This window comes from Hyperolius riggenbachi, chromosome 8 (assembly GCF_040937935.1).
Source record: "Hyperolius riggenbachi isolate aHypRig1 chromosome 8, aHypRig1.pri, whole genome shotgun sequence".
NCBI lineage: Eukaryota > Metazoa > Chordata > Amphibia > Anura > Hyperoliidae > Hyperolius > Hyperolius riggenbachi.
In genome coordinates this window covers 106,690,042-106,834,220 of record NC_090653.1, presented here as the reverse complement: position 1 = coordinate 106,834,220, position 144,179 = coordinate 106,690,042, and the positions used below count along the sequence as shown (strand labels likewise).

Below are 144,179 nucleotides of genomic sequence, written 5' to 3'. Positions count from 1 at the left end.
GAGTCCAGCCTTTCACACTATGGAGGGGTTCCCGGCAGAGGGGGACATTGTCTGGAGAGCAAAGATCCCTAATGGTTAGGAATGAACTAGATGATCCACATGGAGAAAAGATTGAATATATGACCTGCAAAGCGCAGGGACCTAAAAGTTGTATATAAGGAGTCTTTATAGAAAGGGTTGTGTCAAGCTTGAAGCCAGTATTATTTTCTTTAAATTCTATATTGCAGTTACAGTATTATATTCAGTAATAAAATGATTATTTTTAGTTTAATCTGAAGTATTTCATAAGAGCATTTCACATTCTTCATTCATAGCCCTAAATTTGTGTGTTGTAAACAAATTGTATGGCACAATAGACTTTACAGCTTGCTACTGTACAAATTCTGTATAGGAATATGTTTGATGTGCCCTAACTGTTGGCCACCAGTGCTGCTCATCAGGATTCCGGATTTCTGGGTAACCTGGATATCCAACCATTTTTCAGCTATCTGATCCGGATTTCTGTAGAAATCCGGATAGCTGTCTGCGGATATTTGGGCGCATAACGCGGATATCCGTAGATATCCAGATCCAAAATACTGTAACTAAGGAGATGACGTCCTGGAGCCAATCAGAGGACTCCCAGCAAAAGCCCTAGCAACCAATCACAGAGGGGACCCCTGGCCAGCCCCACCTGACCTCATTGAGCCAATCAGAGGGCTCCCAGCCTAAGCCCTGGCACCCAATCACAGAAAGGAACACTGGCCAGCCCCCCTGTATAATAAGTGGGCTGCCATGATGAGACATATCGTCCCTTGCTTGAGAATGCTCACTGAGAGACATGCTCCAGTGCTGCTGGCCTAGCAAGGGCTGTACACAGTTATAATCCTAAAGCTGTTCAGTGATTAACCCCTTCACTATCACTACACTATTGTTAAATCGTTAATTAGCTTGATTGACGTCATTGTGTGACAGAGTGTGTGCTCCAGTGCTGCTGACCTAGGGCTGTACACACAGTGATAAGCTGTTCAGTGATTAACCCCTTCACTATCACTACACTATTGTTATATTGTTCATTAGCTTGATTTCATAGTGTGACAGTCAGTGTGTGCTCCAGTGCTGCTGCAGCTGCTATGTGTCTGTGTGTGTGCTGTGCACAGACCAGGCCAGCTGCTGCCTGCTGGCCAGCTATTAGCCTTAGCTAGCTACAGCAAGGTTAGGTTAGGGATTAGGGGATAGGATTACTGTGTTATTGTGTAGTTAGTACTTTAGTACTGCAGTCAGTGCTAGTAGTTATTAGAGTAGTAGTTCTACTGTGTTAGCTTTCTACAGAACTGCTGTGCTGTGAGCAGTGCCAGTGTGACAGTTAGTGTGCACTAATGTCTTCTCCTCTGCTGTCTGTCACTCGGCACTTGGCGCGTGTCACTTGGCGCGTGACACGTGCCCATTGTCACGTGCCCATGTCCGGCATGCTCCTGGCACACGTTACACCTGCTGCATTGCCCTGCTACTGCTGCTTGTGCAGCTCCCACCGCCAGCGTGCCACAGGCCACTGATACCGCCTATATTTAACGCAAAACACAATTGCTGCGTAATTTTTTGTAGGTGTCTTGGCTGAAAGTTGTGCGGTTGGACTTTGGACACAATACGGGCTGCACGACCGCTGTCTGGAACTTAGGCCTGATGTTAATTGACAGCCATTTTTTTTTGGGGGGGGGGTGTATAAGTCCCCACATCATCAATTAGTGTCCCCCTTTAAAAATAATGATGCTACATGCCTCATATACCCTAAAGACGTTTTTAAAGCAATTTAAAGGCCACTTCCGGTTTTTCTATCTGGATATCCGAATTTGCCCGGATATCCCGGATACTAGGGTCGGATATCCGATTCGGATTGGAAATTTTTTTAATCGGATATCCGACCCGGAGCGGATATCCAGATCCTGGTCAATCCGGATTTTGAAAAGGGGTATCCGAGCAGCACTATTGGCCACTACTGAGAACAGCAGCAGTATCTGCTTAGAGAGAAGTCTTTTGTTGCTGCTATGTCTTATCCACTGAGCTACATAGTCAGAGGGTTCTCGAGATCTTTTTTCATCCTGCTGGTTTGTAAAGTGGACTGACAAGCAGGAAGGGCACACCCTTTCTCTCCAGTTTGTATTAATGTAAACACTACCTTTATTTCACTATTACAGAGGGTCTCCCCAGTCAGAACAGGAAAAAAAGGACCCAGGAGCCTTAACAGAAAAGATGGGACCGACATAGGCACTCATAAAAAGGCACAATTTTTGGCAGGGGGGGTTAGGGTGGGGGGGGGGGGGTTGGTGATGGTTAAGTGTTAGGCACCACCTGGGGGAGGGAGTTATGGGTTAGGCATTGGTAGAGGGAGGTCTTAGAGACCTAGGGGGTTAAGGGCCCTTTCACACTGAGGCGGTGCACTATGTCAAATCAATGCACTGCTACCGCACTCCAATGAAAACTTATGGGGGAAATCACACTACCTGTGTCGCGGTGCGCCGGAAGTCTTCAATCTGACGTGCTTCCAAAACTACGTTACCGCGTGTACTTGTGTCGTTCTGCATTGGACCAGAAGTCATTGAAGTCTATGGTGACGCATTGTTTCTAAAACAAGCTGGCACCGGGGTGCGGCACGCATGTGCAGAAGCATATTTTTACAATGCACTTCCGTGTTCCAAAAACGGGAAGAGAATGCAAGCGCATGTCACTTCCTTTTTGGCCAGATGGGAATTCCCCATGTAGTAAGGTGGTATACCCTAAAGGCCTGATTCTGGCGGTGTGGCGGGCCTGCAGCAGCGCACCGCTGATGCCAGTTTACAGTGTGAAACCGGCCTTAGGGTTAGTCATGGGCATAGGGAGGGTTAAGTGTTAGGCATCAGTAGAGGAAGGTCTTAGGGTTAGTCATTGGTAGAGGGGGGTCTTGGGGTCAGGCATCGGTATAGAGGGAGGTCTTGGGGTTAGGCATCGGTAGATGGAGGTTTTGGGGTTAGGTGCATCGGTAGATGGAGGTTTTGGGGTTAGGTGCATCGGTAGATGGAGGTTTTTGGTGTTAGGCATCGGTATAGAGGGAGGTCTTGGGGTTAGGCATCGGTATAGAGGGAGGTCTTGGGGTTAGGCATCAGTAGAGGAGGTCTTGGGGTTAGGCATCAGTAGAGGAGGTCTTGGGGTTAGGCATCAATAGAGGGAGGTCTTGGGGTTAGGCATCGGTATAGAGGGAGGTCTTGGGGTTAGGCATCGGTAGAGGAGGTCTTGGGATTAGGCATCGGTAGAGGGAGGTCTTGGGGTTAGGCATCGGTAGAGGTCGTCTTGGGGTTAGGCATCGGTAGAGGAGGTCTTGGGGTTAGGCATCGGTAGAGGAGGTCTTGGGGTTAGGCATTGGTAGAGGGAGGTCTTGGGGTTAGGCATTGGTAGAGGGAGGTCTTGGGGTTAGGCATTGGTAGAGGGAGGTTTTGGGGTTAGGCATTGGTAGAGGGAGGTTTTGGGAGGTAAGGCATTGGTAGAGGGAGGTTTTGGGGTTAGGCATTGGTAGAGGGAGGTTTTGGGGTTAGGCATCGGTAGAGGAGGTCTTGGGGTTAGGCATCGGTAGAGGAGGTCTTGGGGTTAGGCATTGGTAGAGGGAGGTCTTGGGGTTAGGCATTGGTAGAGGGAGGTCTTGGGGTTAGGCATTGGTAGAGGGAGGTCTTGGGGTTAGGCATTGGTAGAGGGAGGTTTTGGGGTTAGGCATTGGTAGAGGGAGGTTTTGGGGTAAGGCATTGGTAGAGGGAGGTTTTGGGGTTAGGCATTGGTAGAGGGAGGTTTTGGGGTTAGGCATCGGTAGAGGAGGTCTTGGGGTTAGGCATCGGTAGAAGGAGGTCTTGGGGTTAGGCATCGGTAGAGAAGGTCTTGGGGTTAGGCATCAGTAGAGGGATGTCTTAGGGTTAAGCACATCGGTGGGGGGGGAGGGGGGTCTGTGTGAGAGTAGGGTTAGGCTAAGAGTAAGACCTAGTAAAATATGGGTAAAGATTACCAATCTTTTACAATTGGTATTAAGTAGTAGAATATCAGTCATTTTACTGATATTGTACTAGCAGCAATCACCTGTGCATTTTTTTCCAGGTGCTTTTTTTTACATAAATGCCTCCAAGCATGATTTGTCTTTCATAATACACAACCCAAAACACAGCATCATGGCTGTGCTTTGTATTTTATGCACATACGATTTTAAAGGATAAATAAGCTTACAAATATGCATTCATCTGTCCATTTGCTTCTCGCAGGTTCACCAAAAAGGTCAGTCTTTGTCTGCAAACTGCCATTTTCATATGGAAGGGCCATTAATGTACCAAAATCTACCCTTCTCCCCCTGCAGACTAAGGGCTTGATTCACAAAAGGGTGGCAACTGTTAGCACGGCCGTTTTCCGCTGCGAATTTTCGCATTGCGCGCGATCGCGAATTTTCGCGCGCGAAACTATAACGTTTTCGCGCGCAAACGCGAATTTTACCCGCAAAATCGATATAGTTTTCGTGCGAAAATTCGCGTTTGCGCGCGAAAACGTTATCATTTAGCGCGAAAATTCGCGCGCGAAAACGGCCGTGCTAACAGTTAGCACTCTTTTGTGAATCAAGCCCTAAGTATTAAAAGTAGTTTTCTTCCCACTACTAGCGCAGTAGTAGTTATCAGGAAGCTGGAACTGTGTTTATCCCACAAATGTGTCTGGTATGCAAATCCCAATGCAACAGGAACCAGAGATTTGCATTGACTACTCCGATTTGAGTAGTATTGATGTGTTAAAGGAACGCTTTGATGACACATAACAGTAAATTATTCAGAATACCCATCTGCACCTTGGTTATCCTGGTCTCAAGAGCAGAAATGCTGCTTACATTTATATCTAGCAGGATATTAGTAGGTAACCCGATGGCTAAAAAGTGAGGCATGTTGCCAGGAGTAAACATGCTGCAACAGTAATGAATTTAGGAATGTAGATCAGGGGTAAGGTAAGATTTTACAATGGGAAATACACTGGCTACATATTCTAAAATGTACTGTATATTGTAAAATGTAAGCTAATATTTTAATAGTTTTTTTTGGGGGGGGGGGGGGGGGGGGGGGTTCAGCAAAGTGTCTTTTAAATCAGCAGCAGATTAATTAATCAGTTGCAGGTTAATGACTCAGCATTTGATTAATTATTTGCTGGTTAAATGATCAGCAGTACTTAAATTTGATATTGCGCTGTGCAAATCTTCTGTTCCATCTCTGCAAATGAATGGCTTCTGTTAAACTGGAATTTGTATATTTGTTTTTTTGTTGTTTTTTTTTTTTTTTTTTTTTTTTTAATCGTCTTTGGTAATTGACTTTACACACTCCTGCATATCCGGTACAGCACTAGTACTCGATACAGGAGTCTGATAGCCGTGCAGCTGTAGCGTTCAGGTTGAGGTTGGGGGGATTGGGGATGACAATGGTGTTTCCATTGTGACACTAGAGTTTTAAAGCAGGGTTTGCCATTCCGTTTTATAAGCAACTGTTTAGAAATCAAAGAAGCAAGGGGTGTTGAACTCCAGTCCTTGAGGGCCGAGGTCCTCACACATTTTTGGCACAGCTCAAATTAATTGATATGACTGAACCAGGAAAGGTGCATTTCATCAAGTAGGCCTAGTGCACACCGGAGCGTTTCCGCTACTGTTTGCGATCTGCTTGCGGGTGCGGATCCGCTAGGGTAATGTAGCTAGGGTAATGTATTTCAATAGGGTGGTGCACACCAGAGCGGGAGGCGTTTTGCAGAAACGCATACTCCCGGGCTGCTGCAGATTTTGGATTGCGGATGCGTTTCTGCCTCAATGTTAAGTATAGGAAAACCGCAAACCGCTCTGAAAAACGGCACTTCAGAGCGGTTTGCCAGGCGTTTTTTGTTACAGTAGCTGTTCAGTAACAGCTTTACTGTAACAATACATGAAATCTACTATACCAAAACTGCTACACAAAACCGCAAAACGCTAGCTGAAACGCTGCAGAAAAATAAGAAAAAGCGTTTCAAAATCTGCTAGCATTTTGCGGATCTGCTAGCGGTTTTTGGTGTGCACTAGGCCGTAGAACACATTTCTCAGTCTATCCTAAACACTGGCGTGGATATGGCCCTCCAGGACTGGAGTTTGACACCTGTGTATTAAAATGATGTAAGACATGCTTTATAAACTGAAAATAAAATGTAGCTCCTTACCTGTGTCTTCATTTTGCTTATGGATATGATATTACCCATCAAATTTGGGTGTCATGTCAGTTGAGGAGGAGTAGATGTGGCGTATAGCAGCCGGTCAGATATTACTGTCCAGATGCGAAAATAGTTGCATAGTTATTTGGGTTGAAAATAGACATACGTCCATCGAGTTCAACCAGAGGACAAAGTACAACACAAGCCTGCTCTCTCACATATCCCTGTTGATCCAAATGAAATATTTTTTGTAAAAATGGACATATCATATTACCGTACTCATCCTTTGCTCCTCTGGTTACCGTGCGAATTCAAGCAATATTCAGATAGGTGATATCTGTGATACCATATAAGTTATCTTCTGTGTTTGGAGAGACAAACGTATGCGCTTTGGGTCCTATGAGAGAAAAGCGCTTCACAAATGTTGTTGTGTTGATTATCTGATCTTTTAAATAGCTAGTAAATAGTAGTACAAGACTGATAAAGTCTTGTAAAACTTACATCTTTTGTAGCTATTTGGTATTTTTTTATAAGGTTCAGTTTGCAAGTTGGAGCTTATCCTTTATTATAAGTGAATAGTTTTTACAGTTACAATCTCTTTATTGTTTTGTTTTATTTGGTTTTAGGGGCTCGTAAGGATTCAATTCCACAAGTCTTGCTTCTTGAGGAAGAAAATCTCATCATTGATGACATGAGGAGCAATGGCCAGACCGCACCAGAAGAAAAGTATAGTATTTCTCACCGTACTAGCTAGAGTTTAGCCAATTAACATATGTGTTGCACTAACACACTTAAAGAGAAACTCCAACCTAGAATTGAACTTTATCCCAATCAGTAGCTGATACCCCCTTTTACATGAGAAATATAATGCTTTTCACAAACAGACCATCAGGGGGCACTGTATGACTGATTTTGTGCTGAAACCCCTCCCACAAGAAGCTCTGGGACCGCGGTACTCTGGGCAAACTGCCACAATGTAACAATGTTCACAGACAGGAAATGGCTGTTTACAGCTGTCTCTAACAGCCAAAACAGCTAGAAGCAGCTACATAACCTGCCCACAGTGAAAATGTCACCATGTAATAAATGTCAGAATGTAAATCGGGGAGAGGAAAGATTTTACAATGAGCAAACACTGACTAAATCATTTATACATAATTATGGTAAAAAACGAAGCACTTTTTTTACTACATTATTTTCACTGGAGTTCCTCTTTAAAGCAATGTATATATGTTTCTGTTGTGGATCCTTTCCAGGTCCGATGCAGAGTCGTACCATTTGTTTGATGAATGGCAATGCATTCTGCTATCTGGAAAAATGTGCATACTCCAGTGTTTCTTAAACCTGTCCTTGTGACTCCCGAGCGGTGCATGTTTTGCAGACAACCTCACCTATGCACAGGTGGGGTAAATAGTGTCTCAGCAACATGGAATCCACCTATCTAAGACACTAATTACCCCCCACCTGTGCATAGGTGAGGGTGCCTGCAAAACATGCACCATTGGGAAGTCACAAGGACAGGTTTGAGAAACACTGGCATACACCATACTGCAATGGATGTGTGTGAATGTACATGTAGGAAATGTACATGTAGGACCCATTCTTTATGTTCACTGCAGAATAGTTATCTGGTGCATTACAACAAAGTAGACTGGACACAGTGTGAAAGAGGCCTCAGGCCAGATGCTCTCCTTCAGAAGTAACATTCCTTCAGAAGTAACAGCCAACACTAAACATTTTTAGAGATGCCAACTATAGGGAGTCATTTGCAATGTCCCAGCTTGTTTTTCCTTTGAGGTTTGGAGACAATTTTTCTTCAAGTGGTGAGTTCAGTGGGAGCATGGCATGCTTTTCCATAAGGCTTTTCAACAGTCTCATGCTCCTGTTCACACTGTTGAAAAGTGTGGTACTGTACAATCGCTTTAACTTTCCCCATTTAAATCAGTATATACTACACTATATTTGTCTCTCTGTGTCTTTTTTTTTTGATTGTATGTTTTTAATGATGGCATTGTGGACACAGAGGTCCACATGTTTGTCCACACTTTTTCTCCTAGGTTGTATTTTCATGCCTGGTCATAAAATGCCTTGTAAACCACCAGCAAGCAAGAAAATACTCAAAATAATTTTGATAGTACTTTTTCAATTACCGTATTTTTCGGCATATAAGAGGCACTTTTTCTTCCCCAAAACAGGGGGGGAAAATTGGGTGCGTCTTATATGCCAAATGCACCCAAAAAAATGTTGCAGAGTTACCCATCTACCCATCAAATGTTGCAGCGCTTACCCATCTTACCACCTTGCTCCTCTTCCCCTCGCTTCAGCCGCGATCCTCTTCACCTCCTCAGGCGCAGTTCTCGGATGCCACCTCCGCCGCCAGGTCCTCCGCTCCTGTGAAGGGGAAAAGAAAACATTAGTGGCATTGTCCCCCTCTCCTGCCGCGATCCGCTCGGCGCTGCCACTCACGGAAAGCCGCCGCCGCCCCCCTCCGCCGCTACACGCCGAGCGTCCATCCTCTTGCCCTCCTACTTCCTGTTTACATCACGTGCAGCCGCGTCATGCGTAGCCCGAGCGCAACGCGGCTGGGGCTACGCATGACGCAGCTGCACGTGATGTAAACAGGAAGTAGGAGGGCAAGAGGATGGACGCTCGGCGTGTAGCAGCGGAGGGGGGCGGCGGCGGCTTTCCGTGAGTGGCAGCGCCGAGCGAATCGCGGCAGGAGAGGGGGACAATGCCACTAATGTTTTCTTTTCCCCTTCACAGGAGCGGATGACCTGGCGGCGGAGGTGGCATCCGAGAACTGCTCCTGAGGAGGTGAAGAGGATCGCGGCTGAAGCAAGGGGAAGAGGAGCATGGCGGCAGGAACAGGTGTAGTATTCATGTCATTGTAGTGCAGCTTAGTGTTTGTATAGTACAGTGTAGTGTAGTGAAGCTGTGTGTTGTGTCAGTGCATTGTAGTGTAGTGTAGTATAGTGTAGTGAAGGGTATTGCAGTGGTGTGTTGTGTTAGTGTTGTGGTAGTGTAGTGTAGCATAGTGTAGTGAAGTGTATTAATGTGTTGTAGTAGTGTAGTGTATTGTATTGCTGTGTAGTTTAGTTGTTAGGGCAGCAGGGATTAGTGTAGTGTAGATAGAGTAGCTTAGAGGCAGTTTTAGGGGGTAAAAGGTCCATAAGACGCCCCAGCAGTGTAGACGCACCTAGGTTTAGTTTATTTTTTTTTCCCTTATTTTTGCCCTCTAAACCAAGGTGCGTCTTATATGCCAGAGCGTCTTATATGCCGAAAAATACGGTAATACTACTACCTCAATTTTTAAGCGTTTTTCATTTGTTCTATAGTGTTGGTGTGCCTCCCCGCCTTCCCAAAGGAAATAAAGGGGCAACAAGGGGCGACCCTGTCAGGTTGAATCTAGGTAGATAAAATCCCAATAGGATTTGAGGTTTACCATAAACAGAACGGATTCCCAACAGGAACTCACCAGATATTTTTATTCTTGAAACATCCATACATACATACATACATAGGGCCAAGTGACATCAAATGCTTGTTGTAGATATAAGCTTAATAGTAAATGTATTTTATTGTTTAACATCTTGTAAAATATTATAAGCTAGAAATATACTGACTACCGTTTGCCTCAGACTGTTATGTCAAAATTACGGTAAGTAAAATATAACATTCTCAGTATACTAGATGCCCTCTTGCAAATTAGAAAAATGTGATGGCTTTAGTTTTAGCTAGTGTGAAGAAGGAACAGAAGTCACTTTCTCTCTAGGCTCATAGGATTATCTCAGCAGGAAAAGCAGAGAACTGTGTGGACATGAGCAGCAATAAAATTAGGTCTTCGAATCGGATGGAGGATTACAATTTGTTTATTTCTGTACCCTGATGAAAATATTTCCTCTCTTATTGTTCTTGTGGTTCGGGCTTTCGTGACGGGAAGGATAAATATCTCTAGTGAGGACCAAGAAAGCAATAAAAAAAAAACCTCAAAGCTATAACCATTCATAAAGAGGCATAATTTGGTAGACTTGTAGGAAACCCTTAATATTTTGAGAAAATGTTCAAAGTTTGATCATTGTTGGTTAATACTGAGCAAGACCGTCTAGATGCATTTTACATTATGAATCCTTGCTTATTAACAATTCCAGAACACCAATTACACACATTACTGCATCAGCTCAGTGAACTTTAACTTCCCCTAATTGAACATATTCCTATGATATTATTAAGGGAGAATATTTTTTTGATGTCAGATAAAATAATTGCACTCATAAATAAAAGGGGAAATTGAAGTTTGCTTAAAACTATGACTCTCAGTTTGATTTGTGAGCGAATTCAGCTGACAGAAAACACGCAGTAGCATTACAGCTAAAGTTCACCAGATGCCACCGGTCTGTTTTTGTGGCTGCAAATAAAGAGGAAATCACTTTTACACTTAAACAATTGATAGGATACTTTGTACAGTTGATGACCACAGGTTAATATTATTATTGTTGTTTTACTTAAACTAAGATACTCTGGGCCCATATGCAATTCACTTTTTTTTTCGAGAGTTAACACCTGAGAGATCATTTTCATATCCTTTTTAAAACAACATCTAAACATTTGATTACCGGTACTTGCCCCTCCTATAGAAAAATAAACCAATGAGCAACTTATAAAAAAAACACCACAAAGGGTATGACATATTTTGTGGGTTGTACCTGCTTCCTCACGTCAATAATACCTAAAAGCAAGAACCTAATTGTAAACAGTACACATTTGTAAATAGATCACTGCTATATGCATACTTTTTACTATTAGGTTCTTGCTTTTGGGTATCTTTGACCCGAGGAAGCAAGTAAAATCCACAAAATTAATTGTCCTACCCTTGTAGGTGTTTTGGGGGGATAAATAAATTGTCTTATCTCAATCAGGTTGCTCCTTGGCTTATTTCTTCAGGATAGGTGAGTCATACCCCTGCCTCTCTATTTTTAAGCTGTTTTTATTTGTTCTAGATTGTTGGGCGCCTCCAGCAGAGGCAGAGGATCAGCAGAATAGCCAGTCAATTTGCATGGTTTAAAAGGAAATAACTATGTCAGCCCCAATATCCTTTTCAGTTTAGGTGTCCTTTTAAACTGCACCTTTCGTGAGACTATGAGGTAGATTCACCAAGCTGTGCGGACAGGAGTGCGAGCTTAGCGCACACTATTCTGTGGAAGTGCAGGTAGATGGTTGCTGGGACTCCAAACTTTCCTTGCATGTTTGGACCCCCCCCCCCCCCCCCTCCATTTTCCTGTTCCCCTGAAGCTGAAGCCGCTGCTTCAGTGAAGATGCACCCTTCATTCCTGAGGTTTTGAGTGGAATAGCCCCTGTGTATCTTTCATGTCAAATAGCAGACCAGCAACCCAGGTTCCCGAGATATTGAGAACCAGTGGGGCTAGGAATCTGTAATCTGTAAATGGCACAGGGGTCCCCCCGTTACAAACCAAATCTGGGATCTGCAGGAGGCTTAGTTGCAGAGATGTTTCACTTCAATTGTAAGGAAATAGGGGTGCATCTTTACTAGGGCAACAACTTCCACCCCCCCCCCCCACACACACACACACACACACACACACACACGCACAAGTAGCTTCAGGGCACCAGGAACATAGTTACCACCATACAGGTACTTACAGCTGTACATGGAAAAGACTGCAACTCCAAAAACAAAACTTCACTTAGCCTACTGCCCCTGATTCAGGTACCACTAGCAGCACCAGCATTGGCTAAGGGTGCTGCTGGATCCCAGGACATTAATTATATACATGGATTAATAAGATTATCCCAGTCTTTTGACAATATTTGGAATAGTGGAAGGGCTCCAAGTGACATCAACTTTTAAAGTTCATTTCTAAGGAAATTGTGAAAATGTGAAAAGAAAAACCACGTGCGCTAAAGAAAATGTGAATGGAAAGAACTTGCAAATAAAAGAAATCAGAAATGTAGGCATATACTGCGAAACAGAAAAGGTTGTGGAAGGACATTGCGCTTTGCATCATACACAGGAAACACTTCACTAAGTGCCAGAAAACCTTTTGGGCCTTTGTGCACAGAAATACTTTTTAAGGCTATAGCCATTGTTACATGATTGTTGTAGCTAAACTGTGTCGTGTTTTTTTTTATAACCTTGTATATGGTAATTTGCTGTTTTCGCCTTTGTTACAGAAGCTTAGTAGACACGGTCTATGCTTTGCGAGATGAAGTTAAAGAATTAAAGCAGGTGAGAATATAATGTATTGATTCAGCTCTTAATATGACCTGACAATGGCTGCCTTTATGTTGCGATTTACATCTGTGGCCTTGAGTAGCGGCAATCTAGGACAACAACTTCACTTCTTTTATATTTTCCTTCAGAGATGTTTTTAAGACGATCTGAAATGTTTAACTATTTAAACACCTGGAAATCGGAAGCTGTTTTGTAGTTTCCTGATTCGCAAAGGCCCTTTTACAGTGGCACTGAGCGAAATATGGATCCATAAAAAGGGATCCATTTTCCGTTTTAACAGTTTTTCATCCATTTCCATTCTGTGTTGCATTTGTTTCTGTTCCGTTAAAGCAGAAGGTGCTAAATATAGCCTTTTAAGAAACCAATATGTATATCTGCTCTGCAAAGTGGGCAAAACAGATTCAAAGTGCATTTGATTGGCACAATCCCAAGCCTTGGTCAACTTACACTAAAATGTTCATACAAGATAAAGTCCTATCTCATGACTAACTAGTTTTCTTTCCAAAATAAACAGTTTGTTAGTTTAATCCAATTGGCAAGCATTAAAAACGGTTTGACCAATAGGATTATAAGCCTGCCTACCTGCGGCAAGGTTCTACTCTTTTTGGGGTAAGACCCACACTACGCTGACCTACTCTAACTGGTGCTAGCCTCTCTAGTTTAGTGTTTAAGTGCATGCGTGTTGTAACTGTGCCCTACTCTAATCTTACATCCCGTAGACTGATTGGTTGCGGTCACCAATGTACCCTGTTCCAATGTTGAATATCCAAGTTTAAACACATTCTAGTGTTTCTTCCATTCTCCAGGATACAAAATACATGGGTGTTCTGCATATTATGAGTTCATTACATGGACATGAAATAAGCAAGAGTATACCTGTTTCCGTGGATAAATGCATTTTGGTGGCTACTATTTAGAAAAACATTTTTTAATGTACTCTTTATTTTTTCAAATAACTGTATTTTTATTTATTTTAAAAAAACTTTCATTTATTTGTCTATTATTAAAAATAAATGTTTTTACACAAGAGTATCCCTATCTGCTAACAAAGCCAGAAGTAAGGGATGAATACAATGTGATGAGGCTACCTCACCAAATCTTCTCACATGCTCAGCTGGCCACGTTTCTGGCAGCCATTCAGTGAGCTTCATTCACTGAGCTGCTCTGATTGGCTATCACAGGTGCTTGGGGACTTGGGCTGCCAAGCCACCTGCTTCCAAAGCGCAGATAACAGTGGAGGCAGTACAGATAGAGGAACCATGCACACAGCTATCAAGATTACAAGCTTTATCTGGAACTCTGATGAGTTAAAAGCACAACATAGACACAAATGGCACAGCAGTGAGGTGAGTTACAGACAGTGGCCTGGCAGCCATTCTGTGGTGTTACCGCTTCCCCAGAGCCACACTGTAAAGGCCTCTAAAGAAGCGGTAAACCTGCGAGATGGCTGGCAGGCTGCTGTTTGTGCCTCACCCTACTGCTGTCTATTGTATGTTTTTAAAATAAAGCTTGGAATCTTGGTTTCTACGTGCCGGTTCCTCTATCTGCAGCACTAGAACTACTCTCCACTGTGAGCATAGGTATCCACCATGATTTGCTGTCCCCAAGGTGAAAGTTTCTAATGTTTGCCACAATTTTTAAAGAATTCCTCACAATAAAATGTCTTTTTGTTTGTTTGTTTGTTTGTCCTTCAAAAGATCTAAGCAGCAAAACCTCTGGGTAGTGTGCAGAAATCAGGCCAAAAGTCTACACCTTTACTGAAATTAAAATTTCCCGTGTGTCACTAATCCGTGGCTGGGAAGTGGGAGTAACCCTGATGAATTGACTTGTTCCTCCAGTTCAGCAATAACTGCTGTTTGTATTACCGCTTCTCATGGCAGCCTGGTCATTTTTTTCCCCAATTTCTGCAACAGTTAGAGATTCTGTGTTCTATGTTTTTATTTGTAGGAGAATAAAAGGATGAAGCAGAGTTTGGATGAAGAGCAGAAGTCTAGAAGGGAATTGGAAAAGATAGTTCGGAAGATTTTAAAGCAAACCAGCGATACTGCACGAGACGATCCATCTCATTAGACTTCTTAGTCTTCACATAATCCTACCATGTCAAGAAAGGTATAACAGACTCTTTCTCCAAGGACTACATTTTCAGGACTTTGCAGAAACCTTGGATGTACCATGCAGCTATATCAAACCATTTTAGCACTCGAGGGATAGAATGAGTCCTCAGTATTTTATGAAAATATATCTAGATCTGATCAGAAGCCCTATAGCACATACCGTATGTCATTCCTTAATAGCAACAAGCAAGTCAACCCACATGGGTTATTTTGGCAACTTCATCAGAGTACCAAGTACGTTTAGGGAGACGCTATGCAGTGCTTCCTTGGAAATACTTCTATCGAAAAAGAGACTTGGCTTTAGATAAACTCTGAACCAGAACTGTCCACAGGTGGGTGTTGTGAGTGAGTAAAGACAACATTAATTTTACCTAACCAATACACAAGACTTTCACTTGTAACCCTGCCTTGGAAAGAGGCAATTTTCAATCAAGTTTTTTCTGTTTTTGAAGAAATGTCCATTGCATCTCTAGATCCTTTGGAAATTCATAAAGCTGTAAACCTTATCCTTCTTCTGTTGGGTCACACAGAGCAAGGGCCAAAAGGTTGTGCTTCTGTAATCAAAATAATAACCAACTTCTTTTAATATTACCTTTTTTTTTTTTTTTTGACTGAGTCTTTAGAGAAAGCCCACCACAAGTGGCATGAACTTTGTTAGTAGGCTCTTGGTGTCTTAGTGGTCTCTTGGTGACTGCAAGCACCTTTTCAAAACTAACACAGTGTCCTGTCAACCTGTAAATCTCAGCTAAGCAATCACTGCTCATGATTTCTGGTTACAATCTGCTATTTTCCTTCCCTGGTTAGTCCGAAGGCTGTAATTGCTTAGCAAAGTTGCCTGCTACACAGATGAATCAGTGGCAAGGCACAAGTATAGGTAGGGACAAGGTTATACTTTGAATGCTGGGCTAATCACAAATCTTCGAGGAGCTTTGTATTGGAATCCTGGTGACTTGGGGCTGGCCAGACAATCTACAAGGTACATAGAGATCCAGAAAAAACATCTGCAGGAGTTTATATGCCATGTGGATACATTTTTAATGTTAAAATGAATGTAAGTTCAATCTAAAGTGATTTTATCTAAATGAGTTGCATATATTTTGCTATTTAAATGCGTTGATGTTAGAAATCCCACCCATACATCCAGGATCTGGCTTCTTACACTTCATGGTGACCATCTCTTGTCTCTAGGCAGCTACAGACATTCATGGCCTACAAATCTTGAGGATAAGTAATGGTTGGACATAAAAGCCTGTTTGATTGTAGTTTTTCTTTAAGAGAAGACTTCATAGTATACATCTTGTGCATTTTAATTTTGGCCCTTTTGTTATTCACACATCTAAACCAGTGACTATGTGTTAGTTCTTTGAATGTGTTCAAAGCTTTTCTTTTCACCTTTTCTCAATGGGAGACACTGCAAATGTGCATATGTGCATATTAAGGTGAAAAGCTGTTTTATCATCATTGCCTAGACATTTTGGAAACACACCTTCAGCCAGATACTCAACATCTGCATAACAGGTAGAAGTAGGGGCGGTTACTGTGGGGGAAACACGGTAGCCTGTGTGACAAAGACGAGACCAGAAGCCAAATATTGCCGTATCGTAGGATAAAATTAGCTCAATATACAGGAGTTATACTCACAATGGTGGGTTGCAGAACCTGCAACCACCGTATATCGCCTACGGGGAAAACACCATCCCCACTCGGTACTACAGGTCCTGCAGGAACCAGCTGGTCGCTCTTCTGGGGTCCTTACTAGCTGTGGATGGCACCACAATAGTGGGAAGGACACCTCCAAAGGAGGTGGAGTGGGCAATGAAGAAGGATGGAGGCACCCAAAAATTAATATCTCTAAGAATATACATTATAAAGACATATATAAATATATGAAGTATCTTACCTCAGATGAAGCAACCCAGATAAAGAAGGGTTTAGACCAGTTAAGGTTTATTCAAACCAAAATTTTGGCACCCAGGCTGAAAACTGAATCCCTTAAGGCACTTTATTGACCTAAGGAAGTGGACAGAGGCTCGAGAAACTTGTCTTTTTTAAATTGTGATTGAATAAACCTTACCTGATTTAAAGCCTTGTTTTTCTAGGTTGGTTGAGGTAAGATGCCTTCTATACTTTATGTCTTTATAATGTATACTCTGAGAGATATTTATTGTGCATCCTTCTCCATCTGCATAACAGTGTCACTTAGACGGTTGGCTTAAGTAAGTAGACTACATGTGTATTAAATGTCTATCAATAGGTAACAAATCAAACCCACTTGGACAGCAACCATTCCTGCCTTTTATGAAAACTCAGCAGAAAGCTTACAACATCCTTTCTGAGTAAGTGATTGATCCAGATAGGGTTGTTTCTTGTTTTCTTCTCGCCAAACTGGAATTTCATTTTCATGCTAAGGTTAGATATAGAATGTGACCTATTTCTGAATGTACTGTGTGTTTTGTAAAGGTACGAAAATTTCTGCATATTTTTATATGTCTTCTTTGTAAGAGGCAGCAGCTTTGTTAGGTTTATTTGTCTATAAGCTGTTGGCTATGGATTCCTGCAGTGTTTTTTTATCAGTCCAGAAATGAAAAATACTGGCCAGGTGGGGCATATTAATGTACAGATTATTTCGCACCATGTTTCCCCCTGTTATGAAATAACCCATCTGCATTGCAAAAATTTGACATTTCCTCACTCGTCAAAAATGAGCACAATATATTGTGATTTTTTTTATGAATGGCACATTTACAAGGATAACCCTGTGGCAGAACATATAGTCAGGGACTGCACTACCGTAGAGGCAAAGGGCGCAATTGCCCCAGAGCCTGTAGGGGCCCCCCGAGGTGTCTCCGCCCCAACTTAACTGTTGCTCCCTGGGGCCCCTGCAGAGTTTTCAGAAGCATAGAGTCTACCTGTCCCAGCAGATGCACACCTGTCAGTCTGTTTCTCCGTGCACTTCCATCTTCATCCACCATGTAATGACATGCGTCAGGCCACAGAGGAGACACACCCCTATAAGGATGAAATGCAAGGAGTCATGGACGGATAGAGGAGATCGCCCACTAGAACAGGTGAGACACTGCTCTGCCAAAGTCTCTGCAGGGGCCCCAGGGAACACCGTTAAGTTGGTTGATAGAGGCGGCTGCAGGGGGAGCTGGCTCAGGGGTCCTGGGGGAAGTTCAGCTACATATATGGGCTCCTCATGATGCTTTCTGGTTTGGAAGTGTCAGTCAGGGGGCCTCCAGATTTATTTTGCCTGGGGCCCCATTGTTACTAGGACCGGCCCTGCATATAGTTCTCACCCCATATTTCAACCAATCGTTTGCAGTATTTTGGTGCTTCAGATTCAGAGCCTTTGACCAATAAGCCAGACCCTACAACAGATATTTCTAACTTAAAATGAACTTTTTACCTATTACAGTTCAATTCCAGCAAACGTGAGATTCAAGTACATTTTCTTGTAAAGGTTATTATTGTCTTGTGGAGCCCTGAGGGAAATCTAGTTTCTGGTCTTTTGTCTTTTTATATGGTTGTTACAGAAATTGCCCTAGTGCAGAAATTAGATAGCAATGGACTTATAAGAAGTGCTTTGCAGCAGTGACCCTTCCCAGTGAGTTCAGTAGTTAGCAATAAGCATGTGTAGCTTCTGCCTACCCTACAGAATGTCCCAGTAATTACTTCAGGCACAACTTGCATCTACATTGTTGGACATTGTAATAAAAATTGTTCACCCAATCAACCATTCTAATGAAAAGATCCTTTGCATTTTGTGTACTCCTGAACTAAATGTACAGGCATTTCCTGACAAGGTGGAACTACAGCTTCCAGCATGTCATATGGTCAACCACAGAAGGGCAGTTTTCCTGAGACTTTGCAGAGGTTAGTGGGATGGGTAGCGATATGAGGACAGACACAGCAGGTCACCCAGGTGGAAAGAGAGCTGCTGGGAATGATAGACAGGTGGCTCTGCAATACAAAAAAAATATTACTAGACAGCTTCTACAGTTCCTGCTTGGCAAATACTTGTCTGAGATTGCCAGTATTTGGCTCTTATTAAAGTGGTATGAAACTCAACATTTCCTCTTTGCTCTAAAGGATTATTTACAGCATAAAATCTACTAAAACAAAAAAAAATGTAGCAGAGAAGCATTTAAACAGTTGAACACTGAAAAGCTCCTTTCTTCAGTGGGTAGCTTCTGTCTGCATCCAGAGAGGTGATGACATTATCTTTTGTTTACATACCCCAGATACATTTAGTAAACTTTAGCAAACTGCTGAAACTGTGCCGTACTTAACTGAGAAGCAGAAAGTGCATTGATCACTAGATAGATTTTAATATATAAACACAGCAGCTATGCAATAAAATGCAATCGCAGCTTTTAGAGCAGATAAACAGTTCTTTGGGAATGTGTTATTTGTAGACAGACAATATTACTTGTGCACAAAAGCAAATAAGATAACTGTATGGGTAATAAAAAGTAGGAAAACATGTTTATTGAATGTTATGTCAGAGTTTTATCCTGCTTTAAGTGCTGTGATAATGATTTGTGGGAAATCTATCTATTAGTTAGGACAAATGAAGTTATGATGAGAAAGTGATGTCACTCACACAATTTTTGAAAAAGCATACGAGTTTGGGCACAATATTCAAACTCAAAAAAGTGGAGGCTGTTTGCTGTATTCCTACAGTTGTCAGCCTTTGAGTTTTTTTGCCATCACATTCTGCTTGGTGGGTTCCCACAGGTGCGTTTAGTTACAAAGGTAGAATTCCATATTAGAACTTTTTAAGTAGAACTATAATCAAAGTTTCCTCCTCTCTGCTCCAACAAATTAGCTACACTGTAAGAATGTCTAGGAACAAACTTCTCTAAAAAGGGCCCGTTTCCACTAGAGCGAATCTGCATGCGTTTCCTGCATGCAGATTCGCATAGGCAATACAAGTGGATGGGACTGTTTCCACTTGTGTGGGATTCTGTGCACACCCGCACGCGATTCGTCGGTAATGTAACTAGATGTAAAAACCGCAAGCATTTTAGTCTTGCGATTTCCCTGGCGTTTCCGCGTGCGTTTTCACTTAATAACCCATGTCAATGCATGCCGGCATTGACATGGTTAAAATCGCGTTGTGCAAACCGCGAACGATTCCTCGTGAAAATCCGCATAGAAACGCCAACGAAACCACAACCGCATGCGGTTGCCGCGATTTTCCCGTCGAAATCGTGCCACAGTAGTGGTATTGGGCCCTTAAAAGAAAGTGCCTGAAAGAGTTAAGACTTATTTTCTCTTTGCTCTGCAGCCTTATCAGTCACTGTGCTGACATAAGTTCTTGTGAAAAGCTTCTGTGTGAAATCTTCACTGATTGTATGCAGAAATGTGCTAATTTTCATCACTGAATAGCTATTTGAATGACCTGGGCATAACAAACCCATGCAATGGCCGCTCCCAGCACTTTAATCTGTGGGGAAATGTGTTAAAGTGTACCCAATGTGTTGGGACATGATTAAGATAGATATTTGTATGTATAGTGCCAAGCATACAAATAACTAGGCTGTTTTTTTTTCCTTATTTTTTTCTGCCTGAAAAAGTTAACCATTTAGGTATGCAAGTGACAGTTTCTCTCCAGTCGGGACCTAGTGAGACTAAAGCGTAATCCTCACTGATAAGGAGTTACTGCCATAATCTCTTGTCTGGCAGAGAACAGCTTGAGATAGATGGATTAAAAAAGGATCAATAGTTTTTTTGTGTTTTTGCTTTGGGACCCTGATACTGTATGAAAGACTGTATCATTAATATGAGACAATACAATATTACATCTAATGTTTTAGCTTTTAAAAAGAAAATTAAACTGTAGCATTCTAAACATTCTGAAATTCTAATTTCAGGAGTAGAAGGATAGATACAATTGTTTATCTTATCGGTTTATTTTCACCAAGTTTCATGTAGGATTTAGCCATATACCTGTAGCCACTCTTCTAAGAAGGACCTTATTCAAAAAAGTAGCATAATTAATTATTCTGCATGTTTGGGTAGCAGTATTTATGCTCAGAGTTCATGTAAGATGGAGTAGATGGTCACTGGTAGGTGCTCATGAAATTAAGGCACCGGGAAATTTGGGCGCAGGTTAAAGATGAAAAAACTGCTCTCCCGGCTCCTGCAAAAGTCTTGGCAGCGTTAATTACTATTCTCCCTCCAGGCTGCCATTGAAACGGGCAGCCGAATTACGCTGGGTTTTTTTTGTCATAATTTGGTCTCCATCTTTTGATTGTGCCCAAATTACTGACAGAGAGCCACTATAGCCGTAATTCACTCACACTGATAGTGCCTACAGAACGATGTTTATAAGGTCAGCTAAGTTGGTAGTGTCAGCTTTGCCCTCACATCAAAGTTGCATTACTTTTATTGTTCTTATATGAATTATGCCTGTTTGGACACAAGTGGAATATGAAAATGAGAAGTGGATTTTAGAGGTATAGTAAGGGAAGGGACAGAACGAAACAGAGAGTGATGCTGGGTACACACTATGAGATTTTCTGGTTGATTTACTGTCAGATCGATTATTACCAACATCTTCGATTTGCTTTCCGATCGTTTTCCGAGCATTTTCCGATTGATTTCCTATTAAAGTGCACGGAAATCAATTGGAAAATGCTCGGAAATCGATCGAAAAGCAAATTGAACATGTTGGAAATAATCGATCTGACAGTAAATCGACCAGAAAATCTCATAGTGTGTACCCAGCATTAGGTTGCCAGTTTTATGAGGAAGTAAGGTAAAATCAAGTTTATTAGCTACATGGTGCATCTGGCTTTTTACATCAAATTCTCTTTTGGTGGAATGTATCTTTTTTTCATACATCTGAGAGATCAAGTGGGCGTAGGTTGGTCAAAATAGAGGGCAATAATAAATGGGTTATAAATTATGGCCCACTTGCAATTACCTGAGTTTTCTCCTAGGTGATATTTTCACAACTGATCAATAAAATGCCCTTTGACCCACCAGCAAACAAGAAAATGCTCAAAATATTTTTGGTAGTGCTTTTTCACCTGTTTTTTTTTTTTACCAGTTTTTTTAGCACTTTATCAATTGCAAAGTGCTGAAAAGTTATTTCAATGGTTACCAGTCTGGAGATGTATTGATAGAAAATTTAAGCTTTGTATAAAGTTTTTCATTCTTGATGATGTTGATTAAAAAAATTGGACAAACTGCTTTATAGATTACATTAACACACATTGAAAAGCATTAGAAAGATAATGTAAATTAGGGTCGATGTTGAGATGATTTGTGTGGCCATCAGAAAACAATTCTCCCTTCAAGGTATCTTTCAGAGGTCCCTGGAGGACATAACCGGTATATTGGTGCTAAGTGAGTGTAAGTTGGATACTTAGGCTCAACACACACCATACAATCTTGATTGTTCAATCTTACCACTTTCATGTAGTATAAGAGCTTATCCAATCAATCATTCCAGGTATTTTCAATCTGTTGGCCCTTATACTACATAGATTTGGTAATTCTGTACAACCAAGATTGTATGGTGTGTGTGTGTTGAGCTATAGTGTGATTTTTTTTTTTTTTTTTTTGTGTGTTAAAAATGATATAAGATGTATTTTTGTGCAACTGCATAAAGCCTATCAGTTGGATCATTGAGGAAACGACTAGCAGGCAGAAGTGATGAAATATTTCCCTATGCAATAGACAGCCTTGTCTGGCCAAACTAGTAGCCTAAAGACATGAACAGGAACTTACTGATGGCACTAATGTCTACCTACTGGTCACAGAGCATCGCGATATGGCAGAAACCCACTTATTTATGTGCCACAAAGAGGACACCATTTGGGAAGTTGCACCTTTAGTACCTGAGAAAAGGCAGAATTTACAATGTGTGCTTTTTTAAAGCTTTGTAGAAGTAACTAAAAACCTGTTAATAGTTTATAGCGTGAAACGCCTATTTTATAGCTTTCCTGTGAGAAAATGTTGGCAGGTAGAGGCTTCACAGACCACTCTCCATAATTTCACCAATGGTAATTATTTTATCAAACCCGTTGCTAATAGAAAAGCACAAGAATTTGGCAGACTCCAACTTTTTCTAACGCAAAAAAAAAATAGTGGTTGTGGAAACTCAGAATAGTTTTGTTATCTTTTTACTATATATGCCTGCTCATGAATTTACTCTGTACTCAGAAGCCACTTTAAACACTGACACTTCCCTGTAGCTGTTGGTTGGGCTGCTTCAGAGCCATGTAATATGAGAGCACTTCCTCCCAGGGCATTTTATTAAAACCATGGCCACCCATATAGCATTGTTTGTCTGGAAATTTTCTTCCCTTAAACGTTTTTTGATATCTTAGTTTTGCATTGTTCCTGGTGCCTGGGCCCATGTGGTGTTTGGTAGCTAGAAGTAAAAATCTGCTACTAGGCCTTGTATTTCAGCCCTGACTGGAGAGGCACATACTGCCTAATATTTACTTGTACTTTACAAAGAAATAGCAAACTTATTACAGCTCAACAAGCCATTATCAGGGTATTCCTACTTTAACAATGTGGGCACAGGAAAATCGTACAATGTACACCTGTACCTGCATTATGCATGTGAGAACCCTGACGTCCAAAATATCATCCCACCCAAAACAAATATTTCAGTAGTGTGGACAATCATGGACCGAATCATGCCAATAACGTCCTATACATTTTGGAAACTCCCCTGATAAGCAAATCGCTGGAAGATCTGAGAACTCGAATCTATTAATCTCACTCATATTGGCGTCCTGCAGAAAAATAACTAGCAGCTTGGTTTCTGAAACTAACCGGATACTCCCAACTCTAAAATATTTGTTTTAGGTGGACTGACTTGTTGTTTTTCAGGTTTATTTGCCTGTGTGAACATCATATGGTTGCACGTTACCATATGCAATAATAATTAAAGTGCAATCAAACTGTGATGCAGTTGTTTTTATTGTTTTATTCATGAAGTGTAAGTATAATCACAAACTATATATTATGTAACTAAACTTGGTACTCCTGATTTGTTTTTTGTGTAATCTATTATCAGAATGCTTACATTTCTTTTATGGAAATTACCAATTTCCTGTTGATAAAAAAAGTATTGTTCATTGATTGTATTTTTTAAAATGATTTGTGTTTTATTTAATTGGAACTGACTTTCTTAAGTAACTTAGGCTTAAATATATGAAGCGATCTTATGAAGGTGAGGAACACATTTTTCTGATATAGAAACCAAGAATTGTGTTACACAGAATGCCTTCAGACGAATGAGCCCAGATAGAATCGCCCTCACACACCTACAGAAGTGCAAAGGGAGCATGGGCCCCCAAGGTGACCTTTTTAGACTCATTGACTTCTTATTGGATGGCTTCCAAGTGACATAATTGGCTATGCGTGTTTAAAAGACCACTATCATGAAAAAATTATAAAAATAAATATAACATAAAATATAACATTTATATTTTTCCCAAAGTACCAAAGTAAAGTGCTATGACTTTTTTTTCCCCAGGATGCTCACACAGTACGTAGAAAAAAAATTGACAGATTTGGACCAGTCCATTTCCTCATGGGGGATTCTTAGTATCTCCTTTATTCTTTACTAAAGCACTCCCTATAACAGAACTATACAAAGATAATGGTCAGCTTTATTTACACACTATTTTGGCAGTAAGACTGAGCAACTACTGTTTAGTAAGCAAGTTTGTAAATGAATAAATACCTGAGAATCCTCCATGAGAAGGTGGACTAGCCCTAAACCTGTCAGATTTTTTTCTATCTAGTACAAGTGAAAAAAGTAATGTATAGTGCATTTTATGCTAGGGTAAATCTACATTTTTTATGTACAGTATGTATTTTAAATTGTACCATTTTTCACAATAGCTTGTCCTTTAGTTATACCAGAAAGAGCACTGTGACAGGAGATTACAACAACAACAAAATATAACATTTGTAAAGCGCTTTTCTCCCGTAGGACTCAAAGTGCAGATTATGACTACTAAGCTTTCAGCAGTGCAGGCACTTCATAGTAATGAGAAAATAGAGTTGTCATGCTGTGTCTTTTCAACAAATAGTTCAAAATGTCTTCCTATTCTAAATTTCCTCCAAAATTATGCAGTCTTTCAAACCTTCATGGACTTTTGGGTTACGGAATCCCTGCCTTCAACTTGAGTCTTGTCCCTACCCCATGCTCAATGAAGTGGGCTTTAGGAATTAGAATCTTCTAACAAATTATGTTTTTTTGCGTTAATGGACTGTCCATGACAGTCTTCCAGCAAGTTGCCTTATGTGTACATTTATTTGTAAATGCAGTGTGCTCCTGTAGGTTTGCCAGCTCTTAGAAAATAACTAAACAGTAATTGTACTGTACAGTGCAAGCCATCAGTTAAAGAGACTCTGACGTCTCATTAAATTGACCTTTTTATTTTAAAAAGCTCTTTTACATTATGCCCTAACTAAAACACAGAATCCCCGTGGCTGAAATCTAACGAAATTCCCCCAAATTCCCTGGGGCACACTGCGGGGAGCGCTTCCGTGAGAGGCAGAGCTTTCAGCTACAGCTCTGCCTCTCCACGTGTCTATAAGCGCGTATCTCTGCCTCCGTCCACTCCTCTGTCTTCCTTCACTGAGAGGGACGGGGGAGAGGAGGAGATCCGCGGCTGATAGACACACATGGAGGCAGAGCTGTGGCTGAAAGCTCTGTCTCCTCCAGCAGCAAAATGCACGACCAAGAAAGTCGTGGTTTTTCGCGGGAGGGAGTTTGGGGGATTTACTTAGTGTTCAGCCACGGGGATGCTGCGATTTACTTAGAATGATGTAAAAGAGATTTTTTAAAATAAAAAGGTGAATTTTATGAGACTTCAGAGTCTCTTTAAAGCAGAAAGGCCTTAATTTTTTTATATTTGATTTAGCCAGTAATTTGTATTATCCATAATCACAACTTTCCTACTTAGTAAAGTAACTTGTGGCAGTTTTATACAGGGATCCTGTTTCTCATAAGCATCTAGCTCCTTTTGTCTATATAGTCAAAAGTTAGTAATGCCCCCTTAGGACAGGTCTCACTTGGATAAGAAGCTGATGTGCTTCAGCAGTATGAGTTTTGGATATCTGCTGAGAGTTGGGTGGAAGCTCAGGAAGCTAGGGTTGTCTTCACTTCCTTGACCTGCGATCTCGTTCTCCTGTCAGTTGGCGTGGCATGCCTTGTCTGCGCACCTTCATTGCCTGTTTGTCAGTGGTGGACGTCAGGATGGCAGGTGCCTTTGTAGCTGTGTATTATCGGCCACTGTGAGGAGGGGTGGTGGGGTCAAGGATTAGAAAAATAACTAGCTGTTTTGGCAAGTGGATTTATTATCCTCCTTGGCAATATGATTCTTTCTGGATTTTAGGGTCTAAAAGCTGAACAAGTTTTTTCATGCACTTTTAGATCCTAAAAGCAGGAAAAATCATACCCCCAGAGAGATCTGCATCAGCCCTGCACATTACTCACCTAACCGGGATCCAGTGCTGTAATTCCCCCTCCTGTCCTCGGGGTGGCGCTCTACCCCTATGTTGAGATTGCCATCTGTAGTCATGTGACGAACTGTAATATTACCTGAGGGATCGAGAGCCTCCAATGACTGGAAGAAGACTGGCTAAGAATGTCCAGGTCCCGGGGAGGTGAGTTATAACCGCTGCTGCTGCATTGCGTCCATTGGCAGTTAACCCAAGCCAGGCTCGGGATTACAACTTCTAGCATTCCCAAAGCCCCCCAGCCTGGCTCAAGGTTACTGCAAAGGAGGTTAAGAAACCAGCAGCTCCCTTTATTTGTCAAGAAATACAGCAACTTTGCAATTGCTCTCTTAAAATTGTGTAGCTTTCTGCTGTAATACTTCACTCCTTTTTCTGGAAGGGAGGGATCTGGTGACACCAATATCTTCTGATGTTAATAACACACAGTGGTGTTAGCCTCGTCCTTGTTCAAATACCCCATGTAGCGCCTTTACCTGTAAGATCACCTGAGCAGTTTTACTCATTAAGCCACACCAACTAACCTATGCACAGTTTACTTTGGATGTACAGCCTCAGAGTTAATTTATGGTTTTCAAAAATGATCAGCCGAGTAGTATATATTTGAAATGCAGTTGAAGTGTTAGTAATATACTACTTAGGGTTGATGATGATAAAACAATACATTAACACTGAGGCTGTGCACAGGTCAGTTGGCATGGCTTAGTGACTAAACCTGCTCATGTGATTTTATAGATAACAGTGCTGCATGGGCACTTTAACAAGGAGAGAGGATGACACCACTGTCTATGTTTTGTAACATCACAAGATATTGGTGTCACCCGCCTCAAATATCCCTTCCTTTCCAAAAAAAAAAAAAGCAGTTTGAGATCGTTTTTTAGATGCAGGATACAGATGCTAGAAGGGCGCAGGTACATCTGTTACATCAACTGTTGCTGCCTGTGATTTCAGAATGGGCATAACGTAATAAGATAGGACACAGAATTTTTGCCTCAAACAACTCCCTACATAGTTAGTATAATTTAAGCCTGAGTTATTTTTGAGCATATCTGGTCTTTAGATCTAAGACTACAGTTGGACTGTGGTCATTCAGGATTGTGATAGAAAGTCACAAAGTGGCTTTCCTAAACAGAAAATTATGCAAGCAATTGGAACCCAAAGATAATGTTACAAGTGGAAAATAAGCCATGGGATCATTAAGAGCATGTTTTGAATTTTTGCTGTTTACGTTATGTATATATTATGTGTGTTTGTTGTGCTAAAAAAAACTGCAAAACGGCAATTTTATCTTTTATTGTGTTGCTGTTTCTGTTTGGTTTTCTATTACTTTTTTATTGCTACTTGACATTTTCAATAAACCATTTTTTAAATAACAGATTGTGTGACTTCTTTTCCCTCTGTAGGGAATGTTTTTAGATCATCATTTCTTTGGAAATAGTAGCAGAACTAGCTCCAAACACTTACTTTACTGTGGAATAAAAATAAGACTTAAAGGATACCCGAACTGACATGTGACATAATGAGATAGACATGTGCATGTACAGTGCTTAGCACACAAATAACTAGGCAGTGTTCCTTTTTTTTCTTTCTCTGTCAGAAAGAGTTTAATATCAGATATGTAAGTGGCTGACTCAGTCCTTACTCAGACAGGAAGTGACTACAGTGTGACCCTCACTGATATGAAATTCCGCTTTTTATCTCTTTCTTGCTGTCAGAAGCAATTTTCTGCTAGGAAAGTGTTTTATAGTTGGAATTTCATATCAGTGAGGGTCACACTGTAGTCACTTCCTGTCTGAGTCAGCCACTTACATACCTGGGGCTTGATTCACAAAGCGGTGCTAACCTACTTAGCACGTCTAAAGTCTTTAGGCGTGCTAACCAGGGTGCTAAGTAGGTTAGCACCGGTTTTCTCAATTGAGAAATCCGGTGCTAACCTACTTAGCACCCTGGTTAGCACGTCTAAAGACTTTAGACGTGCTAAGTAGGTTAGCACCGCTTTGTGAATCAAGCCCCTGGTATTTAACTCTTCCTGACAGAGAAAGAAAAAAAGGAACACAGCATAGTTATTTGTGTGCTAGGCACTATACATACCCATGTCTATCTCATCATGTCACTTCTTTAAATTTAGCCATCAGGCTCACCAGTCCTTCCAGTAAATGCAGCGGTTTCTATATTGCCAGTATATCTTTTATATATTGCCAGTATGTCTTTTGTGTCAACTTGTGTACTTAGCTAGTTGGTATTATTATTGTAGATTAGTTATTGCAGTTGTAAAGTGCATATTCTGTGGCACTTTAAAACTGAAATACAAAAAAACGCTATGCTGCCGCTCAGGGTATACAATTTTAAATAACCTTTATTCCTGTCGATTAACAGTATCAAAACGTACAATTAAACGTACTTTAAAACTGAAAAACAGACAAACTATACATACTATTACAGTTAGTCCCTGGTTAATGAACAAGACTGTAGGTTTGTTCTTAACCTGAATCTGTTTATAAGTTGAAACACTGTGCCATCTCTGTCCCCTGTACCTCCTCTATGCCCCCCCCCCCATGTCACCTCTGTTCCATTGTGCCTTTATTGTCCCCCTCTGTGCCATCTCTGCCTCCACTGTTGTCCCTCTCTACCAAATCTGCTTTCCTGTCCACCTTTGTGCCTTCTTCCATCCTAGTGATGATTGTAATGTGCTCATTTCAGTTTCTTAAAACTTCGCAATTATGATTATTTGTAATAACGAATTTGAAATTGATTTCATGTAATACATTCCTAAGTTTCACTTTTTTTTTTTTGTGGACGTTATTAAACATTTTTTGCAGGAATTGCAAAAGCACATTTGCGCAAACCAGAAACAAATGAGAACAAGACTGAACAAATTTCAAAAAGACCTTGTAGTTTTTGAGAAAATAGATTTAAAAAATTCTAAGAAAAAAATGTTTTTGAACAGGTAAAAGTTTGGCACCATACTTGCTTTGCGCTTCAGATAAGCTGTTTTACTCACTGCCTGATGAAACGCATTGCATAGTGGCAGAACAGAGAGGACGGTGAGGGAGCCCCTGCACCTCATGGGGCAGGAGGAAGGCCCAGGTAAGTATAAATAAACACATTTATAAGATCTCAGGTTTCCTTTAATATTTGTTTTGCAGAACTATTCATAAAAGAACAAAAATTGCATAGTGGCAGAACAGAGAGGACGGTGAGGGAGCCCCTGCACCTCATGGGGCAGGAGGAAGGCCCAGGTAAGTATAAATAAACACATTTACAAGATCTCAGGTTTCCTTTAATATTTGTTTTGCAGAACTATTCATAAAAGAACAAAAAAATGACAAAGTATTTACACAAATTTTAATAATTTAAAAGCTGTACAAATTGTTTTCCATCTATAAAAAATACAGATTTTTCCATTTATAAATATATATACAGTAAGACAAATGGTATAAAATATTTTATTTACAGTTATCCATTTAATTTATGTTCACAGAGAATAATGTGCTTCTTTATACCTATAAAGATTCCACTGAGACATCCTAAACCAGGCATGGGCAAACTCGGCCCTCCAGCTGTTGAGGAACTACAAGTCCCACAATGCATTGCAGGAGTCTGACAGCCACATTCATGATTCATAAAGGCAAATGCATTGTAGGATTTGTAGTTCCTTAACAGCTGGAGGGCCAAGTTTGCCCATGCCTGTCCTAAACTATTTAAGTGTAACTCTACCTCTATATCACATTAACTGCCTCTACTAACGTCTTCAAAAAGTCTAATGCTACAATTCTAACTGCCTCCCTACTGCTGGTTTCCACAAGTTTTGGTTTTTGCAGTCTTCTCACCTTACCAGGCAGCCACCCTCTCATATGACCATGATTAAAGCTTGATTAAACATTAATGTAGTATGAGGGCCGATAGATTTTGAATATAATGAACAGATTATGCAGATAAGCTCTCATACTAGATTGAAGTGGTAAAACTGGCCAATGATTGGCCAGGCAAAGTTGGATGCATGTACCAGGCTTAAGGGTGCATACACACATTTAGTTTTGATTGTCCAATCTTACAACTTCCATGTAGTATGATAGGTTACCTATACAATCTATTTGTAGCATTTAAAATCTATCGGCCCTCATACTACATGAAGTGGTAAAATTGGTCAGTAATTGGCCAATCTAAATTGGATGTGTGGCTTTTGCAATTAACACAGGCTTGGAGTTGGTTTGGATTGTCTGTCCAGCCAGATGGTGGGGTCTAGGACGTTGAAGATCCTAAGAGATGAGTATAGTAGGAAGGGTTTGCGAGGTTGAGGGGTCCACAGCCTGTTACGTTTGGGGGGCGGGGGAGTTAGTATAAAATAAATGTAATATTACTTCTATTACAAACAATGATACATATAAATAAAACAAGTATGGAGACACAAGCGACTTTTTGTCATTTAAAGCATGCATTAACCTAACATGACCATTTTATTCCCATTTCTGCCATGTTCTTATGCTTGAGGGCAAAGCAGGGGCCAAACCTCCTGGCAGTGTTGTTATTATAGAGATTCAATGGTGAGAGGTGCACATTTCTAATAGAAGATAGTGCAGTTGTGCAAGCACCTGACACATTTTCAATTCACAAACTTACTGGTTATCTGGAGGTACAAGCAATTTACCACTTCCTGTCAGGTGCTCACTCAGATGCACAACGGTTGTTCCACTGGTCTATCTTTACAGCAGTGAGAGCAAACATTTTCCTAAGATAATTGTAATGTATAAAGTTATCCTGAAGGGAACTGTTTTTATTTTCTCCATGAAAGTTGAGATAACGTTTACGTTTTGATGGCTTTTACATATGAGTGCTAAATGCTACTGGCACCTCATATACTTGACAACTTGCGTTTTAGGCTTAGTGTTCCTTTAATTAAAATGGCTAGTCAATGGAGTTCTAAGAAATAAAATGTGGTAAGGGAAATGCACTGAGACTACTCATGTCAGAAACTAGGTGTCTTGTTGGGAGGTCTAGGTGAAATGTAAGTGATGATGCATATTAAGAGAGATTAAAGATACTGACATGTTTCATCAAAGTAGTAGCAGTAAAGTATTGTACCTTGTTAGCCATCAGTAAAAACAAGAAGTTCTGAGTCAGGATGATACATTCTCTTATTCTAAGTTGGCCAATAAATGGTATCATCCTGACTCAAATCTTCTTGATGTTTTATCAAAGTGAGAGGAGTTTGTCTGACTAAGTGAAATGTACGTTTTATAGAGCGTAAAATGGGAAAAGCAATCTCTATCAGAGAAATGAAAATTTGCAACAGTAAAAAAAAAAATAATAAAGGGCAAGAGATGAAGTCTAGCATGTGTAAATTCTGATTGGTTGGACAACATACCCACAAACCTTGTGTCCCCATCTTATGATTGCCTTATAACCCTTTAACCGTGGAATGAAACTTTATTTTTTATTTTTTTCAAATTTTCACATGGCAACATATATTTTCGAGAGCGTTCATACTTGGTACATTGGCCTGTTACCACCCTAATGGGTAGAAATCGAAACAGGAAATTTGGGCACGAGCAGTGCTGTGAAGGTTTGGGTGCCCATAGGAATTTTTTTTCTATAAAAAAATGTGGACGCCTGCTGGAGAACAGTAGCGATGCTAATATTAGCCTGTTAAATAAAAGCCTCTAAAAATAAAGAACTAAGGGGTTGATTTGCAAGGCACTCTTAAAGCGGATCTGAGATGAAAAACTAACTATAACAAGTAACTTGTCTATATATCTTATGTACAGTTTAGATGGTCTAAACAGCAAATCTGTCTGCATACTGTTTTAATAGAATATGATTATTTCTTCCTGTGATACAATGACAGCAGCCATGTTGTTTGTAAACATTACACAGAGGCAGGCTTATCTGCACATTCAGCACTCAGACTGAAAAAAACAAATCCCCCTCCTCCTCTCTGCCTCTGAAATCTCTGGCTAGTAATACATCCCCTCCTCCTGCCCAGACTGAGCTCCCATGAGCCCTTGCTACTGCCAAGGCTCTCTGAAAACTGTGGGTGGGGCTTCTTTAGTTTATTGGGAATTCGAGTATTAAAACAAAAACAAAAAAGTATTTGGCTTGAGGAATGCCCTATAAACTATAGGAAAGGAACACAATTATGCAATAAATAAAAGTTCATCTCGGATCCACTTTAATTATTATCTTAACCCGAAACTCTGTTTATATTATCTCAGTAGAGTTCAGGGTCTGGAAATGGCTTATATGACATACTTTTGTGCTGCTATGTGGCTGCCTTGGTGAGCGATAATAGGCTGCATATTATAAAGGCCGCATTATGTCACAGGACTGATTGAAGCACCTTTGCTGGGTACACACGACAGGTCATGTGCTTTTTTGATCTTGCCGGGCAGAATCTGATGGAGGAGTGGCTGAAAACAGAGGATGCCATTAAAGGGGAGGAATAGTGAGAGGAAGTGGACTTATTAAACAATGAGAACTTTCATTTCTATAAGCACATTAATCTCTGGTAACATTTAAAGATGAACTTAAAGCACACCTGAGGTGAGAGGAATATGCTGGTTGCCAGATTAATTTCCTTTTAAACTATGCACATTGCCTGGTTGTTGTGTTGATCCTCTGCCTCTAATACTTTTAGCCATAAACCCATTAGACCCTGAACAAGCATTTACTACAACAACAACAACAAATAACATTTGTAAAGCGCTTAACTTTTTACTTTCTATGTAGCGGTCACTTACAGCAAGCCCTATGATCCACCAATTCTGACCCTCTTACCTACAGGTTTTGGGCTAGTCCATCTCCTCATGGGGGGATTCATAGGATTTATTTTATTTTCAAAAACACTTCTTGAATGGCAGGGGTGTGTAGTTCAACTTCCAGAATAGTGTGCACATGAGTAGGCAGCCTGCCTGGCATATTTGTATAGATCCTTTCCAGGGAGTGCTTTTGGAACAATCACAAGAAACTTTAGAATCCCTCATGAGGAGATGGACTAATCCAAAGGCTGATGGTAAGAGATTAAGAGCTTCCAGATTGTAATAAGTATTGTAAGTGATGGCTATACAAGAAGTAAAAAAAAGGACAGTGCATTTACTCTGGAACAAGTGTATGTATGAGCACATATGGTTTTTACATTTTTTAAACTTTTTTCACCATCGTGCCCCTTTAATGGATTAGTTGAAAATGGCTGTTACTTAACTTTTCGGACGACCCTTGTGTGTGTGTGTGTGTGTGTGTGTGTATGTATGTATGTATGTATGTATGTATGTATGTATACACACACACACACACACACTTTGTATATATTCTCTGCTATTGTTCTGTAGATCAGGATGTATCTCCCACCTTAAACATACCAAAGTACGTGTACTCTGGGCTGTAGGTGACGCAGGCTGGATCTGTCACCCTGACATATACAAGATCGTTTTTTCTGAGGGTAAATATAGCTCCGGGTTGAGACGAATGAAGTGCGCAGTTTGCTGTTTGTGAGATAAATGTGTTTGCTCCTTTCAATAGAATCCTGTCTGCTTCATTCTCTCTCTTCAGATAGACGTATTGTACAAAGGGTGCTTTCAGAAACTGAGTTGAATTTGCACAAAAAGTAACTTGGGAATAAACATAATACGCTCCAGGCACTTCAACTCTCACTCTGCCATTTGTATAGCCTATTTGATTGTGCAGGGTTAAATAACCTTTCTCTTGCCATTGGAGACCTGTAGGGAAAAAGAGCAATGTGTTAGCAGTAATCCTTTACCATTAATCACAATAAAAAGGTAATCACCAATGATTAAAAGTAATCACAGATTTGAATGAAAACACCTCGAGGTGTCGCTTGATCACACATTGAAAGCGAAATATATTCGTAATTTACTGTAAAACTTTTCAGAAAGTCCTTCAAAAGTTAAAGGGAACCAACAGTAAAAGACCTGAGGGCTGACATTTTATTTGTTTCCTTTTAAACACAATGCACGTTGCCTGGCTATCCTGCTGATCCTTTGCTGCCATAGATCCGGAACAAGCATGCAGATTAGACACAAATCTGATTAGATTAGGTGTATGCTAATTTCAGGTGTGTTATTCAGACACTACTGATGCATAGCAGATCAGCAGGACAGCCAGGCAACTGGTATTGTTTAACCTATTTTGGTTCCTGGACGTAGAAACTACGTCCAGGAACCATGCGTGCGCTCCCGCGGCCGATCGCGCATTCCCGGCCGCGGATTCGGTAGCCAAGTAATCAATGTATCGGGCTATGGTGCCCGATCACTGATTCTTCTCCCCTGCTGAAAAAGCGACAGCTTCTCTCGGAAGCTGTGCTTTTTCTGGCCGTTCCCTCCCCGATGCGTCACTCTAAGCGTGTGTTACGCTTAGAGTGACGTCATGTAAACAAACTCATGGCCGCCATCTTGTGGCCAAAAAGTAAAACTACAACTAAAATTAAAAAAAAAATTAAAAACACACAATTACATTATAAAACTATACTTTACATCCCACCCTCCCAAAAATACCCAAATAAAATGTTTAATATAAAAAAAAAAAAAAATTACAATAAAAAAAAACATGTAAATATTTACCTAAGGGTCTAAACTTTTTAAATATCAATGTAAAGATGAAATATTTCTATATTTTTTTTATTTTAAACTTGTAAATAGTGATAGATGCAAAACGGAAAAAATGCACCTTTATTTCCAAATAAAATATTGTCGCCATACATTGTGATAGGGACATAATTTTAACGGTGTAATAACCAGGACATATGGGCAAATACAATACGTGAGTTTTAATTATGGAGGCATGTATTATTTTAAAACTATAATGGCTGAAATCTGAGAAATAATGATTTTTTCCGTTTTTTTCTTATTCTTCCTGTTAAAATGCATTTACAGTAAAGTGGCTCTTAGCAAAATGTACCCCCCAAAGAAAGCCTAATTGGTAGCCGAAAAAACAAGATATAGATCAGTTCATTGTGATAAGTAGTGATAAAGTTATAGGCTAATGAATGGCAGCCTCCATATGCTTTTTACCTTATCCAATTAATTTTTCTCCAAGGGGGGTTATTTTAATCTTATCTAAAAAAAAAATTATATACTTTTCAGCACTTAGCACTAAAAAAAAAAAAAAAACTAAAAATGAGTATAACAGTAATATAAAACTTATTTTTAGTGATGTCTTGCTTGGTGGGAGTTTTAAGGGTATTTTATTTGTAAGGTTTGAAAATTCTGCATTGAAAAAAAAAAAAAAACTCAACAAACTGCTTAAAGGGAACCCGAGGTGAGAGGGATATGGAGGCTGACATGTTTGTTTACTTTTAAACAATGCACATTGCCTGGCTGTCCTGCTGCTCCTCTGCCTTTAATACGTTAAACCCTAGACCCTGAACAAGCATTCAGATGAGATATCTGACAAATCTGAAAAGATTATCTGCATGCTTGTTTCAGGTGTGTTAATTGGACCCTACTGACCAGAAAGATCAGCAGGACTGCCAGGCAACTGGTATTGTTTAAAATGAAATAAATATGGCAGCTTCCATAGGTCTGACACCCAGAGTTCCTTTTAATACAATATATTCCATGGAGTATTGATGGATTATTTTTAATTGTTAACAATGGCAATGGCCAGTTGTACTTTAACCACTTCAGGACTCAGCCTTTACCCCCCCCCCCCCCCCCTTAAGGACCAGCGCTGAATTCTAAGATCTGTGCTGGGTGGGCTCTACAGCCCCCAGCACAGATCAAATAACAGGCAGAGCGACCAGATCGCCCCCCTTATTTCCCCACTAGGGGGATGATGTGCGGGGGGGGTCTGATCGCTCCTGCATGTGTGTGAGTGGCGGGGGGGGGGACCTCAAAGCCCCCTCCACCGCAGGATTTCCCCTCTCCCTCTTCTCCCTCCCTGCCCCGGAGATCGGAGGCTGCACAGGAACGGATCTGTCCTGTGCAGCCTCTAACAGACTCCTGCCTGTCATGTGACAGCGATCCCCGGCCGCTGATTGGCCGGGGATCGCTGATCTAGTACAACGCTGCTACTGTTAGCAGCGTTGTAAAATGTAAACAAAGCGGATAATTTCCGCTTGTGTTTACATTTAGCCTGTGAGCCGCGATCGGCGGCCCGCAGGCTATTCACGGAGCACCCTGCCGTGAATTGACAGGAAGCAGCCGCTCGCGCGAGTGGCTGTTTCCTGATTAATTAGCCTGCAGCCGGCGACGCAGATGTGCGTCGCTGGTCCTGCAGCTACCACTTTGCCGACGCGCGTTATGAGTGCGCGGTCGGCAAGTGGTTAAAATACAACGTAAGCTTTTTGTTCAAGTTATTTAGTCTACAGACTTTCTATTTGTAATTTTACTCCTCTCTGCAATTTTCAAACAGTCACTTTTAACTATGCAGTAAAGTATGTCTCAGCTATAAAATAAATCTAGTCCGTTACATGTGTGGCTCATAAAGTGGTTCATTACCGTCAAAATTTCCCTTTTTGTCATATAGATTAGTGACATCATTTAAGTTTTAAGAACAAACTTCTGTTTTAAAAAGTAACAGAATTGATTAATAGTTGTACTTTCATTTTCTGCCGAGAGCCATATTAGTTACTGAGCTGTGCAGTTCTACATTGCAGCACCGGTCTTTCCAGGCTGCCAAGATTCTTTTATCTCTGAGTGTAGGCGGTAAGGCTTAAAGGATACTCGAGGTGACATGTATGTACAGTGCCTAGCACACAAATAACTATGCTGTGGTCCTTTTTTCTTTCTCTGTCTGAAAGAGTTAAACATCAGTTATGTAAGTGGCAGTTCCTGTCTGGGTCAGGACTGAGTCAGACTACAGTGTGACCCTCACTGATAAAAAAAATTACAACTATAAAACACTTTCCTGGCAGAAAATGGCTTCTGATAGCATGAAAGATAAAAAGGGTCAATAGTTTTGAGCTCTGGCATATTTTAATGAGCAAAAACAATAAAACAGTAAAAACTTAAAAAGTAGATTTAAATATAAAATAAAATTGTGAAATATCTTAAAAGTCATTTTTAGGAGAAAGAGGATAGATGCACTTGTTTTTCATTTGTTTATTTTCACCTCAGGTGTCCTTTAAGAGAGCTGTTGTGTGCAAGCTGCAAACACAGATCTGTGCAATCTGAAATTAGTGTTAAGTGTTGCTTACAGATTGAACTGGATATTACATTATTGTGCAAGATGGCAGCTTCCAGTACTTCCTGAGCAGGACTATAAAAAGTGTTTTTTACAAAGATGACATTAATTTGCACTAACTATACAGTAGGAATTTTGGACACAAGTTTTTAACTGCATAATTATACAGTAGTTCCAATTTAAAGTTCATTGGCAAGTAATATATATTGGGTAAACAAATTATTATTATTTATTTATAAAGCGCCAACATATTCCGTGTCGCTGTACAAAATAGGAAAATTTTATATATATATATATATACATATATATATATATATATATATATATATATAGTATAGCCTGTATTTCTTATTCTATCACCCTTTTGTGACAAACCACCGACCGCTACTCAAACCAAGATGTGCATACACATGGGCGTCCACAACCGGCTCAGGCACTCCCCAGCCACCCCCCCCCCCCCCCCCCCCTCCTGTCCCTGCTCACCAGAACACTACTTTTTATCAACAGCCGACATCTGCCAACAAGGTTTCAATCACATGGATGTTTCTGCAAGCAACTCAGGATGAATTAATACTTCGCATGTACAGCCAGTCTTGCCACCAGGGCTATATCCACATAAGTGTTTCTGCAAGTGACTCAAAAAACCCATATATGTGTCAAACCCTTATTTTATACTTAGATTAAAAACAGGACAGAGGCGCTACACCAGTATATCCAACTGATCTGTTGCTCCTATCTGTGTATGCTTTGTTGCCTGAGGAAGCTGGCTTGGGAACTGTGAAACGCGTTGCAAACTGTGGTTTTTTTTTTCTTTTTTGGAATATATATTAAATTTAATACCTATCGTACAAATTGGTTGTGATGATTGTTGGGTGGGTTAGCCCACCATTACCACCGACATTTTATTTGGTTTTTAATTGATGCTACTTTTATTCTGTTGGCGCCTCTGTACTCTTTACTACAAAAATATTCACCTGGTGGATGGATGTGGACACCCTTTTCTTCTACGGAGAGCGACTTTTTAGCCTGAGCGGGGACAGGTTTTATCTTCCTGCTTGCGATATTAGTGGTTGCCTACTCTCGGCAACCCAGACTTGTGAGTATAACTTATCTTCATCATTTGTGCCCATTGTTACCAGTAATACACTATCGGGGGCTCTCGATTATTTCTTCTCCTCTCTAGTCTCTACCTATAGGCACAGATGTCCTGGCACCCTAAACTTCGCCCTCCAGGAGCCCACATACCCCCGCCACACTGCACCGCAAGTGTGCTGTCTGGCCCAGCTGTCACTTCTCTCTTAGTTCCATTCCCTGCCATAGGTAACTACAGGTGTCCCTTAGGATTAGGTAGCCAGAGGTACCCCCAGTATTAAGTAGCTAGAGGTGCCCCTGACTGAAGGGAGATCTTGTCAGTGGAATGCCAAGAGCCAGGACACTAAACTCTCAGTTACACTCTTATCAGGACTCAGCATAAGGAAGTAGGGAGGCACTACGGTAGGGGAGCGAGCCGCCCCTCCATCATCAGGCGCCTGTAGGCACGTGCCTACAGTGCCTTAAGGTTAAATCCGTATGTGTATATATATATATATATATATATATATATATATATATATATATATTTGAGTTAATTCTGAGGAAAGGGTAAGCACAGCACTAACAACTGACGATTTTGCTGTACAATATAGGAAAACAAACAAGGGGTACATAATCATACTGTGATATACATCAAATATGGACGTTGGTACAAAATATAGAACTGATGATTACAATGATAGATGTAACATGATGAATAAAATGTATAACCGAGAGCAAGCTATTAAATACATAAAATTCCAAGACACAAAAGGGTGAGAGAGCCCTGCCCTTGCGAGCTTACAATCGAAAGGAATGGGTGAAGATACATTTTTTTTTTAAAGTAGATAAACGCACACTTTCCACATTAATTAACTTTTGTAAAGAATAATTTATCCATAAATATTGGACCTTTGAGGTGGTTAGGAGGAGACATAATAATCCAAATAAAATAAAATAAACACGTTTCTTCACTTAAACTTGAAGAACAGAACATGATTGTAACATTCGCTGAAGCGGCGGCTGCGGGCACGCAGGGTGTCTCCGCAGCCGCCTTGCTTTCCTGCTCGGGGAGTTTTCCTGTTTCTCTGGCGTCTAGTACGCCGAGAACGGGATTGTCATTTGCCCAGAGGGTTGCTGCATTGCGCGGGCGCGCGCGTAGACAGGACCTTTATGCTGGGAGGAGGCGCGTCAGCTGACCAGCCAGTCGGCTGACGTCAGAGGTGACTCACGGCGCTCCGGATTGACTGATTAGAGTGGGCGCGGCCGTGGGGTCTCCTCTGCTTCAAAAGCCTTTGGTATTCACTCGCAACCTGTCTGCTGTTGCGAATGCTTATGTGTTAGCGCTCAGACCTTAAGCTGGCCACTAACGGTCCAATTTCTAGTGAAAAATCGTTCGAGCGATCAGAAATTCTGATCGGACGAAAAATCGTTCACTACACCATCAACTAACCAATCATTGCTTCCTATCTATCACGACCACCAAGAAAATCCAAATTTTCCTTCGACGAAAATTCATTCGGGCTATATTTTTTTCACTCGTTCATAATCGATTGTGTCCACCAATGGAGATTATTTACAACCAATCCGATCAGAATTTCTGATCGCTCGAACGATTTTTCGCTAGAAATTGGACTGTTAGTGGCCAGTATCCGGTGTGCTTTGATCTGGGAGGAAACCAGGGATTTCACACAAGACTAGGATTATTGTATTATTGTTATAATTGATATTCTGTGTATGACTCTGGCTTATCTCTGACCTTGCTCTTGCTATTCGATTCTGTACCTCTGCCCATCTGACTCTGTTGCTGAACTCTGCCTGAATTATCACTACTCTCTTGACTGCCGATTCTGTACTGTTCCTGCCTATCTGTTACCGATCCTAGCCTGTCTGACCACTTTACTCACCAGTGAGCCCTTGTCACTGGTAAGGTGCTCACTGATAGTACCCACCAGCCCCTCTGGTGAGGTCTAGTCAAACTATTCAGTTACTGGGGTACCAATAGTTCCCACCAGCTCCTCTGGTGAGATCTAGTCAAACTATTCAGTTACTGTTGTACCAATAGTACCCACCAGCTCCTCTGGTGAGGTTTAGTCAAACTATTCAGTTACTGTTGCACCAAGTACTATACACCTTGTTATTCTGCTAGCTATACTTGCATTATTGGTGATTCTGCAGATCACCACATAATCAGGTATAGCGTCTGTATTATCGGTGATACTGCAGATCACACATAATCAGACGTCTGTGTTGTTACACCAATCGTTACAATGAAGTTTTGTACCAAAAGTTAAAATAATTATACTATGAATTTTTATACAATCAGATTCAGTGCAGGAAAAGTATGGGTATTAAATTTCGTGTTACCACCGTGGTGCAACGTAATGCGTTGGAATAATGTGTAGCATGCTGTGCTTTACTGGATAACATGCACATTTACAGTTGCTGTGAAGCTTACTTTTTATGTACTGTATGACTTATTGTATGCTTTGCATCGCACTCATTCTCAATGCCACTTTTCACCCTCCGGAGCTCTCCTGTTTTTACAGTATTTGCAACGCAACACCACAGTGTTTCCAGATGGAAAAAGCGCAGAGGTTCACATGACGTGGAAATACAGCCTAAGACACTAGTGTAATGGCATACTGGAGTGTATGCAATAAACTGCATTGAGCAAAATTATGTGCGTAAAGTCTTACCACGTGTTGAGTAGAGCAAAATACCAATACATGCAATGCATTGCCCTCTACTCCTCATGCAGTAAGAATTTACGCAGGTTATTCTGCAGTTTATATTGCATACTCCAATTGTACCTATTTCATGCTTCACCACTATCCCACATGGCTTAATTTTAGAATTGCTTACCCATCACAAATATAAATGTAACGCCCCCGCACCAGCGCTGCTGAACTTAAGTGTCAATATGAAACTGACAAATTAATATTTGCATTCGAGCAATGAAGACGGGTGTTGACCTAGATGAAAATCTTTCCATTCGTCATTGTGATTTGTTTTTCACTTTTATTTGCCGGTTTGTTTTGTGGCGCAGTAATTGCCCACTGATGTTGCCAGTAATTCTGGTCATCCTGAGAACATACGCATGAGCAGATCAAGTGTTGATCTGTGGATGTTTATCTTTGAAGAACGTTTCTGTTAATAGACACTCTGTACTCTAGTCGATGGAAGTATGGGCTGCTGACCCTAGCAAGTGTATACAAAGAGAAGAGCAGCAATCATTGATGCTCCTAGTGGTTCTTGGTCACAGGAACTATCTGGGTATTCTGATGTCGTTTCGTAATTGTGAGAACTTGACATCTGTTCAGCAGTTCACTAGGTCAAACTCCAGATATAGAATACTTGAATCATCAGCCAATATTAATGCAAATCCGATTTACTTACTTGGAGCTTTCTCCAGCCTCTAGCAGCTGTCTGTCCCACGCTAACAGCTTCGTTCGCAGCCGCCGGCCCGGAGTCCACGCACGGTGCAGAGAGCAACCTCGAGGTCGTCCTTACCGCGCCTACGTGAAGCGCCGCTGTCAATCAAGTCCAAGTTGTCCGCAGCGTACTGTGCAGGCACAGTAGTTCTGCACCTACGCAGTATGCCGCGGACAATGTGGGCTTGATTGACAACGGCGATTTACGCAGGCGCAGTAAGAACGACCTCGAGCTCGTCCTCTGCACCGTGCGGGGACCCTGGGCCGGCGGCTGCGAATGGAGCTGTCAGCATGGGACAGACAGCTGCTAAGGCTGGAGAAAGCCTCAGGTAAGTAAATCGGATTTGCATTAATATTGGCTGATGATTCCTTTAAGTTTATTTAGTATTTATATAGCACAGTAATCTTCTGCAGTGCTTTGCAGATGATAAAGTTTTGTTATTAGCTGTTGCTCAGAGAGGCTTATAATCTAATCCTTACCATAGTCATATGTCCATCAAAATCTAACTATAATCGACATGTTGGTATGCTTTGGAATGTAGTGCCTAGAGGAAAGCCACACAAGCATGGGGAGAACATACATCCTCCATGCAAATAGTAACCTGGCTTAAATTTTCACCAGGGTCCCAGCACTGCAAGGTGTAAGTTTTATCCACTGCACAATATGCCGGCTGTGGCTCTCATATGAATCTTGGTGGACCTTGAGACAGATGTCCTGTTAGAACAGGATGTTTTGGAATGTTCTCAGATGGGGTACAGACTAAAAGAAAACAACAAAAAAAACAGTTCTTTTTCACAACTTTTATAATATAATACTAAAAAAGTCATACTATATGCTATTACGATTTCCATTATGCTCTGACTCTTCAACTCTAAAGAACCCCTGAGGAAAACCTATTAAGTGAAGCCCATGGTGGTCTAGATTACCTTCTCAGACGTGTCCTAGCACTGCCCCTTGTCCATTGAGGTGCCTCCCCTCCACCCGGTCCTTCTAACTGCTGTGCCTTCTGGAAGTTCCTCCAGGTAGAGCACAGCTATTCTGAGTTGCACAGTTGCAAGTTTCGAGCTGCGCTTGCTTTCACTGTACTCATGTGGTTTGGATCTTGCGCCTGCACAGTTCTGAGTTATGTGCCATTGCTGCTGTGTTTCCCCCAAAATAAGACACTGTCTTATACCCCCAGACAATGTGCTAGGCCTTTTTTTGGGGGAGGGCCTATAATTCTGAGGGGGGACACTATGTGCTCCCCTGTAGTTAGATATGCCCCCAGGTAACCCGGTCCCCAGTGGAAGCCCCCAGATCGTTCTATCCCTCCCTGCATTTCCCTGAAGTCAGATGTCCCAGTCCGAAATGGCACCCCAGCCCAGTATAGCCATTCCCATTACAGCAGCTTGTAAAGTGGATGCAGCCTGGAGTGAATCACCACAAGCAGGCAGCCAGGCAACCAGTCTGAGTGTAAACACAGACTAGTGTTATAGCTAGTTATATTCCAGCAATATTACAGCTCATTTAGTTACCTGTTACCACCTTAGATCAGCCTATTTCTCCTCATGTCTCCTGCATGCTGTGAGTGACACAGTGAAATATATTTGTGAGCTGTGTGACAGAGTAACCAAGCAGCTCAGGGTGACCCAAACTACTATGAGCTGTGTGAGAAATGAATTTTTAAGCAGGGATAGCGAGAGAGAGACTTGGGTGAATAAATAAAGTGCCCCTAGCACTAGTGGTAATGTGTACACTAATATAGAGTATTTAAAAAAAAAGTCGTTTCAATCGATAGTATTCCTTTAACCATTTCATGCTATAGGCTGAAGGTTTAAAGTGCACATGCATACATGCTCCCGTGGTATGCGTTACGTGCATTTGGTAGAATGGAAATTTATATAAATGTCTTATTTGCACTAATGGTGCACAAATAGGACGTTTATAAATGTCAATTTTTTGAAGTCTGTATTTTTTGACTATAAGACTCACTTTTTTTCCTCCAAAAGTGAGGAAAAGGTCACTTTGTTTTATAGTCCAAATGCAGGGAGTTCCTGACTTAACGCCTGCCAATATGAACCTACAAACCGTCAGGGATTCCCTGTACTGTGCCCATGCAGAGGAGGACATGGGGACAAATGGAGGACACAGGGGGACACAAAGGGGCATAGAAGAGGACAGAGGTGGACACAAGAGGGACACAGGATGACACATGGTGGACAGAGGAGGACACAGGGAGACACAAGAGGTACAAGGGGGCATGAGGTACAAAGGGGGCGTAATCCACAAGATGCTCCTTCACCATGGATGCACCAGGTTTAGTATATATTTTTCCCCCTGGTTTTTGTCCTCTAAACCTAGGTGCGTCTTACAGTCTAAAAAATACAGTAATTAAACATTTTTTGGCTACTTAAGTTTTACTTCATACTGCTGCAGCTACTCTTTGCTTACTATTGTCAGCCCCTTTATAAAAATACCTGGTGGATTGTTAATCTTGATCTTCACCACACAGTCACTACAGTAGAGTCTTGGTTATCCAGAACTCAAATGACCAACACTCTCAACCAACCAGCAAAATCACTGGCAGTACTCGCAATGGTGATTGAACGCCAACTTCTTAGGCTGTTTGTGGGCTCTGCTTTAAGAGTGGGTTCCACGTCTCCCCAAGGTTAATATACTTCCAAGTACTACATTTTAACATTTAATAGAGAGTTCTTGGTATGATACCATATTTTGCAGCATACCTGTACAAGATGCTCGAGACTATAAGATGCACCAAGGAGGGCAAAACCCAGGGGGGAAAAAAAATATAATAAACCTGCTGTGTCCATGGTCCAGGAGCATATTTTAGATGATCTCTGCCAATTATCATGTGCCCCTTGTACCTCATGTTTCCACTTGTGTGCTTCATGTGTCCTCCTGTCCCCCATGTGTCCTCTTCTGTCCTACCTGTCTATTCATGTTCTCTCCCACTCCCCCTGAATAAATGAGAGCAGCGGCAGTACGTCTCACCTAATCCATTATAGCCAGAAGCGATGAGAGACCTCTCCTTCCCTCACTGTTCCCTTTGTGTCGGCTTCTGTGGATGACGCGATCAGCAGAAGAATAGGGGGGGGGGGGACGGGGGACGGAGGAGACATAGGGACAATACAGGTAGTCCCAACATCAAGGCAAGTCGGCGGTTCATATTGGTGGGCATTTGCAAGTTGGGGACTGTATCTGGCTTATAGGACGCAGTGACTTGTTCTCCCCATTTTGGAGGAGAAAAATGTGTCTTATATGCCAAAAATACGGTAGTGGGGTATAGTACTGTATTAGCTATACCTATTTTAACATTGAGTCTCAAGCAACCAAAAAGCACATTTATTCAGCATCAGCCGATCCCCATCAGTGCCGTATATCCAAGACTCTACTGTAAGAACAATCCATGAATGTTTTAACCAGGGTCCACTTCTCAAGACTAGAGATGGTCATTGCAAATAATACTTTCTACTGAGCCAATCAAGTGTACTTCCTGCCAATTATAATTGGTCGAATTCCAAGCTGCCTACAATTTGTATTAAACTTGCAGCCAAGTTGGAATCATTGGCATCTGATTGACCCATCTCTGCTGGGCAAGTAATCATATTCTCATAGGTGTCTCCAGCCATCGGGCTTGGTCAAGTTGAGAAGCCCTGAGATCACACCTCAGGATCCTGGAACTGAATAACATGAGGTAATAACATTGATATCTAATTTCCGGGCTGCTGCATTAATGCCCTAATAGGGGAATAAATGCAGATTATGTACAGCGCTGTTTGATTAGCACATTGCACATGCCACAATTACAAGGCTGCTGGTGCAGGCAGGGTGCTGTTGTTGTTTTTTATGCCACTATATTTACTATGCTTCCAATCGGTACAGGTTTTTAAGATCATGGGTTCTTGCCTGTATCAGACAGGAACATCTGAGCTATACACCACATACCAAACCTACTTCCTGTTCTAAGTACTTCATGATGTGGCTGAGACGAAAGTGGCTATAAATATATTTCTGAATGCTTTTCTTTTGAAGTAACAAAATCACGAGAGTTGAAGTTTTAGAATTTAGTTGCCGAAATTGCTTTTGTCAGGAAACTTTTCTCAGAACGTTTCCACTGAACAGATTCCTGGTACAGGTTTAGCTTTACAAGACATTTCACAGTGGTGCATTGTGGTGTAACGGCTGCATTCTAATGCGGCTTTCGGCACTGCAATGCACAGCGTTCACATGTATTGAGATTTACTGTGTGGAGAACATGTCCATCAACAGTGGCAGTGAAGCATACTTTTCATTGACTGTATGTTTTACTGCATGGGATATCGAGCAGTGCTGCTTTCCCATTACGTTGTGTTCCTGCTCTTACAGGGAATGCAAGGCAAAACCCACTGTGAACGCGTACATGGATTATCGCCACCCAGTCATTTTGGCGCAGAGTGGGCCAAATAACGGTGGCATTAATTACTATTCCTCCTCTGTATCAACTTGGAGGGGAAGTAATTCAGGGGCGGGCAATTGCCGGCACCTGCATTACAATGCTACGCAGCTATAGACATATTAACATTATGTCTATGGCGTCGCCCAGATCAGGCGCAGTGCGTGGAAGAGCGCACCAAAATGACCTGCTTCGACTGTGAACAGACTCTTAACTGTCTAGCAGGAAAAGACTGGCTATTAACTGACAGTGGCCTCCTTTGTAAAAAAAAAAAAAAAAAAATGATGAGCACAAATCTAATACCATCATCTAATCTATTAAAAGAAGATTGCTATGACTTGTATTAGGGGTACTGAAGTCATTTTGCAATTTAATGCTGTAAACATATTTTTCCATTTCAGCTTGTATCCTACTCTGTATGTCTCTTAAATAGCCTTCATGCTCAAATAGCATAGAGCTCTCTGTAAAATAAAGACTGCCCAGTAATGACCTATCAACTCCCCTTTTCCTGCCCGTATAAGCAACTGCACAAAGTAAATCATTTTGCAATTATGGAGGAGCTTCAGCTGCACTAATCAACATAATGATAGATCTGATACTCACCTTGCTGGCAGGAAGGCTGAGCTATGCACCTGCCTGTCTCTGAAGATATCATTAAGGTAGAGTGGTGCTCACAAGTTTCAGAACACTTTAAAATGTTCTATATCCTTTTATGAATGTACCCAAAAACATCATCTGATTTTCATAGAAAGACATCCTAGTTAAAGAAATTAAATTAAATTTGATCCTGTATTTACTGAAAAAAAAAAAGATTAAATATATATCGGCATATGACAAAAGTAAGTGAGTCGTACGCTCAGCATTTTTAGTCACCCTCTTGTGCATAAAACCAAAAAGTGCAAATAAATGTTTACAGTAACTGGTGATCTGTCCTGCACTTTGATTCGGAGGAATTTTAGTCCATCCATCTATACAGAATAGCTTCAGCTCTTGGATATTACTAAGTTTCCTCATATTATCATGTGTGTTAGGATTTTCCACAACATTTCAATAGGATTAAGGTCAGGACTCTGACTTATCGCAATCATTCCAGAGCGTTCACTTTATTCTTCTTTAACAATTATTTAGTGATTGGTGGAGTCAAATCTCTTTACAAGTGGTCTAGTAAACTTTTCTAGCTTTAAAGGCAGCGACAACTTTTTCTGAGGTCCTCAGACACCTCCTATGTTTGTTTGAGCCATAATTCACATGCACAAATGTGTGATCAGGCTCTGGATCCCCATTGTTTGAAGAAAATAGGGTCTCTCTAACACACTTCATTGTCATTCCAATCATTGAAAACACTAAACTCTGATTTCACTTTTAAATTGTACGGCAATCCTAAGGATTCAGTTAGTTTTGCCACGTGCATATATGTTGGATCCTATTTTTTCAATAAATACACGGCCATGTTTTCTACTTGAGTTTTTAAGGATTGTTTTAAGATCAGATAATATTTTAGTTGATAATACAAAGATCTGGAAAATTTTTAAAAATTCACAAACTTTCAAAGGACCACTACAACAAATTTGAAGTTTGGAAACTTGCTTGTGATGTGTAGATCTCAAATTAAATAACTGTTTTTTTTTGTAATAAAAATAGAATATTATTTTAAAGCAGACCTCAGCACTACATGGACATTTCCCTTAGGAACTATTTCCCATTAGTACTACTAAGATTATGTCTGCCTCTTGTCCTCTCCTCTGCGGCCATAGGCCCCTCTTCACATACATTTTCTTTTTTATTAATGTGGACGTTCCAAACTGAACACAGCACAAATTCAATAAACTTTTCTCCTGAGTTTACCCCCAGGAGATAATTTTTCATCTTATCTACAAAATACCTTTTGAGCACCTAATGATTGAAAAAGTACTAAAACGTTGGGGGGAAAAGGGATCTCAAACTCATTTAAAGTATTTTCTTGCTTGTTGAGGGCTTAAAATTTATTTTATTCATAAGGTGTGAGAATATCTTCTGTAAGAAAAAAAAAAGAAAAAAACTTAATTGATAAAGGTGCGTAAGCCCTTGTAATAGATGTCGCCAAGTGGGAATCAGTACCCAATCCCCTTGGGCGACATCGATGGGCGGGGCTGTACAGACGCAAAGTCAGCTGTGTATCTGGCAACGCATTGTGTTGCTATGTGGGGGAAGGGCAGCGAGGCAATGGAGCAGCACATGACATCACATGGTGAACGGCGGAGCAGTGCGATCAAAGTAATCGCCATTGTTCAGGTAAGTTGATCTGCTGGTTGGATCACTTGCGGGTCGGGGGGCTGCTGTGCACAAACTTGATTATTAGCTGGAGGGTCGTTTTCAGCTGCCTCAGCCGACTTTAGTCACGTGTGTGTACAAGACTTTAGGGCTACAGTCTCAGGAGGACACTGCAGGTGTGTAATGTCCAGGAAGAGTGAATCAGTTATCTTGTTGATTAGTTTGTTATCTTGTTTGCTTAACAAGGGCGAAAAGGGATAATTTGCATATTTAGTAGTAGTGCATTGTGGGTAACCACAAATGTTCACTTATAACTGAATCATTGCAAATTTCCTTCTGTTTTAAGAAGGCAATTACATCAAGCTTTGCTTTTTTAGTAGGAGGGCTTTTTGGTTCCTTTTATCCCCCTATACATTCCTAATAGTTTGGGTCACCCTGAGCGGCCTGGTTAGTCTCTTGTTGATTAGGTTACATAGTATTAGGAAATCCTTTGGCTTTACATTCATCTTTTCCTAGCATAATCTCTATACACACATGAAACTGAATCCAGAAGACTCATCATAAGATAACTATTGTGTCTTCATTGTTGTACAACTATATGAAACTCAAGAAAGTTTCTTTCAGTTTCTTGATGACTGTATGAAACATAGGGGGGTGGGGGTACTCTTTGTTAACATGGAGTACAGAGACACCTGATCCTGACTAACTAAATCTGCAAGGCTATGGCAATCATAATTGCACATTTACTAAGAAAAAAGGAAGTCCCTGGGCATGTGCCCTTTATGGATGGTCAATAAAATGCAAATTATTCAGAGTTGTTTCAGGATTATGCGCATTTTGTATGACAATTAATGCAGCTTGAAAGTGGATCAACCGATATCCACCTTGGCAGGATCTGATCGGTCCATTTTCAAACTGTATAAATATGCATACATAATTTGCATAATCCTGCATCAACTCTGAATAATTTGCATCTCACTGACCATTCCTAGTGTTCTCATGCTTGTGGTGCAATTGCGCACCGCAAATTCAAAATTAAATTACCTATGCAAGGTAACGATAACATGAGAATCACTGGGCTGAGGAAAATGTGCTGGAACAAAATCTCCTAAACTAAGTATGCAACCCCAGATATTCTGACGGAGAAATTGGAAGGAGGAAAATCACATATTACAGAATATTTCCTGTGCATTCTGGACACAGATAGGAATCAGGAACCGATAAGCAGCAAGCTATGAATAGACCTGAACCACAGATCACAAATGTGTGGCGAAAACTGTTACTCAGTGATGGAAAGGACAAGGATGCTGGCAGGGAAAGGCATGCTGAAGCTGTTGTGTCCTCAAAGTTTCAGGACAGTAATGCACACGGTGCACAGGCTGCTGTAAGGCTTGGTTTACAATACAGGCCAAAATGGTCCGTGTCATGGAACAGACCACACAGGACATGTCGACAGATCTTATGTTAAACATAGGATCCATTCAGACGTGCCAATAAGTTCAATTTTGTATGGTGTCTGTTCTGTTCTTTGCAGTGATGGAACGCAAAGTCCTGACCTGCATGATTTTTGTGGACACTGTACAGAAACCAGACATGTCATAATAATAGTGCAATGGACATGCCTGAACAGGTGTTCCCTTCTGTGGCCAGTGGGGAAGGCCTAGATGCCTCACCAGCACCAGGACTTGCCCTACATTACACAACAGTGAAGTTCCTACTGTATGAAGATGATGTGATGGTTTAGTGCCACAACTCAGATGTCTGATTATTGGTGATCTGCGGAATCACCAACAATGCAGACGCTATACCTGATTATGTGTGATCCGCAGAATCACCAATAATACCAGTAAAGCAAGACCAAGAGCAGAGTGTGTAGTGTTTGGTGCAACCGTAACTTTAATGGTTTTACAGGACCTTACCAGAGGAGCTGGTAAGGAACAATCTGGATACTAACAAGACAGATTAGACAAAAGGCTCCCCAGTGGGGCTGGGAAGGATACAGACAGAGAATACGGAGGTAGTATAGCTGGTCTCTGCCAGGGATGCCGGCGAGAGACAAGAACCAATCAGACAGATACTAACAGACATTCACCAGATAGCAGACTAGTCCTATCAGAGGAGCTGGCCAGGAGCTAGCTTAACTGGCAGCCAGAAGCTACCCCAGGCCTTTCCAGTGGAACTGGAAAGGTGACACAAGTGACTTAGACCGCTTTGGTTAAACCTTCCTGAGGAGCTGAGAAGGTACCATCAATCACTAAGCTCTACCTCACCAGTGGAGCAGGTGAGGATAGTAAATACATAACAGGTGCTCATCAGTGGAGCTGATGAGCCTCAGACACCATGCAGACTAGGTCCCTACAGAGAAGCAGGCTGGCACTAGCTGAAACTAATAAAGGCTAGACCTCTACAGAGGTGCTGGCTGGCACCAGCTACACGGCCCTGCTAAATATGGCCAGACCTCCGGGGCCCTCAGAAAACATACTAACAGATATGCTAACAGTATAGTTTGGCAAGACCTCGCCAGAGATGCTGGTGAGGTACTAAAGATACACAGGCCGTCCGTATAATAAAATACAAACCCCAGCAAGCTGGGGAAACTGAAACTGAGATTGAATCTCCCGAGGAGCGGGTGATTCAGACTGCACTGCAGCCTAGGAACAGCAGATACAAACAGTACTGCACTAGCAGGTGATTCAGACTGTACTGCAGCCTAGGAGCAGGAGATGCAAATAGTACTGCATTAATGAATAACTTCACCAGAGGAGCTGGTGAAGTTATCGCCTCACCAGTGGCAAGGGCCCACTGGTGAGTAGGGTGGTCTGACAGGCAAGGTTCGGCAACAGGGAGGCAAGTATCGGTACAGAATCGTGAGACAAGAGAGTAATCGGTAATCAAGCAGAGGTTCAGCAACTAGAAGACAGAGAGGCGGAAGCACAGGACCAGAAAGCAGGATCAGAGTCAGAGTAGTTAGCTAAGAGTCATACACAGAAATCCATACAATACAATATCCTAGTCTAGGTGTGAAGTCCTTGGCATCAACACCCGGGGACTAGTCTAACAGATAACAGAAACAATATAGCAATATCCTAGTCTAGGTGTAAAATCCTTAGCATCACACCTGGGATCTAGTCCAACAGATAACAGAAGCAATATAGCAATATCCTAGTCTAGGTGTGAAATCCTTAGCATCACAGCTGGGATCTAGTCTAAGGTCTGAACGCTGACACACAAGCATTCACGACAACAGACAAGGACAGAGTAACATCTCCAGGTTTAAATACTGAAGACAGATTCAAGCAGCCCCGCCCGAGGGGCTGAACCAACCTGCAAGGTAGATTGACAGGTAGAAGTCAGCTGACCACAATGTCAGCTGATCTGTCTCCGACGCCCATAAAGGTCCTTTTGCTCCATGCACAGGCGTGTGGACTTAAGCTGCTGTACAACAGAGACCCCTGTCCCACCTGAGTCGGGAAGCGACACCCGGGATGGCATGGCCGCAGAGGTGACATCAGGTGTGAAAGCAGCTGCGCTGCTTTCCACCACAGAGGTAACATCTTTGATCGTTACAGATGACCTCTTATTGCTATCGCTAACAGAGAGCGGTCTACAAGATAGCCTGAAAATCCTGGAGAAATTTAGCACAACATGGGCACTCCCCATTGATCTAAAGAAAACCAAAACCACGGTGTTCCAGAGTAAAAACACAAGGTCAGCCCAGAGCCCATCCTTTACACTCAATGACTGTGAAATCATCAGAACTGATAAATATACCTACCTTGGTCTGGAAATCCACCAATCTGGAAGCCTTAAGTCAACCACAGAGGCCCTAAAAGCCAAAGCATGCCGAACGTTCTATGCCATCAGGAAAGAACTGTACCACCTCAAACCACCAGTAAAGGTCTGCTTAAAAGTATTTGAAAGTATCATCACCACAATCCTACTGCATGGAAGTGAAGTATGGGGCCCCACCACTTGAGCAGACTAATCAAAATCGGAATCCAGCCAAACAGAAATATTCCACCTGGAATTCTGCAAACACCTTCTCCATGTCCATCAAAGTACCTCAAACAATGCCTGCCGAGGTGAGCTGGGTAGATTCCCATTTCTGCTTTAGATACAGAAGAGAGTGTTGTCCTTTTGGGCCCACCTACAGAGCAGCAGCCCTGACTCACCCCACTACAAAGCCATGCTGCACAATGAAGACCAAGAAAAGCCATGTGCACTGAAAGTAGTGGTCAGCTCTACACTCCCTCCAACCCCAGGTCCACAGGTCATAACAAGAGTCCAGATAAAACACACCACAGCCAAGAGCAAAGAGGACTATGAGGAACAATGTAGGTGTGAAATAAAACAGTCAAAAAAGCTAACCATATACCAGTCTCTGCAGAGAGAATTTAAAATGGTCCCATACCTGGAAAAGCTCCAAAACTCTAAAGAGAGGAAAATCCTGAGTGTCTACAGACTGAGTGCTCACAACCTCGAAATCAAGTCTGGGAGACACAGACAGACGTCCAAACCCAGTGAGGTGAGACTATGCCAACACTGTGAGCCTCGAGGATAAAAACCACTTCCTGCTGCACTTCCCAAATATACTGCAACCAGGGCACTTACTTTAAGAAATTGATGGAACTATTCTCAGACTTTCTCACATTAAAAGATGAGAGAAAAACATAAATCTTACTGGGAAAAAAAGGAATCCACAGTGACAAATGCTGCACGCTATGTCACAGCATGCAACAGACTGAGAGGAGCATAACGGAACTGTAAACCTAAAAATGTCCACAGACTGCTTAGCCATTGTCCCCCTACCATGGTCCCCTTTTCACCTTGCTTTGGCAATCTAGGTCATGCCAATAAAGCTATCTTTGATTTGATGTGACAGCATATGCACTGTCACCATCTATAGTACTGAACGTGTAGTGTGAACGCAGCCTAAGGAAGTTGGAAATAATAGACAGGCAGGAGGTTTTAAAAGCTAATCAAAGGTGCAAAATCAGCTCTATTTCTGTCAAGGTACCTTTTTTTGTCTTCCCACCAACCTCCAGTCTTGTGAATATTAAGATTGTAGCCTGCTTAGTTTTGAAGACACTGACACACAATAACAACTACGTAAATAGATAGTATGCAGATAGATTGTATCTCAAAGTAAGTCTTTAACCTCTTTAAGACCGCGTCACGCCGATGGGCGTGAACGCGGTGGCTCCCCCAGGACCGCCTAACGCCCATCGGCGTAAAGTCCTGGGAGCGTGTTTTAATGAGATCACGCGCGTCAATGGGCAAGCACCTCCGCTTGGATGACGGGATTGCCGATCGCCACTAGGAGACTGTTAGACGTCTAGCCGTCTATTTACATAGTACAGCGCTGCGATCTAAGGCAGCGCTGTACTGAGGACAGCCGTGTGACACGGCTGTCCCCCTGAGTGGCAAGGCAGCGATCCGCTGTCTAAAGGTCCGTACACACGCCGGACTGGAGGCAACGACAGGTCCGTCGTCACCTCCCACTGGGTGGGCGTTCCAGCGACAGTCCGGCGTGTGTACATACAGTCTGTCGGCGGACTGATACGGCTGTTTCTGAGCGATCCGCCAGGCGGATCGCTCAGAAACAGCCGTATCAGTCTGCAGACAGACTGTACACACGCCGGACTGTCGCTGGAACGCCCACCCAGCGGGAGGTGACGACGGACCCGTCGTTGCCTCCAGTCCGGCGTGTGTACGGACCTATGGGCTGAAGCCAATGACTGCTGATCACACTGATTGGCTGGCGGGAGGAGGGACGGAGAGTAAAAAAAATAATAATTTGGAAATGTATTGATAAAGACAAAAATATTTACAAAAAACAAATAAACACACCAGAGAGCTCTGTTGGTGGACAGAAAAGGGAGGGGGGATCGCTTGTGTGCTGACTCTGAGTTCTATGGCCCTGCGGGAAGGCTTAGAAGCTGCAGTGGCCTACTTAGCAAAAAATGGCCTGGTCTTTAGGGGGGTTTAAGCCTGTGGTCCTTAAGTAGTTAAAGATACACACATTATTACCAGACCACATACACCGCACTAGCCCAAACTCAGTCTGGATCTTTATAGATTGGAATATTGCCATGAAAGAAGAAGAAAAGCATATTTTTCTAAGGGTTTTGCTATAATTTGTTTTGCAAACCAATGTTTCATTATTTCTGATGTTGAGTTGTGGACAATGAGCTATTAACCTCCCTGGCGTTCTGATTAATTGCGGCGCACGGCCGCGGGAGGGTTTTTTATAGGTCTTTTTTTTTTTACATGTAGCTAGCCTAGCGCTAGCTACATGCTTCCCCCCTCCCTTCACTTTCCCACCCACCCCTCCGATCACCGCCGGTGCAAATACCCAACAGGAAATCTCGTTCTGAACGGGATTTCCTGTATGGGCTTCCCCCATCACCATGGCGACCATCGGAATGACGTCATGACGTCAGTGGGAGTCCCGATCCACCCCATAGCGCAGCCTGGCAGTGATTGGCCAGGCTGCGCAAGAGGTCTGCGGGGAGGGGCCTCTTTCGCGGCAGGTAGCGGAACAAACACGCAGCTAGCAAAGTGCTAGCTGCGTGTTTGAAAAAAAAATTATGCAAATCGCCCCACCAGGGCCTGAGCAATACACCGCTGCGTTACTGGACGACCTGAGCTCGTCCGTAACGCCCAGGAGGTTAAAGAGCTAGCAGGGAAAAAAGAAAAACTTTCTGTGAGGAAATTGCATCAAGGTAAGTGCATATTTTTTTCTAAACTTACATTAACCACTTGAGGACCTAGGGCTTTACCCCCCTTAAGGACCTGCCACTTTTTTTCCATTCAGACCACTGCAGCTTTCACGGTTTATTGCTCGCTCATACAACCTACCACCTAAATGAATTTTGGCTCCTTTTCTTGTCACTAATAAAGCTTTCTTTTGGTGCTATTTGATTGCTCCTGCGATTTTTACTTTTTATTATATTCATCAAAAAAGACATGAATTTTGGCAAAAAAATGATTTTTTTAACTTTCTGTGCTGACATCTTTCAAATAAAGTAAAATTTCTGTATACATGCAGCGCGAAAAATGTGGACAAACATGTTTTTGATTAAAAAAAAACCCATTCAGTGTATATTTATTGGTTTGGGTAAAAGTTATAGCGTTTACAAACTATGGTGCAAAAAGTGAATTTTCCCATTTTCAAGCATCTATGACTTTTCTGACCACCTGACATGTTTCATGAGGGGCTAGAATTCCAGGATAGCATAAATACCCCCCAAATGACCCCATTTTGGAAAGAAGACATCCCAAAGTATTCACTGAGAGGCATAGTGAGTTCATAGAAGCTATTAATTTTTGTCACAATTAAGCGGAAAATGACACTTTGTTACAAAAAAAAAAAAAGTTTCCATTTCTTCTAACTTGCGACAAAAAAAAATGAAATCTGCCACGGACTCACCATGCCCCTCTCTGAATACCTTGAAGTGTCTACTTTCCAAAATGGGGTCATTTGTGGGGTGTGTTTACTGTCCTCGCATTTTGGGGGGTGCTAATTTGTAAGCACCCCTGTAAAGCCTAAAGGTGCTCATTGTACATTGGGCCCCTTAGCGCAGTTAGGCTGCAAAATAGTGCCACACATGTGGTATTGCCGTACTCAGGAGAAGTAGTATGTTGTGTTTTCGGGTGTATTTTTACACATACCCATGCTGGGTGGGAGAAATACCTCTGTAAATGACAATCTTTTGATTTTTTTTTACACACAATTGTCCATTTACAAAGTTATTTCTCCCACCCAGCATGGGTATGTGTAAAAATACACCCCAAAACACATTGTACTACTTCTCCCGAGTACGGCGATACCACGTGTGGCACTTTTTTGCACCCTAACTGCGCTAAGGGGCCCAAAGTCCAATGAGTACCTTTAGGATTTCACAGGTCATTTTGAGAAATTTCGTTTCAAGACTACTCCTCACGGTTTAGGGCCCCTAAAATGCCAGGACAGTATAGGAACCCCACAAATGACCCCATTTTAGAAAGAAGACACCCCAAGGTATTCCGTTAGTAGTACGGTGAGTTCATAGAAGATTTTGAGAAAACTTATTGTTATTATTGGAGTACTAAATTGATTAAATTTATATTGCTAACCATCATAGTGGTCCTTTTTGTTGGAGGTAGGCATGTCCACCACTGCCACTCACAATTTTAATTGGTTTTAATTGGTACATTTTTATTCTATTGGCGCCTCTGTTTTTTCTCATTACGCGATATCCACTCGGTGGATGGGTGTGGACACCCCCCTCTTTTTTCCTTCTACGCAGAGAGCGACTTTTTAACCTGAGCGGGGACAGGTTTATCTCCCCGTCTGTGATACTAGTGGTTGCCTGGTCCGGCAACCCACACTTGTGAGTATAACTTACTATTATTAATCATACGATTTTAAACCTACAATAATACACTATTGGGGGCTCTCGGTTTTCCTCTTTTCCCTTTTTTTCTTCTACTCATAGAAGATTTTATTTTTTGTCACAAAGTAGGGGAAACTCTGTAAATGGACAATTGTGTGTAAAAAAATCAAAAGATTGTCATTTACAGAGGTATTTCTCCCACCCAGCATGGGTATGTGTAAAAATACACCCCAAAACACATTATACTACTTCTCCCGAGTACGGCGATACCACATGTGTGGCACTTTTTTGCACCCTAACTGCGCTAAGGGGCCCAAAGTCCAATGAGTACCTTTAGGATTTCACAGGTCATTTTTGTTTCAAGACTACTCCTCACGGTTTAGGGCCCCTAAAATGCCAGGGCAGTATAGGAACCCCACTAATGACCCCATTTTAGAAAGAAGACACCCCAAGGTATTCCGTTAGGAGTATGGTGAGTTCATAGAAGTTTTTATTTTTTTGTCACAAGTTAGCGGAAATTGATTTTAATTGTTTTTTTTCACAAAGTGTCATTTTCCGCTAACTTGTGACAAAAAATAAAATCTTCTATGAACTCACCATACTCCTAACGGAATACCTTTGGGTGTCTTCTTTCTAGAATGGGGTCATTTGTGGGGTTCCTATACTGCCCTGGCATTTTAGGGGTCTTGAAACCAACAATGTCGCAAAATGACCTGTGAAATCCTAAAGGTACTCATTGGACTTTGGGCCCCTTAGCGTACTTCGGGTGCAAAAAAGTTCCACATATGTGGTACTGCCGTACTCAGGAGAAGTAGTATAATGTGTTTTGGGGTGTATTTTTACACATACCCATGCTGGGTGGGAGAAATATCTCTGTAAATGACAATTGTTTGATTTTTTTACACACAATTGTCCATTTACAGAGAGATTTCTCCCACCCAGCATGGGTATGTGTAAAAATACACCCCAAAACACATTATACTACTTCTCCTGAGTACGGCGATAACACATGTGTGACACTTTTTTGCAGCCTAGGTGCGCTAAGGGGCCCAACGTCCTAATCACAGGTCATTTTGAGGCATTTGTTTTCTAGACTACTCCTCACGGTTTAGGGCCCCTAAAATGCCAGGGCAGTATAGGAACCCCACAAGTGACCCCATTTTAGAAAGAAGACACCCTAAGGTATTCCGTTAGGTGTATGGCCAGTTCATAGAAGATTTTATTTTTTGTCACAAGTTAGTGAAAAATGACACTTTGTGAAAAGAAACCAAAAATCAATTTCCGCTAACTTTTGACAAAAAATAAAATCTTCTATGAACTCGTCATACACCTAACAGAATACATTGGGGTGTCTTTTTTTCTAAAATGGGGTCAGTTTGTGGGGTTCCTATACCGCCCTGGCATTTTACGGGCCCAAAACCCTGAGTAGTCTGGAAACCAAATGTCTCAAAATGACTGTTCAGGGGTATAAGCATCTGAAAATTTTGATGACAGGTTGTCTATGAGGGGGCGAATTTTGTGGAACCGGACATAAGCAGGGTGGCCTTTTAGATGACAGGTTGTATAGGGCCTGATCTGATGGATAGGAGTGCTAGGGGGTGACAGGAGGTGATTGATGGGTGTCTCAGGGGGTGGTTAGAGGGGAAAATAGATGCAATCAATGCACTGGGGAGGTGATCGGAAGGGGGTCTGAGGGGGATCTGAGGGTTTGGCCAAGTGATCAGGAGCCCACACGGGGCAAATTAGGGCCTGGCACTGGCGAGGTGATCAGGGCTGAGGCATGAGGGCATTCTGAGGGTGTGGGCGGGTGATTGAGTGCCCTAGGGGCAGATAGGGGTCTAATCTGATAGGTAGCAGTGACAGGGGGTGATTGATGGGTAATTAGTGGGTGTTTAGGGTAGAGAACAGATATAAACACTGCACTTGGGAGGTGATCTGACGTCGGATCTGCGGGCGAACTATTGGTGTGGGTGGGTGATCAGATTGCCCACAAGGGACAGGTTAGGGGCTGATTGATGAGTGGCAGTGACAGGGGGTGATTGATGGGTGGCAGTGACAGGGGGTGATTGATGGGTGATCAGTGGTTTATTACAGGGAAGGACAGATGTAAATAATGCCCTGGCGAATTGATAAGGGGGGGTCTGAGGGCAATCTGAGCGTGTAGGCGGGTGATTGGGTGCCGGCAAGGGGCAGATTAGGGTCTGATCTGATGGGTAACAGTGACAGGTGGTGATAGGGGGTGATTGATGGGTAATTAGTGGGTGTTTAGAGGAGACAATAGATGTAAACGCTGCGCTTGGGTGGTGATCTGATGTCGGATCTGCGGGCGATCTATTGGTGTGGGTGGGTGATCAGATTGCCCCGCAAGGGGCAGGTTAGCGGCTGATTGATGGGTGGCAGTAACAGGGGGTGATTGATGGGTGGCAGTGACAGGGGGTGATTGATGGGTGATTGACAGGTGATTGACAGGTGATCAGTGGGTTATTACAGGGAAGCACAGATGTAAATAATGCCCTGGCGAATTGATAAGGGGGGGTCTGAGGGCAATCTGAGCGTGTAGGCGGGTGATTGGGTGCCCGCAAGGGGCAGATTAGGGTCTGATCTGATGGGTAACAGTGACAGGTGGTGATAGGGGGTGATTGATGGGTGATTGATGGGTAATTAGTGAGTGTTTAGAGAAGAGAATAGATGTAAACACTGCGCTTGGGTGGTGATCTGATGTCGGATCTGCGGGCGATCTATCGGTGTGGGTGGGTGATCAGATTGCCCGCAAGGGGCAGGTTAGAGGCTGATTGATGGGTGGCAGTGACAGGGGGTGATTGATGGGTGATTGACAGGTGATTGACAGGTGATTGACAGGTGATTGACAGGTGATCAGGGGGGATAGATGCATACAGTACACAGGGGGTGGGGGGCCTGGGGGGGGGGGGGGTCTGGGGAGAATCTGAGGGGTGGGGGGTGATCAGGAGGGGGCAGTGGGCAGGGGGGGAGATAAAAAAAAAATAGCGTTGACAGATAGTGACAGGGAGTGATTGATGGGTGATTAGGGGGGTGATTGGGTGCAAACAGGGGTCTGGGGGGTGGGCAGGGGGGGTCTGAGGGGTGCTGTGGGCGATCTGGGGCAGGGGGGGGAGAAATCAGTGTGCTTGGGTGCAGACTAGGGTGGCTGCAGCCTGCCCTGGTGGTCCCTCGGACACCGGGACCACCAGGGCAGGAGGCAGCCTGTATAATACACTTTGTAAACATTACAAAGTGTATTATACACTTTGTATGCGGCGATAGCGGGGGTAACATCCCGCCGGCGCTTCCGTATGGCCGGTGGGTGAGCGGTGACAGGCGCCGGCGGAGGATCGCGTCACGGATGACGCGATCGCTCCGCCCATGCCCCTACAAGGACCGCCGCCTTTGGGCATGAGCTGGTCCTTGCGGGGTCCACTTCCCGGCCGCCTCTGTGCGTTAGGCGGTCGGGAAGTGGTTAAGTGCAATTTTTGTTATGTACAGGACATCCCGATTCCCAACCTTCTCATCATCCTGACTATGTAATGGGCTTACTTTATCTAAAGTCTTGTACACACATACTAGAACCGTCACCAAAGAGGGATCGGGAATCGATCCCATGGATGACATTGTGGAGTTGAAGCTGTACAGATGTATCGCTAGCCTCCTGGATGGCAACACATTCTTTTACTATGCTGGGGGGAGGAAGGCCAACGGGCAGGTGCACGGCGGAATGCACAGAGCGAATGGGGTGAGTGAGAGAACAATGCACTCAACCAGTGCATGGCCAAGTCAATCCACCAGGCTGATTGATGGCCATGGCACCAAGGGAGGATTTGGACCACTGTACACATGCTAGATTCTCAGACGAGGTGATGCTGAACAAGTATGTGTTGCGGCGTTGCCGCATGAACTGGGCAGCGGCTGGTACCGCTAGTAAAAAATATTGGTAATTTACATTATTGTTATTTTACTGCACACTTACCAGCCACCCATTATAGCTTACACCCTCCCCACCTAATGCCCCCTTCAAGTGCCTAAAACTAATCTCCCCCTCCTAATTCCAAACATTAACCTCAGTGCCCGAGTTGGGCTCCCAACTCAATACTTGGGCACCGATTACCGATAATTTACACAGGTGTTGATCCCCGCACCCAAATTACCTGATCCAAGCTCGACTGACCGCATCTGGCGAGAGCTGTCTAGCGTGTGTACAAGACTTCAGAGCCTGCAGGAATCAATGAGCAAAAGTTCTAGCATTGTTTTACTCTTGACTGCAGCTTACCTTTCATCTCTGGTGCTATGCTGGCCATGTGTATTACAAAATCTACTAGAAGAATGCAAGTTCTCCTCCTGCCTATCAGCCATCTCCTCCTGGATGTCCGCTAGGTTCCTGAAACTAAATCTAGACAAAACTGAATTTATGATCTTCCTACCCTGGCCATCCCTGAACCTTCCAGATGTGCATGTCACTGTTAACCACACTACCATTTGCCCTACCTCTCAAGCCCGCTGTCTGGGTGCCACCCTAGACTCCGCACTCTCCTTCACGCCCCACATCCAAAATCTCACAAAGTCCTGCAACTTCCACCTCCGTAACATCTGCAAGATCCGCCCTTTCCTGACCTCTGCCACCACCAAACTCTTCATCCATGCCCTCAAAATCTCCCGCCTTGACTACTGCAATGCCCTTCTGTCTGGTCTCCCTATGACCCGAATAGCCCTGCTGCAGTCCATCATGAATGCGGCAGCCAGAATTATCCACTCCTCCCATCGCTCCACCATGGTGGCTCCCCTCTGTGAATTCCTCCACTGGCTTCCTATCCAGTCCAGAATCAGATTCAAGATACTGTGTTTGACTTTTCACTTTGGCCTACCACCCCTCACTAGTGCTCTAAACCCGCAGCTGAACTCTGGTCCCCTACCTTTCATGTTCCTACCTCTCCCTTTAGATTGTAAGCCTTTGGGGAGGGTCCTCCTCCTTTTGTGTGCTACCTGATCATGCACCTCCATTACTGTGCACCCATGCTATGCATTTTAGTGAACTTAACTTGCCTAATCTCCATGCTCCCATCCAGTGACTGACTAAGCATTACCTTGTGCTCATACTGTGCTGCGTGATCTGGTTTGCATGTATTCCTGTATTGTCTTATTGCTGTATATCACCCCTAAATTTGTCTGTAACCTAAACTAATGTCCAGCGCTGCGTAATATGTTGGCGCTTTATAAATACAATAAATAATTAAATAAGTATAAAGAACCAATGCCAAATTTCCCCTGAATCCAAATCCATAAAGATTCTCAATTTTCTCAGATTTTTAGACTCTGAAATCTAACAAATTCTGTACAAAAGAAATGTGTATAATAGTTAGACTTAGACATTTGAGGAATTTTCATCCTATTTCTAAAAGAGTGGCATTTCCCAATCAAGGAAATCAAACATTAAGTGAAAAGACATTGTTGACAAAGAACTGTATCTTTATCAGAATAAAGAATGGTTGATATTGAATATACTGTATACTTTAATGCAGTGTTCCCCAACCCTGTCCTCAAGGCACACCAACAGTGCATGTTTTGTAGAAATCCACAGAGGTGGATAATCAGCTCTGCTGAGACACTAATTACCTCCCCTGTGCATGTTTGTGGTTTTCAGCAAAACATGTACTGTTGGTGGGCCTTGAGGACAGGGTTGGAGAACTCTGCTTTAAAGGGTTTCTGGGAAGTCCTTTTCATGAATAGGAGTATAGATTCATTAAGGGCCCTTTTCCACTTGCAATCACTAGCGTTCGCGCTGAACGCTAGTGATTGCGATTTAGCAAATGCCCAAATTTTCGCGGCGATTTTCCGACGTTTGCGATAGCGATTTTGCTATGCTATGCACTGCATAGCAAAATCGCGGCAATAATCGCTCCGCCTCGCGATCGGGTAAAAAACGAATCGCGGTAGTGGAAATGACCTACCGCGATTCCTATGTTAAAAGCAAACTGTAGCGATTTGAAAAATCACTAGCGGTTTGCGGTTTTGCGATTCAGCCATCGCAAACGCCGTAGTGGAAAAGGGCCCTTAGTCTTATTTTCCTTTTGAAGGTTAAAATCCTATCTTTAAAGTCTTGACTGCCTCAAGTTAATTGTAATGTAAATTCAACTCTCATACAAATCTTGAACTACTGAAATACATTACATATACATTTTCTGTTTTTATGAAATCCACCATCTATTAAAACATGTAATAGTGTAGCGTAATCTTGTGCCTTTCTGTGAGTAACGGAGACAGACTTCTCATAAATAATGTGCAGTTTCACTTTTAAGCTGACAGCACAAAAGTTGCTTTCAGTCCACCTCTTGCATTCATGTTACATTTCCTTTATTTCACAATTCCACCTGCAAAACGACAGACAAACCAACAAAACCACAATACCACCTCTCAGTAAGCACTATGTAGAGATGTGAAGCCCACCCCCAGATGTGTCATGATATAGTGGTATAGTGATATAGAAGTATGGAGCTTAAAATAAAATGATAACATTTGATTCCGAGGTGTGGGTTGAACAATGTGTGGTATTTAAGTTCACCATCGGAAACTATATTCTATTGCACATGTGTTTGTGTGAGCGTGCGTCTTTATGTAGGCACATGATGTGTCCCACCTACTAAGCAATAGGTAAACAAAGGGCATCAAACTGACAGTGTGTCTTACTAAGGCATTTGAAAGAAAACACAAAGTGAGGAATATGGAGGATGCTGCCATCTTCATTCTCTAATAACTAATTCCAGTTTCCTGACTTCTTTGCTGATGCTCTGCCTATAATACTTAAAGAGGAACTTCAGCATAAACAAACATACTGTCATTAACTACTTACTGCACCGGGTGCAGTCACGGCCGTCCGCAGAAAGTTTTCCAAGGGGGGGGCAAAAACGAGTGTGTGTGTGTGGGGGGGGGGGGGGGGGAATGGTGCGCTGCGGCAAAAATTGGGGGTATGAACAATGGGTGTGGTCAAGGACCACAATGTGGGTGTGGTCTTGGGTGGAGACAAATTTACATGAACTTAGCAATGGTGGGACATTAGATTAGGACAGTGGTGGCAAACCTTTTGGAGGCCGAGTGCCCAAACTGCAACCCAAAAGTCACTTATCGATCACAAAGTGCCAACACGGCAATTTAAACTAAATACAAATGTTTTAACTTATACATGAGCAACATTATGGAAAATCCAAGTTGAAAATAAACTGTGAAGATAAACAATTTCATCCATCCTACTCCTGAAAAATGTATTCATCTTTTTAGAACCTCCCAGTTTTAATTTTCTGTTTTAAAAAGCTAAAAAAGTAGGTTTAATGCTATTGACTCATATGATGATGATTCAGCTTTTCCCATAGTCTCGCAGTTAGCAATCATGTGACCCCCAACAAGACAAATTCAGCAATCATGAGGCCCCCAACAAATCATGAGGCCCCCAACAAGACAAATTCAGCAATCATGAGGCACATAAATAGACAGCATTTCACATGAATAGGCAGAATGCCCCCTTAATATGGTAGACACCTCTCACCTGGCTTCTGAATTCTCCTCTACTGGCTGCTGTGCTTGGCTGGCCTGGCAATACTGTTTTTGGCTGACTTGGGGATGATGTGTGGGCCGAAAGGCCTGGCAGTGATGCTGTGGCCTTGCTGGTGGTGATGCTGGGCTGGCCTGGCTGGCGGTGATGCTGGAGAACAGCATCAAAAATGCCATCATGCTTTGCACAGCATCAGGGGAAAAATGCCTGGGTTTCTTTGATGGGGCGGAGCTTCTGTGTAGCTAAAAATGAGGCTTAGGTAAGAAAAACAAAGTTCTGATGCTGTGAAACTGTTAAAGAAACACCAAGCCCTTTCAGTGCTGCTGAGTAGATTTTTAGTCTGGAGGTTCATTTTAAAGTCACTGGCCCAGAATGAGCATGCAGAATGTTGGTTTACTGAGAATTCCGAAGCCAGTGAAAGTAATACCTGGTCTTCCAGAATGCACTGGGTGGGAGAATTCTGCATATCTTAACAGCCTAGGCTAAGCATCGCTGGGAGGGCGTGGTTACACAGCAATATACAGCAATCTATAGACATAAGAAGTGTTTCTGATGCTGAAACCAGGAAAATTACTGTAAAAGTGGGTATTTTGAATATTTTACTGCATTCTGCTATTTGTCACTGCAGTGCCTCTTTAATGCAAATTTACTATCATATGCGTTAATAAAATGAGAGGCTGAACAATGGCTTTATTTTAAATGGATGTTACACGTATCTTCTTACCTTCTTTGTTGCTGTTGGCTTTGTCTCCCACGAGATGTATAGCAACGGCTGGCACTGTAGTGGATAAAGGTCAGGATATTAATATTACATTATGTAAGCATGCGCCTTCTACAAAATGTCAGGTATAGTGTATACAACATTAAAAATAACATAAACAAATTAGGCCAGGCTTTCACTCTGAATCCAGCACCATTCCCTCATGCTAGGCAAAATTCCCAGGCAAGATATGCCATGCCAAAGAGCCACAGTAGGTCAGACGCTCTTTTCTGCAGACGATCAAGCCGAGCAGTCACAAATCAGAGGAGAGAAACAAAATCTGATACACTTGTTTAATGTAGCACTATAGCCGCAATTCTAGTAGGGTTTTCAAGCAAATTACGCATGTACGGGGGCGGAGCTTGCCATGGCAGCGTAAAGACGTGTTCTCACAGAGCTCCCCACTCCTAGCACTAAAAGACCAGGCTAAACCTGTCTACAGCCGGACTTTCGCCTCTAAACTATGTCCAGAGACACCAGGAAGAGGACCAATAATACCAAATCGCAGAAAAAAGAGGATCAGGCGCAATCTTCGCTCACAAAATATCTGAACCCACGCTCTTCTCCCACTCAACCTAAGATGGCCGACGACAGCTCCGCAAAAGGCTCTAAAGGAAAGGATGATGCCACTACCCGCTCTCTAAACGAGATAAGAGATTATCTGCACAGTCTTCCGACAAAGAGCGACCTCACAGAGCTTGCGGACAAGATCACAGCTGTAACCAGAGTGGATATCCAGGAGCTCCATGCAGTCGTTCTAGAAAATGGCGAACGTGTCACAACGCTAGAAGCAGATATGGCCGCGGTAAAGGCTGACCTAGTTAAGCTGAAAGCAGACCATACCCAACAAGCAAAGGTGAATACTGCTCTTCGTTCAGGCCTGGAAGATCTCCAAAACCGGAGCAGAAGAAACAACATTAGGCTACGTGGCCTACCTGAATCGATCAGCGCGGGCCAGCTTACCGCCACAGTGACGGCCATCTTTAACGGCCTACTAGGAAACGCGGATGACGACCCTATTAAATTGGACAGAATACACCGGGCTCTGCGAGCTAAACCATCGGACGACGAACCTCCACGAGACGTCATTTGCAGGGTACATTACTTTGCTCTGAAAGAAAACATAATGCAAGCGGCTAGACGTAGAGTGGAAGTCCAATATGAAGGCAAGCAGATCAGCTTTTTCCAGGATCTGGCCCCAAGCACCCTCGCACAGCGCAGGGCGCTGCAGCCACTTATAAAAGCACTACAAGAGATAGGAGCAAGCTACAAATGGGGCTTTCCGTTCCAAATGATAATAACCCACAACGGCAAGTCCTTCACTCTCCGCACGCCTACTGACCTCCCGGAGCTGTTCAAAAGCCTAGACATCCATGAAGTAGAAGTGCCGGAGTGGAAACCGGAGCAGATTATGATAGGCCTACCGCAAAGGCTGAAACGTCCGCGCCTATCCAAAAATCAACACCAAGCAGAAAACGAAGATTGAACACCATCCTCTTTCACAGCTAAGTGGGGCAATTAGATAGCTAGGTACTTGGGTGGATGTCTAGTTGAGGTGGGGTGGTATGGGGCCTTATGGCAAAAGGGGACTATAATGGGCAAAGATATGCGGGACAGGCCATGGGAAGAAAAGTTTAACTTGTCATACGACACTAGCACAACAGGTCGGGACTGACGGAACTGATATCGTTACACACTCCCCGGATGATATCAACTGAGTTCGTGGTAGTTTAGCTAGTGGGGGACACGGCGAGGGCACTTAGATCAGGTGGGGTGGCCGGAGGAGTGTGTGCCGAGGGGAACGAAGTCATGTGCTGATGAATTGGTCATACTATGCTATAACTCCGTGATCCTGTCTCTTGGGCTACTAATGGCTACTCAGGGATACTACAATGGCACCTACGCACTTCTAAAAGATTGTGCTTATCTATATACCGAGCACATTATAGTATGTTGATCCCACGAATCTCAGCTACTATGGGCTTAATGAGGTCTAAAGTATATATCCGTCGCATCCAATATGTTTATTATGTACTTAGGTTTTACTAATCCCAAACTCCTTTCTATGAAAGTTTTACTGATACGTCATATTGATGAGTGCTAAACTGTATTTTGCCTGTATTCAGGGGCGTAGCAATAGGGGGTGCAGCGGTAGCGACCGCATCGGGGCCCTTGGGTCAGAGGGGCCCCGAAGGGCCCTCCCTCAACTACAGTATTAGTTCTCTATTGGTCCTGTACTCATAATAATCACTTCTATATATACATTGAGTAGTGGTAAACATTAACAAGCTCTTCCCCATCCCCTTCTTGCACCTCTGACACTGTAGTTGCCATTGGCAGGTTTTGGTGCGCCGTATCAATTGTTATGTATAGAGTGCCTGGGGGGCCCCATTGTAAAACTCGCATCGGGGCCCACAGCTCCTTAGCTACGCCACTGCCTGTATTCTTGAAATAAGTGGAGAATCTGTACGCCACGGTCACGTGGCAGGCTCTTACAGAAATAGGGAGACATAATGCGCGGACTGCATTGCAGCGCGCTAAATACATCAACACCATACTACACACGTACGGCGCCGACTGTCCCCCTGCTTTGACCGAATAAATGTGCCCAATAATCAGCTGGCTTAGAGGGATGTAACCATAGCAACCAATACAACACTGGTTATTTAGCCATTTGTGGACCAGTGACATGGAAAAGGGATGGTTTACGACCCCCAACGGAACAAAAACGAATAGACCTCCAGTGCAATACTATTAAAAGACCCAGACTTGGAGCCACACAGACGTCCACTATCATAGCTAACTTAGCTCCATAATCATAACCGGTGCTATCACTTCGCTCGTTACCCAATGCAACCCCCATATGCTGCGGGGCATGCTTTCCCCGGACAGACGGCCTGACTTACCCCCGGACAATACTAGCCTTACCCCTCAAAAGCGGTTCTCTAAGACCTGACCCGACAACACATCAAACTGTCCATCAGGACCCTTATAATATTACGAAATGCCTATTCTGCCTTCCCCTCCAGGGATGTCACATATCACATCTCTGAATGCTACGCTATCAAACCAGTATGCGTAGTGTACCCGCCCGTGGACATCCACCTAGTATACCAACATAAGCCAGCTAATATAAGCCCCCACTAGACTCATGATGTCCTGGCAGACAGACGTTAGCTTGGGTTATCTTTTTACTTTATCTTCCTCTGTAGCTCCTTGGAGTGGGGAGCCGGGGAGCTTTGGACAGCTGTCCTGACTTCTTCACTCCCACATAGGAAGGCCTATATGGCCTGTGTCCACATAAGGTTGGAAAAATTAAGCATTCACAATGCTATACATGTGTTTAAATGTTTTAGTTTGGTTAAAGTTGTTGGATCCATGAAGGTGCAGTCCATATATCTTGCTCTACTCCTACCTAATGGCTGATATAAAAATTATATCGATCAATGCGAAGGGGCTGAATGTTCCTGAAAAGCGTACAGCTCTTTTACATGATATGTGGAAACAAAGGGCTGACTTGGTTTTAATTCAGGAAACTCATTTTAAAGGAGTATCCTCCCCTAAACTTACTAACAAGCACTTTCAGGCGGTGTTCCTTAGTAACTCTCAAGACACTAAAACAAAAGGAGTTGCAATCCTAATAGGCAAACATTTACAGATCTCTGACATAGAGACTCTAATAGATGACCAGGGCAGGTACATACTTCTTAAGGGCTCTATTAGAGATCAGAAATATACCTTTTGTTCAGTATATGCCCCAAACATAGAGCAAGTTCCCTTTATGATGAAATTCATTAGAAAATTGGAGGACTTTAGAGAGGGAAATGTGGTGGTGGGAGGGGACCTCAATATTGCCTTGAATCCGAATATAGACACATCCCATGGCAGATCTTCCATCTCCTTCCAAAAGCTAAATAGATTAAGAAAAACACTACAGGAACAACAACTGGTCGACGCCTGGAGAGCCTTAAACCCAAATGTGAAAGATTACACCTTTTATTCTCACACACACGAAATATACACACGGATAGATTATATACTGGTCTCACATGGTCTACTCTCTGATATCAGCAAGGCAGAAATAGGTGTGATTTCATACTCAGATCATGCCCCTGTCACTATCCACCTCTGCTGTAAATCAAAGAAAGACAAACCATTCAACTGGAAATTAAACATCTCTATGCTATCAGATGAGGAGACTGTGCAGAAAATTAGGACTGAACTGGAGGCATACTTCCACACAAATGTAAATGGAGAGACCCCACTCACGGCAATATGGGAAGCCCATAAATGTGTCATTAGGGGGTTTCTAATTCAATTAGGCTCAAGGCAAAAGAGACAACGGGAACAAAACCTTAAAAATCTGCTCGACACTATATATACTCTAGAACAAAGACACAAGAAATATATGACTAAGCAGGACCTGGAACAATTGACACAGGCTAGAGACTCAGTTAAGAAAATGATGAGGGACAAAATGCTCCAAGCAGCTTTTAGATGCCAAACGGCCTTTTACATGGGGGGTAATAAATCAGGTAAACTACTAGCCAGAGCACTCCGTGCCCAACAACAAAGAAATTACATTCCACAGATTATTGATAACAAAGCACAAAAACACATTCGCAATGAGTCCATAGCTCGTACGTTCAGGGACTTTTACTCAAAACTATATGACATACTGGAAGAGTCTGGAACAGTACGCTCTGACCAATTCAAATCTAAGATGAGGCAATATATTACTGAGGCAGGTATGCCAACCTTAACCCAGGAAATGATAGACGCATTAGAAGCAGACATCTCGGAAGATGAGATCCTTCAAACTATAGCTCAGATCAAACCAGGTAAAGCCCCAGGACCCGATGGTCTACCTATAGAATATTATAAAAAATTTAGACATACGCTGACCCCACACCTCTGTAGCACTTTCAATAGGTTGGCTGACCCTGTCTACTCCGAAAAATTTCCGACACAAACCCTGGAATCACATATCTCAGTTATACATAAATCAAGTAAGGACCCTACAGCCTGTGCCAGCTACAGACCAATCTCACTCTTGAACCTGGATCTCAAAATCTTCTCAAAAATATTAGCTAATAGACTAGCCGAGTGGATGGGCCACCTCATACACTGGGACCAGGTGGGATTCATCCCAGGGAGAGAGGGGAGAGACAATACCATAAAAACGCTAAACGTAATACAGTCTGCTCGGTCAAAGAAGACCCCTTTAATGTTACTTTCAACTGACGCAGAAAAGGCCTTTGACCGAGTAGACTGGACATGGATGATGGAGGTTATGCATCACATAGGATTAGGCAACAGAATGTTGCACAGTATTGAGGCCCTGTACTCAAAACCAACAGCACGCATCAGAGTAAATGGCTACCTCTCGACTTCCCTTCACATAAAAAACGGGACACGACAGGGTTGCCCGTTCTCACCACTAGTTTTTGCCCTGGCGTTGGAACCCTTTCTATGCCATGTGCGCAAAAACACCAACATCTCTGGGCCGACGCTAACAGAGCATACTGTAAAGATAGCCGCATATGCGGATGATTTACTATTCTATATTACCAATCCTGTGGTGTCCCTCCCGAACCTACTCATTGAATTTCAAAAATTTGGAACATATTCCCTTTTCAAAGTAAATCTGGACAAATGTGAAGCGCTCAATGTCACACTTTCACAAGACACACAACAAGCCCTTATGGCCAAACTCCCATTTAGATGGAACAAGGACCACATAACCTATTTAGGCACTAAAATTACAGCCAACCCCTCCAACCTATTTAAAACCAATTTCCCCCCTCTGGTCGATACCCTATCAGCTGACCTTAAAAAATGGGATAAGCCACACTTCTCCTGGCTAGGGCGCATTGCCATCATAAAAATGAATATTATGCCCCGCCTCTTATACCTGTTCCAGACTCTTCCAGTCCACATCCCCACTGCCTTTTTTAGACGCACCCAAACGCTGTTCAACAGATACATCTGGCGCAGCCGCCCACCCAGAATAAACAGGCGACTCCTCTACAAACCCAAACATGCTGGAGGACTTGCTATACCAGAAATCCAAAACTACTATTATGCTGCGGTCCTCACCAGACTAATCGACTGGCATAGGCATTCTTTAACCAAACAATGGGTCAATATCGAGCAATCGCTCACCTGTCATCCCCTTGTCAACCTGCCTTGGTCATCTATCCACCCTAAACAGGAATGGTCAGAATCACATTTAGTATTTAACACACTGAGAGTGCTTGCAAAGGTCCGCCAGGCCCCAGACATTTCACCATGGCCCACTCCATTGGTCCCGGCATTGGAGAATCCGGTGTTTGAACAAGGTTGCTCACGCAACTACCTCCGCTCCTGGCGATCCACTGGCATATATAGAGCTAAAGATATTTGCCAGCAAACAGGGTGGCTGACGCTATCAGATCTCAGGGCTAGATTCCCTGATGCTCGACTGGAGTGGTGGGGATACATGCAAATCAGACACTTCCTACAACGCATGGGTATAAACCCCAGCACAGTCAGAGAGTCCACAGAATTCGAAGATTTATGTCTTACCACTGGTATAATGCAAAAAACCCTCTCTGCTATATATACCCTGTTACAAGACCAGTCAATGGACAACATCTCCTTTCTGTCTGCATGGGAAAGGGAGCTTGGGGTAACTTTTACCAAAGCACAAAAATCCAAAATTTGCATATACGCACATAAAACCTCACATACCTCCCGCATACAAGAAATCAATTACAAAGTGATTTCAAGATGGTATTTAACTCCATTAAAACTGGCCAGAATATACCCGGGCAGAGACCCCAAATGCTGGAGGTGCAACTCAGCTCCAGGCTCCCTCTTACATGTTCTGTGGGAATGTCCGATCTTAGCTCCATTCTGGCAGACAATTGAACAGCTAATTAAAGAAATGACCAATAGAGAAACACCCTTCACCCCTCAATTTTACCTTCTCAATCTAAACGAATGGAGAATGAAGTCGTACAAAAACTCAGTGGTCAGACATATCCTGAATGCTGCTAAAACCCTGACTGTGAGGAAATGGAGAACTACTAAAATACCTACCCTAATTGAACTAGTCCGAGAGCTGGATCTGATATATGACCTAGAAAACACAGTTTATGCTGTCCAAGGGAGGTCTGAGAAATTTAATAAAATCTGGAGAATCTGGCAAATATACCGGCTCTCGGAGGAGTTTAAACAAAGGCTTATTCAGGAAATCTAAATGCATTAAAGACCTGACCCCCCCTCGCATTGATCGATCATCACTACTGCCATTAAACAGACATGCTACTTTCTTAGACTGAACCTCTGGATCCCTAGTTCAAGTTTCTGATTAAGGATAATACTTAATCTTGTTAATAGGAAATATACTTTCATTTCAGCTGATCGTTGGCACTTTATTGCAGATACTTATATCCTGACAATATAAGCTCCTAGTATCTCTAGCTAGATTCACTCTGAGATATTTGAGGCCCGATTTCATCTTCATAGGCTTGTATGTTATTTACCGCTGGCCTGTTGACATCTGTTATATGAATGACTATTTGCATCTGGAAATTTATACCTGCATTGTAAAATGTGCTACTTCTATTGTATACTTCTGCTGGCTAAAATAAAGTATTTGAAAAAAAAATTACGCATGTACAGTAATTTACCGCATGTGGTAATGACATTTATCAATTCTGGTAGATTTTAGTCAAGTTTTACCACACGCCGTAAATTTTAGTCATGAATTACCACATGCAGTTAGTTATGCGGTAATTTTCTTTCATTTTATCGAAAATCGCTATCCTCATGGAAATTAGGGGGCATGTTAGCACATAATTTACCGATCAGTTTAAGGTCTGCCTGTACCTGGCAGTAAAGTCAATTTCTATGCATTTTGCAGTTTTTAGTGGAGTTCCTATTAAGGCTGTGTAATAGAAAAGAATAGTATAAATAAAACTCCAAATACAGAATTTCCAAGATTTTATTTTTTTATATGGGATGCCTATAAATATACTTTTCATAGCTTGCTACATAATCAAATAAAGCTTCCCCCACTCACCCCAAAAAAATCTTCCAAAGACTATCCTAAATTATGGAAGAGACTACTATTATTTATTTGCTTACAGCTGAAATACCATGCTTTTTACCGCACTTTATGCATTTACCGCACATTTTACGGCATGTTCTACCGCATGTTCGGAAATGCAGAAGAATCTTTAATTATTGCAAAAAAAAAAGAGGAAAATACTGCATGAGGTATTTTACTGACTAAAAATGTTTTACCGCACATAGCTGCAAGAATAGAGGCCAATGTGTAATCACAATATAAAAAAGAAGAAGAAGACTATATACAGTATAAAACAGGAGATTTATGCTATTCAGTTCTGTTGCCCTATATCCCCCACCATTGTCCCGTCAGTCATATGATTCAGCTTTGTGCAGAGTTGCCAATGACTGAGGTCCAGTTGTGCTAAGTTTTTGTTACACCAGACTTTCTTCATTGCATTAAAGGACAACTGAAGTTAGAGGGGTACGGAGGATGCCATGTTTATTTCCTCTTAAACAATACCAGTTACCTGGCAGTCCAGCTAATCTTTTGGCTGCAGTAGTGTCTAAATCACACACCTGTAACAAGCATGCATATAATCTTGTCAGAAATAGCTGATCTGCATGCTAGTTCAGGGTCTATGGCTAAAAGTATTAGAAGCAAATGAGCAGCAGGACAGCCAGGCAATGTGCATTGTTTAAAAGGAAATAAATATGGCAGCCTCCATATCCCTCTCAAATCAGTTGTCCTTTAAAGGGATACTGTAGGGGGGTCGGGGGAAAATGAGCTGAACTTACCCGGGGCTTCTAATGGTCCCTCGCAGACATCTTGTGTTGGCGCAGCCGCTCACCGATGTTTGGGCCCCGCCTCCGGTTCACTTCTGGAATTTCTGACTTTAAAGTCAGAAAACCACTGTGCCTGCGTTGCCGTGTCCTTGATCCCGCTGATGTCATCAAGAGCGCACAGCGCAGGCCCAGTATGGTCTGTGTCTGCGCAGTACACTCCTGGTGACATCAGCGGGAGCGAGGACACGGCAACGCAGGCGCAGTGGTTTTCTGACTTTAAAGTCAGAAATTCCAGAAGTGAACCAGAGGCGGGGCCGGAGCATTGGGGAGTGGCTGCGCCAACACAGGATGTCTGCGGGGGACCATTAGAAGCCCCGGGTAAGTTCAGCTCAATTTTCCCCGACCCCCCTACAGTATCCCTTTAAAGCAAACATACAGTACCGTTTTTTTTGAACTTATAGTCAGAAGATATGGCAATAGGCAAAATAGGTGTAGAGTGCGCAGGGAAGCATTTACCCATCCTGCCACTGGGCTCCTCTCCCCCTCGCTGCTGTAAATGCGATCCTCTTCTCCTGTAGCTGCTGTTTACTACAGCTGCCTGCTGCTATACACCTCCAGGTTCTCCATTCCTCATGGCCTGCTCTGTACTTCCCGCTCAGTGCCCTGGCACGTGTGCAGCACGTCATACGGGATCTCAGCACCACAGTGTGGCGCAGGTGTCAAGGCACTGAGCAGGAAGTACGGAAGAAGCCAAGAGGAATGGAGGACCCGGAGGTGTATAACGGCACTGGCAGGTGGCAGTGATTGGCAGCTACAGGATAAGAAGGTTGTGTTTACAGCGGCTGGAGCAAGGGGGAGAAAATCATGGTGGCAGGATTAGGTGTAGTATTGATGTGTTAGTGTAGTGCAGTGTTGTTGCAGTGTTAGTGTAGTGTAATGTTAGTGCATTAAAGTGTAGTGTAGTGTTAGTGTAATGTAGTGCAGTTGGTAGGCAGCAAGAATTGGTGTAGCGTAGCTGGTCAGTGTAGTGTAGATAGAGTAGCTTAGAGACAGTTTGAAGGTGTAGAAAGGTCCATAAGATGCACTATTGATGCACCAGGTTTAGTAGTTATCTTTCCTGATTTTTCCCTAATAACCTGGGTGTGTCTTATATTCCAGAGCGTCTTATAGTATAAAACTTACGGTAATTGCATCCCAAAGTAATGAAGTCTATGGCACATTCACAGTGAAGCAACAGGTTTCATCAGGATGACATACAGCATGCAATGCGACTCCAAAGCAATGTGCACGTTTACAGTGGCAGTTTTAGCATTCTTTCAATGGTACTGTATGTTTCACTGTATGCATCGCACTTCTAATGTGCAGCCACAGGTGGATACACACATCTACACACATCTGTTCCAATAGAACGCAATGGATGCAGTGTGAAAAAAGCCTCAGGTCTCTTTTCCACTAAGAAACACACTGCGATGCAATTGCACTCATTTCTATATCCACTACTGCGATTCTGGCGAGATGTGATGGGTGTACAGGCACAATTGCACTGCATTAATGATTTGCATCTGACAAAAAAAACTATTTTCCTGCAGTTGTATACTTTGTGGAGGGGTGAATAACATGAAAAATGCAGTAGGCATGATGATTGTGATCAGGGAAAATCGCGTTGCAAACACAGCGTACTAATGGGAGCATCCCCACACGTTTTCCATTCAGTGTTTAGAGTGACTAAAGTCCATTCAGATATGCCATTCAGTGTTTCTGAACACTGGATGACATGCAGTACAAAGTCCTCCAGTCCGCAGAACACTTCTGCATCCGCTCCGCTGGGTTTCGGAATAAACTGTATCGCTACAAATCATTGACTTTTATTTTCACAGAGGAAGAGGTTTCTGTCTGTAAAAGATCCCCATACATTTACATAAATGCAGTTTAGCACTTTCAGTGCATCTATTACTGACTGAATGCAAATTAACAGAAATCAATGAATGTGTCAGTGACACAAGCTAACTGTGCTACTTTGCGAGGTAACAATTGTTTTGAATTTTCCATCAACCCGTTTGCTTGCGATTAGCTGCAAACAGGATGTTTAGTTATGATACCGATATTTTTCAGTATAGAGATGAGTCAGTAAAGCAAAATATTTGCTATGCTCTTATCTATAAAGATATTTACTTTTGTACATACAAAACAGAGATCTGTGTTAAAAGGTCAGGTAGATAAGACGCATGATTCTGTATTTAATACACAAGTATTATTGTATTCATCTAATAAATAAATGTTTTTAATAATTCCCTGTATCTCATTTGCATGCCTATGGCAAAATCTCTGCTTTTCTGTAGGGATGGCCAATGAGATGCAAATAGTTTCAAGTTAATGCAGAATTACGCAAATTCTGAATGCAAATTTATGTATCTTGAAAACGGACCAATCACATTCCACCTAGTACCTTAGCAGAATTTGTCCATTTTCAAGCGGTATAAATTTGCATGCAAAATTTGCACAATTCTGCATCAACTTGGAACTATTGGCATTAGTGATGGGCATGTCTGGGAGAACTCATGGAAAAGAATGCGATTTGTTTGATCAGCTGATAGATTTGCAAAGCTCTGATTTGCTGTGATCACATCCCGTTTTAGCACATGATCATTATTAGCAAATCAGAGACCTACATACCTATCACCTGACCAAATTGATCACATGTTTCTATATGAGTTCTTCTAGATTTGACCATCACTAATTGGCATTTCATTGACCATCCCTACGCTTTAGCTCCCAGCACAAAATACCTGCCATGACCATTAGGGGGTCCCCACTCCCTCGGCTTCTACTTTTGCATAATGGAGAATAGCACAGGAGTAGTGGTATTATCCTAAAGTGGATGGAAATACCCAAAACACTGATTTTGTTGGAAAGGTGTCCATAACATAAGTTGAGGAGTGGACTAATCAAGGTGCAGCTGGAGTTATTGGTTACAGTTCAGTAAAAAAACTAATTGAACTAGTTAGATGGACATTTAATAGTATGTTTTAGCATCTTTCAAACTACATGGGCTTGATTCACAAATAGCACGCCTTATCAAAGTTAACATGCCTTATCAGAGTAGCATACGAACCCGCAGGAGCTCAGGGTAGGACGAGTGGAGCTCTCGTCATTGCCAATTAGCAGGCATAAGTTTGTAGCGCTCACTATGCTACTCTGATAAGGCGTGTCAACTTTGATAAGGTGTGTTAACTTTGATAAGGCATGCTATTTGTCTTAGTAAATCAAGCCCCCTGTGTTGCTAGTTATCCAAGGGTGCATGCACTCCTTTGCTGGTTGACAACATGCTCTGTTACTATGCGAGGGGGAGGGGGGTGGATGGAGCAGTGCATGCGTATTTTCATGTGGAAGGTGGGGAGAAGGCTTGCAAGTGAAAAACTTGCTTGCAAGCATCCACAGATGTACAAGAACAGTTGATAGGCAGTGATTTCATGCCCATCAACTACCAGTGTAGATGGAGAGCAGTCTTGCCTTGCAAAACTAGGGTTCCTGGTCCAAATCTAGACTAGGACACTATCTGCATGGTGTTTGTATGTTCCACTTGTGGTTGCAGGGGTTTCCTTCAGCCATGCCACCACAGGTAAGGATAAAGGTAAGTTAACCCCTCCCCCATTATAGTAACAGTAGACTATGAATATGGTAGGAATTCGATTGGGATATCTTCTGAGGGACAGTTAGTGACATGACTATGGATTAGCTTAGGCTAGTTCACAGCGGGTGTTGTGTTCCCTGTAGCAGCAGAAATGAAATTGAACAGGTATGCGGCACCACACGTTATCTGCATGTTGTGTCCCATACAGTGATGCATACAGTCAATGAAAGAAAATATCCTATTTTGGAATATGATTGTAATGTTAACTGAAACTCTGTCAATAAAATTTATTGAAACAGGAAAAAATGCTTCCCTGTCACTGTTAACTTGCACATTTTGCAATAACACACTGCATGCAGTGTGTTATGATGGTGCACACCATTATACCACATTGTACCACCCGCACTGTGAATAGCTGCATTGCAATGCTGTAAGCTTTGTTACAAAGTGGTCATTATGCTGCACCTCTGTGTAAAGAGTAACTGTCGGGCATAAAATAAAAAAATCTATTTTTTTTTTATCTGGTAAACAAGTAGTAAGGGTACTAACCAGGCAATCCAAAAGTTAATCACTTATTTTTCATCTCCATAAAACATCATTATCCAGTTTTCCTGGTTCTTATTTGGTACATCTGCCGCACAAAGGAAGTTGCAAGGCATGCTGGGTTTTCTTTTTTTTTCTTCAAACTTAACTAATGCAGCCTCATTGGCTGAAGCCTCTTTCCCCCGGTTTCCCCTCCCACACCTCTGTTCCTCTTTGATTTGCCAATATTTCTCAGTGCACTTTCTACTGGAGACCTGGGTGAGAGTGTGTGAGTGTGAGAGTGTGTGAAGACTGTAAATCAATGTAGTCAATGATACACAGATGGAGTAAGGGAGGAAATGATGTCAGGATTGGCTTCAAGATAGACACAGACAAAATGGAAAATCCTAAGAAGGGTTCTCTCTTTTTTACTATAGAAAATCACAAAAATCTAAATGTGGACAGTGTAATACCTGTTATGTAAGTACAGCAAGTATTTGTCTATTTTTATGTGTGTTTTTTTTCTGAGATAGTATAGCTGACAGCTCCACTTCAAGCTTTACATAAGACTTCAGCACTATAGAAGTACCACATAACTATATTAACAATTATCCCTAATTATGCACACTCTCTGAGCTATATGCCATTGCCAGGTATTAGGTAAGTAGATAACATAGGTAGATGAGGAGAGCGGGGACTTTTAGGAAGAATTCAGCAGGAAGATCCTTTAGATCCTTCCACTTGGCATTCTGCTGGCAGCCCTGTGAAAAGTCATGCCGTCTTGGCATGAGTGGGACTTTGGAGAAGAAAGAAATAGAAGAAGCAGGAGGCTCCCCACAGCACATGGGACAACACAGCTGGCCTTTAGGAGTCCATCTATTAGACCAGGAATATTGTTAGCACTCCCTCACAGTCATCTCAGCTGTATGTCATTGTAAACAAAGCACCTGGGACAAGGTGTCTATAGAGGACAAAGGGAGCAGAACTGCTAATAACATCATACTGAAAACTGAAACATCTAAGGTTGCATACACACATGCAATTTTGATTGGTCAATCCCTGACCCATTGTACCACCTCCATGCAGTATGAGGGCCAACAGATTTTAAATTCTATTAACAGATTGTGTAGGTAAGCTCTCAGACTACTTGGAAGTGATTAAACTAGCCAATTGTTAGCCAATCAAAACTGGAAGTGCGCACCAAGACTAGTCTTTGAATCACCCAGTCAGCACCAGAGACTATCCAAACTTCCTAAGAGAGCTTCATATGACACCCTCAATAATACTGCTTCTGTCATTTCACAATGAAGATCTGCAACTTATTGGCAACTTGGGGAAGGTAAGACAGATCTCCATGGCATATAACCTAGACAGACAGACAGACAGACAGACAGACAGACAGACAGACAGACAGACAGACAGACAGACAGACAGATAGATAGATAGATAGATAGATACACACACACACTCACACATATTGAAAATGCACTTTACTACCTCTTTGTTGGTATATTTATTTAGTACCGTTTATGTTTTTGATCAAATTTTTTTTTTCAGAAAGAAGTACAAACAGAGCTTCCTGTTAGAATTTAAGTATTATATGCTTGAATTCGTAGGCCTCAGTTACTTTAACTGAGTTAGTTAAAGGACTTGATGTGCAGAATCGCCCTTTAAGGAGAATTTCTCTTAGAGATAAATAAAGACAGTTCTGATTTTCAGTAGAACATTGTACTGGAACTCCCAAAGCTGTATCAGAGATATCCAATGCAGAGGCCAGACCAGCTGGCGACGAACAACATAAACATGAGCCATTGTTATGAAAATATTCTCACAAGTACATTAAAACAATGGCCTCCTCAGAACAAGGTGACAGTTTCTTGGAAAATGGAATTTTCCAAGGCATGCGCAGTAAAGACGGTGCTTGTCATGATATCACAGGGTCTTATTAGCCAATAGCAGGCGATGAGGTATTGATCCGGCCCTGCTCAGATGAAGTCACGTTTAACTCTTTAGAGTTAGTGTAAGAAGAGCTAACGAGCTCTTTCTACTCTTTTCGTAATGTCTTGTCATCTTATCTAACTGTATGCTGTATACAGGCCTAAGTGCAACGCAGTATAGATGTAACATAAGAGAAAGCCTGGCCATTCCTTAAAAAGGAATGGACCAAGAGCCTGTAACGCAAAGAGGATTTACTTCAGACCAATTGCTTCGCTGAGGTGTTACGAACATGTAACAACAACAACAATAACAATAACAATAACAATAACAACAATAACAATAACAATAATATTTATATAGTGCTTTTCTCCCTGGGGACTCAAAGCGCTGTGACCCTGCATTATGCAGTCTCAAAGGCTCGGGAAAAGAGGTGAGTTTTTAGCCTTTTTTTAAAGCTGTCCAGAGAAGGAGCCTCTCGTACTGATTGTGGAAGTGAGTTCCATAGAGTAGGGGCTGCGTAGGAAAAGGCCCGAGCACCAAATGTTAAGTGTATCCTGGGAATAACCAGCTTCATCTTGTTGGCAGAGCGGAGGGTGCGTGGAGGGGCATAAAGTTCCAATAGATCCGCTATGTATTTGGGTCCCATGTGGTGTAGAGCCTTGAATGTCAGCAGGCAGATCTTAAAATTGATTCTCCATTTTACTGGCAACCAGTGAAGAGTTTGCAGTACTGGGGTGATGTGTGAGCTGCGGGGGGCATTGGCTAGGAGTCTGGCTGCAGCATTCTGTACTAGCTGTAAGGGGCGCAGAACCTTATCTGTAGATCCGATTAACAGGGCGTTGCAGTAGTCTAGGCGGGAGGATACAAATGCGTGAACCAGGGCAGGTAGGTCTTCAGCTGGGATTAGGTGTTTTATTTTCGCTATATTTCTTAGATGGAAGAAGGAAGACTTGACGACAGCTGATACCTGCTGTCTGAGTTTTAGATTTCCATCCAGGATCACCCAAAGGTTTCGCACAGAGTCTTTATACTGTACAGTATCTCCCCCAATTGCTAGTTTGAGGTGGTGAGCGTTTTGAACTTTATCCATCATGTGTGGACCACCTACCACCAACACCTCTGTTTTGTCAGAGTTCAGCCTCAGCCAGCTGGTGTTCATCCAATTTTGTAAATCCACTAGACACGCATTTATGGATGCTGATGGGTCTTGGGTGCCAGGCTTGAAGGACAGATACAGTTGTGTGTCATCTGCATAACAATGGTATCCTAAACCATAGTTCTGGATTATTTTGCCCAGTGGGAGCATGTAGACTGCAAAGAGTAATGGTGATAGTACAGAACCCTGTGGAACTCCATAGGCAAGTGGCACTGGATTAGAGTAGTGTGTGCCCAGACATACTTGCTGTGTCCTGCCAGATAGGAAGGTCTGAAACCAGCTAAGAACAGTACCCCTTAGGCCACAGTAATTCTTCAGTCGCTGGATTAGTATTTCATGGTCCACAGTATCAAATGCTGCTGACAAGTCAAGAAGAATCAGAATTGAGCAATCACCCTTGTCCCTTGCAGTAAGTAGATCATTCATTACTCGGACTAATGCTGTTTCAGTGCTGTGCCTTTTCCTGAATCCTGACTGAAAAGTATCAAAGATGTTGTTATCTGTAAGCCTGGCTTCTAGCTGGTTGGCGACTGCTTTCTCGATAACTTTTGATAGGAATGGTAAGTTCGCCACAGGTCTGTAGTTGGTTACAGAATCAGGATCTAGTGATGGTTTCTTCAGGAGGGGTTTTATGATTGCTTTCTTTAGTTCTTCTGGGAAAAGTCCACTTTGCAAGGAGCACTGAGTGATTTTGTAAAGTGCTGGCCTGAACAGCGCTGGGCACTGCATTAAGGATCCAGTTGGGCCAGGATCCAGGTCGCAGGTAGTGGGGCGGAGACTTTGAATGAGAATTCCAAAATCTTCTACACTCAGAGTGTCAAAGACTTGCCATGGTGGTACGGTAGTAGGCATATGCAACGTCCAGTGGTCAATTGATGTTGTTGGTGTAATGCTGGCACGGATGGTAGACACCTTGTTTGTGAAGAAGGCAGATAATTCTTCACACCTTTCCCTGGAGTATGTGGTTGGGGCTTTTAGGCAGGAAGGATTGCAGAGTGATTCCACTGTGTGCAGGGCCGGATTTGTGGGAAGTCAGAAGAGGCACGTGCCTAGGGCGGAGCCAAGGAAGGGGCGGGTTGACAAACGAGCAGTCAACTTGCCTCCCAGACTCCCCACAGCCGCTGACACTATTCCTCACAAAAATGTAGTGAGAGTGCCATGTTTGTCAGCAGCCGCCCCCTGCTTTGCTCTGCACACAGTAAGATGTCTCTGTGTGCAGCAGCAGCGGCTACTGACAGGGACAGAGCGGGCAGCTTTACTAATCTGAGTGTGACAGCCAGGAGCAGCGGCTGTATCGCTGCAGCCCTGCTCGCTGTCATTCTCCTAGACGTCAGATGGTAAGGCTGCACCGCCCCCGCTTCCTCCCCCTTGCTTGTGTGCATGCAAGAGGAGTTCTGCTCTGTGTTTTCAGAATCAGTAAACAGGAAGTGAAAGGAGGCTCATCTCCTCCCCCTGTTTTCCACATGGCTGCACTACTGTGTATAGGAATTGTACAGCTGCTGATCTGACCTGGTGTGACTGACATCCTGTGAGGGAATGAGAGCACATCGTGATCGAGTGGAGGAGGGGACTCAGGACGCTGTAAGTTAGAAGTACTGTGTGTGTTTTAAAGGAGAACTAAAGCTAAAAAAAAAAACATCAGCTTAAACAGGATGTACACATTTCTGGGGTTTCTTCCAGCCCCCCAGAGTGTTCTTGCCCCTCAGTTCCTTAGGAGTCCTCTTTGTTATATAGCTGTCACTCTTAAAATGCTACAACTGGGCACAGTTACAGCTATGGCACATGCAAAGTCCTGCGTGCACAGCGCCTCCTCGATTATGCACCCCAGTAGCTGTGCACAGCAGCGATGGCCAGTAAGGTTCTGTGCATGTGCGATCTGGAGTATTTTCAAACTACGCATGTGCAGATTGCTCTGGGCCACGGCCGCCTTGCTGCTTGGAAGCATAATGCACCATAGCTGCGACTGAGGTCAGTCGCAGCTTTTTAAGTGTGGCTATTGCAGATGGAGAGGAGTCTAAAGTAACTGAGGGGCCAGGAGCAGTATCCCACCCCTGCCGCCGGAAGAAGCCCAAGTATGTGTAAATCCTGTTTTGTTTTTGCTAAGTTCACATTTTCTGGAGTTGTGTGGTGGTGTTTTTTTATTCTTTAAAGTACACCTGAGCTTTGTTTAAAACTATGCATTTTTACTTACCTGGGGCTTCTTCCAGCTCCCCGTAGTCCGTGAGGCCCCATAGCATTCCTTAAGCCCCCTCCATTCTTCACTGGCGGCTTTGTAAGTTTGGCACAAGCACAGTCCCATTCACACACCTTTCTCAAGTATGCCCCCTTCGTTCCACCCTGGTCCTTTAACTCACACTGTGGCCCACAGTTCTGGTCCTCACGTCTCCCTAATGCATGGGTGGGAGGTCATCTGATTATCTATATTGAGAGTGTACGAGCACAACCGTACTGTGTATGTGCAAGTATATGCCCAGTACTGGGCATGTACTGACCATACTCAAGTATGACCAGTATAATTGGGCTTGTACACAGAGGGAAGCACAGCCTTGAGGAAGAAGAGGGCCCCAAGCAGCAGTGGTGGGGTCTGAATATCATCAGAGGGTCCCAGCACTGGAACAGTGGACCCCAGGAGGATCTACTATGGTAAGTTTCTATATTTTATTTTGCCTTAGGTTCACTTTAAGACTATATCCTTGAGGGAAAAGTGTGTGTAAGTTCGGGGGTGGGGTTGGTTGAGATGCTGTTGGTCAGGGGGCGGCTGGTGAAAGTGGGCCTTGGGCGGTAAAAAGTAGAAATCCGGCCCTGACTGTGTGGAAGAGTTGAGCAGCTCTGTTGTTGGCTGTAGATATTTTGTGCGAGATAAAGTCTGATTTTTTCTTGGTTATTGCTTGTTGGTATTGTCTGAGGTGTTGAACTAGGCTAGATTTGTGCTCCCCAGTCCCTGATTTACGCCACTGTCTTTCTAGTCTGCGCCCTTTCTTTTTTAGATCCATGATGGTTTTGTCAAACCAATTAGCTTTCTGCTTTTTGGTTGCTGATTTGGTGCGCCATGGGGCAATACTGTCAAGTGTTTCATATATCGTGTTGTTGTACTGGGTTACTAGAGAGTTTGGGTCCATTTGACTGTGGAGCAGATTTGTAAAATCCAGGTTGGCAGTTATCCTCTCCGGTGTTAATTTACTCAGGGGACGGGTTTTGATTGTTTCTTTAGGGAGCTGCTTGATAGGGTGATGTTCAATAGTAAACTGTATTATGTGATGGTCTGACCATACCACTGGGGTTACTGTTATGTTACTAATGTCCATTCCAAGGTGGAACAGTAAGTCTAGCGTATGCCCTCCTCTGTGGGTAGCTGATTTTACAACTTGTGTGAAGCCTAGTCCACCCATGAGATTTATTAGTTCATTTGCATCTTGTGATTGAGTGTTATCAGCCCGGATGTTGAAGTCACCAAGGATGATCCATCTCGGATAAGACAGAGCCAGCATGGCCAGAAGTTCTGGGAATTCCTGTAGGAAAGGGTCAGCATCTCCGGGGGGACGATAAACCACTAAAATTTTGAAGCCTTTACCAGCTGAGATCTGGGCACCTATACATTCAAAGGACTTTGTTGAGCCAACATTCAGGGCCCTGAGCTGCAGAGTTGTTTTGCCACAAATTGCTACACCCCCTCCTCTGCGGTCTCGTCTTCCCTCACTTAGGACTGAGTAATTGTATGGGATGGTTGCTTCCAATGTGGGGCCCGCATTGGCATCAATCCAGGTTTCAGTGATGCATGAAAAATCGCATGTCTGAATAAGGTCCGCAATAATGGCTGTCTTATTGTTATGTAGAGATAAGCATTTGTATATCTGTTTACTGAATAAACTCATGAAACTATGAAGACGTCTAAGAAGTTCTATCTCCTATGCTGCTGCTGTGATGAGAGTCAAGTTATCACACTTCCTGTGATATGGTGCCAAACGAAAAGTGTAGTGTTGTTGCCAATAGCAACCAACAAAGATTTTTTTTACACTTCTTACATGTAGGTTAGTCATACCTGTCTTAGGTGTGATGGGTTCTGCGATTACTTGAGGTGTAGTAAATGAATCCCTTTTGTCTGAAAGAAAAAATGCATACACTTATTGAGTTAATTTATTTATCATTATTTATTAAGTAATGAGTTGTTTTCAACCTTAACCTTGCTAGGACAGTACAGAGATATTTATAACATTTTACAAAGTATTCTTATCATCTGTGAAGGTTCAGTTAATACTTAGTGACTTTTCCTACCAGACTATCTCAGTTCTCTATGGAGTATTGACTAAATTGCTTAGAACAAGACTAGCCATACATCTATCAACTTCTCTAGCCATTTTTTTTCTCTTTGGTCAAAACTGTAGGTGATTTATTGACCCCAATGTGCCCAACCGAATAGCTTTTGATTAATTTCAGACAGTGTATTAACTGAATCGGTGATAAAGCCCGCTGGGAAATCTCAACACTGCGGGCAATCTATTGACTCCAATGTGCCCAACTGAATAACTTTGGAATGATTTCAGACAGTTTATTGATTGAAAGGGTGATCAAGAACACTGGAAAGTCTTCCATCTAGTACCCAGGGGGAGGAGTGGTTTCATCAACTCACGCTTAATCTTCTGATGAAATTTTATCAAGATGTAATGGACAAGGTAGTAGAATCAAACACTATTACCTTGTTGGTTGCCTGCCATATCAGACCATTATCAACCCATGTATGGTTAGTATAGCAGACCTATACACGTTTGTAGCACTATTCTCATGAACAGTATTTGAGTTACTATAGGTTGGTTTGCATTAGTGTCAAAAGCCTGCTTTAGTAACCTGACATTGATCATAACTGATTAAAAAATTAAGCTAGTAATATTAGATATAAATAATGAACATACCTGTTAACTTCTCATGTTCACCAGGTTGGTCAAACTTGGTCACCTAAACAACAAACATTGATTATTTATGTAATGTCCTTATGACTTGTTAACAGAACTACATTAATTGCATTGTTGCGTCTAAAATAAAATATATGGTATTGAGAAATGAATCTTTGTTTTGAAGTTAAAAAGTCTTATGTCCATTTGCCAAAGCTGTAGTCACATGGTTGTGCCTACAGGAAGTTACCTTCACCATTGTTAATTCTCTATCAGAATGTATCTAGGTTGCCTTAAACGGTGTATAGCAAGCACCGATGGAAGGAAAGTTTGATGTATCTTGGTTGCCAGCTTTTTTTTCAAGCATAGTCATTTGACTATAGTCCAGGGTAAATGAAAGTAAGGCTTTTTTAGCTTCAGAACAAAATTACCTTGGAAAGTGATACACTTAACTGCTACAGGGAGTGCAAGGCATTCATTATTTTGCAAATATTGTCTAAAAGTCAAACAAAAGCTGCATGCTAGCATTTAGATACAAAACACTTGCAAAAGAAATTACTGAAAAAAGTAAGATCAGATTGCATTCTGTGTGATCGACATATAAGGCTAACTTGGTGGACACAAAGGAAACACTGCCATTTTTAAAGTGAGCCTAAATAATCATAAAAAAGCATGATGCCTAGTCAACCACCAAATGTGAGTTTGGTCCAGTGAAGAAATGCATGCATATATGAAGTGTTTTGGAAATCACATATGATAGGTGGAACCTGCAGAGACTATTACCAAAACATAATTGCCATTTTGAAAGAGGGGTTCTGAGCTGAAGTCAAGCGAATCTGGCCACCATGCAATGAAAATGATATAATGCTTTGAGACTTGGCATGGGAAGTACTGAATAGCACCATCCCCAGTTTTCCAGGAACTAAGAAAGTTGTGCTTACAGGAACTCAGTGGAATATTATAGAGGATGAGCATGCAACCGGTCCCTTAAAAAAGGTGGAACCATCCTCCATGCTACCACATGGAGCACAGAAGCTTCTACTGCCACAATGACCTATTCTGGAAGGCATTAGTCTTATGCTGGCCACTAACGGTCCAATTTCTAGCGAAAAATTGTTCGAGCGATCAGAAATTCTGATCGGATTGGTTGTAAATAATCTCAGTTGATGGGCACAATCGATAATGAACGATTATAAAAACAATCGTCCGATTGAATTTTCGTTGAACCAAAATTTGGATTTTCTTGTTGGTCGTGATAGATAGGAAGCAATGATTGGTTAGTTGATGGTGCAGTGAACGATTTTTTGTCCGATCAGAATTTCTGATCGCTCGAACGATTTTTCGCTAGAAATTGGACAGTTAGTGGCCACCTTAAGTGTTAGGAGGAAGTGTTAGGATTACAGGAAGAATCTGAAGATAGGGAGAAGGTGATTCTTGTGGTTGCTAAAATCCAAGTTCCCCTAAAACAAAAGGGAGAGACCAATGGTTCGCTATTCTCTGGTAAGTGGAGATTAAAGAGACGTGGTAATGATATACTCAAAGATGGGTTGCAACAACTTGCAACCACCGTTTAGGCCTGCAGGAAAATGATGTCCCCGCTCGGTTTTCCAGGTCACAGTACAGGAGCAGGACCTGGTTGGTCGCACTACTGGGTTTCTTAAAGTTTATAGAAATGTAAATGTAAGGATCTACACCTCCTATGGAGGGAAGAACTGAGACAAAACTTGGGGTGGAGGTGCCCGGTATGCATAAAATAATAAACTATAACTGAGAAAAAAGGAGAGGTAATTCTTACCTCTCCAGATGACAAAGGAGACCAGTGTAACTGGAAACAACATTTCTCCAGCATAAATATAAGACAATGCATTTCACAGGCCCTTGCCTGCTTCCTCAGGTCAGTTCAAGTTCAACAGAAAAAGTGCCTTAGTTGAAACTGTAGTGAGTGCCTCTATGAATGCAATAACATAGAGGTGCTAACATTCTCTACAGTTTTAACTAACGCACTATTTGTGCAGAATATTTTTTTACTCCAATGTCATCTGGAGCGGTACGAATTATAGTTTAATATTTTATGCATATACCGGGCACCTCTAACCCAAGTTTTGTTACAGGAATAAACTAGCATTGTTCTAAAAGAGGTCAGCAAGGTGTTTTCTTTTTTTATCAGGATAGTAACAAAAATAAATGCCACTTTTATCATGACAAATTAATCAACGGGTGATCAGATTTTGTTCCCTGGTGGTCAGTGCTATGTTTGCCACACCATAGTTATTTTAAAGTGTCAAACAAAAGCTCCATCTAATTGAGTAGCTGAATGCCAACCGTGACCATTACTTCTTGGCAGGAAAAGTGTTAATGCCCTTCAATACATTTTGGAAAGGAATGTCTTCAAGGCTGGTTCTAGACTTTTTGCTGCCTGAGGCAAACTTGTGAGGATGCGCCTCCCGATTTGGAATGATCGCACAGCACCCGACAATTTACTCTGCTTAATTTAATGTTCTCACATGATATGCTGCAGCTCAACACAACAGCACACTGGCTGGCTGTGAGTCTCTGACAAACAAAACTGATCACCCTCAGCCACTCATTTCTACTAAGTCAGGACAGCAGTGCCACCTCCCCCCTTCTGCTGTTCAAGTCAAATGAAACACTGCTGCTCTCCTGCCTCCCTCCTCCCACTCAGTGTCAGACTCCTCACACAGCACAACAAGCTGGTTTTCCCAATGATGACCTCTTCACCTCACTCTCTTCTCGCTTCTCCTCCTACTCTGACTGCATGTTGTTAGTGTAAACACACAGTACAAACAAGCTGCCCGTGTAATCGCTGCGCCTGATGCAAATGTTTCACCTTGCTTCATGAGAGAACCGGCCCTGAATGTCAATAAAAAGATCTTTTCATGGCAATTTGCAGTCAACTTTGAGGTGAAGTGAGAAAAATGTCTGCATACCTGCATAACGTCGGATACATAGTGTGCCTGGCCTACCCTCCGTAGTGTCTCTGTAGGCCTCATTCACAGCTTGGAGTGGGGTGCATGCGCTGTCCACTCTGAGTGCCCTTGTGGATCATGCTTGGCAATGACTGTGCAGAGTAGACACAACGGAGGGTGTCCTGAGCATGTGTGGATCCTAAACATTTCAAGGTGCATACCCAGGACTCTCTTGGCGATGGTTGCTACACACAACAGTATAGGAGCATGCACAAAGAGGATGCGTGGAGTGGACCAACCATGCACCTTTGAGCACCCACTGGAGATAAGAATGGGTTCCATAGCAGAGGCATGGAGGGGAGGCCAGGCACAAAAAAGGTGCCACACAGTGTCTGGGGACTTCACAGATTGTGCAAGTAACCACAACTTTTAAAAATGTTCTATGCAGTTTTACTTTAAATGGCTAGGAAGATAACATTTCACCTTTTACAACCATGGCAACATTACACTTTGTAGTGTGCATTACCCTCTTAAAGTGACACTTATAATGACTTGGTTGTGTAGTACGGGTAATTCATAGAACGTTAGTAGCAAAGAAAAGTGTCTCATATTTTTATTTTTAGTTATATATCTTTTTTTATAACATTGCATCATCCTCTAAGATTTGCAGTTTACAAACTATACTCCGTATATTAAACTATGAAACAGTGCAGGAAAGTTCAAAGGGTCATAAGCTCTGCATTAAAACCTTAAAGTAAACCAGAGACCTCGTTAAGTAAAGATTTGATACTTACCCGGGGCTTCCTCCAGCCTCATAAACAGACTTGTTTATGGGGCGAGAGGAAGCCTGGGTAAGTATCAAAGCTTTGCTTTATGAGGTCTCCGGTACACATAAAGCAGACAAGAAACAGCGAGAGACTGGTTGAGATAAGTGCATCAGAAAAGGGCACTGCTAAATTAGTCAGAGAGCTCAGATTACCTCTTTTGCATAGTTAACAACCTGAAGTATCTTAACTCTTCCTGTACTGAAACAATATGAGACTCATATCTTTGATACTGATGTTCTATTTCTTAGCTGTACTACACACACAAATCATTATCTCATAAGTTTATTTTCATTTCAGATTCCCTTTAAATGTCTTATTTTGTATTACGTATCAAGCTGCATTGCGCAAGATGTAGAATACTAGTATCTTTAACCATTGTCGTTAGATGACAGAGGCACTTGGCCCAGCCTACCCTCACTGTACCTACTCCTACCTATTGCCTGACGAAGCGGGCTGGGGTCATACCTGCGAAACGCATTGCATTTTCCTCTGGAGTATGTAAATAAATTTGTTCTGCTAAACTATGTTGCCATATCTTGCGTCTGTTTGGAGGAGGTAAGTCCACCACTCCCTCCACAATTGTTAAACTTTTTCAACATTTTTATTCTTCTAGCGCCTCTGTATCCCTCTTACATTGTTGTTGGATGTACAGATGTACATCTATGCAAAAAAGATGTGTGGAAATTTGGGCGCAATATTACCACTACTAGAATACTGGTAAATTTCACTGATATTCTATCCCCCTTTGTACCCTAACTTTCACATGGACCCTCCTCTATCTATGCCTAACACTAACCACTTGCCATTCACTGTTATTTTATACCAAAGTTCATTTACTACTCCGATACATGCTAGGAGAATATTCTTCAAGGTTGCCACCAGCACCCATTTATATTATCGCAAGCCCCTGCAACCAAATTTCCAGCTATACCTGGTATTTCCTTACTTTAATAAGAGTGCCTATGGTGGCACCCACATTTCCTAGGTGTTCATGCCCAAATTTCCGGCTTTGTACAGAGAGCCTGCCTGAATTCATTATGTGCACTAGTGTATACAGTATATGTCCAGAGGCCTTTTTTTGTCTTTTTACAAACCTGGAACTGATCCATTGCTTATAGCGGCCTCTCTCATTTTGCATTTATTTTACCAGCTTACCGCAGCAACGTGTGCCATTATGTACATAACAGAGAGAAGTAATGCTTTAGAAATATTATAAATCATAGCCTGCTATTATCTGTTGTGTTCAGAATGGACACAACTTGTCCATCTTCATAGATTACCTTGTAATGTGTAGAGCTGACCTGAAGAACTCAACTATTTTACCTTATAGGGAACCTGAGATGAGAAGCGTCTCAGGTTCCATACTCATCTGGGGCTTCCTTAAGCCCCCTTAAGGCCGCTCGTCCCTCGCCGTCTCCCCAGGTGGCTCCGTTCCCCTGCAATTCAGCCCAAAACCCTGGCCATACTACTGCGCAGGTGCAGAACGCTCCCAGGGATGGGAGCGTGACAGGGGAGCGCCCCTGGCCAGGCCACGCATGTGCAAAGAAGCCTTTCATCTGATGTAACCATTTGGTAGCTTTTTAGTAACACTAGACAATGTGTGCAGGAGCCGTTTCTTGCACGTGTTGAATAGGCTGCGGCGTGTCATCGGGAAGTTGCGGTGCGACGCTGAGTAGCGATGGTAGTAAATAATTAACCCAACGGAAAAACGCCGATAACTGAGGATAAAATGATTCCGGGTGTGTCGTACCGCAACGCATCGAAACGCAGCATCGGGTGTGAAAGGTAAAATGAAAGTCTATGGACTTTCATTTTACCTTGGTTAAAGCAAAGTTTCGACTTTGCGTTTAAACGCCGAAAAAGGGCTCTACATCAGTTGCCTTGCAGAAGAATTCTGCATGTCAGTTCACTGCCCATACAATTCTATGGGCCCGGTCACGTCTCTGCATTGTAACAGATCGTGTTATTCTAACTCGCTGCATGCAGGCTCTGATTTAACGTCTACTGTGTGTCCAGTCTCCATTGCAATTCCCTCACATAAAGCTAGTCCTATGAAACCCACCACTGTGAATCCAGCCTAAGGGCTCGTTTCCACTATTGCGGTGCGGAATCAACCGCTGACGAAATCGCATGCAGATGCGATTCCGCATGCGTTTTTTGCCGCGAATTCGCATAGGTGAGTGTATATGCGATTTTAACCATGTCACTGCCTGTGTGAATTTACATTGGTACCTATGCGAATTCGCATGCGAATTCGCTGCAAAAAACGCATGGGAAAAACGCATGCGATTTCCCTATTAAATACATTGTGTGCGATTCGCCTGCATTCCACACGCAGGCGAATTCTGAGGGCTCTGCCGTGCAGAAAAATCCTGCACAGAAAAACGCACAGCAAAACTGACAAGTGGAAACAGGCCCATCCACTTGTATTGGCTGTGCGAATCTGCATGCAGGAAACGCATGCAGATTCGCGATAGTGGAAACGGGCCCTAAAACTACAACCCTAGCTTGATCTTTAGACCACACGTCGTGACAAAAGCTCTGGAAATTTCTGTACTTTGCTAGCCCACTACAGACCATTATCTACTCTCACCATGTGTAACACAGGTTAGGAGCTCTGAGTGAGAAAGAACAGTGTCAGATTTATTTTCACATACAATAACCTTTCATGTGAGCGCTTAAAACATATATTCCATTTTTCAAATGGAAGGATAACAAAGACGATAAACCGCACAAAGCCGCACCCCGCTAGCAGCAACCGAAGTTTACACACAAACACAGAAAGTACCTCAGAGATCAGGCTGCGGAATTTGGCTACAACCTCCTGGCAGTTCAGCAGCGTCGGATCCACGTCTTTGCCTTTCAAACATTTCTGGATCCTTCTTAGAAACAAGTAATCCTCATTGAATTCCATTTGTTCTTCAATCTGGGATTTAAAATAAAGGATTATATTTTTTATTGTTCGCTATTATTTACACTGTCTATACAGGGAGGGCAATTCTATAGAATGCTGAAACTGGTTATTTTCTTAGTAACTATAGCAATAGAGACATCCTCCTATCCAGTTTTTATAATCCGAGGAGCACTTGGCTTGCAGCATTTATTACAATGTCTGAGGGAAATATGTGTCTCCTAAAGCAGCCAATCAGATCCTTCCTGACATATTACATTCCTGCTTTTTACAATTGGAATATGATAATTTATACATAACATCAGGATATTTTTTCTATGTATGGCTGTATCAATCTGCTGCTGGTTGATACGTTATAGAGTTGAAAAATATTCATTGAAATGACACAGGGTGAATTCCAGGTAATCTCTTTCATTAGTAAATAAAGGTAGCGTTTCCATGGAAGACTGTAAGCCATGAAACTGAGAATTATAGAATAGATTTTCTCATTCAGGGATATCCTCAGTCGCCAACAATGCGAGAGCTTACAGATTAATACTCCTAGCACAGCTATACAATTATACAATTGATGTGTTAAATCATCACTCTGTTTTGAAGGTGCTGCAAATCAGAGATGCAAGAAGAACAAATGGGGCCCTGGGCAAGGTAGTAGCTTTGATGCCCCTAATGGTCCTAATGGTAAGCTGAGGTGGAGAGAGGTCAGAGAAGGTGGCTGTTGCCTAAGTTGCCATGCGGATGGTCCTGCTCTTCTGCAAATGTGAACAATAAGTCCATGAATACAGATATAGATTTTTTTTCCAGAACAAATGGGAACTTTGATGGCCAGTTTGTGGATCCAGGACAGTAGGAGCTTGGGTTCCTAAATTTTTTCAGACAAACATTCCAAGGCTCCTGAACTGAGCTATAGGAAAGAATGACAATCATCCTAATTTCAATGCATTTTGGGAGGTTCCTGGTTAGAGAACATTTTCAACATTGTTATACTTTTTAAATATCTGTTTGATACCGTCATCTATCCTCGTACAGAGCCAGAGTTATACCCAGTCAAAAGGATGAAGGGGGAAGGGGAATCACTTGAGCTCTTCTTTAGGCAATACATGCCTCCATTTATTTGGTTCTTTAGAGGCTGGAACCAGGTAGTCCCCCAACATTATGGTTGGGCCATTTGTCATATTGAGTGTAAAGAGGATCCAGCTAAAGGTTGAAAGTTTCCACCAAAAGATATAGTGAAAAGTTATTCATGAAATAAAACGTAAATACTTGAAGAGCGTGATTTAACCTTACTTTTTAGATCAATACCATTTTTTGTTAGTTTGTTTTTAATGTTATCATGTTTACAGCAGCTAGGGCTAGGTTCACAGTGCTCAGTTGCATTGCAGATTAATTCTGCATGTCAGCTCACTGCCCATACAGTTCTATGGGGCTGTTCACAGTAAAGCATTGTAACAGATTGTGTTATTCTTGCTGAATGCAGGCTTTGCATTAAAGTCTATGGCCAGTCTCCATTGCAGTTCACACTCATAATAACGTGTATTCTGCAACGGGCCACTGTGAATTCATCTTAAAGGAAACTTTTAAAAACACATAATATGCTTCTGTGTTGGTCATAATTGTGTGTCATCATTCAGAATGGTGAGTAAGTGTACACAGCGGGGTTCCCTCTGACTTCACATGGCAGGAGTCCCCCTGGTTTCAGGAACATTACTGACAGGTTGTATTCTGAGATCCGGATATCATTACCTGTCCTGCTGAAACTATAGATGTTCATTGACTGAAATGTGTGTATTGCATAGGGATGGTCAATCAGATGCCAACAATTCTCAGAGTTATGGAAATTTTGTATTTAAATTTATGCAGCTTAAAAATTGACCGAATTTAGGAGAATTCAACTGGACCATTTTCAAGTTGCATAAATTTCTATATATATTTTGCATAATATTGTATCAAGAATTATTTGCATCTCATTGACAATCCCTAGTGTTTATACTCAAACTCTGCACAAACAAAAAAACAGTCATGGTAATAAATAGATCACATTATCAATAAACTGATAAAAAAGCCCTTTGGGTAAATACAAAACATAAGCTTTATGATTATCAATAAAAGCTCTCCACAGTAGTTTTTGTGGATAGGTCACTAAATGCCAGATTAACAAGTTGAAATGTGTAAAACTTGGTGGGCAGGGAGACACATGGGCCACAATTTTCTACTAAAACCTGCATGTGAGATGAGAAAGATACTCTGCCTGTGAGTACATGTATGATAGAGTTCTTCTTTAAAGCGGTCTAACACCCAGCATTTCAACTTTGCTTTAATAGATTGCTTTCAGCTTAAAAACTATTATGCCAGAATTTTTTTTTAAGCAGAAATTCACTGAATAGTTAAAACTCAGCATTTTAGTGCTCTCTACAGCTAGGATTCCGCTTCCGAGCTGGGCTTTAGATACTAATGTATCATGTTTGGAATGTAAATAAACAAACGTCTCTCTGAGAGAGCACAGAGGGCTTCCCAGACAGGCTTTGCAGAGGTTTATTTACATTCCAAACATGCTACATTTGTATCTAAAGCTCAGCTCGGAAGCTGAATACAGCACTAAAATGCTGAGTTTTAACTATTCAGTGAATATCTGCTTAAAAAAAATTCTGGCATAATAGTTTTTAAGCTGAAAGCAAAGTTGAAATGCTTGGTGTTAGACTGCTTTAAGGGCCAATACACACAGACATTGGAAAGATGGCATTCAGTGAGCATTCCTGCTGCTTACCAAGCAAACCCAACTGCTCAGTGCCAAAGAATGAGTCAAATGTATTAGTAGGCTTTTAAGGCAGTTTATTTATGGTGCAGCTGCCTAAACATATCATGTCATATTCATGCAGAGGCATGATGTACCTGGAGTAGACTCCCACATCATGCCCACACCTACTCTCCCGCCCCACCCATCCTGATAGTTGTAATGCTACCTCCTACGGGTGGTAGGCATGCACCTCACTGCCGTACCTCCTATGTGAATTAACGACATAACGACCACATCACGCCCATGGGCGTGACTGCAGTGGCAGCCCCAGGACTGCCTAACACCAATTGACGTCAAGTACTGGAGCTGAAGTTTCCCAGGGAACGGCCACGTGCATGCGCGATCGTTCCCTGCCAGTTCACAGAGCAGTGCTCCCTGATTAGCCTACTAGTCGCCGATCGCAGCTAACAGGCTGTTTGTAAACGAAAGGGGAAGTTAAAAAAAAAAAAGCCAGGTACTTACCTAAGGATCGGGAAGGCTCTGGGTCCTAATGAGCCTTCCCTCTCTTCTCCCGGTGCCCATTGCAGCGCTGGCTCCCCCCGTAGCAGTATTTGACTAAATTAGTCAAATACTGCTCTCTGTGCTGCCAAAGGGAGGCTTTGGAAGTCTTTGGAAGACTGAAGCTAATGAAGACTTTGGAAGTCTATGAATCCTGATCTATTCAGTTTCAGTTATACCTCAGAGCCTGGCTGTAAACAATAGATTTTTTGGTGGGTTCCAGGTGGAAACTATTCCGCTTGAGGTCAATATGCCGGTCAGTTGGTTTACGGTAGATGGATGTTTGTAAAAATCTATCTTGCATATAAATTGTGGTATCCAGGAAACTAACATGGTAGGATGAGAAGTTGAGAGTTAACTTGATGTTCTTGTGGTACTCTGAGAAGTTTTTGTGGAATTTGATTAATTCTTCCTGTGATGCTGTCCAAATTAATAGGATATTGTCTATAAATCTGAAGTAAGCCCATGGTTATAACTAAATATGTTCTTATTTAGAGGACAGAGACAGACAACATATGTCACTACGTAATATATTCATAGATCAGAATTCATAGATCCGCAAATCGTTGATGATCAAATACACAGAGCAACTTTAAAATCTAGAGAGGAACTATTGAAGTACAAACCAAGGACTGAAAACAACAGAGTCCCAATAGTAGTCACCTACAACTCAAGATTAAAGACACTGAGGAAGTGTAACGATTGGTGTCAGCACACAGAGAATTCTGATTATTGGTGATCTGCAGTATCCCCAATAATACAGATGCTATACCTGATTATGTGGTGATCTGCAGAATCACCAATAATACTAGTATAGCCTGACACTGGACAACAGAAGTGGAATAGTGTTTAATGTAACAGTAATACGGATGAGAGAGTTCACCCGAGGAGCGGGTGACTCAGACAGTACTGCAGCCGGTGCTCACCTTATGAGTGGATGAGACAGACCGTGCTACAGCCAATAGGCATATGAATATAACAACAATGAGAAGGAACACAATAATGCTGTACAGCTGATCACCTGAGGAGCAAGTGATTCAGACTGTACTGCAACCAGGTAGTGTTTGGTGCACAGTATAAAGGGGAGCAATCCTAATGATGCTTAACTAAGGATCCCCTAAAGAACAGGTGGTACAGACTGTTTTGCAGCCTAGGAGTAGTTGATACAGTTGGTGCTGCAACCTAAGTGACACCTGGAGTACTGCTGTTTAAGAGCGAGTGATACAGACAGTATTGCAGCCTATAAATACCTGTAGGCAGGTATCACAACTAAGTATCAGTATCCTACACCTGAGAGGTAGGTGTAAGCCACTAATTTCCCTCACCAGTGTCAGGGCCCACTGATGCGGGTAGCGAGGTCAGACAGACAGAGTTTGGCAACGAGTGGACAGGTACAGTACAGAAACAGAAGACTGATTCAACGTCAAGGACAAGCAGGGTTGGCAACGTGAATCAGATAGGCTGAGGTACAGAATCGACAAACGGAAGAATAGTCAGAGCAAGCAAAAGGTCATAACAGATAAACAATGCAATAGTACTTTAAAGCTATCAACAGAATCTGACTAAGTGTGGATCCCTGGCTCCGGCCGGTTCTAGCACACTTTAGTATCTGACTAGGGTCTGAGCGCTAACACACTACAGCATTCGCAACAGCAGACGCGGAACTACTGACAGACCTGCTCTATATATAGTCAACCTGCTCCATAGCACCGCCCCAGTCACTCAGCCAATCCGGATGCTAGCTGGAGTCAGCTGACCGCATGATCAGCTGACTCCCCTCTTAGCTGCATAAAGGTCCTGCCGCTCTGCTCGCGCGTGCGTAGCCCTTAACCTGTGAGCAATGGAAGGACCCTGAGCACAAACCTGAGCGGCAGAGACCGCCGCTTGACACGCGGAGATAGCCGCCATGCCGCTTGACTCAGCGGCGGCATCTCCGCTATTCCTTACAGGAAGATATCGAAAGCCCTGCAACTGATACTTCACAAAGACAAACGCCTGAAAGAAGTTTTTCCTGATTTACCACTGCTTGCTTTCAGACAATCTCCCAATTTGAGACAAAATGATTATCAGAATTGTATTATCTACACCAGAAACTCCAGGCACATTACCCTGCAATAACAGAAGGTGTGAGATCTGCCCTTATATTTTGTGCACAAGCTAAATACAAATACCAAACTCACAGAAATATCATCAAATACCAGGCCAATTTTCTTGTGAGTCATCCAATGTTGTATACATGATACGTTGCATGAAATGCCCCTCAAGAGGAATCTATATAGGAGAAACAGGACAAAAACTGCGCACAAGAATGAACCATCACCGCTTTAAAATTAATGAGGGTAAAATGGACACACCAGTGGGCCAACACTTCTGTAAACCAGGGCACAGCATGCAAGATCTCACAGTACTTATTCTTAAGGGTAACTTCAAAAATGAACAAGCAAGAAAGATTTATATGAGTACAAATTTATGAAAATGTTTAAGAATTTAACAGAAGGTTTAAATTGTGGAATGGGATTCATGACTCCTTATGTAACATGATTGACTTGGCTTCATGATCTTCAGAAGCCTGATAGATTTCCTGTTTGCTTGTCTCCAGCCTGCTGATCACCTGACATCTAACTGCTAAACAGTAACCAGCACAACTGACATCTACGTGTTTACTATTTACCTGCATCAGTGTTTTACTTCAGCTAACATTTGGAAATATGCCTGAAGAAGGGGACTAGGGCCCCGATTCATCATTGTCTTTGCTATAAATTTTTCCAGTTTGTTAAATTACCGAATTCGAAGATTATCGATTTTTAGTTGTATTCATCAAGGTTTTTCTGCATTCGGTGTGAATTCGATAAAATATCAGTAACGTGTCGATATTTCTATTTTACAGTGGTAATTTAACACAAGGCCATAAGATTCCCTTGGAATTGTGGGTAAAAAGGCAGTCCTTTGAACTCCACGGAGCAACATTCCGAATAGGGCTTAACACCTGGACCAGGATTCTGGAAGTGGCTTGGGACAATCCCACAATTTTGCCAACTACGGCTTGATAGGCACCTTTTCTGAAAAAAATGTAGTGCAGCTAGCAATTTAGTTAAAGGGAACCTTAACTGCTGCGGAAAAATAAATTCACTTACCTGGGGGCTTTCCCAAGCCTCCTGCAGCCGTCCTGTGCCCGCGCCGGTCCTTCGGTGCCCTCCGGTCTCCCTCCGCCGCTAAGTTTCGATTTCGGACGACTGCCAGTCGTCCTCGGGCCTCTTCCGCATTCCTTGTCGTAAACTGCAGTAAAGCGCGTCCGCATGACGCGTTTGGCGTCATGCGATGACGCGTTTGGTGTCATGCGGTCGCGCTTTACTGCAGTTTACGACAAGGAATGCGGAAGAGGCCCGAGGACGACTGGCAGTCGTCCGAAATCGAAACTTAGCGGCGGAGGGAGACCGGAGGGCACCGAAGGACCGGCGCGGGCACAGGACGGCTGCAGGAGGCTTGGGAAAGCCCCCAGGTAAGTGAATTTATATTTCCGCAGCAGTTAAGGTTCCCTTTAACCCTGGCACTACCTGTGTTCTCTTACAAGATGATTCAAGAGAAATGCAGATGTCCTGGTATAGCAAATAAATCATATCTCTTGCAAATTGATATGGTTCTAGACCTTATTCTTGCCCTTCTGCGCCTTTGAATCACTCTCAGCTGATACATAACCACTTCAAATGGCTCCATCTTCTCTTTCAGCAATGATCTGACAGGAATAACGACAGAGAAGAGAAGGAGATAACGAATTCTAAATTTAACGCTAAACCACGCCCACTTCCATTTTCATGAATTGCACTTTCTTCCATTTTATCGCATCATTACCGAATGATTACCGAATGCTCGCTAACAGGTGTAGATAACTTTGATGAATCCTGAAATCAACTTATCGAGTTCGGTATTTTACCGAGCTGTCGGTAATTGATTCGATAAGTCTTGATGAACCGAGGCCTAGATCCAAAAAAAAAGCTTGCATAATTTAACTTTATCAGTTAGCCATTAAAAGATATTACTTTTATAAGACTTTGTTTTTTTCTGCCTACATAATTTGTTTGGCTTACACGGTACAGAAACATTTTTACTACTGTAGTGTAGAAAATGATCACTATGTTAATGGCAGTGGGAAGGGATTTATTGGTTTACCATATTGGGTTATATACTTAGCTTTAGTAACATGAGCTTATCCACTTGTTACTAAATCTGTCATGGGTAAAAGCAACCAAATGCTGGTATCTAAAATACTGAGAACTTGTATACAGTGTATTAGCAAATAAATGATGACAAAAAGAAAAAAAACAACAGTGGCAATTAGAGATATTTTCTCTTGATGTTCTTTTAATCAAATCAATGTCCACAGGTCACGGCCTGCATTTCGCTAGATTCTTAATGAGAGCTTTTCAGCTGGACTTAGTCAAGCTGGGCCTACTCTAATGAAATTGGCATCCACTTACACGCCTATTACTGTTAATCCTAGTGCATGAGAGGATAAGTTCTGTCCTATAATTGTCCTTCATGACAACTGCCTGGAAACTATCTAATAAGCCTTCATTTAATTAGTGGAGCCTTGTTAAGAGTATTTAGGCATCTGAATATGTCACTAATCTCATATATAATTATTTCTGTTTCTTAAACACAATTGTTAAACTTCTTCAGCTTTGAAAGCTTTAAGGAATATTGGCTGCATGTTTGTGCTTTTTGTTATTACAGATTCTTTTTATGTATTTCTCTTGAAGTACAAATTCATAATGACAGAGCTATGACTTCTTATTCACAGGTGTTAATGTGTTAAGTGACAGGAAGCTGATGTGAGCTATAGACCTACATATCTGGCTGTAATGGTCCGCACGGGCAACATGGTGGTTACGTGGTTATCACTTCTGCCTTGGCTGGTTTAGACTACAGACTATGGATCACTGGGGGACCTATTTTTAAACCTACGATAAGGTGATTCAGTCATTTCTTGTAGAAAAAAAGTCCCCTTTTTCTTTATACCATATTCAGAAAATCATTCAGAGCACCAGAAATTTACAAACATCGCATTTTTCCTCTTTTCACCAATTCTTATTTTTTTCAGTAATTATAAAAAAGTGAGCAGACATATTTTGAAACAAAAAGAAACATCCTTTGATAACACCTAGCAAAGAGGGGAACTTAGGGAGAACATTCCTTAAAGATTTGTTTGCCACTTTATGGTCTGTTCTCCACCTCTACCTACTTGTTCACCATATTTCATCTTTTCAGTGGAGTTTCTTTCTGTCTACTTTACGATTATACATTGTACTTTTTTTTACCATTTCCCCAGCTTGTTCTCTGTTTTATAAATTAGGTTAACAAAAAAAAAGCAAAAATATTTTGAAAAGTGGAGATAAAAATATTAATAAATATAAATAAGTCCCTTTTCTTCCTTCACTTGGTATGCTCTAATTGTGGTTTTATTATTTTAAAATGTTTCTAGCTGAGTAGAATATGCACTTTGATGGGTTATGTATCTGACTGGCTGAGAAAAAATGCATCTAAGTACAGGTGAGAGATAAAAGTTCCATACACCAAGATTTGTCCATATGGAAGCTTAATAACATTAAAAATCTATCTTTATGTACCTGAGGCAGTTAAAACCTTAAACATGGATTTTTAACCTTAAAATACAAAATAAGAGTATAGGATTCCTCCCCATTACTACAACATGTCAAGGTCAGGCTAGACACTTGGTCCAACATTCCAATCAATGTCATGAGCAGATTTAAGTTAAAACTCCTTCCCAAACTGCTATATGTGGTTTGGCATTCCCCAATTCTCCTGGTATTTAGGTTATTTGCTAATCTGAATGCTATACTTGGATAGTTTGTCTGGGGCAAGGGACGACATAGACTTTCATTACAGGTCCTAAAGAACCTGAAAGACTGGAGGGGTATTGCACTACCCAATGTGCACTACTACTTCTTGGTGACACAACTTTCACATTTCTACCATGACATGCTAGACTGAAAGCATCGATACCAGAGTATTATCATCTCCCAAACTAACTTTGTCTGCAAAGATTTGTTTGCAGTTATTCTAAGAGGTGCGAAAAATACCCCCTGTATCACCACTCTCCCAATCACACTGAGGCAATTTTTACAGATATGGGATATTGTTCACCACTTGATTAACCTCAAGAGCCCATTGAAGTATACTCCACTATGGGAAAGTCTGGGAATGTCAGAACTCGGTAACCTGCTGGCTGCTGTGTGCCCATTCCTGAATTGCTATAGGATTACTGTTCTTGTATCAGATACTTGAATCAGGTTCCATTATACCATTTCAGCACTTTGTTAGGAGCATGCCCTCCCCTGTAATATGTACTTTCCTTATTTGCAACCATCCCACACTCTTAAAACTCAGTATCCAATACTTCCACTGCAGGTGTCAGAGTCTGACATCCTCTATATCATTATATGTCCCTCTCCTAAAAAAAAGTATCTGAGTGTTATACTCCTCCATTATGTTGCCAGGTGCTACCCAGAGAGCGTACCTTAAAGAGCCCACATGGGAATGAGATGTTGGCCCATTGGATGACGAAGAGTGGGAGAGTGCTCTGTGCTGCAGGTTTCTCCTCATCTCAATGATAGGTTATCTGCTATCTTTAATACACACAGAGCGTATCTCACACCTGTGGTGCTTGCTAAATATAGACAGGACTACTCTGATCTGTGCTCTAAATGCGGAGTGACAATAGGTACTATTTTTCACATGGAATGGCTCTGCCCTGAAGCCAACACTTACTGGACGCATAGTATTTGCTTTTTACATGATCGTATGGGGTGCCATGTTTCGGTAGACCCTAAATCATGCTTGCTAAACATTATTCCCTGACACTACCACTAATACGTCCGCTAAGACATTTCTACTGGTGTCAATTTAGCTCATAAGTTGTATGCTAAGTTTTGGATTCAACCATTAGTCAAAAAACTAAAGGACTGCATTAGACTAGTAAATAATACACTCCCTTACCACAAGGCAATATATCAATCTCGAGGTGTTTGATATAGAGATGGTCTGAATGGAAAAACTCTTCCCATACTAAGGTGTAATATGTATGTCCTTACCATTTTGTACATGGATAATTTACAGTGTTGCACTCTATAGTTTGGCAATTTTGCCTCCTGGAGACAGACTTCTTTTGTTTAGGTTGGTTAATGTATTTTAATATGATATTTACCCTTCTTTTACTGTGTATTCACTTATCCTGTTGCATTTGCTCAGTGCACTATTTTGCTGTACTGAAACTTTTACTTTGCATCTGCATAACTTCCTGTTGTCTACTACTAATGCAAAAAGTGTGTATATTTAGTATGCAGTGCTGTAATGAATTGCTCGTTTGTCGTATTGCTAATAAACTTAACGTGTTAAGCAAATTAAAAAAAACAACAACAAAAACGGGATTCCAGGAAATTCCTCTGTAGGATTAGGATTATAGATACAGTTGTTTCATCTCATCAGTTTATTTTCACGTCTGCTTGCTTCAAGGAGTCACTCATTCCCATATATGCAACACATTTCGACAAGATGCACTGTGTCCCCATTCCATTTAGGTGAATGGTGTAGCGAGTGTGAGTGTACATCACTGCAGCTTTTGCTGCTGTTCTTCTACAAAATGCAATACAATTAAATGGTTGTGCATTTAATGCAATATAAATGTTAATTGAGCAGCATTTCAGGTGTGTATCAGTGTTCAACCAGCAGAAATCAACATTCAAATCAAACAATAAATATTGTATACTCTTATGCCAAGGAAGCGTTTGCCATTAAGTTTGTCTTGTAATTAATCAAGTTTGCATTTGTTTTAATCTAATACATTGAGGCCCTGTTCACATAATTCTGCATGTCAACTCACTGCCTATACATTTCTATGGAGCTGTCTACATTTGCATTGTAACTGTTTGCGTTATTCTTACTGCATGCAGACTTTGTACTGAAGTCTATGCGCAGTCTCCATTGCAGGTTCACACTCATTATAATGCATTATAACACGTGCGATATGCAACTGACCACTGTGAACCTAGACTCAAATTCACCTATTTGATTATCATGATAAATTGGGGAAAAAATTAAGAAAAAGTTTGTTTAGAGAAATCTGGCATTATGTAAAAAGTAACACTAAATAAATAGAAAAGAAAAAGAAGCGCTCCTATAGTGCATTAAAACTTTTAATCTAAATCACGTAATGTCAAATTACACTTACATAATTCGTGTCTTTAAAAACAGCGTGTTTGCGGCCGCCCAACGATCAATCACCTCCGCCGCTGTCTGGCCAGGACAGCACTATAATGCACTGTAGGAGCGCTTCTTTTTCTTTTCTGTGCATTTAAGTACTGGTTCCACCCAGAGAGAAGCAGCTCCATAGTGCACCAACGAAAGGCAATTTAAGTGTACACAGCCATTTAGTTAGAAAGTTAGTGCAAGACAGTGATCGTCTTGTTTTGACACTAAATACATAGCCAGAGTAAGATGGGATCTGGTCAGTTGCTAAGGACTAATACACAATTTATACTCTATTTTTACATTTAAAACATATCAAACATCGTATTCTAACGTTGGAAATATTTCCTTGAAATTGTAGCTATTGAATTAGCAATGCTCTTGAAACAAGCACTTTCTTACTTAATTAAAACCTCTTTCATATAATTCTATTTTACCTATTTTTCAAGTTCTCCTTAGAAAATATTAAGTGTTTATTGTCTAGCTTACCTTGTCTAGCTTGGTGTGAAAATAGACACCGAAAATACAAATCCCAATGATCTGTCCTAGAACGCAAACAATAAAAATCCACAGAGCAATTTTCATGATGGAGAAGGCCGATCCTTGCTGTGTTGGATACATTGGAGGGCTTGGGTTGTAGGTGTTGATAATGCTATTATTACATTAGACTTGTGTTCTTCCTGCAGTCTCATTCAATGTATAGCAGAACAACTGATGGTAATTTAAGACAGCAGGTAGAAGTCACTTCAAGTCCTACACACTTCCTGGAATAATTCTACTCTAGCTTGTTAGTAGTATGACGTGTGTTAAGGTTATCTCACCTTAGAGAGTATTTCGCTTATATTCCATTCCATACAATCTCAAAGAACACTTTCCATGTGCATCTTGATGCATGGAAACGGAATCTGATGAAATTTTTTATATGGTTTTATCAATCCCATGAATAATCTTTCCTGTGAAACTTTCTCATTAGTTTCTTAGCAACACTTTATTTACTCAACTGTCATCAGATATTTTCATTTTAAAACCGTGTTTTTTATTGCCTTGTCCCCATAAACTAGGTATACACATATTGATTTTTTGATCATGTCGCTCAAATGTATTGCCTCTAATATATCTGACATACAGCATAGGGTGTTTGAAAGAAAGAGTAAAGGTGCCCATACAATTTTTCGGACCGATCGACTTTTCCATCCAATAGTTTTTTAGGATTGAAAGACAATTAGTACCACAACTTGGTCACCCAATTGATCTTTTGATCAATTTCCAGCTAAATGATGGGAAATCCTGGAAATCCTGCTGGACCCCTGGCCAGTGTGTATGTTCCCCACTATGCCTATTTACAGTGTTGAGGGCTCACCTGTCATACCACTGTGAATTCTGGTCACCTCCGGTATCTGTACTCATGACACCAGCAAATACAGTGATGTTGCTTCATGTGCCAGTGTCATGAGGCATAGGCACTGTGTGGCACAGTGATGCCAGGCAGGAGGAGGATGCCAGGATTCCCACCGGCAGATAGGTGAGCCTTTAACACTGCACATGGGACAGGGGGTACACATATACACTTGGGGGTGGCAGCAAGGACGATTTCCATAATATTTCATGATGTGCAGTGTGTGGGTAGGCAATAGATGATCTGGGGATCTATCTACTGGTTGATCTGGTGGCCCATCGACTAATGTATGGCTACCTTCAGCTTTTTGACACTGTTATGATTCATTTAGATTTCGATTAGAAATGCTGGTTGAGTTGTGATTATTATTTTCTAAAGAAATAGGCAGCGCTCCTAGCTAGGCTGCAAATGAAATGAATCCAACAGAGGTGTGCCCTGGGAAGCAATGCACACCTCTGTTGGTTTCATTTAACTTGCAGCCTAGGAGCACTGCACATTTCTTGCTATACTTTGTAAAACATGTGTACACCATTTGTGGGCTAGCTAGCTAGCCAGCTCTTCAAAGCCCCCCTCCACAGCGTTTTCGGCGCTCCGTCCCTCTCCCTCCTTCTCCCTCTTCCTGTGAGCTGCGCAGGACGGATATCCGTCCTGCACATTGAAGGATAGGCTTCAGCCTATCATATGCCGGCGATCCCCGGCCAATCAGAGGCCGGGGATCGCCGATCTACGTCACGGCGAGCCGCGATCGGCGACTCTCCGGCTGTTCACGGAGACACCCTCCATGAACTGACATGGAAAGTCCATGGTAACCCACTTAAGACCTGCTGACGCCTATGGGCGTTAGCTGGTCCTTAAGTGGTTAATTGTCAGTTAGTGTTAGGTCTCTTCCAAGAGGGCACGTCATCGCCGTTGAAGAGTCAGGCGTTGAACAATCTGACTGTTTTCTGGCGGGATCTTTGGGTCATGTGACGACTATTCCAAAGTGAATAAATACACAGACAGTGTGTTAACTGGCAAAGGTACATAAAATAAGGTTTTCCTAGTAGATACAATAATATAAATGTTTATTAATCAAAAACTTGACATTACAGTAAACAGAAATCCAAGTATAAAAACACTACAGTGGCCCAGGCCCATAGCATACATGTGCCCCCTAGTTGATGCAGCTTAACACAGGTCTAGGGTCAGGGGCTTTGAATGTCAGGACAAAATGAAAAAAAATATATTCTGGTCCTTCTCTCCTCCTCATTCTTTAAGTTGACTCAAGTTGACTATATGTACTTCTGTACGCCAGATGTGTCTGTCAATCACTGCCTCTTTCAGCTGTTGCATAGGCATGTTCATAGCTTCAGGGCTCTTTTACACTACATATGATTCTGATTTTTGATACGATTAAATGTATGATGCGTTTTCTTCTTGTGTTGCTAGCATTTAGTGAAAATCAGAATCAGTTTAAAAGAAACCTAACATATGCTGTCCATTCATCGTAGCCTCTGGCGTTCTCTTCTTCTTTTGCCCTCAATTTTTTTAAGCATCAAGGATTTCTCCAAAGAATCTGGTCTTCTCTGTGACGAAAATATTTAAGCTTTAATAGTAGTATTAGCCCTTCCATTTTTCTATGCTACAGGCTAACCAGAACAGTGAACCAGAACTCATTGGAGTGTGTTTTTCTATGCATGACCTTTTCCATAGTCCACCTTTCAGAACCATATGTTACTACTGGGAGGACCATACCTTTAACTAACCTGATCTCTGTTGGTAAAATTACATCTCTATCCTTTAGTATCTTGTCCAAACTTGCCATAGCTTTCCATCCAAGCAACAAGCATCTCATAATCTCATGGCTGCTGTCAGTACATGCAGAGATCTTCTATCCCAGGAAGATTAAATATGTTACAATTCTACTTTTTCCCAGTTTATTTGAAGATAATTCATTTGAGCAGAATCTGGTCCTTAGAAGGTTTTAAATTTCAGCTAGGTACACACATTAAATTTTTGTGGCCCATAGGGATCTGGACTTGATCCCTCAGGCAACAGTTCAGGGTCTATGAAAGGGGATAGGGTGGGTGGAAGGACATGTTTTGCAACACTAAGGGCTAGTTCACACTCTGCGGGCAAAATCTCACGATTCAGCACAATTTGAGCTTGTAATTCCCATCAATAGAAAGAGAATCACAGCGCAATTGTCCCAAAGACGCTACATGCAGCGCGTTTGTGATTGATTAGAATCGCAAATCCCGCAGTAGGAATGTATCCATTGGGATACATTAGTAGCAGCGCTTTGCTGATCGACGGCGATGAGCAAAGCGCTGAAAAAGCGCCCAGTTTGAACCAGCCCTAAATCAAAATGCAGAAGCATTGTGTGAAAACCAAAGTACACCTTTACCACTTCGATAGAAATTAGGGGCAAGTAACAGCCAGGTTCTGCTAATTAAATGCACCTGATTAACTGGTCCTGTACAAGTGTGGAGCATGCAGTTGTGTGTTAACACAATGCCAAGTAGGAAAGACATCAGCAATTATCTAAGGCCTCTTTCCCACGGACTGTTGAGCTGTGTGTTCAGCATACAGTTACCAGGCAGCAGTGAGCAGATGCCAGGCAGCAACAAGCAGTTACCAGGCAGCAGTGAGCAGTTTTGAGAGTTTGAGAGGCACTTCACTGCTTATCAACAGTCCATGGAAAAGAGGCCTTTAAGAAGCAATTGCTGCTGCACATCCATCCTGGAAGTATTACAGGGCCATGTTTAAACAATTTTATCCATCTTTCTACAGTGGAAAAAAAAACTTATTTAGAGGAGAAACACATTCAAAGACTTAGGAGTGGATATCCTAGCATATTCACCCCAAGGTCAGCTAGTGCAACCTGCACAGAAATTGCAAACAAAACCCTACAGCTACATTTCACTCTACAAAAATATAGTTAACATGTTAAATGTTTAAGTTGATGACCATACAATAACAAAATAAGACTGGATGTTGGCTTGTTTCAAAGGGTTAAAGGAAAAAGCCATTTTCTCTGTAAAAATAACATAGCAGCATGGGTTAGGTTTGCAAACTTTCATCTGAACAAAGTACACACTTTCTGGAACAATTTAGGCTCTAATACACAGCATTATAACAAAAGCCAAACAGCATTTGTGCACAAACACCTCATGTCAACTGTCAAGCATGGTGATAAAGAGTTTATGATTTTGACGTGTTTTGCAACCACAGGGCCTTGGCGCCTTGCAGTCGTGAAGTCAACCATGAACTGCTCTGTATACTAATGTATTCTAGAGTCAGCTAGACAGCTAAAACTTAGCCAAAATTGGGTCATTCAACAGGACAATGACCTCAAGCACAAAGTCAAATTTGCAACAGTATGGCTGAAAAAGAGAGGATTCGAGGTGCTACAATGGCCCAGTCAAAGTCAGACCTAAACCGATTTAAAGTGCAATGATGGAACCTTAAAAGAGCTGTGCATAAGCAAATGTCTGCAAACCACAATAAGCAGAACGTTCCAAGGGATGGGAGTGCGATGAGGACTGCACATGGCCGAGCCGCGCATGCACAGGAGGCTTGACTGCCCGGATTACCATTAGTCACAGATGCATAATGGAGGGCCCAAGGAGGACAGGGAGGGAGGACATGGTGCTCGTGGGGCTGGAGGAAACCCCAGGTAAGTATGAATAAGTGCTAGTGAACCATCTCAGGTTCACTTTAAGGTTAAGCTTTAGTAAGTGAATACGTGTGTCTTGAGATGCAAAATGACAGCTGATCCGGTCCCATCTAACGCTAATGTCCTCCCAGCCCAGCTTCACTAGTGGTAACAGTCCAACAACATGGGGGCGATCAGGTAGAGCATGCTGTAAAATAGATGCTTTCAAAATTCAGTGAAAGCTTCATCACTGTGCAGTGCCTTCCTATACTACAATACTTCTCTTTCAGTTCATGCTGCAGTGAGCAAGACTTCCTCTCCCTCCTCACCACATACTTTCCTGTAGAGCCAAGAAGAAAAGGATGTGGTTTCAGTGGGCACATGACCACGATTTTTGCAAATAATTGAATTTATTTAGAAACGTTTTTTTTTACATACTGGACAATTGTGGACGAGGATATTGGTGCACTTTGAGCTCTGATTTCAGGATTTATATTTTTAAAAGTTTGTATAAGCTTTCCTATACTTGTAGGGGTCCTTTCACACTACATCTGTTGTGGTTCTGTGCAATGGACAATACAATCACATTGCAACACAACACAATGAAATTATATGGTAACAGTAAGTTCAGTGACATGGTGTGGTAGATTTCCATTAGAGTGACATCAGCATGCTGGGCATTTACTGAACAGTGGGTGTGATTACAGTTGCAGTGAAGCATACTACTGTGTACTTTATGCTTCACTGTAGAGAAAGAGACCTTGGAACATATGCAATTCCCTTTTTCACCTGAGTTTTTTCCTTGGTGAAATTTTCAATAAAATGCCCTTTCAACCACCAGTAAGCAAACAAGCAAACAAATACTCAAAATAATTTTGATAGCGCTTTTTTCACCTACATTTTGATACTTTATCCACTGCAAAGTGCTAAAAAGTTATTATAAATCAAAGATGAAAAATTATCTCCTAGGAGAAAACTCAGGAGAAAAAGTTAATTGCATATGGGTCCTTGGGTTTGCACACGTTCTGTCTGCTTTGTTGGAAAAGACTATGGGCGCCCGCCTGGCCATGGGTGGGTGGTGGGGGGAGAGGGCACTGAGGTGGAGGGAGTAGCAGCCAGGAAGGGGGAGCAGCGGGCACAGCAGTGGGGAGGGGGGTCACACCTGGGGCTCCCTCATCCGCTCTCCCCTCCAGCTATGATCGCTGAATTTAGAGCTGGCAGCAAGCAGGGAAGCAACTACTCACTTATTTCCTTGCATTCCACCGCTCGCCGCATCACTTCCTGCAATGCCGCCCACTGTACTTCCCCTCTGTACCTCTGTGCCCGCTGCTCCCCATTCCTGGCTGCTACCCCTCCAGGCTACCTATTGGGGGAGGGAGAGTGGAGGGGGAGGTGGCATCCTCACAAGTTTGCCTCAGGAGTCAAAAAGTCTAGAACCGGCCCTGTATAGTTTTCTCTAAAATATTTCACATAAATTAAATGCCCTTTAAGCCACCAGCAAGCAAGAATTATTTTGGTACTTTTTCAATTTGAGAGCTGAAAGGTTATTTTAAACAGAAGATGAAAAATTATCTCCTAGGAGAAACCCAGGAGAAAAAGTGGATTGAATCTGCCCTAAATTGTAGTGATGAGTCCAGGGAATTAAAGAGAAAACACATAATTACCTCAGGAGAGGAAAACGTCTGGATCCTAATGAGGCTTCCCTCTATGTCCTCTGGGCCCCCGTTGCTGCTCACAGACTCTCCAGCAGATCGGAGCCGCATTCCTCTTCTGGCACGAGTTGCAGTCATGCACACCAGCTACTGCTCAGGTGCAGCCTTGCTTGGACAGGTGGAGTATAGCTGCGTTCATGCTTGAAAAGGGGTGCGGCCCCAATCAGATTGACTTGATTACACTAGTGCAGAGTTCCCCAACCCTATCCTCAAGGTGCAGAAAACCACACACCATCACAGGTGAGGTAATTAGTGTTGCAGCTGATTAAAGCGGATCCAAGATGAAAAACTAACTATAACAAGTACCTTGTCTATACATGGGCAGCACAGTGGCGTAGTAATTAGCGCTCTCGCCTTGCAACGCTGGGTCCCTGGTTCAAATCCCAGCCAGGTTGACATTTGCAAGGAGTTTGTATGTTCTCCCCGTGTCTGAGTGGGTTTCCTCCGGGTACTCAAGTTTCCTCCCACATCCCCAAAACATATATATAAGTTAATTGGCTTCCCCCTAAAATTGGCCCTAGATTACGATACATACACTACACGATACATACATAGACATAGGACTATGAGGGGGCGTGGCTAACTAATGGAGGAGTAGGACGCTACTCTCTGAGCTCCCGGCTAGCCGAAGTCTATACCCTGCACAAACAGCAGCTACACCGCGCATTGCTGGACCTCCGATAGGGGAAGGATGCCCGAGGGGTCGCGGGCCCCAAAGAACAGTAAAAAGAAGGGGAAGGAATCAGCCACAGGCCCCGGCATTCAGCGCTACTTGCGCGAAGCAAACACAGAGCGGACCATGCTTTCAAAGATGGCGTCAGCCCGACAGGAGAAAGCGGGCGCTGCCACGGATGAAAACACCCCACCTCCAGCCCACCGAGGAGAACAAAGCCCTACAGCTCAGCCGAGCTCACCAGGTACCGGGTCACTGAGGGGGGTGGAAGGCAGCCCGGGTTCTCAGGCAGGGAAGCCACGAGGCTCTCAGAGTCCTCAGCCCCCACAGCAGAAAGACACAATAGAGGACCTCCGGGCCCAGATCCGCAATCTGCCCACGAAAGAGGACCTAGACTCCTTTGCCAGCTGCATAGAGAGATCCTTCAGGAGAGAAATAGACGAGCTGCATAAAGATATTACAGCTATAGGACACAGAGTGGTGAATCTGGAGGATCATAGGGAGGAGGCAGAGTCTAAGATGGCGGCCATGCAGAATAAGATTACTAACCAGGACAAGCAGATAGAGGCCCTGATCTCACAAATGGACGATCAAGAGAATCAATCCAGGAGACAAAATGTAAGAATCCGGGGTCTCCCTGAAACTACAGGAGCAGAGGACCCTAAAGCTACAGCAGCCGAAATATTTAATATGATCCTAAACAGACCAGCCTCAGAACATATAGATATCGAGAGGGCCCATAGAGCCTTAGGCCCTAAGAACACTGATCCAAACAGGCCGAGAGATATAGTATGTAGGCTGCTCAGATTCACAGATGCAGAACAGCTACTGCGCAGCATGAGAGATAAGGAGAGCATAGACTATGCTGGGGTAAGAATTACCCTTTTCCTGACCTATCAAGAAGGACATTAATGCAAAGGAAGGCGGTGAAACCTCTACTAACAGCCATTAAACAAAAAGGGGGGGATTTATAAATTGGGATACCCCTTTGCACTACATGCAACAGTAGAAGGAGTCTCTGCCACTCTGAAAACCAAAGATGACCTACCCAAATTTCTGGAGGACTTGAGCTTACCATCTGTTACCTTTGATGACTGGAGGGGCCCCCCCAGTATCCCCCCCTTACCGCAAAGGGACCGCTGGCAAACAAAGAACTCTAAGAGAAAAAGGGTCCACAATCAAGCTTCCCAGCCAGGGTCCCCTGAGGCGCACAGGAGCCAGGAAGGAGATGAGGCTTAGCGGTGCAACGGATGTAATAGAAGAGAGCGGGGATAAGAAAGGTCTGCCTTATAATACATGATATAGCTAACTGTGATATAGGCGAACTTTGTGTATTATATCCCTACGGACGGACAAACACGAGTGCAGGAACTATAAAATGGTTCTATGTCGGAGAGAGGCGGAGGGCCTTTTTCCACATTCTAAAGCACAGGCCGGGGAGTACAGATGGAAAACGACTGAGCTGAGATGGTTTGCTTTCCCCCACCTAGGGCTCCCTATACCAAGGGAAGACATACAGAGTTTTTCAAGCTCTGCCTTGACTGGAAGTACTCTTCTGTGAGCCGCGTTATGGGCTCATTTAGTTATGTTCATTTTTGTTATAGGAGTTTGGTTCTACAATTTCACTTCTGGTTTGTACACATGTACTGGATGACGTTAATGTATATTCTGCTAAGTTTACTGTCATGGCTCAAAACGGGAAATTGAAGGTGATGACCTATAATGTCCGGGGACTATGTTCGCCCTGTAAACGGGGAAGGTTATGGTCTGAAATTAAGCGGCTGAGGCCGCAAGTACTTTTCCTTCAGGAAACATATTTTAAAGATGGTTGTATCCCCCGCCTGCCCAAGCACCTTTTCAGCCACTGGTTCTTTAATAACACCACTATAAGTAGAGCCAAAGGAGGGGCAATGGCCCTTGCTAAAGACACGCCTTTTCAAATTTTAGCATCTGATAAAGACGACTCAGGGAGATACATAGCAGTTAAAACACTACTAGGAGATAGGAAATTCACATTTGTAAATGTTTATGTGCCCAACGTGCACCAGGTCCTCTTCATGAAGCGCATTAAAAAGAGAATAGAGGCCTTTGCGGAGGGGGCCCTGGTGTTTGGCGGAGACATGAACATTGTGACTAACCCCAAAGTAGATACGTCTGGGGGTACATCCACCATGTCCTCAAAAACCCTGAAAGACTTTAGCTCATTAATGAAACAATTACACTTGGTGGACTGTTGGAGATATATACACCCTTTAGACAAGGACTTCTCCTATTACTCACAGGTACACAATGTGTATACACGTATTGACTCTCTTTGGGTAGATCAATACCATCTGCACGACCTACAAAAGGCAAAAATTGAAAATATAACAGTTTCAGACCACGCTGGGGTATGGATAGACCTTCATTTGTCTCACTCTCTTTATAGAGGGTATCATTGGAGACTAAATGAGGCTCTTCTGGAAGATTTTGAAGTGAAGCAGTCGGTTGAAAAGGTGATTAAACATTACTTCAGGGAAAATATATCCCCAGAGGTATCAGAACGTACTGTGTGGGAGGCCCATAAGGCAGTAGTGAGGGGAGAGCTGATTTCGCAGGGGGCACGCTTAAAGAGGGAGGAACAAGGATGGATCTTGAAAACATTAGAGAAAATCTCTGCATTAGAACAGACGCACAAAAAAAACCCAACTAAGGAGATAGAGACAGCCCTGAGAGAAGAAAGGAAAATACTGCTCAGGATCCTGGACTGTAAAACGAAACATAAACAAAGGCTCTGGTGGGCTAGAATTTATGAATTTAATAATAAGTGTGGGAAGATGTTGGCTAAAAGCATACGAAAAAGAAGGGAGCTAAACTATATTCATAAAATAAAAGACCAGAGGGGCCTGATGGAGTATGGGGTGGACAAAATAGCTGGTCTATTCAGAGGATACTATGAGGCATTGTATAATATAAGAGGGAGACAGTGGGGGGAATCTGCAGAGCAATGTAAGCAAAAAATAAAAGATTATCTAAAGAGGGTAGGAATGCCCAGGTGGTCGGAGGAGTGGTGTGTGGATCTGGAACGGGACATATCAGTGCAGGAATTGCAAGGGGTCCTAAAAGATATGCCGAATGGCAAAGCACCAGGGCCAGACGGCTTTTCAAAAAAGTATTACTCCACTTTTATGGATCTACTGCTCCCAAGACTAACGGTAGCTTTAAATAGCCTGAAAGAAGGAGGTAGCTTCCCAGCACAGAGCATGGAAGCCCACATCGTAGTTATACCAAAGGAGGGGAAGGACCCTGCCTTGTGCCCAAGTTACAGACCAATATCCCTTATAAATTTAGATATTAAATTATTTTCAAAGATACTGGCGAACCGCATTAAGACAGGACTGCCATCCCTGGTTCACCCTGATCAGGCGGGCTTTGTGGTGGGGAGAGAGGCGAGAGATAACTCCTATAAAGCATTAAATGTGATCCATTGGTCACGTTACAGCAGTTCTCCGGTTCTCCTCCTCTCCACAGACGCGGAGAAGGCCTTTGACAGGGTGAACTGGGGTCTCATACAAGAGATATTGGCTCATATAGGTTTAGGCCCGGTAATGAGGACTTGGATCTCCAGCCTATACACAAACCCGTCAGCACGAATAAGAGTAAACGGGACCCTATCTGAAAGCTTCCACCTGACAAACGGCACAAGGCAGGGTTGCCCCCTCTCCCCCCTCCTGTTTGTATTAACCCTAGAACCGCTTTTAAGAAGCATCAGGATGAATCAACAGATCAGGGGGATACAAATTGGAGACCAAATTTGCAAACTATCTGCATTTGCGGATGACATATTGTTGTATATAACAGATCCACAGAACACTATCCCTGAGCTCCTGGAGGAATTTCAAAAATATGGGGCCATATCCGACTTTAAAATTAATCCGACAAAATCGGAATTTCTAGGGGTGGGTTTTAGTCAGGATGACCTAGCCAAATTCAAACAAATCTTTCCCTTCACTGCGAAAGAAGGGTCCCTAAAGTATCTAGGAATTAAACTTCCTGCTAATTTGTCGGATTTATATACGCTGAATTTTACCCCCCTACTGGAGAAAATAGGTAAAGACTTAGACAGATGGACTGGACACAGTTATACATGGCTGGGTAGAGTCAGTATCTTTAAAATGAATGTTCTCCCCAGACTGCTCTTCCCAATGTCTATGATACCAATAGCTCTACCGAAATCATACTTTGGGAAAATTAGATCCCTCATGATTAAATTCCTCTGGAGGGGAAAAAGCCCCAGGCTGGCCTATCAGATAATGACTAGATCAAAAGAAGGGGGAGGCCTAGGGGTACCAGACCTTAAGACATACCATAAGGCAGTGGCCCTTAACAGGGTCCTAGACTGGCAACATAATGGAAAACAAAAAGGGTGGGTAAAACTAGAAAAAATTCTGGCGGGGAGGAATTTGGCAGGAGCAGTGTGGATAGGACCAGAATACAGGGGCCTTGCTGAGGGTACCCCCACATGGGTTAAGCATACGCTTCGACAATGGGATGAGGTCAGGAAAAAATCAAACTGGACACAGGAACCCTCACCCTTGACCCCATTAGAAGGTTTTATGCATTTCCTTCCAGGTCTGGAAAAAGGCTATTTTGGGAAATGGAAGGGTGATAGAACAATGATGCTAGGACATTTCCTTAATGGGACTAAACTAAAAACAATAGGTGAACTAAGGAAGGAATACGGCATCTTTCCCTTTGACGCCTGGAGACTGGGCCAGATCTCCCACTGGCTTAGCTCTTGGAGAAAATTAAGAGCAATAATATACATGACAGAGTGGGAGAAGCTTTTCGTGCAGGAAGAGAAACTTCCCCATGCCATCTCCTGGATCTATAAATCCCTACAGGGAGAACTAAATAAGAGTAAACCTCTATATCTGAGGGAATGGGAAAGAGATACAGGTCACACATTAACGGAAGCTCAGCGGTCCAGGATCCTAAGTATGTCTCATGCGTCTTGTATAAGTACTCACATTCAAGAGGGGTGTTATAAACTATTGGTTCGATGGTACAGAACCCCGGTCTTCCTGGCTAGGATATATGGGACTGACAATAAGTGCTGGAGGGGGTGTGGAGACACGGGAGCCATCCTACACATCTTTTGGGAGTGTCCGATAATTTCCTCCTTCTGGGTAAAAGTCATTGAAATCATAAAAGAAATTACGGGGGAGACATTGGAACTGGATGTCTGGCAAATTTTATTTCATATGGCACCTATATCCCTGAAAAGGTATAAGGCCTCAGTCTTGCCCTTCCTACTAAATGCAGCTAAAAGTCTGATACCAAAATACTGGAGGCAACCTAACCCCCCATCAATTAAAGATTGGTTCCAAAGGATAAATAAATTACACGAAGCAGAGGAAATTGTCATGACAGGAAGGAATAGGGGGGAAAAATATAAGGTGACCTGGCTCCCATGGCTTCTGTTCCAAGACTCTGATACCTATAAGCAAACAGTTAATGCAGGGGACCCGGATTAGAAGGGAATTACCACAGTGCAATGAAGGAGTAGACAGTAACATGGCGAAGGAAGATTTCCAGATGGATGTGTACAGCTAAAGGTTATATGTTTTGTTATTTCTCTTTACTTTTTTCTTCTCTTTGTTTCTTCCTTACCTCTATATTTCTTTTTTATCTCTCTTCCTTTTTTTTTTCTTTTTTTTTCTTTTTTCTTCTCCTTCTTTACTTTTATATACCAAGGAGTGCAGGTAACATGATATAATTATTGAAAAGATGTATAAGGAACTAATAGAGGGGTATATATACCAAGAACTTTATTTTGTACTTACGGAGGAAAATGTTCCCAGAAAGTTGGTACCATGTATGTACGATGTGACGCTTTTAAAATGTCTGTTATTATTCACTCTTTGATTATAAATAAAAATTATATAAAAAAAAAAAAAGACATAGGACTATGATAGGGATTAGATTGTGAGCTCCTCTGAGGGACAGTTAGTGACAAGACAATATATACTCTGTACAGCGCTGCGGAAGATGTCTAAAGTTTAGATCGTTTACACAGCAAATCTAGCTGGAAACAGCTTCAATAGAATAGAATTATTTCTTCCTGTGATACGACAGCTGCCATGTTGTTTGTAAACATTACACACAGCCCTCAGCCTCTGAAAAAATACCTAATCCCCCCCTTCTCCTCCCTCCTCCCCTCTGCCTTTGAAATCTCTGGCTAGTAATACCCCCCCCTCCTCCTGCCCAGACTGAGCTCCCATGAGCCCTTGCTACTGCCAAGGCTCTCTGAAAACCTGTGGGCGAGGCTTGTTCAATTTATAGGGAATTTGAGTATTAAAACAAAAACAACAAAGGATTTGGCTTGAGGAATGCCCTATAAACAATAGGAAAGGAACACAATTATGCAAGGGGTAAAAGTTAATCTCGGATCCACTTTAACTACCTCTGTGGATTTCCACAAAACATGCACTGTTAGTGGGCCTTGAGGACAGGGATGGGGAACACTGTACTAGAGAGTGACTTCTGGGGAGCTCACCATGTCTGAGAGACGTAATTATGTGGTAGACATTAAAGATCTCTTCCCGAGGGGCGTGGCCGCAAGCTCATGGCGTGAGGACGTGTGCAGAGTGAGCTCCCGTCCGGCAGGTCCTTTTACAGCTATCCTGACCGAATCCTAACTCTTTTCAGAGCTTCCACCAAGCTGCTGAGTACGCACCTGATCCGGGATACCGGCATGACGACTCCCCGCATCTCCACCGCCGCTGCTAAGCTGGAAAAATTCCGCCGCGGGAACCAAGATGGCGCTGAGGCCCCACTATCCCCGGCCTCTGAGGACGGAAATCCGGATCCTACGGAGTCTGAGCAGCCTACACCCACTCTAACGCAGGTCCTGTCAGCCATTGCAGACTGCCAAGCCACCCTAGCAGTCATCACCACTACGCTGGGTTCAGTCCGAACAGATGTCACCTTCCTGAGACAGGACCTGGGCGCCCTGAAGGACCGCGTGTGTGAATCCGAGAAGCGCATAAGCGACCTCGAGGACTCGGTACGCCCGCTACAAAAGGAGATGAGCCAGTCCCAAAAGAACATCAAATCCACGATGGACCGTCAGGAAGATCAGGAGAACCGCCAAAGACGCTCCAATGTGCGGATAGTAGGCCTCCCAGAGAAGGCCGAAGGCAGCGCCCCAGAGCAGTTCACAGAGGCCCTGCTGAAATCCCTCTTTGGCGAAGGTACTTTCTCTCATGTTTTCGTGGTGGAGCGTGCCCATAGAATCTCCCCGAACTTCCCCGCTCCTGGGCAGCCCCCACGCACTTTTATCTTTAAACTCCTAAATTACAGGGACCGTGACGCGGTCCTGCGTGCTGCACGGGAGAAGGGCGCCATCTCCTTCGAGAACACAACAATCTCTTTCTACCCCGATTTCACCACCGAAGTACAGAAGCAAAGAGCTAAATTCGCTGCGGTTAAACGAAAATTGCGTGACCGCCAACTCAGCTATGCAATGCTCTATCCTGCCCGACTGAAAATCCTAGCAGATGGTAAATCTCACTTTTTTACAGATCCTGACGACGTGTACACCTGGATCGACAAGCATACCAAAAAAAGCCCCACTCGATCCTCTCCGAATCGCTAAGGTACTATATTTTATTACCCCCCCAATTTTTCCCCCTTTTTTGGGACTGCACTACTTGTCCACATGTACCATTGTACTGATTCCCGCTGGAACCTCTGCTCTACCTTAGCAAGTCCCCCCTGAATCGGGAACTATGCTTTACCCTAACAAGTCCCCCTGAATCGGGAACTAGACTCCTATTTTGCCCAGACATGGGCCTACAAGCCCTGGAACATTGCTTTCGGTACTAAACTCCTGCCTTGTTCTTTTTCCTAAAATATGTCCGCAACTCTTTACCCTACTTATTTTACAGGTTATAACATAGACTATGGGTGAAGAACTCTGTTCCCCCCCTCCACCCCCTGTGCGTGGTCACTATCACTGGGAACGTCTCTAAGATTACTGTTACTACTGGGCTGCTGTGTTAATGCCAATTAGTTCTATATTGTGATGTTATGCAGTTAATACCTAGCGTACTACAGCTACTACCACCTCGGTTTAAGATATATGTAGTTATGTTTGCTTGCCGATGCTCTGGTGCCTGCTGGACGGACCCGCTCCGTGCCGTCCTACCACCACAACACCCTTTCTCTTTGCCTACACTTGTGTAGTGACTTGTTTACGTGCCGGTTCATATAACTGAGTGGTCTGGAAGAGCTAGTTAGCCCCAGTCTGCTCACTTGTCCCTGCACGTTTTGAAGTTGGGTTTAAGCTTCACTTAGCGGTTACAGTGAAGCAGGGTGTTTACTTGGGTTTATTTTCTTTAAGTATGTTGCTTTTCAGGTTATTCGTTGACCCTACAGGTTTACTCTTCACTACACACGACACAGGTTTATCATATATCCATGAGGATAACTATCCGATATTTCCCTCTCTCCCAATTATAAAAACTGATTATCCACATAGCCCACTAGATGGCACAAAACACTAATGGCTTGAATATCATCTGTTGGAATGTGAGAGGCTTAAATGACTCTATTAAACGCTCTACGGTCCTAACCTATATAAATAAGAAGAAACCTGACATCCTAACCCTGATTGAGACACATATCACAGGCAGCAAGTCTAAGACCATGGAGAGGCACTGGGTGGGCAAGGCATATCACTCAGAGTTCTCTCAATACTCCAGAGGGATCTCTGTGCTTATTAGGAAATCCATCCCCTTTTCCCCTCACTCTATTAAGATTGACCAATATGGTAGGTATGTTTTTTTACACGGTCTATTATACAACAAACTTATATCCTTATTGGCCTTTTATATTCCACCTCCATATTCCTCGCTACTCCTTAAAGAAGGCCTACGCTTCATATCCGCATTGCCCCTATGCCCTAATATTTGGATGGGCGACTTTAATATGGTCTGTAATCCGGCCATAGACAGATTTCCTGCTGGAGCTAATAAAATAACAGCCTTTGCACACCTCATGAGCGAGCTGTCTCTTGTTGATGCTTGGCGCAGTGTCCACCCGGTGTCTCAACAATTCTCATGCTTCTCCGCCACACATAACACCCTGTCCAGATTGGACCACTTCTTTGTTTCTAGAAACTTGATGCCTGTGATTCTGTCCGTTTAATTCTTTCCTCGCATTGTCTCTGATCACTCTCCAATCAGTATGACAATCCTCTGGGATGACACCCCCACACAACTTATCTGGAAGTTTAACCCCTTCTGGCTCTCCTTGTTTGCATCAGAGGACTGGCTAGTGGACAAGTTGACACTCTTTTTTCAGATTCACAAAGATGAAAAGGACAGGGCACTTGTCTGGAACTCCCTTAAACCATACTTACGTGGTCTCCTCATTAGTGCCGTATCACACCATAAAAGAGAGACCAACAAATCTATACACGACCTCCAGTCTCAAATTCCGATACTAGAACAAACATACCTGTCGGACCCCTCTGGTGCGAACGAGAGTGCTTGGAAGGGGGCGCAATCCCAACTCACCCGTTCACTAAAAGAAAAGGCCCAGGCCAAAGCCTTCTTTTACAAACAAACCTTTTATGAACTGGGCGAAAAGACAGGCACACTTTTGGCTAGACTGGCCAAGGGTGGGAACTCTACAAGTGTCATTAGCAGCATCAAAGACACGAATTCTACTTTAATTACAGGCCCAGTTCTCATTAATAAAAGATTTGCCTCATACTTTCAGGACTTATACACAGCCAAATCCACCTTCTCTCGTGAGGAAGCCGAGATTTTCCTATCCGAGATCCCCCTTCCCCGCCTTTCCCCAGAACAGGCTGAGCTACTAGATGCCCCTATTAGCTTGGATGAACTTGAATCAGCCATCCACTCGCTGCCCAATAAAAAAGCCCCTGGACTTGATGGTATTCCCGGTGAAGTCCTTAAGAGATTCTCAGAGATTATCTCATCCCCCCTGCTCCAAACTCTCCAATTTGCATTTGAGCAGGGCTCCCTCCCCGAATCTATGCGCACTGCTCTCATAGTTCTGATACCCAAACCTGGAAAAGATTTAACACTTTGTGACTCTTACCGTCCGATCTCTTTACTCCCAACAGATGTTAAGATTCTAGCTAAAATCCTGGCTCTACGACTAAACAAAGTCATACTATCTCTCATACACAACGACCAAACAGGATTTATGCCCGGCAAGAAAACCTCACTTAACATCAGAAGGTTGTTTGCTAACTTGCAAGCTAATCACTGCAATTGTGGCAGTAGAGTTATTATTTCCCTCGATGCTGCCAAGGCATTTGATGCCGTGGAATGGCCTTTTCTACTTGCAACACTTTCCAGGTTTGGGTTCGGTGAAAATTTTATCAGATGGGTGCAAATTCTATATAATGACCCTAGGGCCCAAATATGTACTAATTCTAACATCTCAGACCCCTTTCCAATAGGTAGAGGCACCAGGCAGGGCTGTCCCCTCTCCCCCCTATTATACGCACTCTCAGCTGAACCTCTCGCCTGTAAAATCCGTGCAGACACACGGATTACTGGCTTAAAAATCGGCGCCATTGAGGAAAAGATTAGCCAATATGCCGATGACACGATCCTATACCTTGCAGATCCCCACGCATCCCTCACCACAGCCTTTGAGTTCATCACAGAAATGGGCGAATACTCAGGCCTGTCAATTAATTGGAACAAATCCGTAATCCTTCCTCTGGATGGTTTGAGAATCTCGGCTTCCTCACTACCATGTCCTCTCCAGGTAGTTACTTCATTTAAATATTTGGGGGTGACGGTTCGGGCCTCCCCGTCCTCTTATTACGAGGACAATGTAGCACACCTAATTTCTCTCACCCAGAACAAACTGATCTCCTGGACAAAATTGCCCCTCTCAGTTATGGGACGGATAAACTTAATCAAAATGGTCCTTATGCCTAAAATCCTTTATATTCTCCATAACTCACCTGTACATATTCCAATACGGTTTTTTAACAAAATTAGATCCCTAATATTATCAATAGTGTGGAACAGATCTAGGGCCAAACTTAGACATGCAATACTTCAGTGTCCCACATCATTGGGCGGGGTGGCCCTGCCGTCCCCTCTTTTATACTATATTGCTTCCCAACTAGAACATCTAGCGCACTGGTTCATAACAAATTCCCTGCAACCCCCAGATCTATTGGGATTCTCCGCCACCGAGTGCAATATGAACCTCCCATTCGCACTTCTTAAAAACACTCTTACCGCCCACTCCCAAACTAATACCATCTTCGTACAGGCTTCTAAAATATGGCGAATGGCCAACAGACTGATGTCCATCTCTATATGGGAATACCACACACCACTATGGCAAAATCCCAACCTCCCTGAGCTACTTAAACTTAGCCACACTTTTTGCTGGGCTGAAGTCGGTATACATTACATGGGTCAGATAATTACAAACTCAACCTTACGCACATACGCTGACCTACAAGCTTGCTATTCACTATCCCCACATTTTCAGTTCATGCACCTACAACTACAGCATGCACTACACTCGCAATTCCCCAATGGTCTCCCACAACTTGAGAATTCAACTCTCATGGAATTTCTCAAGGAAGGCCCAATACCTCATCACATTGGCATTCTATATAATGCACTAAACGAACACACTGCTGCTGCAGTTATGGAGAAATCCAGAGACAAATGGCTGCAATGTGATATACAGATAGAGGACGAGGAATGGGAAGATTGTCTGCTTGCCACCCGCCTAGTATCCCCCTGCATCAAAGACCGCCTGACCCAATTATATATAATTCACCAAAGCTACCTTATTCCCAAACAGATCTCCAAGTACTCCACCAATACTTCTAATACCTGCCCTAAATGTTCTCTACCAAATCCCACCTTTCTACATTTGATATGGCTCTGTCCTCCAATCGCCATCCTATGGAAGCAAGTGGTAGACTTTATTCATGACACCATGGGTTCTCCAGCCACCTTAGACGTTAAATGTTGTATCTTAAACATATATGACGAAGATATAAATAAATTTGACAAGTATTTTTTAATTGAAACTTTGTTTGCGCTTAAACTATGTATTGCCTTTAGATGGTTATCCCCTATCTGCCCCACCTTTGGGGAATGGAAAATTAAAGTAAAAAACTCGCTTCCTCTTAAAAGACTGGTTTACCAGCACAGGGGATGCCCGACTAAATTTAATAAAATATGGGACAGGTGGCTGGACAAGACTATTTAAGTTGCTCTACAGTAATTTATAAGCTGTTAATTGGCCTGTCTCTCTTCTCCTTCTCCTTTACAAACGATCCCCACCCTCCCTTACCCAATGCCCCCCCCCCCATTGGACCTCTCCTCTCTCCAACTGATGTATGCTTTGTCCTTTCCACTTCTACTATTCTCCTCCAGTGTTCTAATAACGCCATGGAACTCATAGATAAACCCTTGTGGATATGTTACTTATTAGTTATGCTTTAAGATGAGCTGTATGATGTCTACTGTACTCTGTCTTTTACGGTTCTGTACTACAACTCTGGTAATGTATCAACATCCAGTATATTATCTACATATTTAACATGTATACTCTGTACTGCTCTTTCTTTTATACTCAATAAACCTTTTGGTCAATGAAAAAAAAAAAAAGATCTCTTCCCAGTAGGGTTTAATTTGTGGGCAGCCCGACCATATGTGTAAATAGGATCCTAAATCCATACTATTCTATCTAAATCCATGGTATATGGAAAGTGAGGGAGTCAAACGTGTGAAGCTTCTGCACCATTTTACCTTTTTACCCGCTCTTTTGGTGGCCATGAAGATGGCAAGCAAAATCGCTCCTTCCCTACTCCTTTCTAACGACTTCAGGCGATGCTGGGATGGGGGAGAAGTTATTGCAGTTAACAGACAGATATTCAGTCTCACCAGGCAGCATATGACATTCACACGGGAAGTTACTTTTGTAAACCCAGTCAGCCATGCAATAAGAGTATAATTATGCAAAAGTACAGGTCCGGATTTACATCACAGGAGCCTGTAGGCACAGATGTCCTGGCACCCTACACTTCACCCTCCATGAACCTACAAACCCCCGCTGAACCACACCATAAGTGTTACTTCTCCCTTACCAGTCATAGGTAGCTACAGGTTTCCCTTAGCATTAGGTAGCCAGCTAGTGGTGCACCGAATGAATGGAGATCTTGTCAGTGGAATGTCGAGAGCCAGGTGACTCAACTCTCATTTATGCTCCGCTCAGGACTCTGAATAGAGAAGGAGGGAGGCACTAGGGGAGGGGAGTGAGCTGCCCCTCCATCATCAGGCGCCTGTAGGCGCGTGCCTACAGTGCCTTATGGTAAATCCGGCCCTGCAAAAGTATTTGTTCTATATGCAAATTCCAAACAATATGCATTAAAAGAACATGAGCCTGAACTAATGTTTAATTAACAGCAAAATCAAAAGCATTGTTTTTAGTTTAGTTGTGCAGTCTGAGTAGAAATCATGTGACATAAAGAGAAACAATGCTGTAGGCAGGGGCGTAACTAGAGGGGAGAAGCACCTACAATTGCAGGGGGGCCAGAGCTGTTTTGGGGCCCCAACTACTAACATTCCCTTCCTCCATTACAGGGGACTATACGTCAGATCAGGTGTATTTGTGGCTATACTTGTTATGGGTGTGAAGATCATGATGGCCACACTTGTTTTATGACCCTTATGAGATGGGCTCCCAAGGCCATGAAGGGAAACAAGGGGAGGCAGGGAAATGGGTGTGAACGTTGGTGAGGCCCCATCAAAGTTTTGCTGGGAGGCCCCATGAATTGTAGTTACGCCACTGGCTGTAGGCTAATCCTATGTAAATATTTTATAATTTGAGTTTCTGTCAAGCTGGCTTGATTTCCTTTCTGTTTAGGGCAGAGCCGGGACAAGGTCCTCCAGCACCCAAGGCTGAGACACCAAAGTGCGCCCCTCCATCTCTCCCACCCCAGCCGTCACACACTGATTGCTATTAGACTAAGAGGGCCACAGGGCCCACAACCTCCCCAACACCTTAATATCTAGTTATCTGGCTCGCAGTCACTGCTATGTATCCCCTTTTCTTATTTCTTTCTGCTTCATACACAATTGGGAATGACAGCTGAATGAATTGTGCGCCCCCTCCTACACTGCGCCCTGAGGCTGGAGCCTCTCCAGCCTATGCCTCGGCCCGGCCCTGGTTTAGGGCATTTGTTGAACGTAATATATAGACACCTGCACCCGGGCCCCAGAGCAGCCACTAGGGATGCTACAATCCTTCCTGCACTCTTGCTTAGATTTTATTTCACTTCTTGATACTATAGGGGTGAGTGCCGCAAGCTGTAGTTATGTGATCTCTTGGAAAATAGGGTGTACATTTTGTATTGGCGGTATTCTGGCGTAAGAGATGAATTTACTGGTCTTCTACAATGGTTAGCAACAGCAGTTATTCATTCCTTATGGTACCCTTCTAACCTACCCCTATCCTCAAATACTAACCTTCATGCTGATATGCCTAACACTAACCTTCCTGCCAATACTCCTGACATTAACCTTTCTACCGATGCACTTACCCAATCATTGTCCGAACACTTACACCTCTCATCATATCACTCTGTCTACTTACTGAAGTCCCCACACCAAACCACACCTCCCCGGTGCAACTTACTGACCACTTGCCGAGCAGTTCCACCGCAAGCCAAATGCTTCCCAAAACACTTGTGCCCGCCAGTTGAACACTTCATGAACACATGCGCTGCTCTGCATATTAGTCATGCTGCCTACCGAAGTCCCCGCGCCAAAAACTACCTCCTCGGAGCCCATAGCTGCGATTTAATGTTGTGGTCTATGGGATAGCTGATAAGTGCTGGTTGCCATGGCACCAATATGAACTGCTCTAACAACAGGCCTATATTGTAATACAGCTAATGCCCACAGTCAACACTAAATTAAACCTGTTTGTGAAAACAAAGGTTTCCTAGCCAATTAAGCTATTGACAATTAGCTAGCGCTAGATAAATGTACTTAAATAATATTGTAAAATTCAGTGTTCCCTGCCTTATATGTATTCTACCCTTATTTAGTGTGTTTTTGCCTTATCTGTAGCTATATTCAAGCTGTCCTATTGTCCTGTAGTGTAATCATGGTAAAAACTGCTACGAAGGAACCATTTATTCCCTGCAATACCTATTCAAATTCCCATTTTCAAGTCAAACTCATTTTGCAGCCATAAAGCTACTTGAATTATGATGATGGCTGTAACTGGGAAGTCGTTTGTTTAGCATTATGCATTTGGAATCCGATGGGTGTGATTATCCTTACAGTCTTGTGCTTAGCATCACATTTTGTACAGTTATTAAAATACCATACATTTCATAGAACCACGGGTAGTTTAAAAATGGAACAGCGAGTGAACAAATGAGTATTGTGAAAACAGCATGCACTGTGAAGTAATACGAGATGCAGAGTAACTAAGGATACTTCTCTACCATTTGTCAGGAGCAAGAAAAGAAAAACATTTCTTTGTTACAGCTGATACAAATCCTGCAGTAAATCTGCAGTGTGTCTACTTCCTGCTTTCATAGAAGCAGACGTAGGGTTAACATCCTGTGTTTACAAATTAGCTGCCAAGGCAGAGCAGCTGACAAAGCTGAGAGATCAAATTACACTTGTGATTAATCACAGATGAAAGGGAATCACACAGGCTAAACTCTCTAATGCATACAGGGTGCATTTTTCTATGTTTTCCTTATGTCCTGTGCAAGAGTTCAGGTCCACTTTAAAGCAACCCTTTAAAGCAAAATTAAATATGCTGCAATCTACAGTATATAGAACTTAATTGAGAAGGTATTCAGAAAACCAGGATTATTGCCAGGAATTTTTTTTTTTAAAGCAGGTCAATGATGGCTGCCTCCATGTTTCTCTATAAAAGGTATGTGAAGGCTGCCATATTTATTTCCTTTTAAACAATACCAGTTGCCTGGCTGTCCTGCTGATCCCCTGCCTCTGCGTCTAATACTTTTACTCATAGATCCTGAACAAGACACTACTTATGCATGAAAGGTGCCAGGCAAGCACCACATCTCTAGGGGTGTGAGTGTGTGTGTGTATAAGTAACACAGCCAATATATTAAAAAAGTTCAACTTTATTGCCAATCAATAATAGACTCTGAAGGGAAACACGGAAACTACACACTGAAATTTAATTACAGCTCAGAAACCATGAACTAACTAACTAATTAACTAACTAACTAACATAACTAAACTAACCTTCTTTCTTTCCATTTTGGTCAATAGTGTATCATTTTTACAGAGTAAAGTTAGCCATACACTGGTCGATTTGCCATCAGATTCGACCAACAGATAGATCCCTCTCTGATCGAATCTGATCAGAGAGGGATCGTATGGCTGCCTTTACTGCCAACAGATTGTGAATCGATTTCAGCCTGAAACCGTTCACAATCTGTGGTGGTGGTGGTGGTGCTGCGGCCGCTCCCCCCCCCCCCCCCCCCGCATACATTACCTGCTCCGCCGGCGCTACTGCCTCCAGTCACCGCTGCTCCGTCTCCGCACTGGTCTCCGAGTCCGGCATGCTTCACTTCTTCCTGCCCGGCAGGAAGTTTAAACAGTAGAGCGCCCTCTATTGTTCAAACTTCCTGCTGGGCAGGAAGAAGTGAAGACCCGGAGACCAGCGCGGGGACGGAGCAGCGGTGACCGGGGGTAGTCGCGCCGGCGGAGCAGGTAATGTATGCGGGCTCTATTGCGTCGGTCGTCGGGCACTCGAACGCCGCTAGCGCCGCGCTCCCTACCCGCGGGCGATTGACGGTAATTTTCCGCACGGAGTGATCGACGGGATCGGACGAAATAGATCGAAATTCGGCGTGTAGCGGGAACGATGTGACAGCAGATTCGATCCCAGTGATCGAATCTGCTGTCGATCTGGCGTGAATCGGCCTAGTGTATGGCCAGCTTAAGGTTGGTGTATTGGCAAGAGACAAGGTAGAGTGAGTTGATGTGTTTTTAGCTCAATCCCAGAATGCAGACTTAAATCGGAAGTATTTGGCCAATCAGAGAATGCAAAAACTGATAAAAAATACACTCCTTGGAAAACGGAAATCAGATTTCTACAGAAATACCACATTACCACAATTCTGTAATTTTTGCTCAATCACTGAACTTGGAAGCATTGGACCAGTCAGAATGCAGAGTCAACTCGGATGTATTTGGCCAATCAGAGAAAGCAAAAAAAATTACCCCCCCCAAAAAAAGACTACTCGGTATTTGTTATTGACAGAAATCGGAATTTCTGCAGAATCAAAAATCAGCATTTGCAACCATGCCTAGCTAGACCCAACAAATTAGCTAAATTCAGCTAGTGATGTGGTGACATATGGAGAACAAACTGTATACTGTAATTGATGGTAGTGATTTTTTTATTATTCTCAGCCTACTTTGATAGTTACAGATGCAAACATTATATGACTTTCACTATCCAGCTGTTAAAACACTGAATTTCCATAGTGTCTTTTGTTTTTGTTTTGACTGCTATAGAGGTCAGATCTATTGATATGAATTGGTTATTATTATATCTGATTTTGAACTGAGAGACTTCAATGGTTTACTGACAAGACATTTCTATCAAAACTAAGAAATCATGACAGCTCGTATCTGTGTTACGGCTACAACGCCTTACGTAGCGCAGTGAATCACCAATCGCTTGAGGTATTGTTAGTATTGAACCCTGTGGTCTCATACAGAGAATTGACTGTGTTGATCAAAATGTCTGAAGAAAAATTTACTGAGACAAACCTTTACTTTTGGTAATGTTTTACTATGTTCTCCTACTAAATTATCCATGTGTGTAGAGTTTAGAGAATGCCATTGTGTAAGAGAAAGAATTGTTGGAGGCAATGCCCGCATGAGAGTATGACTCCATTGCTTCATAACCCTCTGTTAGTGAATTTACCAGAGTCCTGTTCCCTTAAAGGGGTTCTTTCGCGAAAAAAGTAGGCAGTTAAAAAATGTGACAGATGACAGGTTTTGAGCCAGTCCATCTTTTTAAGGGGGATTCTCAGGGCTTTCTTTGTTTTCAACAGCATTTCCTGAACAACAGTTGCAAAATTTAACTGACATAATAGTGTGCAAGTGATTAGGGAGGCCGGCTGGTATCTTGCTATTTTGGCAGTTAAACTGTTGTTCAGGAAATGCTGATGAAAACAAAGAAAGCCCTGAGAATCCCCCTTAAAAAGATGGACTGGCCCAAAACCTGTCATCTGTCACATTTTTTAACTGCCTACTTTTTCCGCGAAAGAACCCCTTTAAGAAATAAGCTTTTAACTACCAGACCTAGAGTTGAAAATAGTTCTCACATGATTTATGACCTTGGCTCAAACCCTGTTTATATTTCTTCTTTAATATTAAACAGATCTCTCCTATCCTCTCCCTCTAGTTACTTTTAAGGTGGGCACACACCATACAATTTTTAAAATATATTTTCAATTCAAGAATTGCAATCAATTTATCTGACTGATTGTAATGTTGGGTACACACGATGCGTTTTTACGGTCAATTTTCCGTCCGATCGATATTGGATTTGATTTTCCCGTGGATTCTCTTATCTTTTCTTATCCATTTCCATTCATTTCTATGAGAAATCAATCAGAAAAACGATTGAAAATAAGATCGGACATGTCGGAAATTATCTATCGAACCATCTATCTGCCGAAAAAACGTATGGTGTATTCCCAGCATAACATTCAAAACATCTGACCAATGTACCACACACCTGTGGTCAATGTTTACCCAATTATGAAAAAAATGATTGAAAACTCTGAGAAAATGTCTTAGAAGTATATATAAGGAAATTGACAATCTACTACCCACCATTCAATTTTCAGAAAAATTGATCAGAAAAATCCAGCTCTCTCGATAGGCTTATTGAATAAAAATGGGAAATCCGATCAGATTTCTTGCTCGAATGAAAAAAAAAAGCTTTAGATTTTTTTGAAAATGCGATTGTTTTTATCAAATTGCCGTAAAATCAGATCATTTTATTGTATCATGTGTGGCCACCTTTAGATTAAGTTTAAAGTTAATAAAATGCTGGTTCTTCCATGAAGCAATGTCAATCACGTGCTTCAGGGTGTAAACAATTAGAGGGCGGCAAAAGGTGGCTCCCCTCCCTCCCCAAATGTTCCCTCCTTGCACTCCCCATCTCCCCCTCCCTAGATGTGCGGCACAATTTCACTCACCTGCTCTCAGCATTCCAGCGATGGGATCTCCATCCACCCGTCCAGTGTCCTGTATCGATGGCAACAGCGATTCCTCATGTGACCTGTTAAGTGCTGCCGGGTCACATGAGGCGCCACTGTAGTCAGAGAGGAAGCAGGACTTCACTTGTGGCTGGTGATCCCATCACTAATCTGCTGAGAGCTGGTGAGTGATGCAGCACCAGTGCAGCATATATCCGGCATCCTGGAAATCAGATGCTGCAGTCGACAGGGAGGAGAGGTGGTCTTGGAGGAAGCAGAGGGAGGTAAGCATAGTGCCTGTGCCTGCAATGCAAAGCCCAATACAAACACACGTCGGGGGTCCACGTCGGGACACACACGCATCCTCACAACGTATTGCTTCAGGCGGAAAAAAGTCTAGAACCGGACCTGTGCATACACCGCAGTATTCATATAACCGCCACTGGTCCTCATTATCCCCCAGTGATGGGCAGGGTATGATAGCCCCACACCCCTCCTCCTTCTGCACTTCTTCCTGACCATCAGAGGTGGGAATTAACCTCATGTCCCATCCTATACAATAAAACCTAACTGACCCTGCGTCATCAGCATCTTTCCCTGTCTGTCCGTCCGAAGCTTTTTTGTACTGAGCATGTGCGCAGTACAGAAAGCCGTTGGGACGGTAGATGAGGCCAGGTAGCAGGGCGGCTGGTGCGCGCGCGTGGTGGGCAGGTGGGTGCGTGCAAGGACAGCCGTGTGCGCGGCGGGCGGGTGCGAGCGCCGGGCGGGCGGCGATAATTTCCCTACCTAGAGCCCGTTTTTATACGGGCTTAGGTAGACTAGTAACATCATAAAAAGAGTGCATTTATTTGAGTTTGCAATCGAAGCAGCATTGCCAGCTATTTGCTGCTGACCACAGCAGTCCTTGCATCGAGCATAAATCTCTTTACCAAAGGCTGGGAATCAGTGGATTCCTAATGGCTGATTATATGTATAGTGTGCAGCATTTTATATTCTCAAAGGATACCTGACCTGAGACAAAGCTACCTAAGGTAAGCACAAAGGTCTGTTCACGCTGGATCCACATACCTCTGTGCATTGTCCATTCCTCTCCCCATTCCTTCTTGTTCCTGTAATCACTTCTTGAAAAATGTGACTTTTGGATAAAGTGAAATTTTCAGACAGAAAGAGGCAGGCTTGCTGCAGTGTTACATTCCATCTTATGGCAATGCTCAAAGTACTTGGTGTAGGGTACCTGATTTGCCTCCTAATACGCAACACTAACCTCCACGCCTAATGCCTAACACTAACCTCCACGCCTAATGCCTAACACTAACTTCCTGTTCAGCACTATAGTTGGTGATAAGCTACTCACAGCTGACGCACATGGACTAAAATACTATTTACAGTTTTACCTTTGAAGTTATGGCAAGCATGAATTTTCTGAAAGCTCATTTTTTTGTCACCTAGACTTGCTGTGAAAACAGGTTTGCTAAAATGGTGTATTGAATATGTGTCTGTGGCAATAAATATTAGTGTAGAAAACCTTTGATACTTGTGTATTTACACTATTTATGGCTTTATGACGACATTTGGATGAGCTCTGGTTTCAAGCTCATTTGATATCTGTTTCTAAGTCTCCATCTAAAGGCAAACTTTAGACTTTGGCTTGGTGTGTCTTTGTTAAGGGGAACTTTGTTGGTTATCTATGTCAACCATGTTTGTTATCCATTCCAACCATGTCAACCATAATCTCAAGCTACATACACAGATCTTTTATGTCTGTCTACAGCATCGTAATGTGGCCATTTTTCAGTATATGGTGGTACTGGAAAACTTCATATCACTAAAGGGATAATGGATAAATGTACTGGGACATTCTTGAACATAATTTGCTGTTAGCTACCAGGATGCTGAAGATAAAATGAGGATGGACATTTCAGCAAGACTATGGGGTGTATGCACTAAACTGTGTTAAGCAGAATAATGTGCGTAAAAAGTCTTACCACACAATGAACATAATGCAATACATTATTATTATTTTTTTATTTATATAGCGCCAATATTTTCCACAGCGCTGTACAATGTACAAAAATATAAAATAATGGGGAGCTTAGCTACATAAGCAGCTCAGTATAGTATACAATCGGGAAAACTAGTGATACAAGTACAGATACATACAACTGATGTGTATGAGAATGCATAGCGCACTGTTCATAACACTTACGCACGTATTTCTGCTTAATGCATTTTAGTGCATATACCCCAGTGATCCCAAACACATTGACACATAGGTCCTCATTTAGTTTCAGAAAAAGAAAATACATCTGCTAGAATGGCACAGTCAATCACCTGGCTTGTGTCCAATTGAAAATCTATAGAAAGATCAGAGTTCACAAGAGTCCCTGAAACCTTCAAGATTTGAAGACAGTAGCCTATAGGCAATTCAGTTGTTTTTCTCCTGGGTTTTCTCCTTGGAGATAATCTTTCATATTCTATTTCTAATAATCTTTTGGCACTTTGCAATTGAAAACGTACCAAAAAGTAGGTGAAAAAGTACTATCAAAATTATTTTGAGTATTTTCTTGCTTGTAGGTGATTTTAAAAGGCATTTTATTGACAACTTAAAAAAAATCACCTAGGAGAAAACTCAGGAGAAAAAGTCAATTGCATATGGGTCAGTTTGTCCAGTAGAATGGGCCAAAATCACACCTGAGTGATGCATGTGACCAATTTCTCCACACAGGAGACATCTTGAAGTTGTCATTACCAGCAAAAGCTTTTCTACTACATATTGAATGCCTTTCAGTAAGCATGTTCAGTACTTATTCTCTGTATCTTTTTACTTTGCTACACATAATTTATGTACTTATTTGTTTTGATTTATTTATATGTGTGGAATACTTATGTAGTTGTTGACATCCGATGTATATTTCATGTCAATAGCTCCATTAGAAATATATTTACTGAGACAAATATTGGCACGTTCAATATTTATTTTTTCCCTCTGTATGTTAAATCCTGCCAGTATAGAACACACTGAATTCCTCCTATATATAAGTATTTTCCAAAGTGCTAGTAGATCTCAAAGCAATAATAAAGAATATAAGTAAATTTGCTGCTGTAGAATAGATGATGTAGATAAATTGTTCACAGCACAGAAGCTTCTAAATGTAAAAACTATTGTAACTAACCATCATTTCCAGTGAAGAAAACACCATTTTTGGTCTCCTCTCCTTTGTGTTCCTCACTTAGGAGTTTATTTATAGAGTCTATTACTTAAGAGCTGTTATGTATTATGTATAACACTTGTAATTTCCAGTCTCTAATTTTGCAAATCCAGCTGCACAAAGCACCTGATTCACAAGCCTAATTAGCTCAAATTATAATGGTTATTGTCATTGGAAAACCTCAGTAAACATGAAATATTTTAAGATGAATAATAGCCATGATGACAAATGCAATGGGGACTAGAAGAAAAAAATATATATAGCCAAATAAAATCCTATTACCATCAAATAAGTTAAAAATGTATGACTTACATATATAGTACTGCTAACATGCTAACAGTAGTGGAGCTGGTAACTATAGTTAAGGGAGATCTTTAGGACCAGTTCAACGGACGGTTTCATGATGGTAAATAATGCCCATTTTGCTCGTCGTTTAAAGAGGAACTCCAGTGAAATTAATGTAATAAAAAAGTGCTTCATTTTTACAATAATTATGTATAAATGATTTAGTCAGTGTTTGCCCATTGTAAAATCTTTTAAATCCCTGATTTACATTCTGATATTTATTACATGGTGCCATTTTTACTGTTAGCAGGCGATGTAGCTGCTGCACGCTTTTTTGGCAGTTGGAAACAGCTGTAAATAGCTTTTTCCCACAATGCAGCATGGTTCACAGACAGGAAACTGCCAGAAGTACGTACTCATAATTTCTTTGTGGGAGGGGTTTCACCACAATATCAGCCATACAGCGCCCCCTGATGGTCTGTTTGTGAAAAGGAATAGATTTCTCATGTAAAAGGGGGTATCAGCTACTGATTGGGATAAAGTTCAATTCTTGGTCGGAGTTTCTCTTTAAGCTTTGTCCATTCAAGTGAATGGACAGCTGTTGGCAAATCGTTTACCTCCATTTGCGCAAGCGCCATGCTTGATCGCATCATTTCCCATTGTCTAATTTTTTCCTGGATGCTACAACCTCATGTAGGACTCCATGTTGGATTTTGAATTTCCATCACCGAAAGTAACTTCTCCCCAGAGGCCTTTACAGTCTCCACCTCCAAAAAGGAGTTACAGTTCTCTACCTCCTCCAAAATTGTCATCTCGCCGCTTTCATGTCCCCTTGCGGGGGTCAAAATGTGACAACAAATTAAAATAAAGGAGAAGCGCCGCTGAAAGCTGTCAAATACTTTGCCCGCTTGCAGAAAGCATTTGAAGCAAGAAGCCGGGTGGCTGGTTTAGATGCCTGTCTGAAGCAGTCCTTAGGCTTTTGTGGTATATTGCTTGCCTGTTACCAATGTAATACCTGGAGGCGGAGCTAGTTTACCTCAGTGAAGGACTACCATACTGTACAGGTGAAACTCAAAAAATTAGAATATCATGTAAAAGTAAATTTATTTCAGTAATTCTGTACCAGACTTATGCTGGGCATACACGAGTCGATCCAGCGGCACGATTAGCCACCGGATCGACTCCCGCCGTGTCCCCGCCCATCCACGCGTGCGCCCGGATCGATTCCCGCTCGTCCCCACCGGCGCTTCTTATCTTCCGCTCGATTCGCCGCTATTGTCCGGCCGCGGGTATCGAGTGCGGAATCGATCCCTGTGGTGATCAGACACGTCGGATATTATCAATCGACCCATCAGGCCATCAGCCTTCAGCCATCAGGATTGATAAGCCTCCCTCGACGCCGAGTATGCCCAGCATGAGAGACCATTTAAAGGCCCAGGAACCCTTTCAGGTGTTTTGGATTAATTATCTGATTATAGTCTGACACTTTGAGCCTAGAATGCTGAAACCCTTTCACAATTTTCTAATGGTCCGGGGTTTTAATTTTGAGGTTTTCATAAACTGTAAGCCATAATCATCAAAATTATAACAAATACAGGCCTGAAATATCCCGTTTTGCATATAAGGAGTCTATTTCATATATTAGTTTCACCTTGTAAGTTGAATTACTGACATAAATGAACGTTTGCACGATATTCTAATTTTCCCGAATTTCACCTGTATTTTGGCATCACTGGAGAGGTTTTGCTCCACAGTAAAAAAAGAGGGGAAGGAGGGATGATGATGAAGCTTCTAGCAGGAGGAGTATAGAAGAAAACATTGCACTTGCACTCAGCTGAGCTATGATAAGGACATCTAAAAATAGCTGGATGCAGGGGCATAAAGAAATAGTTTGCATGGTTCTACCATCTTTTGTCTTGAAATGAAAAATATAATTTATGGATGTGAAACATTTCATAGTATACACTGTCTTTTTTTTAAATTAAACTTCAGAACAACATTTTATTTATAACATTTACAGTATTTAGTTTTGTTGGTTTCAAACCTTTACAGATACAAATTCATTACTAGTCATGCTGTCTGCATAACTCGAGGTACCCCTGGCACCAAATGTAATGAAGATGTGTCTTATTATCTTAGCCGGGGTAGAAATGTCAATCCTATCTACCGTATGTTAGTTTGTAGTCTGGTCGTCTGATCTTACAGCAGTAGCTTTTATAGGTATAGTAATACACAGTCTTTTTAACTCATTTGGGACAGGTGCCTCTTTTCCCTTAAAGTGGTATTATCACCATAAAAATCAAATTTCAACATCAACTGGTCTGAGTGTAATAAGTGATAAAGATGCTAATCCTGCATTCAAAACTTGCAAAACCTTTTCTGCTGTTATGGTTTGAAGTTATCACACACTTCAGGAGCACTGGCCTTTTAGTAGTCAGTGCCAAACAGTTGAATGAAAAGAAAAAGACAGTGCAGTTCCTAGTATACACCTCAGTGGGAGTGTCTGAAGACTCTGAGAGGAGGGCAGCTAATGAATACACAATGAGCAAGAGAAGGGAGGGGGGAGGGATAAGAGTCAGGGAGGATATGATGTCAGTGTTAGCTTAGCAAGATGGCCACTGCCTAGAATAGGATTTTCTGCTCTTCCTTTACAAAATTCACAGGAATCATGATGTGGATAGCACAATACATCTGTTATGTAAGTAGAACTAGTATTTATCTACTTATATATGTGTTTTTTATTTTTAGGTTAGCATGGGTGTCGCTTGTTCTTTAAAGGACCAGCGGATTTTTCCAGTCTTTTACTTCCCCATCACTGTGATTGGCTCACAGTGAACGGGAAGTTATGAGCTAGTGAAAATAGCTCCTGACCGATAGGAGGAAGCTCGGCTGTCACATGACAGCTGAGTTTACCTCCTCCTGAGCAGCGATCAGCTCCGGACCACTGTATCTACGCTGCATCCGAGTTAGAGAGCCACAGATATGGCGTAGATTCTACTTACTGCGGTCCTGAGTGGGTTAAAGTGTACCTGGAGCCAAAAAGAGAGGCATAATGAAATACCTCACTAGTGGGAAGTCTCTGGATAGTCCAAAGGTTTCCGTGGTCCTCCTGGTGCCCATTGATCCAGTGCTGGAACACTCTGAACATTGTCAACAAGGGCTTGCTGAATATGTTCTCATGGCCACGCTTCTGTCCATGTATGAGCATCACCAAACCACTAAGACACAAGTATGGTCTGCGTCTGCGCAGTAGTACAAAGTAGTACAAAGCTGCTAGTAGACATCTTTTTCATCTGTGCATGTGCTGCTCTGTGCTACTGTACATGCACAGGCCATACTTGTGCATATGCAATGCGGCCGCACTCATACATGGACAGGAGCGCAGCTGCAAAGAAGAGGGTACTGGCAAGCTTTTGGTGAGGTGGAAGAGGGTCGGAGATGCTTTTGGAACATCCAGAGGCTTCCCTGTACTGAGGTAAGAATATACCTTTTCTCTCTCTCCCCCTCTCCCAGGTTTGATATAAGTACATTTATTTCTATAAGATTAGTAGTATGGGTTTAAATGGTAATATAAAATATTTTACATTTTAGATATTTTATGGTTGATTATCATGTAAAATTGCCCAGCACTGCCTCATTGCTACCACTCTCTAACTGTGGGCTAAGCATGTGGTTGACAGAATAACTGAGAGGGGGAGGATGAGTCACTCCGATACCCGCGCACAGCCTCGTGTTGTCTATTCTCAGAACAAATGTTTTAAAAAAGATATAATGCTCAACAAATAAAAAGAAATAAATAAATCTGTGTATTCCGTTTAATGCAAGTCTATCACAATCCTGAGCAATAGAAAGAGAATAAACGATAAAACATGACACAGAAAATAATGTGTTACAATGGGCAGTAGTTGAAAAGATTTAGGGGCATATTCAGAAAACATTGGTAACTATAGTTGATGGAGATTACAAGGTACCACGCGCTGCGCAGTTAGTGTTTTTTTTTGTAATGCGAGCGCTAGTAAAGTAACATTTGCTTCACAAGTAGTGTGTGTTACCATAGTAGCACTTGCGCCAACTGTGTAACACAGGCCATGGTAATTGCACAACGCACGCTACCTCATCAATATGATTATGATAAAATAACCGTGGGCTCCTGCACATGGCAACTTTATGGATGCTTTGTAAATATGCCTCTTAGGCTGCTGAAAAATATGACAGTGAGTTAAAGGACAGATGACAGGATCTACTTACCTGGGGCTTCCTCCAGCCCCTGGCATCCTACCTGTCCCTCGTCGCAGCTCTGGGGTCGGCATCTTCTGCGCCTGCACAAGTGCGCGGCCACTCATGATCGTGCTCATGTGATCTGGAGCATTCTGCGCAGGCGCAGTACCGTACTTCTGCACTTGTGCAGAACGCTCCAGGCCACGTGAGCTCGATTGCAAGCGAGGGGATCCCAGGACACCAGAGCTGCGACAAGGGACAGCTAGGCTCTCCAGGCCACGTGAGCTCGATTGCAAGCGAGGGGATCCCAGGACACCAGAGCTGCGACGAGGGACAGATAGGCTGCCAGGGGCCGCAGGAAGCTTCAGATAAGTAGATCCTGTTTTTTTTTTTTGTTTTTTTTTTTTTTACCTCTCACCTGTCCTTTAAACAAGTGCCACAGAAGATGTTAGGGCTCTATTAACTCAATAAAGTATTAATGAAAGTTTATAAAGAACTTTCCTACTAGTCACTGAGGCCTTCCATCAAACTAAGGACCAATAGAAAGGCTCTAGATATAGCAGGGGCGGGGCAAAGTTTTGAAAGAAAAATATCTCTGGTATTACTTATTATTTTGGCACACGGTTCAGGTGAACGCTATGATTTTTGAGCATATTCTCATTTTAGATTGCCCAGCTGTCAACACGTGTATTTTAAGAAGGTGAGGTACTTAAAATGACATTTTTGAAACTGTTACTACTACTCATTTTGCATTGGAGCTACACAACATTTTCTTATTACCGTGTTCAAGCACAGAGTATGATATACCATGATATAAATTTAATCCCTCTCTTTCAGTCCTTAAAGAGGCACTGTAGTGACACATAGTATTATGCAGCAAATTATTCAGGATACCCACTTTTATAGTAATTTTCCTGGTTGCTGTATTAGAAACTTTTCCTATAGTGACCAGGCGTCCCAGTACTCCCATACTCCCAGCTGATCCGATGTAAGCACAAATGACTCGCATCACACATCTTGTAGATCTCAATTGATTCAAGGAACCTTCCAGGAAAAAACAAAACAGGTCAAACTGACTTTTGAACAGTGTTAATCAAATAATTATTCTAATGATCCTAATACGCAATTATCCACTGAGCCAGAGAGGTCATTCAGTTTAGCCAATCAAAACCTCTGGCTGCTTGTTAAAGCAGGAGGATTAGCCATACTATGCCAGAGAAAAAAATACATATACTGTATAAGTAGATAAATACTTTATCTACTTACATAACACATGTATTGTACTGTCCACGTTTGGTTTCAGTGAATTTTATATAATAAATGAAGAGAATTCTGTTCCTTGTGGGAACCATGTCTGTTGCCCACGGTTTGAGGCTAAATACTGATGTAATTTCTTCCCTTGAAGGGTACGTAAACTGAGAAGGATATGGATTTTTCCTTTTAAAATAAAACCAGTTGCCTGACTCTCCTGCTGATCCTGTGTCTCTAATACGTTTAGCCACAGCCCCTCAACAAGCATCCAGATCAGGTGCTCTGAGTCTCTGATTGAAGTAAGACTGGATTAGCTGCATGCATGTTTCAGGTGTGAAATTCAGCCACTACTGCAGCCAAAGAGATCCATAGGACAACCAGGAAACATCCATATCCCTCCCAGTTAAGGTTCCCTTTAACTTTTTTTCTTTTCTCCTCCAATCGCTGGGTCACCTCAGCCTTGCTTGTAAACACAAGTGAGCAGAGGATCATGTTTCAACTAGGCAGCTATGCAGGGAAATAAAGGGAAGATGAGGAATATATTATAGATAAAAAGAACCCCCAGCATGCAACTGAATGGCAATGGCTATTAAAGGGCCACTGCTCCTAAGGTATGTGATAACTCCAAACCATAACAGCAGAAAAAGTTTTGCAAGTTTTGAATGCAGGATTAGCATCTTTATCACTTAATACACTCAGACCAGTTGCTGTTGAAATTTGATTTTTATGGTGACAATCCCACTTTAATTAATCATCACCAACAGCAAGCTAAATGATCACGAGCTGCTGGCTTTCATAGGCACTGTAACAAAACACGCCTCCCAGCTCCGTCCTGCAGATATATTTTCCAGCTTTCAGAAGCACCACAATCAGTGTACCAGCAAGCTGAGAGGAGGGTCAGGGTCACAGACAATTTTAACTAAACCATCAATCATTGTCCACACAAAACCAGATATCTGCTACCACTTGTCTTATCAGGCACTCATCTTGATTAATAAATCTGCAAAGTTACTTTGGGCCCAATCCAGTTAACTTTTTTCTCCTAAGTTTTTCCCTAGGTGAATTTTCACATCTTATTAATAACATGCCTTTTAAGCCACCTGCAAGCAAGAAAATACTCAGAATAATGTTGACAGTACTTGTTCACCTACTTTTTGGTACTTTTTCAATTGTCGAGTGCTGAAAAGAAAATTAAAAATGATCTCCTATGACAGTGATGGCTTACCTTGGCACGCCAGCTGTGGTTGAACTACAAGTCCCATGAGGCATTACAATACTCTGAAAGCTCTAAGCATAACTTGGGGAGGCAGAGGCATGATGGGATTTGTAGTTTTGTCATAGCTGGAGTGCCAAGGTTAGCCATCACTGTCCTATGAGAAACCTTAGGAGATAAATACCGCATTCGGTAATGCTGAAAACAGCTGATTTTACTGATGACCTTCCCAAATTCCAATTCACTAAACCTATTACCTCACAAAAAAATTAGAATTACCAACTAGTGAGATAAATTACCGACTTTTGCGGTAAATACCTCAAGAAATGTCAACAAATTGCAATTCATAAAGATTGACGCATTAAGTAAATTGGGCAAAAGCGCTATTTTTCTCCAGCTCTGAACAGCCGATAACTCACTTTCTCCGTGCTCTCTTAATGCGTAACATTGACAGACAGCCAAAAGGGAAAGCCAGGCAGCCAATAGGGAGATTCACACAGCCCTGCTTCTCAAGCTGATTTGTTCCGACACCCTGGAAGGCGGGAATTCACTGTAGCAGAGCAGGGGAAAGAGACTTTTTATGAGGCTTTTCTGCATCCCTTTAGATGCGATGCATCTGGACAGAAAACCCCGTCTCATTCATACAGCACTGACCTGCTCCACAGCTGGTGAGTGACACTTACCGAGCAGGGCTTAGTGAATTGAAGTATGTTTGTTCGATAAATTACCAAACATCTACCTCATGTGGAAAATCTTTCGTGAATTTGAAAAAAAGTATAAAAAACTGTATGCGGTACTTTACCAAAATAGATGACTTTACCGAACTGCCTTTAGTGAATTGAAGCTAATGTGAATTAGATTGGGCCCTTTACGTTTTACTCTTAAGGGATCGTTTCCATATACCCGCTTTTAGCCACGCTTATAGAAACGCGATATCAGGGACATCAGAGAGTGCATAGGCTGCACTACCTGATGTTTCCATGCATGCTCTGCGATTCACCACTGAATCGCAGTGCATGGTTGCATGCTTTTGGGGCAATTGCACCCGCAATCCCATTTATTATAATGAATGGGATCGCAAGCACTGCCTCGGGGAATCACGTGATGCAACGCAGAGCCCTAACTCCTTAGCGGACTGTGCAGGCGCAGTAGTTCTGCGCCTGCGCAGTCCGCTCCGGCCCACGTGGCGGTGATTGACAACGCCGCTCGCGCAGGTGCAGTACAGGCCGACCTGGAGGTCGGCCTGACGTCATCGCCGGGGACCGGGAGCGAGCTGCGGCGAACGGCTGCGGGGAGAGCTGCGGTGAGGGACATGCTGGGAGCTTGGGGCTGGAGGAAGCCCCCGGTAAGTAGCACCTATTTTATTACATTTTCCCCGATGACTCCTTTAAAGAGGAACTCCAGTGACAATAATGTAATAAAAAAGTGCTTTATTTTTACAATAATTATGTATAAATGATTTAGTCAGTGTTTTCCCATTGTGAAATCTTTCCTCTTCCTGGTTTACATTCTGACATTTTCCACATGGTGACATTTTTACTGCTGGCAGGTGATGTCAGTGGACGGAGATGCTGCTTGCTTTTTTGGCAGTTGGAAACAGCTGTAAACAGGAAACAAGGCTCCTGACATCACACTGTGGGAAGGGTTTCACCACAATATCAGCCGTACAGAGCCCACTGATGATCCGTTTGTGAAAGGAAACGATTTCTCATGGGAAAGGAGATATCAGCTACTGATTGGGATGAAGTTCAATTCTTGGTTACGGTTTCTCTTTAAAGGGGTTCTTTCGCGAAAAAAGTAGGCAGTTAAAAATTGTGACAGATGACAGGTTTTGGGCCAGTCCATCTCAGGGCTTTCTTTGTTTTCAACAGCATTTCCTGAACCGCAGTTTAACTGCCAAAATAGCAAGATACCAGCCGGCCTCCCTAATCACTTGCACACTATTATGTCCGTTAGATTTTGCAACTGTTGTTCAGGAAATGCTGTTGAAAACAAAGAAAGCCCTGAGAATCCCCCTTAAAAAGATGGACTGGCTCAAAACCTGTCATCTGTCACATTTTTTAAAGGGGTTCTTCCGCGAATGATGAAAAAAATAAAAAGTGGTTTATGCATAAACTAAAAAACATCCTTCTAAAATAGTGCAAAAAGTTTAAAAAAAAAATGAATGCTTTCCTCAATACAACATATAATACCGTCTTTCCCCGAATATAAGACACTGTCTTATATTCTTTTTGGGGAGGAAATGTCTGCTAGGGCTTATTTTCGGGGGTGGGAGGGGCTAGACGCTGTGTGTATGGGCAGGTGCGTGGTCTCTTACCGCACCTCCCTTGTGGCTGCGTCCCCCTCCGTTCCTGGTAATTCCTCCGGTGGCGGCGGCATAGTAATCCATCTGTGAGGGCGCCCTGTGACCCTCACGCAGTACGCTAGGCCAGCTCTGCGCTGGCGCTCTCTTCCTGTCATCATGTGCGCCCGGCAGATGCGTCCCAGGCGCACACTGATTAATCAATGTGCGCCTGGGACGCATCTGCCGGGCGCACATGATGACAGGAAGAGGGCGCCAGTGCAGAGCCGGCCTAGCGTACTGCGTGAGGGTCACAGGGCGCCCTCACAGATGGATTACTATGCCGCCGCCACCGGAGGAATTACCAGGAACGGAGGGGGACGCAGCCACAAGGGAGGTGCGGTAAGAGACCACGCACCTCCCCATACACACAGCGCCCCGCCCCCAGCTAGGCCTTATTTTCGGGGTAGGCCTTATATTTCAAGCATGCTTGAAATATAAGGGAGGCCTTACTTTCGGGGTAGGTCTTACTTTAGGGGAAAGACGGTATAAACAGTGACGACTGACGGATTGGGAGGCTAATCCATTTAATAGGGGTGTTTTTTTTTACTTGCATTTCACAAACAGAAGTCCTGCCTACGTAGTTTTTTAGTTAGGGATAACGGCTGATCTATGTATCTGCTTCTTGTATTCACTCACAGAGAAAGGAACCCCCTCCTTCTCCTCCCTGCAGGAACAGCTAAGCGCAGATGCCGGTGTT

The 144,179-nt window shown here is 42.6% G+C and overlaps 2 protein-coding genes across 2 annotated transcripts in view; one reads left to right on the top strand and one right to left on the bottom strand.

The window, feature by feature from the left end:
* ARHGEF6 (Rac/Cdc42 guanine nucleotide exchange factor 6) overlaps positions 1–17,229 on the top strand; it is a 183,988-nt gene extending 166,759 nt beyond the window's left edge. Inside the window, 3 exon segments of the mRNA XM_068247903.1 lie at positions 6,816–6,915; positions 12,379–12,433; positions 14,387–17,229. Coding sequence (XP_068104004.1) covers positions 6,816–6,915; positions 12,379–12,433; positions 14,387–14,509 — 278 coding nt within the window. The 3' untranslated portion in view covers positions 14,510–17,229.
* A 12,194-nt stretch (positions 17,230–29,423) lies between these two features.
* Positions 29,424–104,938, bottom strand: CD40LG (CD40 ligand). The gene is made up of 6 exons (XM_068249576.1): positions 104,749–104,938; positions 92,586–92,723; positions 86,065–86,107; positions 85,197–85,256; positions 65,034–65,087; positions 29,424–33,767 (listed from the first exon to the last, which is right to left on the bottom strand). The coding sequence occupies exons 1-6, from the start codon at positions 104,878–104,880 to the stop codon at positions 33,382–33,384; spliced, it is 813 nt and encodes a 270-aa protein (XP_068105677.1). The 5' UTR covers positions 104,881–104,938; the 3' UTR covers positions 29,424–33,381.
* Positions 104,939–144,179: the final 39,241 nt, after the last annotated feature.

Coding starts and splice junctions, on each gene's coding strand:
- CD40LG (XM_068249576.1), bottom strand. CDS start 104,880: ATGTATCCAACACAGCAAGGATCGGCCTTCTCCATCATGAAAATTGCT. Junction 86,108..92,585: donor TCCGCAGCCTGATCTCTGAG/GTACTTTCTGTG, acceptor TTTGTTGTTTAG/GTGACCAAGTTTGACCAACC. Junction 85,257..86,064: donor TGAACATGAGAAGTTAACAG/GTATGTTCATTA, acceptor TTTTTCTTTCAG/ACAAAAGGGATTCATTTACT.